This window comes from Passer domesticus, chromosome Z, assembly GCF_036417665.1.
Source record: "Passer domesticus isolate bPasDom1 chromosome Z, bPasDom1.hap1, whole genome shotgun sequence".
NCBI classification, from domain to species: domain Eukaryota; kingdom Metazoa; phylum Chordata; class Aves; order Passeriformes; family Passeridae; genus Passer; species Passer domesticus.
Window position 1 is genome coordinate 49587376 of NC_087512.1, and position 144179 is coordinate 49731554.

General features: G+C 43.5%; 3 protein-coding genes and 2 long non-coding RNA genes across 7 annotated transcripts; 2 read left to right on the forward strand and 3 right to left on the reverse strand.

Annotated features, from left to right (window-relative positions):
* Positions 1–35553: 35553 nt before the first annotated feature.
* On the reverse strand, positions 35554–37255 carry LOC135290325 (uncharacterized). The gene is made up of 2 exons (XR_010353071.1): positions 37041–37255; positions 35554–36688 (listed from the first exon to the last, which is right to left on the reverse strand). It is a non-coding gene; the product is annotated as an uncharacterized LOC135290325 (long non-coding RNA).
* Positions 37256–39936: 2681 nt separating this feature from the next.
* On the reverse strand, positions 39937–42862 carry LOC135291066 (uncharacterized). The gene is made up of 3 exons (XM_064405064.1): positions 42327–42862; positions 41350–41697; positions 39937–40509 (listed from the first exon to the last, which is right to left on the reverse strand). Exons 1-3 carry the CDS (start codon positions 42835–42837, stop codon positions 40187–40189), a joined length of 1182 nt encoding a protein of 393 aa, XP_064261134.1. The 5' UTR covers positions 42838–42862; the 3' UTR covers positions 39937–40186.
* Positions 42863–50715: 7853 nt separating this feature from the next.
* Positions 50716–52450, forward strand: LOC135290927 (uncharacterized). Of its 3 annotated transcripts, XM_064404945.1 has the most exons (3): positions 50716–50895; positions 50966–51033; positions 51291–52435. In XM_064404945.1, exon 3 carries the CDS (start codon positions 51359–51361, stop codon positions 52391–52393), a length of 1035 nt encoding a protein of 344 aa, XP_064261015.1. In that variant the 5' UTR covers positions 50716–50895; positions 50966–51033; positions 51291–51358; the 3' UTR covers positions 52394–52435. The 3 variants fall into 3 exon arrangements, with proteins under 3 accessions (XP_064261015.1, XP_064261017.1, XP_064261016.1); XM_064404947.1 differs by lacking the exon at positions 50716–50895 and having other exon boundaries at positions 51033–51163; positions 51291–52450; XM_064404946.1 differs by lacking the exons at positions 50716–50895; positions 50966–51033 and adding an exon at positions 51043–51183 and having other exon boundaries at positions 51291–52450.
* A 5516-nt stretch (positions 52451–57966) lies between these two features.
* On the forward strand, positions 57967–72568 carry LOC135291171 (uncharacterized). Its single transcript, XR_010354040.1, has 2 exons — positions 57967–58318; positions 72178–72568. It is a non-coding gene; the product is annotated as an uncharacterized LOC135291171 (long non-coding RNA).
* Positions 72569–85013: 12445 nt separating this feature from the next.
* Positions 85014–92348, reverse strand: LOC135290556 (uncharacterized). Its single transcript, XM_064404475.1, has 7 exons — positions 91813–92348; positions 90836–91183; positions 89829–89995; positions 88720–88840; positions 86975–87629; positions 86501–86618; positions 85014–86148 (listed from the first exon to the last, which is right to left on the reverse strand). Exons 1-5 carry the CDS (start codon positions 92321–92323, stop codon positions 87559–87561), a joined length of 1218 nt encoding a protein of 405 aa, XP_064260545.1. The 5' UTR covers positions 92324–92348; the 3' UTR covers positions 85014–86148; positions 86501–86618; positions 86975–87558.
* Positions 92349–144179: the final 51831 nt, after the last annotated feature.

Below are 144179 nucleotides of genomic sequence, written 5' to 3' on the forward strand. Positions count from 1 at the left end.
TGGCAGCTCAGGCACCCCCTCGGCCAGCTGGGCTTTCAGCTGCCAGGGCAGCACGGAGGGAAAGGGGCCGAGAGAGAGCTGAGGACGCTGCCAGAGCAGCCCTTGGGCAGTGCAGGGGGAGGGTGGCTTGAGCTGCTGCTGAGCCCACTGCAGGTGCACAGGAGGCTGCTCCGCACGGCCGGGGTGTGCCGTCCATCCACACAGAAAGGCAGGGCCAGCAGGCTCTCATAGGGGGACAGTAGGCTCCATCCATACCAAAACTTCGTCAGGCCTGCTAAACCCTCCCTTTGTCCTTCTGTCTGAACGTTGGCAGTGGTTTAGCTTACAGAACGGAGGTTTCACGAGACAATTGATTATAACTTGTAAACACATTTCCATGGGTTCTTGTTTTGCGTGGGGCTTTTTGGTTTGTTGTGGTGTTTTACTTTAGTTTGGGGGTTTTGCAAGTGTGTGAGGCTGAACTGTGTCCCAAAGTTCTTGTGCATTCATGAAGCTGTAGAGTGCCCTCCATGGGAATCTCCTCGGCTACGTACAAGGCCAGAGACCAGCACGTGGCACCTCAGGCCGAGCACAAAGGAGCACAGGACGATCTACAGAGTGCTCTGTAACAACAGGCACTTTGAGCTGCTGTCCAGTGTGCAAGAACTACATCCCCTCTTCTTCAGATTCTCCTAAAAATGCACACTGTTCTTGTTTTGTATGATGCAGCTCTCTTAAACCCCTACTACAGTGTATCTGCACAGCATTCACACAGATGTTTGCTAAGACAATTCTGTTGCAGCTGAAAAGATCCAGGTACACTGCGCCCTGAGCAATAGCAGTAGATAAATGGACATAGAGAGACTTCAGGAGCAGAAGCAGCATTAAATCCATGACAATATGTAGGTGTGGAAATAGAGAAATCCACCCATCGTTGTGCAGCCCACGCATCTCCACTGGGTTCTGTAGAATGGCAGCAAATAATGCACAGGTATCGAGACCATGACTGACCCAAGAAGAGTAGGGAACAAGTTGGAAATGAGTAGGGGAAAAGAGTTTTGTAGAAGGAAATCATGCTGTATAGGCATTTGTGTTCTTTCCACAGCATGTAGAACTTAGAGCATGAATATACATCAGATTTAACTATTCCTGTAAAGCCTTAGAAACATTCCTTTACATGTGGTTATTTACACAAACATACCTGTGAACAAATAAAAAAAATCCACAACTACATGTATCATTAAGCTGGATCCTCTGTAGATTCTCACATTAACGCTTGCAAAATTACATGATACTTCCAAACATCTAAAGACTTTTGTCCTCCGTTTGCTTCTTTAAAGCTCCCAAAATGTAATGAAATTCTCTTTAAAACTGCAGAGAATGCTGCATGGCTAAGCAAGCCATTATTTGTGTGCTCACAACCATCTCTTCCTTGTCTGTCAGAGTCACTGACACATTAATTGCTTATCCAAACTCCAAACAGTTAATGAGTCACTCTGAAGATGAAATAAATATTAATGAGCCAATTTGAATGGAATTCATGTTCTCTGCCTCTTAAAGCTGAAGGTCTGTATTTATTCCATGTCAGAATTAAGTCTTGATACCTAATAAATGGGAAAACATGAAATATGCCGACTAGGGCACCATGTTTCAAAGGATAATTGCATTTTAGTCTTGTTGGACCAAATCGGTGATCAAAGAGAGAAAGGACTGGTCAATTAGAACCGAGAAAGCAGGTGAAAGAGCTGTCTAGGTCTGGTGCAGCTGGAGTTAAAAATGGAGTGTGTGGGTTTTGAAGTTGGGCAGGGATTCCAGAGCAGATGATTTTAACATAACATTACTAAATGCGTGATCTTCAAACAAACGCCTTGGCAGCAAATATCATGACATCCTTGCATTGAGCAAAGGAAGGGGAGAAGGAAGGCATGGAGTTTTCAGGGGTATCCAAATAAATCCACTTTATTCTGGATCAATATGGAATTTTCATGAAGCCAAACCATGAAGTGGAGGGTTCTTCAGCCATTCAATTTTTTAGTAAAATTCAGTGAAAGATACTATTTTGGAGTGTAAAAACTTTCATGTTGAAAACAGGAGTGTGCTGAGAGATCCTGAAGTCTGAGCCAATGGCAATTCACTGTTGAAAATCCAAGTCGAAAACTTTTCAAATGAAATGACCCAGGATGAAGTAGAAAACAGAAGTCCTTACCTTGAATCTTTTATGTGCCTCTTCTAACTCATTCCTGAAAGTGGCAGGCAAAGAGGATCCCACAGAAATCAAAGGAGCATCAGGGTATATCCCCGAAAGGCAACTGTAGGTGTGAAACGACTTGGGAGTTAGAGAGACATCAGTGAGCCACTTGTGAGTCAAACTGTTAGTGAAGAGCCCTTCTCCAAAGAAATGAGAGCTTCTCTCTGTAGCCATGATATTTTATGAAAAACCCTTTGCTAGGATTTTTCTCCTATTCTAGCTGAGAAGCCTCAGAAAAGAAATGTAAACAATTAACTATCTGATGTCTGTGGAATTGTTTACCAACAGGTGCATCTGTGATTGGTGCATGTTGGTTGTTTCTAATTAATGGCCAGTCACAGGTGCAGCTGGCTCGTACTCTCTGAGAGTCGTGAGCTTTTGTTATTCATTCCATTGCTGTCCGTTCTAGCCTTCTGATGAATCCTTTTCTCTCTATTCTTTTCGTATAGTTTTAGTATATCATTTTAATGTAATATGTATCATAACATAGTAAATCAACCTTCTGAAACATGGAGTCAAGATTCGCAGCTCCTCACACAAAGCAGCAACCATGTCTCTGGAGGAAGCTGAGCAGCAGGATATTACGGCTCATGTAGCTGGCAGGTATAAAGCAGATAAAGCAGGGAATTTGTGGAAATGAACCCTGGTATTCACTGGTCTCAGAAGGATGAAGAACCCATTTTATCAGACTCTGGGTCTTAGTAAGAAAGGAAGAGACCTCTATTTATTATATCAGGCCCAGCTGTTCATGGTCAGAGGTCGTATCAGCTGCTCAGCAGAAGGCACAGCTTTAACTCCAGCTCATCACACCTGGAGGCAGCCCTGGAAGTGCTCCTGCACCTCAGCTGGTGCCAGAGCACAGGGACACCCGCACACCCTCCTTAGACCCCTGTGTGCCATAAAACTAAAGGCATCTCCCCGAACCAACCAGCCAAAGCAGCACTGAGCACAGAACATGTCACTGCCAGTGACGCCTGCATGAAAGGATACAGAGAAAAGTACAATTACAAAACATATTGGGGGCTGAGTATAATACAGGAAAAATTCAGATTTTGGTACTTATCTTCATAAATGAGCATATATACTAGCTCTTTTCCCTAAAGTGTGCTTAAAGAGCCTGCACTTTCCATAGCAGTGTCTTAAATGCTTCCCTTCACACATTCCCAGCTAGCAGAGCTCTCACTCAACCTGTTTTTTCTCTTAAGTGTAAGGAAGGACTTAGTTGAGATGAACTGTGCTGCTTCCTCTTTTGTATCTGAAAGATACAAAATTATGGAAACAATATCTGCAAAGTCATAGGTTCTTTGAGGCAGGCCACTGGTATGTAAAATAAGGACTGTGTAAATGTAGCATCATGTCCACATCAGATAACACCCAAACCATTTTCTTAGGTTCATGTAAAATACTTTTTGTATCTCCCAGAAATGGCGCAGCCAAATGAGGTTGCGCTTAGAAACAAATGCGTTCCTCACGGTCCAAACGGCCAAACAAATGACAGCTGCCAGTGACACTTTTCCTACGGTCCCGTTTGCCCCAAGCGCGGATAAAAGCGGCGTCCCAGCTGCTGCGCTCATTCCGGCCCGCGGATCCCAGCCTGCCCCGGAGCGTCAGGAGCAGGGATGGAAGCTCAGCAGCTCGGGCTCGATGCCGTGTGCTGCGCTCGGCGCTCCTGAGAGCTGCTGCAGGGCCGGAGCAGGCCCGGCCCGCGGGGAGCGGCTCCTGCTGCGGCAGCCGGGCGGCCTCGGGGCTGCAGGGGCAGCGGCCGGGCAGGGCTCGGCTCAGCCCCGGGCAGCGCCGCCTTCTCAGCAAAGCTCCGTGCCGGCTGCGGAGAAGGGCGGGGGACCTGCTGGAGAGATCCTGCAATGCCCAAATTCAGAGCCCGCGGCAAAGGCCGCCCGGGGCACAGCGACCTTCCCGTTGTCCTGCGGCCTTTTTGGGAACGATGCCAAAGGGGCCCGGGTCTCTCCTGCCGCCTGCGGGCACCAGCACGTTGCAGGGACCTGTCCGTCACAGCAGGGTTAATCCGGGCTGGAGACTGCTGCAAACAGGCATCACAACATCCCTTCCCAAATTCCTCTGTGCTCAGGGCTGTGCCGGACAGGAGGAGCCCAACACCTGGGAAAAACTCCTGCACATTCACAGCAGCCTCAGCAGCCGTGGTTGTGCACACATTGCAGAGCGGTGTGCTTGTGAATTCTCAGCCAGCCTGGTAAGCATTTCAAAGGTTTCTGCAATCAGTCAATAGATTGATCGATCAATCAATATTTTTCGAGGATTACAAAAATAAGAAATTAGAGTACGAAGTCAAAACAATTGTGTTACGACAACCTGCCTATATCTCAATTGAATTCTGGCATTATAATTTTTGGGAGACAAACCTCTCCCAGTCTAGTACAAAAGTCTTTTCTCTATAGGGAAACACTTTACAAGTAATATTACCACATTTAATAATCCGTAGGTTTTTTGCACGTTCCACTAAACACAGCCTAAAAATATATATAACAGAAAATAGTTGTAAGCTGAGTTATGAAGTTACAAAATGCAGCAACGGCCTGTTGTACCTTTCTGCGTACGTAAACATTTGCTCTCCCATCTGATGGCTCATTCTGCAAGTTGCAATAAACAGCTGAATGCTCTCAGCAGCTCCAAGTCCTTCCTCTTACCATTCTGAACGGATGGACAAATTTAGCAATAACCAACATGAACAGCTCTTCACTTCTATTAAAACTTAACTCTTGAAAGATCCGTTTTTATTTTGTGTCTTCCAGGGGAAGCAGACGTACCAAACACACGGGAGAACATAATTTTCCACGGTGCTGTTTGGTCTGGAAATTGGCGTGGTCAAGAGCTACTTTCCTCAGGAACTGGTGGATAATCCCTCTAAGCCTCAAGAGCTGCATAATGAGTAAAGCCTGGACGGACCAACTTGCATTTGACGTGTTAGATGGCAATCCTTAAATACTCTGAGCGGTGTTTAATAAAGCAGTTAGAGGATACTGGAAAAACATCCTCTCCTGACTTGATCTGTGATTTGCAGGTAAGGAACAATGTCCGTTTTCTAAAGAGAAAAAGAGTGTTTACATTGAGGAATTCCCTAGACCTGCCTGAGAAGGCTGCACTTCAGAGAAGACAAGGAAGCAATCTAGGGATCAAAAGGAAACTTAGAGTAAGTTGAGAATAAAAACACAGAAACACATATTACAAACATTAACCCTTTTGATACACTGAATGGCTACGACTCTGTAACTTTTATTCCAAGTTGTACAAATTTTCATGTATTTTTTTTCACATTTATTTTTAAATAAGGCTGTACAAATAAAGTAGGGAAAAGCACGAAGTACAGTTAATATTGTCCACAGAGTGCTGTTAAATACAGGCAGAATCAAATAGTGTCAAACTATGTCAAGCAATCTCTGAAGTCTGCTAGTAAGTTGCTGACCAAAAGGAATGGTAGGAAAACCAGAACAAATGTAAGAAAGACAAGTCTGGCTATCACATCTTTAATAAAAATCCATGCATAAGTGCCTTCTATTATGATAAAAACATTTGTCCTGTTCAGGTCCGTGAAAGGATTCTCACTGACTGCAGTGGGTTGGAAATTGCATGCTTTGTGAAAAGATGACAGAGAGAACATTAAAGTGATCTGGATATCCTTTGTAATCAGTCTCTGTTTCCTCCAGTAAAAATGAGATACATACTTATAAATCACAATCATTCCTCTGCTCTCTGGAAGTCTTATTTTGGTATTTCACACCACTCTTCAGATTGAATTTGCTGTTCTCCTTTCTATTCTTCTAGCAGTCACATGAGTAGGGACAAAAGTGCTGACAGTTCACCGGAAAGAGTCAGAAAGTGCATTCCACTTGTGTGGTTGTTTTGTTTTTATTGCTACATCACATCCATGTGTGACCCTCTCCTTAAGTGAGTGTCACTATAACCATTCATACCTGCCAAATATCACAGTGATTCAGGAAAGGGATTCATTTGTTTCAGAAGTCAGACTCCCAAAGTCAGTGCCCTTCACGAAGCTGTGTTCCCACCAATGGAGACCTCCTCAACAAAGCCTCTTGGGCTTATCCTGGGAGCCAAGAGCAGAAGTGCCAGCTGAGTACATCTGCAGCTGCCAACATCTCCTGCAGCCCCTCATGCCTCCGAGCTGAGCTAGATTTTCATATATCTATCTATATCTTTATATATTTATATCATCTATCTATCCATCTGTCTATCTATCTATCTAGCTCTATCTCTATCATCTATATCTATATCTATATATATATCTATATATCTATATCTATATCTGTATTTCTATATATCTATATCTAATCAATATTTATCTGTTTAAAGAAGATGAGTGTACCTTCAGCCTCAGCAGCTCATCTCCTGTACGTGAGACCCCTGCCCTGAACCCCATGTCTGTAGAGGTGTGCATGGGTGTGTGTGTGTGTGTGGGAGACCTTTTTCCTTCTGGAGCAGCAAATGAGGCACAACATATTCCACAGGGTAGATTAAATTGAACAAGATGCCCACTTGAAGGCACCTGAACCGAGGATGAGATCTCCACCAGCTCTACAGGCAGTTTGGACACCCGGCTCCTATGGAGGAACAGGCACATGGAAACTAAAGTACAGCCCAAAATTATTAAATACCAACAATAATACACCTCCTTTTTACTGGAGGAAATAAGGACCGCAAAGAACATGCAGTCCCACTACAGAAACTTTATGGAGCTGCCTAAGAGTATTAGAGAGCAATTTTAAGGGGAGATGCCATTTTTTATTTGTCTGTCCAAAAGGACATGTGTGCTCTGCAGGTCTTGGGTGGTATCTGTAGGCTCTTTATGGACATGTTGCATTTAAAACAGTATTAGATGGCTGTGCTGAGACCACAAGAGTAAATTCTAGATGCCTGGTTATCAGAGGCTTGGCAAGCCTTCATGTGCAAATCTTGGGGCTACCCAGAAGAGCAAAGACAAAAACTTAGGCAAAAGTGATTCTTGGTTTAGATGGCTTGAAAGAATGAAATGTGAAGAATGTTAAAGCTTTTTTAGTATTACTTTTCCTAGATGGAAACCATAAAATCAGTGATCTAAAATGCCTCTTCCGATCCATGGCTGCACTATCCTATTACCAAGAGCACAAATATTAGCTGAAAGAATAAGTCATGCTGCACGTGGATAATCAAGAGATTTTAGAATGTGGTCTGAACAATAACAAATCTTTGATATGGAACAGCATTGCTGCTGCTGCCTCAGCAACCCCCAGATGAATGAGGAGAATAATTAACTATGCAATGATTAACTATGACTTTTGCTGCCTTTCTAAACAGGATATGATGATACTGGCCACTTGTGTTTACAATTCTGCAATAGCGTTGCTTAATTGTCATTTTATGATTTCTTACCAAATCTGTTATCCAGCTTTTTTCTACTGGCACATTTTCTCCTTTATAGCCATGGCAATTTCAGAGATTTGGTTTGCTCTCAGCAAATTTGCTGCCAGACTGCAAATCAGACCTAGGTTTACTTGCAGTGCTGACCGGATCCTGGGAATACCTCGCCATGGCAGTCTGTGTCATTTACAACACTTCCTGATACTTCAGTGACAAAATCAAGTGATACCGGTTCCATACTGCAAGCTGGAGCAATGTGTTTATCTTTGAAGTCTGTGGGCTGAGACTAAAATAATCAGCATTAATTATTCAGCAACATACAAGAAGTGATGAGTTTTCAATCAGTATAAATCAAATTCCTATAAAATACATTTTAAGTATAACTAAGATGGGCAAGATAAGCTCTTCTTATTGTTATCAAATGATTCTTTGAATCCTCAAGGGTCAGTGTCTCTTATCTCCATCATTGATGAGATCTTCACGTTAACTGCTGTACAACATCATACAGATAGTTTGTTCAACCCTACTGGCAACAATGTCTGGTGTTTACCACAGATGATGTGTCCCTTTTGTTCTTCTTTGGTGACAATTAAAATTATTGCTTGTAGACTCCTACATCAAACATCAGGGTTGTCAATATTTCAACAGATTAATTTTTCAAAGAACAGCAGTGTTTCTCTTCCTGATTTTACTAAATAAGAAGAGAACATGAGGCTAGCAAAAAATAATTAGATGAGAACTTGTTTATTCAGTTGATACTTCTTACCAAGTACATATATACATGATTTTTAGGTAATGGTGTATTTAACCAAGTGATGTAAATTAACTCCAAATTGATGTAAAATAACTCTCAGGTCATAGCTTTAAAAGATTTGCTCTCTTCCCTTCCTTTAATCTTTCTGTTCCTGAAAGCCATGGGTAGTTGTAAATGATAAAGAAGTTCCAAGGTAGCAATTAGTCCAGTGGATTACTCTATTTAAATTAAAAATCAAAACTATACCTATGCCCTGTTTGCTATGGAAAAGAAAAAGAATAGAAAAAAAGAAAGAAAAAAAAAAGAAAAAAAAAAGAAAAAAAAAGAAAAAAAAGAGAATAGAATTCTAGTATTTTAGTCCTGGGCATTAATCAGATTTAATGGAAATATTGCACAGAATTAAATCAAATTTGGATTAGATTTTAAACCAGCCCTGCAACTCTCATCCTTACTAGTTTTAGCAAAGTGTCTCTATACTATAGGTACCTCAGAAAAAATTTCAAATAAATTTCTATGGAACTGTGCTGCTGTGAAAAAAGTACACTTTCTTAAGTTTACCCTTTCTTCACACAGATGTTACAAACATAGAAAATTACAAACATATATGTGTGTATAAATATATGTGTTTGTGTGTGTGTGTGTGTGTGTGTGTGTGTGTGTATCAGCTGAAGGAGAGAATGCACGGTTCTAAATTTGGAGCACCACCTTTGGAAACACAGATGGTACTTAATGCAGTCTAAAAAATTAAACATCCAGTATTAGCAGTGGGCCAACAAGTTTTGATCTGGTATAATTGCTTTCATTTGTAATCAAGTTTGCTTCCTGAAGTGGGTTGTGGAGGAATTAGTAAAGCTAAGAAGATCTCTAGAAAGCTGGGAAAGCAGGCCTTAGAAACAGAAAGAGCCAAGACACTTAGAGCTATCTGCAGCTGCAAAGTCTGAAAGTAGAAAATGTTACAATAGTAGAGCAAGTGAGGATATTAAACAAGAGCTTGAGTCTTAGGCTTAGCTAAGATAGACTTTTAGATGGCAGGAAAATATGCTTAGCAAAATACTAGAAAGTTTTAAGCTTACTAATGGAACATTGTGTATTGTTAATAAAAAGAAGACACGCAAGCACTGTGTGAAGCAGGTGTACGTGTACTTTTAGTAATCGGTTAAAACAACTGTCTGTAAGCTTTAGCAACATGCTATTGGCTAAAAAGTTTTTAAGATGCTCTGTAAGAAAGAAATCTCTGGCTGCTGCTGGCTGTACGTGAGCTTTGCCCTCTGCCTATTGTCTCAACCATGCAACGAGGCTGATCCCGCCAATAACGCTCAAGTCTTGTACCCGAGCAGCCCCGGCCCGTTCATGAAAAGGAAAAACACCGACACAGCTTGAGGCTTAGGAAGGCAAAGAGAGCCTGCAGGGCAGGTGGCTGTGCTGTGACTGCAGCAGCAGGAGGGGTCACCTCAGGGCTCAGGAGCGGCTCCGCTGTCCATCCGCGATGTGCCCGCTCCTCCTGCGTCCTGCGAGTCCTTCCCTGGCAGTGACAGCGGGAGCTGCTCCCTGCCGCCGGCCGGCTCCTCTGCCTGGAGTCCCTCCGAGCTGTGCAGTACAAGCTCCCTCTTGCCTGGAGCCAAATGCGTGCCTGCGCCTTGGGCTGGCTTTGCCAGCTCTCTTTTTCCAAGCGTGTGACTCCCAGGCTTCTGCCTCAGCCCAGGGACGTTTGTTATTTCCATCTCCAGCTAGTTTGACATGGTGAACCATTGTGGTTTTACCTAAGAGGTGAATCAGTAAGGTTGTGGTGCTTTCTTGTACACAATGTCCTGTTAGGACCAAGAAGAAGCTGCTCCTGCAGTTTGGCTTGTGGCTGTTCCTGCACCATTTGCTCCACACGGCATGACCAAACAAAGTCTATCCTTTGCTTTACTAAGTTTAGGCTACAGCTTAGTGCAAATACATGTTAAAAGAGAAGAAATGCCATAAATCCCCTTACATTTTTCCCCTCCCTAGCCAGGGTGCTGCCTGAGGGGGTTCTGGAGATGGACCACAACTCTCAGACAAATACCCTCAGACGGATGTTTCACAGACAAGACAGGTCTCTTACCCCCAGCTGGACACACCTGTGAGGAATTGGGTGCCACGGCCTGTCACACACTCGTCAAAGCTTCAGGATCAGTGAAGAAATAGGGACAAACATTGATGTGGTCGCTCATCACGGAAATGAGAAGTGCCCCAAAGCCAATGTCAGTTGAAAAGGGAAATTCATTACAGACTGCTGCAACTGCACTGCTTAGACAGAGCGACCACTGCCTGATACAAGATGGCTGCAGAATGGCACCACTCTGCTGCCCCTATCTCTAAACAGAGAAATATCCATTTCAGTTCCCACAATCGAGTATGTCACGGGTTACTGAGCACTGCCTACAGCTCTCTGTGTGTGTCTGTCTGTAAAGAACCAAACATGGACTGAATTATCTGCATATCCACAGAGCAGGAGTTCTGCTCCCAGTGGAGTCCCGGAGTTTTCTCAGCAGGCCTTGGCAGCCAGTGCTGAGCCAACGTGTGGCTCTGCTGCCATCCCAAATCTGCGCTTCCCGTGCCCAGCCTGAGTGCAGGTGGGGCATGTGCTGGCCATGGCCGGAGATTTCCATGGCCCAAATCCTGCAGCATTTCCATCTGCTCATGGCTTGGGGTAGCACAATTCACAAAACCCCCATCGCAGCTGACAAATGGAATTTCTTGCAGATTGCTACAGCTGCACTGCTGATGGAGAAATACATGAAAATAAGTTTCAGTGGAAAAATGTCATTTCTTACAAATTGCTACACCCGTGCTGTAAACACAGAAGTATACAAATCTAAATTTAGGTAAAAACCAGGAATTTATGAGATTATTACAACCAGTCTGTGTAAAAATATACAATACCTGCTTCAGATAAGAAACACTTATTTATTGCCACTCTCTGCAACAACTCACTATACACAAAGATTAATTAGGTGTTTAAGGACTTAATTTATTACATATTACTACAAGCAATACAGACAGCCCATACAGAAATACTAAAATGTGCATTTGCTCTCTAAACAGCCCTACACTAAGAATACAATAGATAGAATTATACAACTACATCACTTCATACATGTTGAAATGCAATTAAATACACAGATATATAACATCTATATAAATACATATAAAAGTATAAAAATCTACAGATGTAAATATAAACATTACATATTACATACAATATATATATATATCAGTAGATATATAAAACAAACTTATCTGTAAGTATAAAAATATCATCAATCCAAACATACACCCAACTGTATCAATACAAACATACTGCTATACATCTAGACACATATGTAAATATCATTAAATAGAAAGAAATAGATCAATATACATTAAAAATATAAAAATAGACATATCGACCAATACAAATTCCAATACAACATTTAAAGATACATATACCTATAACTGCATAAACACAAATAGATACCTACACAGCTGTAAACCTAGGAAATTAAACAGATACAACAACATACATGTATACTGAGATACATATATGTACACATAGATGTAATTATAAACATATATGTAAATATATGCATACATATACATGTAATACATCCATAAAAACATAAATATAATAACATACATATAGGAATATTCCCATACAAATAGAAGCCTACATATGTACATATCCCTCTCTATGTGCAAGTCCAGACTCTTTAAATGGAACTCGAAGCAGAGGAATCTCAGCTGCCCCATCTTTGAAGCCGCTCCCTCGGTCTCCTCCTCCAGGCAGAGCAGCTCTCCTGGACAGGGACAGCAGATGGGACATCTGGGAAGCAAAGGGAACACTCAGTCAGTAGGGGCACGTTTCCCTTGGCAGCAGCTGCACTTCCATCAGGGAAGAGGAAATGTCAGAGCCTCCCCAGGAGGGTCAGAAAGAGAAAGCAGCCGAGCGGGCCGGGCTGTGGTGAGCGCAGCCGCGGCGGGACCGTCCCGCAGCCCCGGCAGCCCGGCAGAGCCGGCACAGATCCCGGGCCCTGCCGGCACAGCTGCCTTGCCCAAGGACAGCCCCTGTGCCAGCCGGGGCAGCTGCGCTGAGCAGCCCCAGCACGGGCAGGGCCCACGGCCACAGCCCACGCCAGCCTCAGCCCCACCCTGCCTCCCCGGCCCTGGGGCCTCACCCAAGCCCACTCCAGGCCGGCAGCAGCAGGGCCTCGCTCCCTGCTCCTGCTGCTGGCCCTCGGCTTCTCCCTGCTGGCTCCCGGCACTCTCCGGCGGTCCTCGTGGTCTTCATTGCAGCTGTGGGAAAAGTGGAGGCTCTGGAATTGGTTCCAAGGCCTGGCAGAGCTGCAGTCCCGGAGCCCTCTGTGCTCCCTGCTGGCCCCTCCATCCCCTCAGCCCCGCCATGCTCTCGGCAAACCCCCAGCCCCCTTCAGCTTCTCCAGCCCCTCACAGTCCTCTCACCTCCCTCAGTCCCTTCTGACCCATCCCGTCCCCTTAGACCCGCCACCCCCTCAGCCTGTGCCACTTGCCTGTCACCTCAGTGCCACCATGGCCCTGGGCTGCCCCACAGCCCTCAGCCCCAGCAGCAGCTCAGGGTCACCGTCCCTTCAGCGCCACCGCCCCCTCAGCCCCCTCAGTCTCACCGTCCTTCAGCAGCTCCTCAGGGGACAGTGCCTGGGGCCACCGGCAGCTCCCAGCACTCCAGGGACATCCGGGCCTGGAACTGCTGCTGCGCCCGGCCCGGCCGCCAGCTCGGACCCAGCCCAGGGAGAGGGGACACAGGGGGCACAGGGGGAAAAGCCAGAGGTGAGCGAGGAAGCAGACCAGGGTAAGAGCTTAAAAAGAGGCTCACACACATATCAATCTATGTAGCTAAAACCCCATATAAAATAGAAATATGCATTTAGAAATATATATATGTACATGTAATTATACACACGTATAAATGAAAACGTGCACACCTACAAAAACACATCTAAAGCTATAACGATAAACATCTAAAATGAAAAAGAAATTAACTGTGCAGATCTCTATCTGTGTAGATACATAAATATAATTACATAAATCTATAAATACAACTACCTAGATAAACAAAGATAACTATATACATCTATAAATATAACTAGAGACAGAGGAATTCAACTTGCCCGATGTTCCAGGCTCTCCCTCTGTCTCTTCCTGCCACACAGGCCAGCCCTCCTGGAGAGGTCGATCACATGGGATCTGGGAAGCAAAGGGAACACTGAGTCAATATTGGCCCTTGTGCACGTGTTCCTTGAGCACCAATTGTCCTTCTAGCAGGCACTGTCAAAGATGGCCTGAAAGGCAAACTCTCACTTGGCAATTTGAAGCCTGCTCTTTAAAGAAAAGGGATTCTTCCAAGGGTTTCAAAACTGAACTGTGTAAAGTATTTAAGTATCCTGATAAAGCCTCAGCAAAGTCTTGAGCTTGAAACACAGACAGTCTCAGTGACAGAGAGACCTCAGTGCCCACTGAAATGGCTGAAGCTGAAGGCTGCTGGGAGCTGAGTCATGAACCAAACTGGGACACCCAGCTTGGTGACACAACTCCCACAAGGTCAGCTTTATTCCCTGCTCCCTTGCCACAGCAGAGGACTCAGTGTCAGAGCCTCTGGAGAAGTGTGGAGGGCAGGGCTCGGGGAGGTTGTGCCCGTGCAGGATTTGAACTAAAGGCACCAGGAAGCACCAGCCCTGCAGACAGGAGCTCAACTCTGCTCATCTCCCTTGCTGCCAGAGGCAGGCTCGGAGCAGCCATCTCACACCTCTCTAAACCAAGGGGGGCTCTGTCCTTACCAGGCTCCTCGGGCTCTGGGGAACTGTTCCTGCAGCTCTCCGTGTCAGATGAAATTTCCTCTGCTGCAGCTCTGTCTACAGGCTCCCCTCCTGAAGACTCAGGGGCAACACTAACATCATCCTGAGCACAAACACAGAAAGAAAGGAACCCAAAGATCACTCACTATTTGGCTGCAATCACATCAGGGATACAAGAACTCTCATTCTCCACTCCCAAAGGACATGGAGCACGGGGGGGGACACTGCCTACATGGTTCACATGACAAGCCTTTTAAACTCGGGATTTGGGTGACCAAGGTGAAACTGAAGCTCTTACAAAATGATCTTTGAGACAAAACATGAACACAGAAAACCAGAAGGCACCAAGTGAGGGGATGTGGGGGAGGTGCCCTCACGCTCTGACCCTGGCTTATCTCAGGAGCTGTGAGAAATCAGCCAGCAGAAAGCCAGGGGCTCTCCTGGCTGCCAGCACAGCTGTCAGCAAGGGCAGAGCTCGCTCCCAGCCCTGCCCTGTGCTGCAAACCCACACGCAAGGCACACATTTCTGCTGGGACTCTCACACCCCCACACACTGCTCAGACAACCCATCACACCGTGGTGCTTTTCGGAGCCCTCTGCTGCTGCCCCATGTGTAGGATCCAGGCAAGCATTTATGCACCTAGGCTCCTTCCAGGATCACATTCCTGACCAGTGGCAAAAATCTGTAAATCAGGATGGAAGGAAAAAAAACCAGCCCAAAAGAAAGGAAAAGCCAGACAATCAAATACTGTGTCAATTCCACTGAGGAAGTCAATGTCCACAATGCAGCACCTGCAAATGCCCTTTGGGTAGACAGATATTCTCACTAGGACCAGTTCCAGAACATTCATCTCTTCTGCAATAGCCCGTCCATCACAATCCTAAAGATTCTCAAGATGGTTCCAAACCTGCAATGTTTCCTTTTGTTATGGAATAAAATGCTTCTGAAAGCTGCTATGTGTGAGTTTACAGAAGACAAAAGACGTCCCACTTGAGAATATGATAGTGGGAAATCCAAAAAAGCCCACTCCCCTCCTTGAGTCTGCCCTGCCTTGATCATAAATGTACTGCAGGCACTGGGTCAGCACATGAACAGACAGAGAGACATTCTTTGGCCAACACGTAGAATAATCTGCACAAGGACAGAGAGCTGCAGCTCCAGCCCAGCCCCACACACGGCTCTGGGAGCGCCCACACGCCCGGCAGGGCTCACACAGCAGCAGCAGCAGCTGCAGCCCAGCCCTGCTTTGCCTTGGCCTTCCCACCCAAAAGAGGCACAGCCCACATCTGCTGCTGGAACAGGCACCTCTGGCATGCCCCTCCCTGCACGGGACACTTGGCCTTCAGTGGCAATTCTCCAAACACTCTTCTCTTCCTTCCCAGCAAACAAAAATCCTGCAAACCATCACCGCAAATGCCCCGGTAGGAAGGATTCTTCCCAGGAAAAGGAGCACTCAAACTTGGCCAACACAGGCTCACAACGCTCATCCTCACTAAGGGGGGGGAGACTGTTTCATTTCCTCTTCTTTTACAAATCTTTCTTTACCAAGAACTATTAAATAACTAAGTAATAACAAAGTAAGTTCAATTAAAGAAGCCTTTGCTTCTCAGCTATGTAACAATGATCAAAAGCTCACAGTCCAGCCCCTTTGCTACCCATCCAATGGAGTTACCTGAGCAGAGGGAGACCTTTCGGGCAGGGATCTCCTGATCTCCCGGATCATTTTCTCTATGGCAAGGCCGAGATCTTCTGGTGGCCATCCCTCTGCCCCAGGTGCGTTGTGTCCTGAGCTGGAGGCCGTCGATGCTGCACAAGCAGCACTGCCAGCTGGAGTGCTGGGTGCAGAAGTGCCCGGGGTGGCTGCAAGAATCCAAACACGTTGGTCAGGCTCCATAATGTGGCTCTGGGACACAGATCTCTACTGCTGCCTTGGATTAACCATCACAGGAAGCATGCAGGAAAAGCAGGCAGAGAATTTTTTGGCAGCCTTCGAGGTGCCGCTTCCTAATAGGCTTGACAATTTCTGACCGAGAATGACAGAGCCTCGTGGAAAAATACTTAAGCGGTCACTTTTCCTGACCTTTTGGAAAAGCAAGGTTTCCTACCTCGTGGGTCGAAGGCCGGGGGCTGCTGCTCCCTGTGCAGCTGCTGGAAGCTGCAGGGCTGGAGCCGGAGCACCTCCCGGTCGAGAGGAGGCAGCTGCCCCCCGTACAGCTCCTGCAAGCGGCTGGGGGGTCCCTCCCGCCCGAGCGGCAGCAGCGGCTCCCCGTGGAGCCCGAACAGTTCGCAGGGCGGGATCCCCAGCACCTCCCGCTGGGCGGGCGGCGGCCGCTCCCCGTACAGCTCCTGGAAGCGGCTCGGCCCCTCCCGCCGGGCCGGCACCGGCCGGTCGCGGTGCAGCAGGTGGAAGCTGCAGGGCGGGCGCCGGGCGAGCAGCGGCCGCTCCCCGGGGCGCTGCTGGAGGCGGCCGGGCCGGGGGCTGCGCAGCTCCCGCCCGTCCGGCAGCGTCCGCTCCCGCTGCAGCAGCAGGAAGCCGCTGGGCGGGCGCCCGGGCGGCAGCGGCGGCCGCTCCCGGGGCAGCGGCTGGAAGCGGCCGCGCCCGTGCCGCCCGTCCGGCAGCGGCCGCGCCCCGGGGAGCTGCCGGGAGCCGCAGGGCGGGCGCCTGCGGCCCTCCCGGCCCGCCGCCGGCCGCCGCCTGTCGGCCGCGCTCCGGCGCCGGAGGCGGAGCAGAAGGTCGGGGCGGTCGCGGCGGAAGCAGGGGCTGCTGAAGTGCAGCCAGCCCCCGGCATCGCCCGGCGCAGCCGCGCCGAGCCAGCCCGGCACCCTGCGGAAGCCGTAGCGGTACAGCTGCCGGACAAAGCTGCTGAACTGCGTGGCCCTGAAGGGGCGCGGCACCGGCCCCGCCCCAGCGCCACCGCCCCCGGGGGCGGGGCCCGGGCTGAGCAGCTCCCGCTCGAAGAGCGAGCGGTCGACGAGCAGCCCCTGGGCGCGGCTGTCCCAGCGCACGGAGCGGACGCGGGGGCTGTTCACCAGGCGCCACAGCTTGGCGGGGAAGGCGCTGGCGCTGAGCCCGGCGGGCAGCGGCAGCTCCGCCATGGCTCCGATCGCCGCCTGTGGCCGCAACGCCCGCGGCGCAACGGCCGCGGCTGCGCCGGCGGCGCGCGGCCGGAGGGGGGCGCTGCGCTCGCGCCCAGCGCGGCCCCGGCGCGGGCCGGACTTGGCGGGGACGAGCGCGGCAGAGTCGGGGCCGCGGGCACAGCGCGGGCGGGGCGGCTCCCGGCGCTGGCCGGGCTCCGCACGGCACGGCACGGAAGGGCAGCGCCCGGCACGGCATTTCAGGGCAATGGAAGCCCGTGGCGAAGGCACTGGGAGCAGTTGCGGGCTCTGTCCCCACTGTGCATCCCGTGCCTGGGTCACCATCGGTGACAGAGAGGAAGGACATTGCTCTGGCTTGGCTGGGGAAAGGATGAGAAGGGGGCATTAGAAAACATTCATTTGGTCTCCTTCTCAGCAGACTGGCTCTTTTTATCTCACCGTGTCTGCCTGTCTTTGGCAGAGTTGGCACATTTCTCGTGATTTAGAGTCAGCTACAGCAGCAGGAAGGGGCAGCAGGTTTGTCAGATTGATTTCAAAGCTAAAGTGCTGCCCCATGGATGGATGCTGCTTTATTCAAGGGATTTCTGGCCTGGAGTTGTAGTGAACTCATGCTGGTGTTTTCCCAAACAGTGTTGCCTTTTTCTTTCCTCAGGAATCCCCTCTTCTTCCCCCCATCTGGGGAGAGTTCCAATGCAAATGCCTCCTGCAGCCAGCTCTTGTCACTGTAGACTGACAAAGGAGATTTCACAATGGAGAGAGACTCCCTAGAGCTGCTGTGGAGAGCTGAAGGGGGAAGCTTTGTCCCTCAGCCTTGAAGTCTTGTTGGAGAACTGCTTGTGCTCTGGGGGACGCACAGCTTTTCCAAGCCCTGCAGGTTCATTCCTGAGCTTCCTGACACGCCACAGACTTTGGGGCTGTCATGTTGGAGCACAGATTTCAGTCTGGGAACTTTTGTGACACAGGGAACAGGATTAGCCCTGCAAGGCCAGGCTAGGGCCAAGAGCAGAAGGCCAGCAGTCTGCATTTGCCCCCAGGGAGCCCTCCAGAGCAAGAAGCCACTCCTGGCCAGGGGCTGAGGTGCCCGAAGCTGCCTCCCCGCTGTGCAGCTCTGCAGAGCCCACGCAGCGCCGGGTCCTGGGCAGCTGGGACAGCCCGGCTGCCCTGGAGCACAAGGAGTGTCCCAGAGAGAAGCTGCTGCCCTTTGCTTTGCAACTGTTTCACAGAGTCCTGTCATGAATCCACAGAGTCTGACATGTTTTTCTTTCTTCTCAAAAATGTTACACAGCTTTTTGAGAAAATTGAGTGATGTAGCTTCCGCTGGTGGTGGTGCTTTTGTCTGCAGGTGAGGGCAGGTGATTTGAACCAAGGACGGAGTCCACTGTTGACATCCTAGCTTTGCCAAGTCAAGAAAATCATTCACAATTGAGCTACTGGTGCTGAGCAGTAGGATTTTTTCCTAGTTTTTGGAAAACTACAACCTTAAGAAACCCAACAGATTTTCCTCCATGAGGATACCAGCAGTAGCATGATACCAGTTTTTTCACCTCTTTTCTGTGTCTTTGGTGCTTTTGAGAGTTCCTCAGTGCCCAGCAGGAATGAAAGGACATGTGATGATGTGATTTAAGAGCTCTGTGTTGTTCCTTGCCACATGAGTGTTCATGACAAGCTGGACAGCCCACTTGTGGCTCTGTCGAGTTAAATTCATCCCAGTTCTGTGCAAACAGCAGCCCTGAAGTGCTGAGGAGAGCAAGGACAGTGGGTGGGTGTGCATGCACACAGCCGGGGCTGACTGCTGTGTGGGCAGAAGGTTTTGGACTGCTGTACATCTTCACTCTCCAGGCTGGAGGAATATATCAAAACTATATGAAATAAAAATATTTATCAAAACATATCAAAATGTATCACACAACACATATGAATTTATGATAAATGTAATTCATCATCTATATACTACATATTATATATTTTAATATAGATACTATAATAAACAGAAGATATAAAATATAGACTTGGTCTTTTTCTAAGCCATTGCCTGTGGGTCATACAGACCATCTCCTGGTGTTACTGCATTTGTGTATTCATTCTGGTACTACTTATTTTAGCATCCATGTCCTTGGGAGTTCCTTCAGGGAACTTCACACAAGGGGTTTCCATCGTTTCAGTGCCTTCAGAACTTGTTCCTTCCCAGTTCTCCAGCCTCCTTCTGGATTTTGGAGCATCTCGGCACTTGTGTCCGTGGCCCTTCCTTCATCCCCAGCCTGCAGCAGTCCCAGTCACTGCTGCCTCCCCCTTGCTGCAGCTCATTTGCCCAAGTGCTGCCAAAGGCAGCGGAGCTGGCTCAGGATCCCTGTTGGCTTCTGGGCTCTGGGATGAGCTTCAGGGGGACACTTGGAGCTCTTCCTAAAGAGCTGCCCGTGGGATGGGGGGTGGATTTGTCCTCTCCAGGTGGCTCCTGCTTGGAGTTCTTCTCTCAGTGGAGTCCTGGAGTTTTCTCAGCAGGCCTTGGCAGCCAGTGCTGAGCCAACGTGTGGCTCTGCTGCCATCCCAAACCTGCGCTGCCCGTGCCCAGCCTGAGTGCAGGTGGGGCATGTGCTGGCCATGGCCCAATCCTGCAGCATTTTCATCTGCTCATGGCTTTGGGCAGCACAAATCTACACTTCTTTCAATAGAAACACTGCATGTCTTGCAAATAGTTACACCTGCACTAGTAATGTACAAGTATGCAAAAAACCTTAAGTTTAAAAATGAAATTTGTTTTAAATTGCTACACTTGTGCTGCCAATGTATAAACATGCAAATATCAATTTCAGTTTAAAATGTAATTTTTTGCGACAATCGTGCTTTGTAAATATATACAAATACCAACTTCAGTTAAAAAAAATATTTTATTGCAACTCTGTACAACTTACTGTACACAAATATGAATTGAAGTATAACAATTACATTTTTTACCTATTACTACAATTGTACAACCCATATACAAATACAGAAACATCAATATCCCTCTCTAAAGAATTTCAGATCCAGAACTAAATAAATACAATATTAGAACTATGCAACTCCATATATATTTAAGTAGAAGTAAATACATATATATCCATAAGAATATATAGATGCAGATATGTATTACATATTTCATTACATATATGACATATATAATATACACATATCAAACCTATCTATAAATATACAAATATCAGTGGACCAATAAAAAAATCCATACAACCCCAGCAATAAAACTACACAGCTACACAACTGTACAAGTATGTAAATATAACTACAGATGTAAACAGATCAACTTACATGCATCAATATAACAATACACATAGACAGATGTCTATACAAATATCAGTCAATGTATGTAAATATCCCTACACTTGTAACTATCCAAGTCTAATTGTACCCATCCACAAACAGAACTAGATCAGGAGGGATTGCAGCACCCCATGTTCCCAGGCTCTCCCTCGGTCTCTTCCTCCCGTGCAGAGCAGCTCTCCTGGACAGGGACAGCAGATGGGACATTGGGAAGCAAAGGGAACACTGAGTCAGTATGGGGACGTTTCCCTTGGCAGCAGCTGCACTTCCATCAGGGAAGAGGAAATGTCAGAGCCTCCCCAGGAGGGTCAGAAGGAAAAGCAGCCGAGGGGCCGGGCTGTGGTGAGCTGTTCACTTCTTTCAGGCATCCCAGTTGCTCTGGGGGAACTCCCTCATGTCACGTTATTGAACCACCTCTGCACTTCCCAAGACTGTGGCCCCCAAATCAAGCAGTATTTCTGTCTCCAGCTGCTTGCACCAATGACAGGGAACGTCCTCTGACAGAGCTGGGGCACAAAGTTACCTTCCACAGCTCATCTGACAGGGCCTTGTTCTTCCTGTGCTTCCTGGCTTTCTCCTTATCTTCCACTTGGAAATTTTACAGCATTTCTTTTTCTTTCCCTTTGATCAGTGCTAAAATGCATGTTTCTCTTCCGAGTTTCAGTTTGTTCAGTGATCCTGTCAAGCGTTTTCTCAGAAGCTTTTATCATGGAATTGAGTGTTAATTTCAAAAGTTTTGGTGATTTTCTGTGTGATTTACACAAATCTCCTGCTAGTTAAGACACCACTTGGGAAGGTACAAAGAGGAAAAAGGATGTTTCTGTGTGTCAGTTCAGCAGTGGAGCATTCATGGATAGATGGAGTGATTAGCTGCATTTTACATGTACTCCTAACCTGAAAGTGCAACAGGTAACTTGGGGAGAAATTAAAGTCAGATCTCTTCTCCTACCAGCCTGTATTCAAATGCAAAGTAAATAGAGCAGAGTGAAAATGTTAGTGCTCAGTTCCTGAAGTGCCTCATTAAGGTGTTCTGAGAGTAATGGAGATAAAATCTGGGCTGGCATTCCTAATTCCCAGACATTCATTGTCAGTTTCATTGACTCTGAAAACAGCAGAGGTGTGCCCACCATACCTTATCAATCCATTTGGGGATGGTGTAGGTTCAGGTTTTCTGAGGCTTTAGCTTTATAGATCTCTAGACAAGGCTTCCAGGACTCTAAATGGCTTTCAGAAATTAAACTTTTCTCCTTTTTTCCTCAATCTTTGCACCAGAAACCTTCAGTGAATGGATTCCACTCTAATACAACTCGAAGCTGAATCTCTCAGCTGCCCCGGCGCGGGCCGGACTTGGCGGGGACGAGCGCGGCGGAGCCGGGGCCGCGGGCACAGCGCGGGCGGGGCGGCTCCCGGCGCTGGCCGGGCTCCGCACGGCACGGCCAGCTGCAAACCCCCTCTGCCTCTGGCTGCCATCGTCCTCCTGCCTTTGCTTTGCAGCACGCCCCCAACCAGCAAGGCAAGGAAGATAAGGAAGCTGCTTCCCAGGCAGTCAGCCTCCTGCAGCTCTTGATGCCTGCGGTTATCCCTGCTCAGCTCCAAGACTTCTCGTTTCTCTTCCATGAACTCCATCAGATTCCCCTCAGGCCAATTCTTCAGCCTGCCGAGGTCCCTCTGAATGTCACAAGCATTTGGGCTATCCCCTGCTCCTGCCGGCTCTGTTTTGTTTGCAGGCTTGCTGAGGGTAAACTGCTCCTCCAGGCCGGCCGTGAATGAAGACATCAAAGAGTATCTGCCCCAGGAGCAGCCCCTGGGCGTCAGAGCAGACGCGACTTGCCTCCAGCTCTGCTTTGTGCCACTGATGACAGTCCTCATCCGTTTTTCAGCCTTCCTGTCTGGGCATTTTGGCAGTTTGTGTTTAAGGATGCTGTAGGCTTTGAGTGTCTCAAAGGCTTGGGTAAAGCTGCGGTGGGCATCATCCATTGCTCCACCCATTTCCATCAATCTGCCTGTCCTAGCATGGGCATCAGGTAGGTTAACCATTACTCCCAATCAACTTCTCCATTTGTATGGAACAGTTTCCAGGATTAGTTACTCCTTCACCTTTCCAGGGGATGGAGGCAAGGCTGACTGACCTGTACTTTCCTGTCCTTCTTACTCTCTTTGAGGACATTCAGTGTATTAGAGCAATTCTGGCTGTTTCGAGTTAGGCAATTCCAGCAAAAAGTAAGAAAAATGAAGCTCTTAATACAGTCTATTAAACTCCTCTTTCTGCTACCATTCTATGCCACAAGAAAGATCTTGCTTTCTTTCCAGTGTTAGGCAAAAAAAAAAAAAAAAAAAGAAAAAAAAAGTCTCATTTACTAGAATGTAAATATGCCTATTTTTCAGGAGACACATAACTTAGATTTTCTTTCAGGATTAGACTGAGATGAAAGGATCTGAGAGCTTCCCGAATTTTTGGATATTTTGATATTTTTGTTGTCTCCAACTGTTTGGAAAACTGTTAGCACATGGTGAAGGTGTAGTGTTTTTGAAAATGCCATTCTGACGTTTTTCATGCTTGCATTGCATATTCATGTACCTACAGGAACTTTTGCAAACTTGTAGCACAGATTCATTACTTTCAACATCAGGAAATGCCAGAATTTGTTTGATCTTTTGCTTTTTTATGTGGTGTTTCTGATTCCCACATTTTTATATGCATATGTATCTTTTTTTAGGATCATGGTCACAGACTCCGTTTTCCTTCAGATCCCAACATGGTCAGTGCCCAGAACAGCCAATGAACAACTAATCAATATTCTTTTTCATCTCTTTTGTTTAATAATAAACTCAGACACCATTGATCTTTTGGGAATCCAGGACAATACTTGTGTGCAAAGTTTGCAGGGAAGATTTAAGTATCAAGCCCTGTGAATTTTCTCTTCTCTCTTTTCCGTTCCCTTTTTCCTTCATCTCTTGCCTGACCTCAGGGCCCCTTCCCTCCTGTCAGGCCCTCTGTTTGTTGCACTCCAGTGAAGCTCTCAGCTGTGGGTTCCCCAGCGTGGCAGCTCCAGTCTTCAAGCAGCAGAACCCAGCTGAGGCTGGCAGCTCAGGCACCCCCTCGGCCAGCTGGGCTTTCAGCTGCCAGGGCAGCACGGAGGGAAAGGGGCCGAGAGAGAGCTGAGGACGCTGCCAGAGCAGCCCTTGGGCAGTGCAGGGGGAGGGTGGCTTGAGCTGCTGCTGAGCCCACTGCAGGTGCACAGGAGGCTGCTCCGCACGGCCGGGGTGTGCCGTCCATCCACACAGAAAGGCAGGGCCAGCAGGCTCTCATGGGGGGACAGTAGGCTCCATCCATACCAAAACTTCGTCAGGCCTGCTAAACCCTCCCTTTGTCCTTCTGTCTGAACGTTGGCAGTGGTTTAGCTTACAGAATGGAGGTTTCACGAGACAATTGATTATAACTTGTAAACACATTTCCATGGGTTCTTGTTTTGCGTGGGGCTTTTTGGTTTGTTGTGGTGTTTTACTTTAGTTTGGGGGTTTTGCAAGTGTGTGAGGCTGAACTGTGTCCCAAAGTTCTTGTGCATTCATGAAGCTGTAGAGTGCCCTCCATGGGAATCTCCTCGGCTACGTACAAGCCCAGAGACCAGCACGTGGCACCTCAGGCCGAGCACAAAAGAGCACAGGACGATCTACAGAGTGCTCTGTAACAATAGGCGCTTTGAGCTGCTGTCCAGTGTGCAAGAACTACATCCCCTCTTCCTCAGATTCTCCTAAAAATGCACACTGTTCTTGTTTTGTATGATGCAGCTCTCTTAAACCCCTACTACAGGGTATCTGCACAGCATTCACACAGATGTTTGCTAAGACAATTCTGTTGCAGCTGAAAAGATCCAGGTACACTGCGCCCTGAGCAATAGCAGTAGATAAATGGACATAGAGAGACTTCAGGAGCAGAAGCAGCATTAAATCCATGACAATATGTAGGTGTGGAAATAGAGAAATCCACCCATCGTTGTGCAGCCCACGCATCTCCACTGGGTTCTGTAGAATGGCAGCAAATAATGCACAGGTATCGAGACCATGACTGACCCAAGAAGAGTAGGGAACAAGTTGGAAATGAGTAGGGGAAAAGAGTTTTGTAGAAGGAAATCATGCTGTGTAGGCATTTGTGTTCTTTCCACAGCATGTAGAACTTAGAGCATGAATATACATCAGATTTAAATATTCCTGTAAAGCCTTAGAAACATTCCTTTACATGTGGTTATTTACACAAACATACCTGTGAACAAATAAAAAAAATCCACAACTACATGTATCATTAAGCTGGATCCTCTGTAGATTCTCACATTAACGCTTGCAAAATTACATGATACTTCCAAACATCTAAAGACTTTTGTCCTCCGTTTGCTTCTTTAAAGCTCACAAAATGTAATGAAATTCTCTTTAAAACTGCAGAGAATGCTGCATGGCTAAGCAAGCCATTATTTGTGTGCTCACAACCATCTCTTCCTTGTCTGTCAGAGTCACTGACACATTAATTGCTTATCCAAACTCCAAACAGTTAATGAGTCACTCTGAAGATGAAATAAATATTAATGAGCCAATTTGAATGGAATTCATGTTCTCTGCCTCTTAAAGCTGAAGGTCTGTATTTATTCCATGTCAGAATTAAGTCTTGATACCTAATAAATGGGAAAACATGAAATATGCCGACTAGGGCACCATGTTTCAAAGGATGATTGCATTTTAGTCTTGTTGGACCAAATCGGTGATCAAAGAGAGAAAGGACTGGTCAATTAGAACCGAGAAAGCAGGTGAAAGAGCTGTCTAGGTCTGGTGCAGCTGGAGTTAAAAATGGAGTGTGTGGGTTTTGAAGTTGGGCAGGGATTCCAGAGCAGATGATTTTAACATAACATTACTAAATGCGTGATCTTCAAACAAACGCCTTGGCAGCAAATATCATGACATCCTTGCATTGAGCAAAGGAAGGGGAGAAGGAAGGCATGGAGTTTTCAGGGGTATCCAAATAAATCCACTTTATTCTGGATCAATATGGAATTTTCATGAAGCCAAACCATGAAGTGGAGGGTTCTTCAGCCATTCAATTTTTTAGTAAAATTCAGTGAAAGATACTATTTTGGAGTGTAAAAACTTTCATGTTGAAAACAGGAGTGTGCTGAGAGATCCTGAAGTCTGAGCCAATGGCAATTCACTGTTGAAAATCCAAGTCGAAAACTTTTCAAATGAAATGACCCAGGATGAAGTAGAAAACAGAAGTCCTTACCTTGAATCTTTTATGTGCCTCTTCTAACTCATTCCTGAAAGTGGCAGGCAAAGAGGATCCCACAGAAATCAAAGGAGCATCAGGGTATATCCCCGAAAGGCAACTGTAGGTGTGAAACGACTTGGGAGTTAGAGAGACATCAGTGAGCCACTTGTGAGTCAAACTGTTAGTGAAGAGCCCTTCTCCAAAGAAATGAGAGCTTCTCTCTGTAGCCATGATATTTTATGAAAAACCCTTTGCTAGGATTTTTCTCCTATTCTAGCTGAGAAGCCTCAGAAAAGAAATGTAAACAATTAACTATCTGATGTCTGTGGAATTGTTTACCAACAGGTGCATCTGTGATTGGTGCATGTTGGTTGTTTCTAATTAATGGCCAGTCACAGGTGCAGCTGGCTCGTACTCTCTGAGAGTCGTGAGCTTTTGTTATTCATTCCATTGCTGTCCGTTCTAGACTTCCGATGAATCCTTTTCTCTCTATTCTTTTCGTATATTTTTAGTATATCATTTTAATGTAATATGTATCATAACATAGTAAATCAACCGTCTGAAACATGGAGTCAAGATTCGCAGCTCCTCACACAAAGCAGCAACCATGTCTCTGGAGGAAGCTGAGCAGCAGGATATTACGGCTCATGTAGCTGGCAGGTATAAAGCAGATAAAGCAGGGAATTTGTGGAAATGAACCCTGGTATTCACTGGTCTCAGAAGGATGAAGAACCCATTTTATCAGACTCTGGGTCTTAGTAAGAAAGGAAGAGACCTCTATTTATTATATCAGGCCCAGCTGTTCATGGTCAGAGGTCGTATCAGCTGCTCAGCAGAAGGCACAGCTTTAACTCCAGCTCATCACACCTGGAGGCAGCCCTGGAAGTGCTCCTGCACCTCAGCTGGTGCCAGAGCACAGGGACACCCGCACACCCTCCTTAGACCCCTGTGTGCCATAAAACTAAAGGCATCTCCCCGAACCAACCAGCCAAAGCAGCACTGAGCACAGAACATGTCACTGCCAGTGACGCCTGCATGAAAGGATACAGAGAAAAGTACAATTCCAAAACGTATTGGGGGCTGAGTATAATACAGGAAAAATTCAGATTTTGGTACTTATCTTCATAAATGAGCATATATACTAGCTCTTTTCCCTAAAGTGTGCTTAAAGAGCCTGCACTTTCCATAGCAGTGTCTTAAATGCTTCCCTTCACACATTCCCAGCTAGCAGAGCTCTCACTCAACCTGTTTTTTCTCTTAAGTGTAAGGAAGGACTTAGTTGAGATGAACTGTGCTGCTTCCTCTGAAAGATACAAAATTATGGAAACAATATCTGCAAAGTCATAGGTTCTTTGAGGCAGGCCACTGGTATGTAAAATAAGGACTGTGTAAATGTAGCATCATGTCCACATCAGATAACACCCAAACCATTTTCTTAGGTTCATGTAAAATACTTTTTGTATCTCCCAGAAATGGCGCAGCCAAATGAGGTTGCGCTTAGAAACAAATGCGTTCCTCACGGTCCAAACGGCCAAACAAATGACAGCTGCCAGTGACACTTTTCCTACGGTCCCGTTTGCCCCAAGCGCGGATAAAAGCGGCGTCCCAGCTGCTGCGCTCATTCCGGCCCGCGGATCCCAGCCTGCCCCGGAGCGTCAGGAGCAGGGATGGAAGCTCAGCAGCTCGGGCTCGATGCCGTGTGCTGCGCTCGGCGCTCCTGAGAGCTGCTGCAGGGCCGGAGCAGGCCCGGCCCGCGGGGAGCGGCTCCTGCTGCGGCAGCCGGGCGGCCTCGGGGCTGCAGGGGCAGCGGCCGGGCAGGGCTCGGCTCAGCCCCGGGCAGCGCCGCCTTCTCAGCAAAGCTCCGTGCCGGCTGCGGAGAAGGGCGGGGGACCTGCTGGAGAGATCCTGCAATGCCCAAATTCAGAGCCCGCGGCAAAGGCCGCCCGGGGCACAGCGACCTTCCCGTTGTCCTGCGGCCTTTTTGGGAACGATGCCAAAGGGGCCCGGGTCTCTCCTGCCGCCTGCGGGCACCAGCACGTTGCAGGGACCTGTCCGTCACAGCAGGGTTAATCCGGGCTGGAGACTGCTGCAAACAGGCATCACAACATCCCTTCCCAAATTCCTCTGTGCTCAGGGCTGTGCCGGACAGGAGGAGCCCAACACCTGGGAAAAACTCCTGCACATTCACAGCAGCCTCAGCAGCCGTGGTTGTGCACACATTGCAGAGCGGTGTGCTTGTGAATTCTCAGCCAGCCTGGTAAGCGTTTCAAAGGTTTCTGCAATCAGTCAATAGATTGATCGATCAATCAATATTTTTCGAGGATTACAAAAATAAGAAATTAGAGTACGAAGTCAAAACAATTGTGTTACGACAACCTGCCTATATCTCAATTGAATTCTGGCATTATAATTTTTGGGAGACAAACCTCTCCCAGTCTAGTACAAAAGTCTTTTCTCTATAGGGAAACACTTTACAAGTAATATTACCACATTTAATAATCCATGGGTTTTTTGCAGGTTCCACTAAACACAGCCTAAAAATATATATAACAGAAAATAGTTGTAAGCCGAGTTATGAAGTTACAAAATGTAGCAACGGCCTGTTGTACCTGTCTGCGTACGTAAACATTTGCTCTCCCATCTGACGGCTCATTCTGCAAATTGCAATAAACAGCTGAATGCTCTCAGCAGCTCCAAGTCCTTCCTCTTACCATCCTGAACGGATGGACAAAATTAGCAATAACCAACATGAACAGCTCTTCACTTCTATTAAAACTTAACTCTTGAAAGATCCGTTTTTATTTTGTGTCTTCCAGGGGAAGCAGACATACCAAACACATGGGAGAACATAATTTTCCACGGTGCTTCTTGGTCTGGAAATTGGCGTGGTCAAGAGCTGCTTTCCTCAGGAACTGGTGGATAATCCCTCTAAGCCTCAAGAGCTGCATAATGAGTAAAGCCTGGACGGACCAACTTGCATTTCACATGTTAGATGGCAATCCTTAAATACTCTGAGCGGTGTTTAATAAAGCAGTTAGAGGATACTGGAAAAACATCCTCTCCTGACTTGATCTGTGATTTGCAGGTAAGGAACAATGTCCGTTTTCTAAAGAGAAAAAGAGTGTTTACATTGAGGAATTCCCTAGACCTGCCTGAGAAGGTTGCACTTCAGAGAAGACAAGGAAGCAATCTAGGGATCAAAAGGAAACTTAGTGTAGAGTTGAGAATAAAAACACAGAAACGCATACTGCAAACATTAACCCTTTTGATACACTGAATGGCTACGACTCTGTAACTTTTATTCCAAGTTGTACAAATTTTCATGTATTTTTTTTCACATTTATTTTTAAATAAGGCTGTACAAATAAAGTAGGGAAAAGCACGAAGTACAGTTAATATTGTCCACAGAGTGCTGTTAAATACAGGCAGAATCAAATAGTGTCAAACTATGTCAAGCAATCTCTGAAGTCTGCTAGTAAGTTGCTGACCAAAAGGAATGGTAGGAAAACCAGAACAAATGTAAGAAAGACAAGACTGGCTATCGCATCTGGCTATCATCTCTAAATATCCATGCATAAGTGCCTTCTATTATGATAAAAACATTTGTCCTGTTCAGGTCCGTGAAAGGATTCTCACTGATTGCAGTGGGTTGGAAATTGCATGCTTTGTGAAAAGATGACAGAGAGAACATTAAAGTGATCTGGATATCCTTTGTAATCAGTCTCTGTTTCCTCCAATAAAAATGAGATACATGCTTATAAATCACAATCATTCCTCTGCTCTCTGGAAGTCTTATTTTGGTATTTCACACCACTCTTCAGATTGAATTTGCTGTTCTCCTTTCTATTCTTCTAGCAGTCACATGAGTAGGGACAAAAGTGCTGACAGTTCACCGGAAAGAGTCAGAAAGTGCATTCCACTTGTGTGGTTGTTTTGTTTTTATTGCTACATCACATCCATGTGTGACCCTCTCCTTAAGTGAGTGTCACTATAACCATTCACACCTGCCAAATATCACAGTGATTCAGGAAAGGGATTCATTTGTTTCAGAAGTCAGACTCCCAAAGTCAGTGCCCTTCACGAAGCTGTGTTCCCACCAATGGAGACCTCCTCAACAAAGCCTCTTGGGTTTATCCTGGGAGTCAAGAGCAGAAATGCCAGCTGAGCAGATCTGCAGCTGCCAACATCTCCTGCAGCCCCTCATGCCTCCGAGCTGAGCTGAATTTTCATATATCTATCTATATCTTTATATATTTATATCATCTATCTATCCATCTGTCTATCTATCTATCTAGCTCTATCTCTATCATCTATATCTATATCTATATATATATCTATATATCTATATCTATATCTGTATTTCTATATATCTATATCTAATCAATATTTATCTGTTTAAAGAAGATGAGTGTACCTTCAGCCTCAGCAGCTCATCTCCTGTACGTGAGACCCCTGCCCTGAACCCCATGTCTGTAGAGGTGTGCATGGGTGTGTGTGTGTGTGGGAGACCTTTTTCCTTCTGGAGCAGCAAATGAGGCACAACATATCCCACAGGGTAGATTAAATTGAACAAGATGCCCACTTGAAGGCACCTGAACCGAGGATGAGATCTCCACCAGCTCTACAGGCAGTTTGGACACCCGGCTCCTATGGAGGAACAGGCACATGGAAACTAAAGTACAGCCCAAAATTATTAAATACCAACAATAATACACCTCCTTTTTACTGGAGGAAATAAGGACCGCAAAGAACATGCAGTCCCACTACAGAAACTTTATGGAGCTGCCTAAGAGTGTTAGAGAGCAATTTTAAGGGGAGATGCCATTTTTTATTTGTCTGTCCAAAAGGACATGTGTGCTCTGCAGGTCTTGGGTGGTATCTGTAGGCTCTTTATGGACATGTTGCATTTAAAACAGTATTAGATGGCTGTGCTGAGACCACAAGAGTAAATTCTAGATACCTGGTTATCAGAGGCTTGGCAAGCCTTCATGTGCAAATCTTGGGGCTACCCAGAAGAGCAAAGACAAAAACTTAGGCAAAAGTGATTCTTGGTTTAGATGGCTTGAAAGAATGAAATGTGAAGAATGTTAAAGCTTTTTTAGTATTACTTTTCCTAGATGGAAACCATAAAATCAGTGATCTAAAATGCCTCTTCCGATCCATGGCTGCACTATCCTATTACCAAGAGCACAAATATTAGCTGAAAGAATAAGTCATGCTGCACGTGGATAATCAAGAGATTTTAGAATGTGGTCTGAACAATAACAAATCTTTGATATGGAACAGCATTGCTGCTGCTGCCTCAGCAACCCCCAGATGAATGAGGAGAATAATTAACTATGCAATGATTAACTATGACTTTTGCTGCCTTTCTAAACAGGATATGATGATACTGGCCACTTGTGTTTACAATTCTGCAATAGCGTTGCTTAATTGTCATTTTATGATTTCTTACCAAATCTGTTATCCAGCTTTTTTCTACTGGCACATTTTCTCCTTTATAGCCATGGCAATTTCAGAGATTTGGTTTGCTCTCAGCAAATTTGCTGCCAGACTGCAAATCAGACCTATGTTTACTTGCAGTGCTGACCGGATCCTGGGAATACCTCGCCATGGCAGTCTGTGTCATTTACAACACTTCCTGATACTTCAGTGACAAAATCAAGTGATACCGGTTCCATACTGCAAGCTGGAGCAATGTGTTTATCTTTGAAGTCTGTGGGCTGAGACTAAAATAATCAGCATTAATTATTCAGCAACATACAAGAAGTGATGAGTTTTCAATCAGTATAAATCAAATTCCTATAAAATACATTTTAAGTATAACTAAGATGGGCAAGATAAGCTCTTCTTATTGTTATCAAATGATTCTTTGAATCCTCAAGGGTCAGTGTCTCTTATCTCCATCATTGATGAGATCTTCACGTTAACTGCTGTACAACATCATACAGATAGTTTGTTCAACCCTACTGGCAACAATGTCTGGTGTTTACCACAGATGATGTGTCCCTTTTGTTCTTCTTTGGTGACAATTAAAATTATTGCTTGTAGACTCCTACATCAAACATCAGGGTTGTCAATATTTTAACAGATTAATTTTTCAAAGAACAGCAGTGTTTCTCTTCCTGATTTTACTAAATAAGAAGAGAACATGAGGCTAGCAAAAAATAATTAGATGAGAACTTGTTTATGTATAGCGTTTATTCAGTTGATACTTCTTACCAAGTACATATATACATGATTTTTAGGTAATGGTGTATTTAACCAAGTGATGTAAAGTAACTCCAGATTGATGTACAATAACTCTCAGGTCATAGCTTTAAAATATTTGCTCTCCTCCCTTCCTTTAATCTTTCTGTTCCTGAGAGCTGTCGGTAGTTGTAAATGATAATGAAGTTCCAAGGTATCCGTTAGTCCAGTGGATTCCTCTATTTAAATGAAAAATCAAAAGTATACCTATGCCTTATTTCCTATGGGAAAAAAAAAATAGAACTCTAGTATTTTAGTCTTGGGCATTATTCAGATTTAATGGAAATATTGCACAGAATGAAATCAAATTTGGATTCGATTTTAAACCAGCCCTGCAACTCTCATCCTTACTAGTTTTAGCAAAGTGTCTTTATAATATGGGTACCTCAGAAAAAAAATTCAAATAAATTTCTATGGAACTGTGCTGCTGTGAAAAAAGTACACTTTCTTAAGTTTACCCTTTCTTCACACAGATGTTACAAACATAGAAAATTACAAACATATATGTGTGTATAAATATATATATGTGTGTGTGTGTGTGTGTGTGTGTGTATCAGGTGAAGGAGAGAATGCATGGTTCTAAATTTGGAGCACCACCTTTGGAAACACAGATGGTACTTAATGCAGTCTAAAAAATTAAACATCCAGTATTAGCAGTGGGCCAACAAGTTTTGATCTGGTATAATTGCTATCATTTGTAATCAGATTTGCTTCCTGCAGTGGGTTGTGGAGGAATTAGTAAAGCTAAGAAGATCTCTAGAAAGCTGGGAAAGCAGGCCTTAGAAACAGAAAGAGCCAAGACACTTAGAGCTATCTGCAGCTGCAAAGTCTGAAAGTAGAAAATGTTACAATAGTAGAGCAAGTGAGGATATTAAACAAGAGCTTGAGTCTTAGGCTTGGCTAAGATAGACTTTTAGATGGCAGGAAAATATGCTTAGCAAAATACTAGAAAGTTTTAAGCTTACTAATGAACATTGTGTATTGTTAATAAAAAGAAGACACGCAAGCACTGTGTGAAGCAGGTGTACGTGTACTTTTAGTAATCGGTTAAAACAACTGTCTGTAAGCTTTAGCAACATGCTATTGGCTAAAAAGTTTTTAAGATGCTCTGTAAGAAAGAAATCTTTGGCTGCTGCTGGCTGTACGTGAGCTTTGCCCTCTGCCTATTGTCTCAACCATGTAATGAGGCTGATCCCGCCAATAACGCTCAAGTCTTGTACCCGAGCAGCCCCGGCCCGTTCATGAAAAGGAAAAACACCGACACAGCTTGAGGCTTAGGAAGGCAAAGAGAGCCTGCAGGGCAGGTGGCTGTGCTGTGATTGCAGCAGCAGGAGGGATCACCTCAGGGCTCAGGAGCGGCTCCGCTGTCCATCCGCGATGTGCCCGCTCCTCCTGCGTCCTGCGAGTCCTTCCCTGGCAGTGACAGCGGGAGCTGCTCCCTGCCGCCGGCCGGCTCCTCTGCCTGGAGTCCCTCCGAGCTGTGCAGTACAAGCTCCCTCTTGCCTGGAGCCAAATGTGTGCCTGCGCCTTGGGCTGGCTTTGCCAGCTCTCTTTTTCCAAGCGTGTGACTCCCAGGCTTCTGCCCCAGCCCAGGGATGTTTGTTATTTCCATCCCCAGCTAGTTTGACACGGTGAATCACTGTGGTTTTACCTAAGAGGTGAATTGTAAGAGCCTAAATGAGAGATGCGGGACTCCAGGCGGCTCTTCCAAAACGCAGTTTATCACATGCAAGACGTTAGAGCAGTCCAGGGTCGTGGGCGACAGAGCCTGTGCCTAGAGATGTCAGCTGCATCTGCAGGCAGGCCTGGAGACCCTTCCTTTAGGTTACAAATGCATTATATACTTTTCTTTGCTGAGCATCTTAATACAGTAGAACCAATCTATACCTTAACTTTTATCTATAGCCTATCATAACTACTACAATTACCATATTCATGTTAGTATTCTCCAATCACTAAATGTGTTTACAGTTTAAGCCAGAAGTTGTTTTTCAGTTTTCTTGCAGTGGAAAATTCCGACACCTTTTTTCTACTTGCAACATTTGCTGACTTGTTTGCCTGTGCTATCTTTCTGCTTAGTAAAAACATCTTCTTGTTTGAGGTGGGCTTATCCTTTGTTCTAAGTCATAAAAACCCCTTCTAACTAACATATCCTTTGCCTCCTTGGTTATCCAGTAAGACTGGCTCAGCAATTCTTTTCTTCTATATCAAAACTTGCTTCCATCTCTATTCCTTCCTCAGCTTCTACATTCAAAAATCTTTCTGCTAAGCATACGTATCTGTGAGACTTTCTTGTCAAATTTTCATCCTTCCCAACATCGAATCAATAAGATTGTGGTGCTTTCTTGTACACAATGTCCTGTTAGGACCAAGAAGAAGCTGCTCCTGCAGTTTGGCTTGTGGCTGTTCCTGCACCATTTGCTCCACACGGCATGACCAAACAAAGTCTATCCTTTGCTTTACTAAGTTTAGGCTACAGCTTCATGCAAATACATGATAAAAGAGAAGAAATGCCATAAATCCCCTTACATTTTTCCCCTCCCTAGCCAGGGTGCTGCCTGAGGGGGTTCTGGAGATGGACCACATCTCTCTGACAAATACCCTCAGACGGATGTTTCACAGACAAGACAGGTCTCTTACCCACAGCTGGACACACCTGTGAGGAATTGGGTGCCACGGCCTGTCACACACTCGTCAAAGCTTCAGGATCAGTGAAGAAATAGGGACAAACATTGATGTGGTCGCTCATCACGGAAATGAGAAGTGCCCCAAAGCCAATGTCAGTTGAAAAGGGAAATTCATTACAGACTGCTGCAACTGCACTGCTTAGACAGAGCGACCACTGCCTGATACAAGATGGCTGCAGAATGGCACCACTCTGCTGCCCCTATCTCTAAACAGAGAAATATCCATTTCAGTTCCCACAATCGAGTATGTCACGGGTTACTGAGCGCTGCCTACAGCTCTCTGTGTGTGTCTGTCTGTAAAGAACCAAACATGGACTGAATTATCTGCATATCCACAGAGCAGGAGTTCTGCTCCCAGTGGAGTCCCGGAGTTTTCTCAGCAGGCCTTGGCAGCCAGTGCTGAGCCAACGTGTGGCTCTGCTGCCATCCCAAATCTGCGCTTCCCGTGCCCAGCCTGAGTGCAGGTGGGGCATGTGCTGGCCATGGCCGGAGATTTCCATGGCCCAAATCCTGCAGCATTTCCATCTGCTCATGGCTTGGAGTAGCACAAATCACAAAACCCCCATCGCAGCTGACAAATGGCATTTCTTGCAGATTGCCACACTGCTGATGGACAAACACACGATGTAGCTGCTGCTCTCTGTGAAGAGAGCTGCGGCTACAACTCACGAGAATCAATTTCCATTGAAAAACATAATTTATTTCAAATTGCTGCACCCGTGCTGACAATACAGAACTACACAAATCTCAATTTGGATTAAGAACAAGAATTTATTAGATTACTACAACCAGTCTATGTAAAAATATAAAAATACCAACTTCAGTTAACAAAACCTAATTTATTGCCAGCCTCTACAACTCACTAGATACAAAGATCAATTAGGACTTTAACAACCTAATTTATTACATATTACTACAAGTGTACAGCCCATATAGAAATACAAAAATATGCATTCCCTTGTAGGGGTGCATTAGTTTTAAGTTGGTTTATTCCTGTACCCCCCATTCCTGTTTATGGTTTTGCCCGGGCTCTCTCTCTCTCCCTCTCCTTGATTGTCCCGTCAGTTACGAGTTATCTCTCCTAATCCCTCCCTGGCTGCCTGTCTGTTATTCAGTGTCCATACCCTTCCATCCAGAACCTTCTGTCTTGGACACTGAGTGATTGGACCAGAGGTCAGGGTTCAACCCTCAGTTTATTCCCACTGGAGATCTGAGATGTTTGTTACGCTTTATTCCCTCCTCTCAAAAATTTAGATTGGTCATTGTATTCTGTTTATAAGGCCCTGCCGGGCAAGCATTTTTGTCTGCGCCCGACGCACTTTCAATAAACCCTCCCGTTTTCCCTGTCGGCGCGGTCCGGTCTTTCTCCTGTGGGTCGCAGCCCAGCTCCTCTTCCAACGGCTCTGGGGGTTCTCGCCCTTCTGAAGGCATTCAGCCTTAAGCACTCTCCCTAGGAAGTCTCCCAGGGGGAGAGTGCCCTTCCCCCCTCAGTGCTGCCGGCGGCGCGGCCGGAGTGTGCCCGGGAGTCAGAGTCTTAGAGGCTAGCTGTCGCCGCTGCATTCCCTCCCCAAGGAACCTTGTACCAAGAACCTTATCGATACAACTGTACAACTATATGACTCCATACATGTTTAAATAGTACTAAACACACACACACAGAAATATTTATATATATAAAAAATATATATTGTTATATATATAAATACCTATATAACAATCTACATATGTAAACAGAAATTAAATATTACATAATATAGACTATATATACGAACAGATATATAACAGAAAGAAAAGGGACCCCAGCTGCCCCATCTTCAAAGCCTCTCCTGCGGCCTCTTCCTCCCGGGCAGAGCAGCTCTCCTGGACAGGGACAGCAGATGGGACATCTGGGAAGCAAAGGGAACACTCAGTCAGTAGGGGCACGTTTCCCTTGGCAGCAGCTGCACTTCCATCAGGGAAGAGGAAATGTCAGAGCCTCCCCAGGAGGGTCAGAAAGAGAAAGCAGCCGAGCGGGCCGGGCTGTGGTGAGCGCAGCCGCGGCGGGACCGTCCCGCAGCCCCGGCAGCCCGGCAGAGCCGGCACAGATCCCGGGCCCTGCCGGCACAGCTGCCTTGCCCAAGGACAGCCCCTGTGCCAGCCGGGGCAGCTGCGCTGAGCAGCCCCAGCACGGGCAGGGCCCACGGCCACAGCCCACGCCAGCCTCAGCCCCACCCTGCCTCCCCGGCCCTGGGGCCTCACCCAAGCCCTCTCCAGGCTGGCAGCAGCGGGGCCTCGCTCCCTGCTCCTGCTGCTGGCCCTCGGCTTCTCCCTGCGGGCTCCCGGCAGTCTCCGGCGGTCCTCGTGGTCTTCATTGCAGCTGTGGCAAAAGTGGAGGTTCTGGAATTGGTTCCAAGGCCTGGCAGAGCTGCAGTCCCGGAGCCCTCTGTGCTCCCTGCTGGCCCCTCCATCCCCTCAGCCCCGCCATGCTCTCGGCAAACCCCCAGCCCCCTTCAGCTTCTCCAGCCCCTCACAGTCCTCTCACCTCCCTCAGTCCCTTCTGACCCATCCCGTCCCCTCAGCCTGTGCCACTTGCCTGTCACCTCAGTGCCACCATGGCCCTGGGCTGCCCCACAGCCCTCAGCCCCAGCAGCAGCTCAGGGTCACCGTCCCTTCAGCGCCACCGCCCCCTCAGCCCCCTCAGTCTCACCGTCCTTCAGCAGCTCCTCAGGGGACAGTGCCTGGGGCCACCGGCAGCTCCCACCGCTCCAGGGACATCCGGGGCAGGAACTGCTGCTGCGCCCGGCCCGGCCGCCAGCTCGGACCCAGCCCAGGGAGAGGGGACACAGGGGGCACAGGGGGAAAAGCCAGAGGTGAAAAAGGCAGCCGAGGGGGAAAGAGGTAAAAATACTGCCTAGACCTACACTAACATCAATCTATCCATCTAAAAATCCATATAACTCTAACTACATATAGATGCAGATTTATAAATATAAAAATATTAAAAATATATTATTACTCTATATGTATATAAATGTCAATTTTAAAATCTATAAATGTAACTACATGCACATAAATATAATTCTATCACATCAAAACTATATATAGATTTAACTGTATAGATGTATATATATATATATATATATGTCCTCTATAAACCTACAAATATAACTATGTGGATATATAAATAGGATTGTATAAATCAATAAATGTAACTACATGGATATATAAATAGAACTATGGAAATCTATAAATCTATGTATAAATGGAGGGATTCCACCTGCCCGATGGTCACAGGCTCTCCCTCCGATCCTTTTTCTCACGCAGGGCAGCCCTCCTGGCAAGGTAGATTAGGTGGAAATCTGAGAAGCAAAGGGAACACTGGGTCAATATTGGCCTCTGTGCATCTTTCCTCTTGGAAGTCACTGTCCTTGTGTCAAAGACTGTAAAAGATGGCCTGAAAGGCAGAGTCTCACTTGGCAATTTGAAGCCTGCTCTTTAAAGAGTCAGAATCCATCCAAGCATTCAAAATTTCTGAAGTTTTGAAGAATCCCAATTAAGTCAAAACCCTTGCAGTGCAAAGGGCACCCATGAGAGCTGGAAACACAGGCAGCCCCAGCTGCCACAAAGAAGCCCAGCCTTGTTCTTTCTCTGTGCTGACAGAGAGACCTCAGTCCCCACTGAAATGGCTGAAGCTCAGGGCTGCTGGAAGCTGAGCTATGAATCAGCACCGTTCCCTGCCGTCTGCAACCTGCCCTCTGCAGTGAGCAACAGCTCCTCCAAAACAACCACCAGCTCTGGGATGAACAGCTGGGAGGGAAAGAACTTCCTAGCAGGCCTGCAGGCTGCACCAGCTTTGCTCAAGCATGCAGATCCAAAGTGCTCTATCTCTCCTTTAGTTCTCACTAATTTGGGGTAATTTCAGGTTTTCCTTGAGCTACTGGATTTGTGACTGATGATTTGCTTGGCCTCAGAGCTTCTGCTGCTTGTATTTTTAATGTATCTCACTACACCTACCAGCAGACTGGTACAACATTGATTTAATGCTTGGAGACAAACAGCTCAGACTTCTACACTGACCTTTTCTTGTGGTTTTTTTCTCTCCCTTCAAGAGTCACTCAGTGTTGCCTCCAGAGCACTGACACCCTACAGCAAATTTATCCACAGACTTCAGCACAAAACTGGGACACCCGAGTTGGTGACACAACTCCACAAGGTCAGCTTTATTCCCTCCTCCCTTGCCACAGCAGAGGACTCAGTGTCAGAGCCTCTGGAGAAGCGTGGACGGCAGGGCTCGGGGAGATTGTGCCAGTGCAGGATTTGAACTAAAGGCACCAGGAAGCACCAGCCCTGCAGACAGGAGCTCAACTCTGCTCATCTCCCTTGCTGCCAGAGGCAGGCTCGGAGCAGCCATCTCACACCTCTCTAAACCAAGGGGGACTCTGTCCTTACCAAGCTCTTCGGGCTCCTGGGAATTGTTCCCGCACCTCCTGGTGCCAGGCAAAGCTCCTTCTGCTTCAGCTCTGTCCACAGGCTGCCCTCCCGAAGACTCAGGGGCAACATTAATATTCCCCTTGAAAGAGAAACAGAAAGGAAGAAACCCTTCTCACCAGTTACACCAAACACCTGGTCCAACAACTCCATGGCTCACACTCTTAATCCCTTGTTCCTAACAAGAACTCTGGGCCCCAAAGCCCTTCAAGAGTCAAAACAATTTCACTTCTCAAACACAGTCCAAAAGCTGTCAAAGCTGACAGTGTTGAACGTGGGGGTGACACTGAACACATGGAATGGCTGCTAAGGAAGGAGTCCTGGCACAGAGATTTGCTCCTCCTCCACAACCCTGAGCAAAGCAGTCTCATCCAGGCTGCAGCTTGGCAGGGACTGCGTGGGAACACACATCTCTTCCCACAGAGCTGCCCAAGAGCAAGGTGACTGAGCTCTGCAACATGGACAGCAAGACTGGCCAGTTTGCCCAGCTGAGGATTTCCCAGATGGAGACTGGGCTGCAGGCACCAGGTTACCCAGAGGACAAGAAAGCTGCAGCTCCAGCCCAGCCCCACACACGGCTCTGGGAGCGCCCACACGCCCGGCAGGGCTCACGCAGCAGCAGCAGCAGCTGCAGCCCAGCCCTGCTTTGCCTTGGCCTTCCCACCCAAAAGAGGCACAGCCCACATCTGCTGCTGGAACAGGCACCTCTGGCATGTCCCTCCCTGCACGGGACACTTGGCAATTCTCCAAACACTCTTCTCTTCTTTCCCACCAAACAAAGCCTCTTAGAACCTACAAAGCTTCCACTTCCTCACCACAAACACCCCTGCACGAGGGATTCTTCCCAGGAAAACAGGCACCCAAACCTGGCCAACACAGGCTCACACCTCTTCATCCTTATTCAGGGGGAGACTTTTTCATTCCCTCTTCTTTAGGAAGTCTTGTTTCACCAAGCAAATCTTTTCCTGTCCATTCACTGAGCTGAACTCAAGAAGCCTTTGCTTCTCAGCCATGCAACAACATTCACAAGCTCTCAGCTCCCAGCCCTTTTCTTCCCTGTCCAATGCAGTTACCTGAGCAGAGGGAGAAAACATCTCCTCCAGCGTCTCAAGCACCATGTCCAGATCTGGTGGTGGCAATTCCTCTTGCCCAGGAGTATTCCACAGCCAGCTGGGGGCTGTCCATGGTGCAAAACCAGCACTGCCAGCTGGAGCGCTGGGGCCTGAAGTGCCTGGGGTGGCTGCAAGAATCCAAACACATTGGTCAGGCTCCACAATGTGGCTTTGGGACACAGAGCTCTAGTGCTGCCTTGGATCAAACATCACAGGAAGCACAGAGCAACCTCAGTTCCAGAAATGTATTCAGACTTGCCAGGGGATTGGGGGAGTGAGTTCTCCTCTTAAAAAATATTTATCCTAATTCACATGTACACAGATTAAAGCATGGATTGTAAAAGGGATATAGACACACACACACATTTTATAATCACAGCCTTTTGCATCTTCCCAGCAGCTTTGGGATTTGGCTACATTTGGTTTCTCATCACAAAAGACCACAGAAAGTGGATTCACCCAGGAAGAGCCCAGATCTTCAGACACACATGCTGAAATTAAACTGTGAGTTTTTTCTAAAACCAGCCTTGTGGGTGAGGCTGTATTCTGCAGCTCCAACTCTTCTGGGGCAGGCAGAGCTCATTTCAGTGGTTTGGCTTGATTTTCAGGGCAGACAGTCTTAAAGCTCTGCAATATCCTCTCACCATCCTGGTCTGGCTTCATTCAAAGAAAGAGGGGAGTGCACCTAACACTGATGACTTGTTAGGCAATATCTTTTGCCTTGCCCTTGTACCCCTACAGAAGGGCTGTCTGGAAAATGCCCAGAACACCCTCCAAATCTGCAGCAAGGACAGGAAAAGCTGGCAGAAAATCCTTCTGTTTTCAAGATCCCTCTTCCTAGGCGACTTGACACTTTCTACCCGATTCTCGCTTGAGATCTACCCATGATAGAGCACTGCAGGAAAACTCTTTAAAGGGTCACTAACCAGGACCTGCTTGGAAAGCAAGGGTAGAAACTCTTTCCCTACCTGATGAACTGCAGGCTGGCAAATACTGCTCTGAAGATGTGCAGCTGCTTCCCTCTGGAGAGGCCATGGAAGGGCTGTGATGGTCTATGGGACGCAGAGAAACGGTGAGCTCAGGGCGGCATCTGCAGTCTATGGGAACCAGCGGAATGATGAGCTCACGCTTGAGATGAAATTTGCTGGTGCCTGGTTCCTCTGATGAAACCCCAAGAAATCCAGATGAGGCAAAGACTTTCTTGGGAGATGTCAGGAAGAAGTCAGACTCCTGAGCACCTGCGCTTAGCCTGGAAGGGCCTGGAGGCAGCTGTAAACCCTCAGGTGAGGCAGCAGTGAGGTCCTGGTATGAGAGCACTGTGTAGCAGTGAGGGAAGAAGAAAGGAAGCAAAGAGAAGGCCGGGTCACTATTGGTCTTTGGGTGTGTTTCCTTTGGCAGCAACTGTACTTCTATCAGGAAAGACAAAAGCTCCCATCCTCCCAAACAGGGTGAGAAAGAAAAAAATCCCCACATGTTCTGGGGCTATTCAACTAACAATTCCTTGTCTAATTAGCTCTGCCCTATTCGTTCAACTGTCTGGGAAAACTGTCCCACTGCTGCTCCTTGGCAGAAGGCAACTGCCAGAAACCCAACTGCCCGGTGCTTTCTCCTCTGCTCTACAGGGACAGGAGGCTCCCTCCAGCTGCGCTTGACCGGGACAGGGCTCTGGGCCAGGCAAGGAGCAGCGCCAGCCACGGCGCACGGCTGGGCCAGCTGCAGCCGAGCGGGCCGGGCTGTGGTGAGCGCAGCCGCGGCGGGACCGTCCCGCAGCCCCGGCAGCCCGGCAGAGCCGGCACAGCGCCCGGGCCCTGCCGGCACAGCTGCCTTGCCCAAGGACAGCCCCTGTGCCAGGCGGGGCAGCTGCGCTGAGCAGCCCCAGCACGGGCAGGGCCCACGGCCACAGCCCACGCCAGCCTCCGCGCCCACAGCTCCCACTCTTTCTCACCGGCTCTGGGCGGCTGCCCGGCGGGGAAGGACGCCAGCGGCCGCTCCGTGCGGAGCTGCTGGAAGCGGCTGGGCTGGCGGCTGCGCACCTCCAGCCCCGCTGCCAGCCGCTGCCTGTTGGCCCTGGTCAGGCGCTTGATATGGAGCAGGAGGTCGGGGCGGTCGCGGCGAAAGTTGGGGTTCCTGAAGTGGAGCCAGCCCCCGGCATCGCCGGGCTCAGATGAGCCAACCCGGCTCGGCACCTTGTGGAAGCCGTAGAGGTTGAGCTGCCGCACGAAACTACCGAAGTGCGTGGCTTGGAAGGAGTCCGGCGTCGGCCCCACCCCCTGGCCGCCCCCGTGGGCGTCGCCCGGGCTGAGCAGCTCCCGCTCGAAGAGCGAGCGGTCGACGAGCAGCCCCTGGGCGCGGCTGTCCCAGCGCACGGAGCGGACGCGGGGGCTGTTCACCAGGCGCCACAGCTTGGCGGGGAAGGCGCTGGCGCTGAGCCCGGCGGGCAGCGGCAGCTCCGCCATGGCTCCGATCGCCGCCTGTGGCCGCAACGCCCGCGGCGCAACGGCCGCGGCTGCGCCGGCGGCGCGCGGCCGGAGGGGGGCGCTGCGCTCGCGCCCAGCGCGGCCCCGGCGCGGGCCGGACTTGGCGGGGACGAGCGCGGCAGAGCCGGGGCCGCGGGCACAGCGCGGGCGGGGCGGCTCCCGGCGCTGGCCGGGCTCCGCACGGCACGGCACGGCACGGAAGGGCAGCGCCCGGCACGGCATTTCAGGGCAATGGAAGCCCGTGGCGAAGGCACTGGGAGCAGTTGCGGGCTCTGTCCCCACTGTGCATCCCGTGCCTGGGTCACCATCGGTGACAGAGAGGAAGGACATTGCTCTGGCTTGGCTGGGGAAAGGATGAGAATGGGGCATTAGAAAACATTCATTTGGTCTCCTTTTCAGCAGACTGGCTCTTTTTATCTCACCATGTCTGCCTGTCTTTGGCAGAGTTGGCACATTTCTCGTGCTTTAGAGTCAGCTACAGCAGCAGGAAGGGGCAGCAGGTTTGTCAGATTGATTTCAAAGCTAAAGTGCTGCCCCATGGATGGATGCTGCTTTATTCAAGGGATTTCTGGCCTGGAGTTGTAGTGAACTCATGCTGGTGTTTTCCCAAACAGTGTTGCCTTTTTCTTTCCTCAGGAATCCCCTCTTCTTCCCCCCATCTGGGGAGAGTTCCAATGCAAATGCCTCCTGCAGCCAGCTCTTGTCACTGTAGACTGACAAAGGAGATTTCACAATGGAGAGAGACTCCCTAGAGCTGCTGTGGAGAGCTGAAGGGGGAAGCTTTGTCCCTCAGCCTTGAAGTCTTGTTGGAGAACTGCTTGTGCTCTGGGGGACGCACAGCTTTTCCAAGCCCTGCAGGTTCATTCCTGAGCTTCCTGACACGCCACAGACTTTGGGGCTGTCATGTTGGAGCACAGATTTCAGTCTGGGAACTTTTGTGACACAGGGAACAGGATTAGCCCTGCAAGGCCAGGCTAGGGCCAAGAGCAGAAGGCCAGCAGTCTGCATTTGCCCCCAGGGAGCCCTCCAGAGCAAGAAGCCACTCCTGGCCAGGGGCTGAGGTGCCCGAAGCTGCCTCCCCGCTGTGCAGCTCTGCAGAGCCCACGCAGCGCCGGGTCCTGGGCAGCTGGGACAGTCCGGCTGCCCTGGAGCACAAGGAGTGTCCCAGAGAGAAGCTGCTGCCCTTTGCTTTGCAACTGTTTTCACAGAGTCCTGTCATGAATCCACAGAGTCTGACATGTTTTTCTTTCTTCTCAAAAATGTTACCCAGCTTTTTGAGAAAATTGAGTGATGTAGCTTCCGCTGGTGGTGGTGCTTTTGTCTGCAGGTGAGGGCAGGTGATTTGAACCAAGGACGGAGTCCACTGTTGACATCCTAGCTTTGCCAAGTCAAGAAAATCATTCACAATTGAGCTACTGGTGCTGAGCAGTAGGATTTTTTCCTAGTTTTTGGAAAACTACAACCTTAAGAAACCCAACAGATTTTCCTCCATGAGGATACCAGCAGTAGCATGATACCAGTTTTTTCACCTCTTTTCTGTGTCTTTGGTGCTTTTGAGAGTTCCTCAGTGCCCAGCAGGAATGAAAGGACATGTGATAATGTGATTTAAGAGCTCTGTGTTGTTCCTTGCCACATGAGTGTTCATGACAAGCTGGACAGCCCACTTGTGGCTCTGTCGAGTTAAATTCATCCCAGTTCTGTGCAAACAGCAGCCCTGAGGTGCTGAGGAGAGCAAGGACAGTGGGTGGGTGTGCATGCACACAGCCGGGGCTGACTGCTGTGTGGGCAGAAGGTTTTGGACTGCTGTACATCTTCACTCTCCAGGCTGGAGGAATATATCAAAACTATATTAAATAAAAATATTTATCAAAACATATCAAAATGTATCACACAACACATATGAATTTATGATAAATGTAATTCATCATCTATATACTACATATTATATATTTTAATATAGATACTATAATAAACAGAAGATATAAAATATAGACTTGGTCTTTTTCTAAGCCATTGCCTGTGGGTCATACAGACCATCTCCTGGTGTTACTGCATTTGTGTCTTCTGGTACTACTTATTATAGCATCCGTGTCCTTGGGAGTTCCTTCAGGGAACTTCACACAAGGGGTTTCCATCGTTTCAGTGCCTTCAGAACTTGTTCCTTCCCAGTTCTCCAGCCTCCTTCTGGATTTTGGAGCATCTCAGCACTTGTGTCCATGGCCCTTCCTTCATCCCCAGCCTGCAGCAGTCCCAGTCACTGCTGCCTCCCCCTTGCTGCAGCTCATTTGCCCAAGTGCTGCCAAAGGCAGCGGAGCTGGCTCAGGATCCCTGTTGGCTTCTGGGCTCTGGGATGAGCTTCAGGGGGACACTTGGAGCTCTTCCTAAAGAGCTGCCCGTGGGATGGGGGGTGGATTTGTCCTCTCCAGGTGGCTCCTGCTTGGAGTTCTTCTCTCAGTGGAGTCCTGGAGTTTTCTCAGCAGGCCTTGGCAGCCAGTGCTGAGCCAACGTGTGGCTCTGCTGCCATCCCAAACCTGCGCTGCCCGTGCCCAGCCTGAGTGCAGGTGGGGCATGTGCTGGCCATGGCCCAATCCTGCAGCATTTCCATCTGCTCATGGCTTTGGGCAGCACAAATCTACACTTCTTTCAATAGAAACACTGCATGTCTTGCAAATAGTTACACCTGCACTAGTAATGTACAAGTATGCAAAAAACCTTAAGTTTAAAAATGAAATTTGTTTTAAATTGCTACACTTGTGCTGCCAATGTATAAACATGCAAATATCAATTTCAGTTTAAAATGTAATTTTTTGCGAGAATTGTGCTTTGTAAATATATACAAATACCAACTTCAGTTAAAAAAAATATTTTATTGCAACTCTGTACAACTCACTGTACACAAATATGAATTGAAGTATAACAATTACATTTTTTACCTATTACTACAATTGTACAACCCATATACAAATACAGAAACATCAATATCCCTCTCTAAAGAATTTCAGATCCAGAACTAAATAAATACAATTTTAGAACTATGCAACTCCATATATATTTAAGTAGAAGTAAATACATATATATCCATAAGAATATATAGATGCAGATATGTATTACATATTTCATTACATATATGACATATATAATATACACATATCAAACCTATCTATAAATATACAAATATCAGTGGACCAATAAAAAAATCCATACAACCCCAGCAATAAAACTACACAGCTACACAACTGTACAAGTATGTAAATATAACTACAGATGTAAACAGATCAACTTACATGCATCAATATAACAATACACATAGACAGATGTCTATACAAATATCAGTCAATGTATGTAAATATCCCTACACTTGTAACTATCCAAGTCTAATTGTACCCATCCACAAACAGAACTAGATCAGGAGGGATTGCAGCCCCCCATGTTCCCAGGCTCTCCCTCGGTCTCTTCCTCCCGTGCAGAGCAGCTCTCCTGGACAGGGACAGCAGATGGGACATTGGGAAGCAAAGGGAACACTGAGTCAGTATGGGGACGTTTCCCTTGGCAGCAGCTGCACTTCCATCAGGGAAGAGGAAATGTCAGAGCCTCCCCAGGAGGGTCAGAAGGAAAAGCAGCCGAGGGGCCGGGCTGTGGTGAGCTGTTCACTTCTTTCAGGCATCCCAGTTGCTCTGGGGGAACTCCCTCATGTCACGTTATTGAACCACCTCTGCACTTCCCAAGACTGTGGCCCCCAAATCAAGCAGTATTTCTGTCTCCAGCTGCTTGCACCAATGACAGGGAACGTCCTCTGACAGAGCTGGGGCACAAAGTTACCTTCCACAGCTCATCTGACAGGGCCTTGTTCTTCCTGTGCTTCCTGGCTTTCTCCTTATCTTCCACTTGGAAATTTTACAGCATTTCTTTTTCTTTCCCTTTGATCAGTGCTAAAATGCATGTTTCTCTTCCGAGTTTCAGTTTGTTCAGTGATCCTGTCAAGCGTTTTCTCAGAAGCTTTTATCATGGAATTGAGTGTTAATTTCAAAAGTTTTGGTGATTTTCTGTGTGATTTACACAAATCTCCTGCTAGTTAAGACACCACTTGGGAAGGTACAAAGAGGAAAAAGGATGTTTCTGTGTGTCAGTTCAGCAGTGGAACATTCATGGATAGATGGAGTGATTAGCTGCATTTTACATGTACTCCTAACCTGAAAGTGCAACAGGTAACTTGGGGAGAAATTAAAGTCAGATCTCTTCTCCTACCAGCCTGTATTCAAATGCAAAGTAAATAGAGCAGAGTGAAAATGTTAGTGCTCAGTTCCTGAAGTGCCTCATTAAGGTGTTCTTAGAGTAATGGAGATAAAATCTGGGCTGGCATTCCTAATTCCCAGACATTCATTGTCAGTTTCATTGACTCTGAAAACAGCAGAGGTGTGCCCACCATACCTTATCAATCCATTTGGGGATGTTGTAGGTTCAGGTTTTCTGAGGCTTTAGCTTTATAGATCTCTAGACAAGGCTTCCAGGACTCTAAATGGCTTTCAGAAATTAAACTTTTCTCCCTTTTTCCTCAATCTTTGCACCAGAAACCTTCAGTGAATGGATTCCACTCTAATACAACTCGAAGCTGAATCTCTCAGCTGTGTTTACAGTGGTGTCCGTGTGTCTCTTCTGCACAGTGCAATTTAAAAATCTTCATTCCCTTTTTTTTTTCTGTTTTAGCTTACAAATACATGCAGATGTATCAAAAATGTCTTTTTTTTCTCCTACATCACTTCCTATCTAGTAATTTCTTTTTATCCTGTTCTGATGCTTTGCTATTTTCATGTTTTATTCTAAGTGCACTTGTGTTTTCTTGAATGTGGAAGTTTTAGGATGCAATGCTCTCATACACCTGCTTTCATGAAACCCTTCATTAACATCAGCAGAAGTAACTGTGTGCTTCCTTTCTGCTTGGTAGAAGATTGGGGAAACTCAAGACATGCTTAGCTACAAAAAACATTTATGGTGTTTGGTGTTTCTCTAAGAGCTTAAGTTGATGGTAAAGCAACTGCAGCTGCTTGTTCACATCACAGAAATTGGAAGAAAGCACACTGTAGATACTGAGGAATGCAGTGCAAGGAGGATGGGTATCCCTTAATTATACCGGCAATTGATATCACTGGCAAAATTCCCTCTTTTCCGAAGGGTTTTCATTTGCTTTGGCTGTACTTTGCATGGCTGCAGGTCACATTTCACTTGATTTAAGGAAGTATCTTGACAGTTCTTGAAGAACTCACCCTCGGAGGAATTACTCATTTCTGCAGTCCTTGTTATATGCCCTGTTTTAAAAGACTTCTATGCTATTTTCCCCCTCTCTGTGTTTTCACACTTGTTCAACAAGTTTTTTTTTCCTAAGAATATTAATCACAATATTCCAAAGGAGTAAAAAAATTATTGGATATTTGTTCCCTAAATATTTCAAAAAAGAGTAATAAAAAAATCTGTATAAATGCAAATAAAAATAAACTTGAGAGTTCTCCCACAAACCTCAAGAAAAATCCCCATGTATTCTATAAAAAACCAGACAATTAATCTGCAGAATACAAAAAGGGCATGTTCTAGAAGAGAAAATTTGTACCACAGTGCACTTGCATGGAATTATATGCTTTCAAGCTTTTTGCACTTCAGGGGCAGTATCATTCTCTGCATTGCAGTGTTCTGAGCATGTTTTGCTCACCGTGGCAGCTTTCTGCTCTCCCCTGGTGCAGATCATCCTCCCAGCCAAGGCTGAGTGCAGCCACCACAGCTCGCAGCACCTTCCCACACAGCAAGAACCTGAATGAGAGAGAGATGGCTTCCCCCAGCTGCTGCGTGTTCTAACACTGCCACCTCGCAGCTGCTGAAAGCCTCAATTTCTGTGCCCTTTTCTCCTTCCCAAATGTTATATTCTGCACCCCAAACCTGCAAACCATTCCTTTCATCAAGGAGGAATGTCTAGCCCACCTGTATTTCAATGCCACCACTTGGCTCAGCCTCCTTTCCTTAGACCTGTAACTTTTTTTCCCAGTGTGTGAAATTCCTCCTCTTTAGAAAGGCATATTCCAGAACTTGGCAAAACAACAGAGGTGATGGATGGATTGAGAGCAGCCCTGTGGAGAAGGACTGGGCCATCCTTGAGAAGGAAACACTGGATATGAGCTGGCACTGTGTGCTTGCAGCCCTGACACCCCTCTGTACCTGTGCCTAAACAGGGATGTCCCACAAGTCAGGGGAGGGAATTCTGCCCCTCAGCTCGAGTGACAGCCAGGAACAGGATGCCTGTGAATGTTGAGGATGTTACATCATTGGCAGTGTTCAGGGTCAGGTTGGATAAAGGTCTGAGGAACCTGGTCTAGTGGAAAGTGTCCCTGACCATGGCAGGGGGCTTGGACTAGATGATCTCTAAAAGTCCCTTCCATCCTCACCCTTTCTGTCATTTCATCATTTCAGGGCACATGGGACAGGAGAGAAAAAGAAATGAAATGTGATCATGGCAGCGAGTTAATGGGGGGATATTCTGGGCCACAGATGTGCAAGGAACTCCAGATGAAATCACACCTTGGGCAAGAGTCCTCTTAAAGCATGAAATGCATCTCCTGGAGTATCTGTGGGCTTAGTTTCCCCAGGAAGGAGGGAATATCTTGGTACTCTGGAATTCCAGCTGTTGCCTGCATATTTACACCGTTACAAGCCCAATTCCAAATGAAATGGAATATAACTGCATTTTTTAAGAGGTACTTACTCAAGCAAGGAGAAAACACCCCTCCCCATAACAACACAAAGAAGTCCTGATGAACAAACATTCATCTTCTTCCACATGGACTGTGAAGCACCAAAGTATGTCAATGGACATCCTCCCTGTGCACAGGTTTGAAGAGAGTTCTCTGCACCCTGAGGCAGAGCCACGTGGTGGTTGCACACAGCATCCTTGCCTCACACCAGCCAAGCCTCAAACCAGGAGAAATTAGTTCCAAGTGAAGAAAGAACTGCTTGGGCTGATGACTCTCAGGGATGTCAACAGCCAGAGGCAAGAGGGGATGATGGCACAGCATGGCCCACGTGGTGATGGGTCCTGGGCTGTCCAGAGCCATGACAGGGTTCCTCTGGCCCTTGTACCCCACTCTGCTGGGACAGCGACTCCAGCTCCTTCCTGAGGTTCCTTCCTCCTGCTGGAGAGGAGCACAAAGGCACTGGATTCCAGAAACATGGGCTCTTGGGAAGTGGAGAGGGATCTGGCACTGTGGGTAAATGCCAGCGGGAGTGGATGGGGCTGGAACAAGTAATTCCTTCCTGCTTCTCCCTGAAGCAGGGACACAACCCACAGGCGTGGGAGACTCTCACCCAGGGCTGGTCACCAGCACCCAGATTCTCCAAATCCCAGCATTGCCCAGGGAACAGCAGTGACAGGAGGAGGCATCATCCACCCACAGGCAGTCCATGCTGACTGGTCCCACCACTCCCCTCCTCACAGAAAACCTTGGCAGCGGGGATGAGACACAGGGTGCAGGTGGCCAAGGCAGAGCAACACAGATAAGTTGAAAACAAGAAAAAATATTTCCATCTTTCTCCTGACAACATGCACTGTGGTATGGAGGATCAGGAATGGGACATCACAGCATGATCAACATGATCTACTGGAGCCAAATTTATTATCCCAAAAAGTCTATATTTATAATAAGTTTATACTGTCCATGTGTCTCTAACATGATTGGTTAATCCTAGCTGTTCACTCTAAAATAGAATGCTGATTGGATAATCTGATTTTTCACGCGTTTTGCTGTGGTCATCTGGCCCACTCTTTGCTTCTTTTTTCTCACTTTCTCAAGCTTTCTGACAAACTTGCTGAGTCTTGATGACTTCTTGTATCTTTCTCAAGGATGTACTGACCCTGTTTTCTGAATATGTCCATTATGCATTGTCTGTGAACGTGTCCATTATCCATTGTTACCAGCAGGCTGGATTGTGCATCGGCTGAATATGGCCATTGTCTTGCAAAAACTCCTCAAGCTGAAAAAAATCTTCAACAATGCACTGGTGAGGACATTGTCTGTTGGTGGAGGGTGACATCAGCGAGAGGCAGATTGTGACATCTCGTCCCTCCCAGCTTATATTCAGACGTGGGCAGAGATGGGGCCAGTCAGGCTCTGGCCTGAACTCCTACCAAGCGTGACTGTGAGTTGTGGAGGATCAATCCAGGTTTCTCTGGTGCTGGGTGGTGCCTGTTCTTGGCAGGTCCCAGTGCCAGTCCCAGAGCAACCAGTAGGGTTTCCCTAGCCTTGCCTGGCTAGGGCAGCCAGGCACTGTGGGTGCTCGCAGCAGAGTGTGAGCTGTGCAGGAAAATATCCCCCCAGCGAAACATCCCCCCAGGGTGGCCATGGCGGGTGTCCTTCTCCAGCAGCCTGGCCATTCCTTCCTCCCCTCTCTTGCAGGGTCTGACACCAGCAACAGAGAACAGTTCCTGATCCTCAGCTCTCCCCATGTGCTGCAGAGGCCAAGTATGGCCACAGAGACCGATGGCAACTGTGCCATCTGCCAGGACACCTGGGATGAGGTGGTTTCTGCTCAGCCCTGTGGCCACCATTTCTGCCGGGGCTGCATCCTGCAGTGGGCACAGATAAATCCTGTGTGCCCACTCTGCAGAAGAGCAGTAGAGACTGTCAGGTTTTCTGACAATGCAGGAGAGTCTCTGGAGATTGTCATCACAGCCCCTGAGCAGCTGCCAGTGGCCAGGAGCTCAGCAGGGAGAGCTCCTGGTGGCCAGGACGAGAACAGCCCCCATGGCCCCGTGCCGGCCCATCCCTCTTCTCCTCAGGAGACAGCAGCCAGAGCTGTCGGCAGTGTCCTGCCAGAGGTCTGGGCACAGCTTTTCCGTCGGCGACGGGAACTTCTGGACCCTGTGCGGACTTGGCTGCGCCAAAGGACGGAGACCATGTTCGGGGACCGGTGGTGGCTGGCAGAGAGCTGCATCCGGTATGTCCTCTGTGTGTATGGGCCAGACCAGGAAATCATGATCCAGAGTTTGCAGGGCATCCTGGAGGAACACACTGTGCCACTGATCCAGGACATCATCGACATCATTGTGAGACACTGCAGCTCAGGGGCCCAGAGGCTGCTGCACTCTCACGCTGCCGCAGATGAGAATGACAGCCCAGCAGCCAGCAGCACTTCCAGCTCCTCCAGCTCCAGCTCCTCCTCCAGCTCCTCCAGCCCCAACAACCTGAGCTCCAGCTCCTCTAGCTCTCAGGTGGGGACTCAAGCCAGCAGCAGCTCTGCAGTCTCCGTGGAGGAGGAAGCCATCACAGGAGACACTGCCCAGCCCAGGGGTCACAGCCACCCCCCAAGTGTCACCATGTCCACAGGACAGGATGAGCCCCAGGAGGAGCCAGAGCAGGAGATGGTGATGTTGGCAGGTCCCTCTGCCCAGAGCAGCAGGCCCGGATCCCCTGGTCCTTGGCATCCCCCCAAGAGAAGAGCCCCTGACCCCCAGGACTCTCCCTCTACCTGCAAGAAATCCCCCCACCAGCAAAACTAAAGGGCCCTTGCAATTATTTAAGAAAAATGAAATAAACTGTTGTTTCCCTCACACAATCTCTGGGCACTGCTTCCTCAGCCTTCTGGTGTCTTTTCCCTTGCCCTTGTGCCTCCACCATGGCTGCACCCTTGAACCGAGGGGCACAGCCCAGACCCATGTGGGCAGCATCTTTTCCCACAGGAAATCTGCTGCAGCCAAACACCTGCAGGGCAGCAGGTGCCAAAGGCAGAGTGGGCAGCAGGGACAGCTGGTCTTGACATAGAATGATTTACAAATGCTCCACTGTGGACCTCTGTGCATGGCCTCTAGTCCCTCAATAGCACTTCCCATTTTGGGATCAGCACCAGTGTTGGAATGGGGTGTTCAACTGCAGCATCCCAATCTTTGAAAAATCCCAACCTTCTCCTCCAGTCGAGCTTCCACCCCTTGTTTACTTGATCAATTTCCATGAACTGTCCCACAGAGGGGCCTCTAATTCTCTGCTTGGAGCCTGGTTGCACCAGTTCAGACATAATTTCATTTATTCCCACAACTATGTAACTTGAACAATGGGATGGGGCCCTTGTTTGGTCAGCAGTAAAGTGTCAGACAGCACCTTGCTGGCACAGTGCCTTTCCCAGGCTTCAGGTGTGGAGGAAAATTCAGCACAGGCAGGAGGAGAAAAGTCGAGCTGCACCCCTGGGGCACCATTTGTGTATTTGCAGATTTCCTTTGTTCAGGGGCCTACATGCTGTCCTTGTTACTTCAGGAGTGCTCCCAGGATGGATGCCTGACCTTGTCATTGTGCAAATGAAAGAACTGCTGCCAAAACAAAAGGCAGAGAGAATTCCTTCCAGGGTTTGGAGCCCCCCTGGACAGGACCCATTCTACTGATCAAGCAAGGCTGAACAGTTCCACAGCCCTAAACACAGCTGCAAAGTGTCCTTGTGCCCATCACCCTCGATCCAGCAGGGCTGCAGAGGGAACAAACTCTCACTTTAACTGAAAAGACAAAACCTTGTACAGGGCCTGGCCTGGAAGGCCTGGATGTGATGGCCTCTCCCAGGGAGAGAGACCAGAGGCCCTGTGAGTAGAGACCAGGACTGTCCCCAGGAAACCATGGCAAGGTGTCAGGAGCAGGCATTAGAGACAGGGCCAGGGAGATGTGATGCAGGTGCTGAGGGAGAGCGTCATGGAGATGTAGAAATTGAAACTAGGAAACAGGATTTCCTTTTTTCTCCTAACATGGCCTGCAGGGATGGAAGGCCTGCTGTGCCATCACAGGGTGGAAGAGTCTGAAATGCAGATGGTGACACCACTGAGCACTGCATTGTGACCTTACGTTCCCTCACTGCTTATCTTGGGGTTCCAAGGACTTGGAATGCCTTTTGTGCTGTCACAGGGGGTGGAGACTGGTGTCAGAGAGGAGTGGACTTTGACATGACAGGGGCATGGATTGTGACATTGTGCCCCTCACTGCTTCCATTCAGACACTGGCAGGGCCACTCTGGCTCCAGCCTGAACTCTACTGAGCGAGCGGGCAAGGCCGAGGGGATCAAGCCAGGCCCCTCTGGTGCCGGGCAGGGCCTGTTCCTGGCAGATCTCGGTGCCAGTCCCGGAGCCATCACTGCTGGTATGGCCACAGAGCCAGACGGCGACTGCCCCATCTGCCAGGACTCTCGGAAGGATGTGACTTCTGCTCTGCCCTGTCACCACCGCTTCTGCCTGGGCTGCATCCTGCGGTGGGCACACAGAAATCCCTCGTGCCCGCTCTGCAGGACACCGATAGAGACCGTCAGGCTTTCTGAGCACGTGGACGAGCATCTGGACACAGCCAGCACCGCCCCCGAGCAGCTGCCAGTGGCCACCGGCCAGGCAGGGAGAGCTCCCGGCCGCCTGGACGAGAACAGCCCCCATGGCCCTGTGGTGTCCTGTCCCACTGCTCCACAGGGGACAGTGTCCCCAGCTGAGCAGGGCCCCTCAGGGCTGGAGTTCCCGGGTGGCCTCCTGCCCGAGGTGTGGGCCGGACTTTTCCATGGACAGCCGCAGCTGCTGGAGCCCGTGCGGCCCTGGCTGCGCCGGAGGCTGGAGGGGATATTCCGGCGCTGGTGGTGGCTGGTTGAGGCCGCAGAGAGCTCCATCCTGCACGACCTGTGCGTCAAAGGGCTGAACGCCGAGGTGTTGGTCCAGGGGCTGCAGCCTGTCCTCGAGCAGCACACGGCTCCACTGGTTCATGGCATCATCAGCGTCATCGTGGGCCAGTGCAGCGAGGAGGCCCAGAGGCTGCTGCGCTCTGGTGCCACCAGGGATGAGAACAACGGCCCTGTGGCCACTGCCAGCTCCAGCTCCAGCAGCCCCAGCAGCTCCCAGACCAGCATCTCCTGGATGGGGGCTCCTGCCCATGACCCCAAAGTCTATGATGTGGAGGAGGAAGCTGGCACATTGGAGGCTGCTTTCCCTGGGGGTCCCAGCCACCCCCCACCTGTGCCGGTCCCCGTGGAGCGGGAGCGGCCCCCGGAGGAACCACAGCCGGAGGTGGTGACAGTGGCAGATCCCTCTGCCCAGGGCAGCAGCTTCAGCCCCTCCACCCCTGTCCTGGGCTGGGACCAATTGCCATGGGGACCCTTGCACCCCGTTAAGAGAAGGGTCCCCAGCCCCCAGGACTCTCCCCAGCCCTGCAAGAGGCCAACCCACTGGCAACTCCAGCAGGGCTCTCACAAATCTTCATTGAAGGAAAAGGAAATAAATTGTTACTTCCCTTACACAGTCCCTGGGCAGTGCTTTTTTCCTGCAGGGCAGCAGAAGCCAAAGGCAGAGCAGGCAGCAGAGGCAGCTGGGCTTGATGCAGGACCATGCCCTCAGCCTGCCTCCGGTGCTCCTCTCTGCCCAGCCACTGGCACACCAGCTCTGCTTTCTCTGTGCTGCCTGATGCCAACCAGGGCAACTTGTAGAGGGTAAATTTTCTAGCAGGCAAGCAAGGTATAGTGAGAACTTGATCCTGAGTCAAAATTTTGTTTCTATGTCCCAATCAAATAAAATCTTTTCAGCAACGACTCATTGCTCTAGAGAATATTATTGAAGGAGAAAGTAATGTTTTTTTTCTCCAGCTGCTACTACATCTTGGAAAAACATGTTATAAAGCAATACCCTTCATTTCCCAATAATACAAGTTCTGGAGTTGCCCAGTTTGAGGGAATTTAATGAGATTATATGTCAAGTAGATACACTACCCCAGGAAAGTAGAAAAAAATGACTTTCAAAAAAGAAATTAATGCAATTGTGCTGAATGGGAACTGTAAATCTAATGGGGGTCTGGAGGTTTAAGAGTAGAGAGGTCTCTTTTGTTTTTCAGTTTAATAGTGAGGAAGTTTTAGAAGCCGTATTGCTTTTTAATAAGAGATGAGAACACCACCTTCTCAGGAAGGAGGAAATAAATTTAAAAATATTATCCTTTTATAATACTTTAGAATAGGATGCAAGAAAAGAGGGAATTATTTCAATTTTTTAAAATAAAAATATTTTAAAATAATAGGCAAAGAGAAGCAACTATTTTAAGTCTAACAGAAATTCCACCAGGGGTGTAGATTGACATGACATTGACAATGGAGAACTTAATTTTCAAATATTGCCAGGGTTGTTGTTGTTGTTCTTTTTTGTTGTTGTTGTTGTTGTTGTTGTTGTTGGTTGGTTGGTTGGTTTTGGTTTTTTGGGGGTTTTTTTTTGGTTTTTTTTTTTTAGTTGTTGTTTATTAAAAACAGAGTTATGGAAACAGAGTTATTTCTCTGGCACTATTTTCTTTTCAAAATTAACTCTGCTGTGTTTCTCAAAGGGCTGGGAAGGTGTACTTTCTGCTTTTGATGTATAAAAACACTGGCATTTCACCTGCTAGAGAGATTGCAGCACTATCTGTAGTGGGTTTTTTAGGATGTCCCTTTCTAAGGTGTTTTATGGAGTTTGGTGTTGGGGGCATTGTCCCAACACACCAGATTCGTGGATAAAGTTTGTTCCAAATTCTTGTTAGGCTTAATAAAGACACCAAAGAGGTGTTAGAGAGCTCTTGTGCTTTACTTTACTGTACAGCTGTCCTAGCTCCTGCAACCAATCCACTCTTTGGAGTCAAAAAGTTTTGCTCAACAAGCTCTTAAATCTTACAATACCCTTCTCAAAAGTGCTGGCTAACGAGCCCGAAGTTTTTACCATACACCTGATAAGTTCCTAGCTCCCACAACAAACTTCTCCAAGGTGCTGGTTCAGAAGCCACAACACATGGCCACACATGGCCCACTCCCACAACAAAGTTTGGTACCAAGAATGGACTAGAACAGGACAGCTGTGCTTTGCCCAGGAGAGTGAGGGAGGAGAGAAATAAAGGCAGAGAAGAAACAACAGAATATCACCAGCTCCTAGATCCCATATTAGTCCTGTTCTGTGGATGCTCTGGAGCTGGATAAAAAATGAGAATGAAAGAGAAAGAGAAAGAGATGGAAAGAGAATGAGGGGTCCCAACCGGCTCCTTTTCACAACTAACCTACTGCAGCCTCTTATGTAAAGTAGAATTTACATGCCATTTTATCATGCATGCACAGCCAGCCCTGATGATGCAGAGGTGCAGCCCTTCCTGCTACCTGCTGTGGCATATCTGGGCGGAAGTCCATGGCTGCACACAGCTAAGTCAGGTTTAGGCAGTCATGGCCTGTGCCAGTCAGAGAACAATTACTTTCACTGGTCACAAGTTACCCTTCTCCATCCCTTCTCCAAGTCATGGCTGTGCAGGTCCCAGAGGGCCTGAGGTGTAATATGGAGTGAAGCGCTAAAACACTATACCTTTCTTTCACTGGGGCAGCTTCAGCACAGTCTTGGAAAAGGTTATAGTGACACAGGAGATAGGCTTGTGACCTTCAGCACACCACAAAAGGAGCAGCTTGAGAAAAAAGTATTTTCAGCTGTTTCCACTGCCAAAGGCAACTAACAGTGGTCCTTCCTCTTCAACTATGGTTCCACATTAGAAATCCTCCGGTGTAAAACTGAAAGAAGGGGAATCTTCCCAGTGGTAATTTTGAGTTGTTTATTTTTTTGTCAAGTTGGACTGTGTCACAAACCTGGTTTATGGTGACACACAAGTAATCTGCGTAGTTTGACCTGCCATTACCATACTGTGCAGGTCGCAAAACTGGGCAAAGAAAATAATCTATTAAAAATTAATTAAAAAGACTTTGTAAAAAAATAGTATGTGAGGTTGGAGAAGGAAAGCTTTTTTTGACTATACTGCTATCATACAGAGCTCTTCTGACTGAATGAGTGTAGGATCATCTGGTTTTGTCTGAAGTATCTGTTAAGAATGCAGAATTCATATTCTTCAACTTTTGCTTCAAACTTGCTATTTTTGAAGCTGCTAATGCCAGTGGGAGCAATTAATTAGGTATTTTTGAAAAGTGAAAGAGCTGCAGCTTTCTAGATGAATATCATCAATATGAAATCCAGTTGCAATCTACATAACCAACGTGGTTAATCCTGGGGTAGATGCCCAGGGAATCACTGTGCAAGTTATGCCTCAAAACTCTTGAGAAGTTACAGTGGAAAAGGTAATTTACAAAGGGTTGTTTCAAGGAATGAAAAGAAATTATTGATGAGTTTAGGTTTGGTCTTATTCCCACTTTTAACATTTCAATTCATATTCAGTCATTTATGTACATAACTTTGTTTCAGCAGCATGTGAAAACTGATTTGTTATTTCTTCTTTTCACCAAGGATTGCTTATTTTTAGCAAGGGGAGAAGTTATTCTTCATTTTTTCAAAGAGCTTTAATAGTGTCTGTGTATCTTTCTTTTGAAGGCCTCCAGCTCCCCTCAAACACCTTTGTTTTCTGTTTTGCATGATAACCAGAGGAGGCTGTCAAGAAAGATGTCTGTGAGTAGTCCACCAAAGGGACTGAACATTTGCAGCAAGGTGAGAATACTTGATCTGTTCAGTTTCTTTTATTTTTTTTTTTCTGAAATAAAACAATTAAAAATTCATATGAATGATTTTATAGCTGTTAACAATGAAAGGGGAAAATAGAGTCTGGAAACTACAGCCATAGCTGTCCAATAGTTCTAAAACTTCCACAAAGAAAATAAACTTTGAAAGGCTCCTCCCTTTTCAATAAGGCTGTAATATATGCAGAGAATTAAAGCAATGGGTCATCACCAGTGGAATGCTTACAGTATTTTATGGGTATTTCCTCATCTTCATGATCTTTCTACATTCTTTGTGTCAAACTTTGGCTGCAGAGCATACCCTCGTGAACATTGCTGCTGCATAATTTCTTTCCCAAGCATTGAGTACAAAAGATTGTGCAGTTTATTAGTTCGAATGTGCCCCAATATGAGTGGCAGTAGTTCCAAGGCAATGAAAATGTAACTGACACTGATTGCCTTTGCTTTTATTTATGTAATGGCTAATCTGTTTATACAAATATGCTACTCTTCTGGCAGGCTTCCAAGCTCAGATCCAAAGAAGTGATGAAAATTCATATTTTCTGTGCCAAAACAATCATCCAAGGTACCTACTTCTGCCTCTGAAGTACCAGCTCCTACTGGCTGTTTACAGCTGTCTTTTCTGTGTATCAGCAGATCAATTCTGCAACCAGGACCACCACTTAAAAAGCCAGATTATCTACTGAGAATGTCAAATAACCTTTCAAGCTCTAGTCAGAGCAGGAGCTGCTTGGAGACATTCCTGTGGACAGCTGGAACTTTCTGTCCAAAGAGCTCTTACCCATCTAAGTTGTGAAAGTGGAAAGAAGTCACTCAGCCACATAATTTAGAGCTGGGCCATTTTTTCCAACAGATTCACTATCTCATTTGTGAAAATAACTGGAAATCAAGTTTCTGCACCACTCAAGGAACTTATATATAAAGCTCATTGAGTGTGCACACAGGTACCTCCTTGACAGTTGGTAATACCACAGTTATGATGAAATTACTACTTACAAGATAGCTTCAGTCCTATCTCTCTTGCTGCAGGGGAGATTAAATAAAGAGCCTTATCTTTTGCTGTGAGGGACAGATCATTAGTCTCAGATGCTCCCAGTTTTTCTGCTTGCTGCTCAACAGGTGAAACTGTCTGCAAAAAACTTGCTCTGGCTCTGTAAAAATTGTTCAGGCACAATAGACTTGATTTTCGTGATGAAATCAACCTCCAGAGATGTCCCAGCAGCATACTATATGATGAAAAGAAGCAGAGACTGTGGCATGCACACCAAGAGCTATTTGCTTCCCTCATGGTTACAAATTAGCTGAACAAAATTAGGTTTACCCCTTTCTTTGTCAGCCTACATTCTGATGGAGGTTTGTTTCTCATGCACAGTTCTGATATGTGGAAGGATGCCATGTGCACTTAAAGGAAATTCAGAGGATGTGGTTGTTTTCTGCTAGGTCAGGCGTTTCAAAAATTACTCTTTAGGTGGAAAATGCTACTGTAAAGATTGTTTGAAAAATTATATTTAAACTGAGGTAAACCTAACTAATTCCTAGCAATCAAGGGAAGGCTAGGAAACTGGCTGAGAAACAAACTGGTTTCATATATATATTTTTTTTTCAGTTATGAAAACTTTAATTCCTTTCTTCTCATCTTCCTTAATTCTATTCAGAACTGCAAAAATCCCACCAAAACCCAACAAAGACAATAAACCACTCCTCCTTTTTCTAGGTTTGCTAAAGATAACTCCCTTCTCTTATCTGGTTTAGCTGATCAAAATAATTTTACTAGAGCAGCAGTGCTGTTTCCTAAGAGGCATGGAATCAAAATTGTTTGAGTTGGAGGGGACCTCAAAGCTCATCTTCTTCCAGGGATACTTTCCACTGTCCCAGATTGCTTCAAGCCCTGTCCAGCCTTGAACACTTCCAGGGATGGGGCAGCCATAGCTTCTCTGGGCAGCCTGTGCCAGTGCCTCACCACCCTCACAATAAAGAATTTCTTTTGAATATCTAATCTAAACCTGTCCTCTTTCAGTTTAAAACCATTGCACCTTGTCCTGCCACTATCTGTCCATATAAAAAGTTCCTGTCTCTCCTTTTTACGTCTGAATTTAAACCACACTCTGCTGTCGCTATTGGATAAAAGAACCACACTCTGCTGTTCCTGTTGGACATTTGCTGGCAAATGTCTTTGAATATTCTAATGTGCTTCATGTCTCTTGTGCTAAAGAGGACACTGGTCTAAACACTCAAAACCTTGTTTGCTCCAGTGGAAGCAAGGGGTTTTTTAAAGAATTCTTTCAATGATTACAGTTTTAGCCTTTTTCCAGGTTGCACTGAAGATTTAGGGACAGTTTCTATTATTAAGGGATAATGTTTCTCTTGAAAGAAGTAGTAAGGTTTTTTTCCTAGAAGGTTACTGCATGCATTTTGCATCGTGAAAATGTTCACATGGAGAAGTAATTAATGGAACTGAGAACTAGGTAAGAACTTAAGTCCTGAACCGGCAAAAAATGTGGTCACTGAAACATGGTTCTGCTCTGGGCTTGGGTGATTGATAGCTCAGTCTGATAGCTGTATATATTCACTGAACATATTAGTGTTCATACACTTAAGAAATATAGTTAATTTCCTTGCTCTAAATAAAATATACTTCATAGATGTTGCCTCGTATGGGTAAGGTTGTCAGTCATATATTTTGATGATTACTGTAGTTCCACTGGGATGATGTTTTCCTACATTTGTCTTTTTATCGTATAATCTTTTCTTCTTCTCTTCCACAGAGCAGAAACACCTCTGTGAACTTCAGGCAGTTACAGCTATGAAATGGTTTTGGTTCTCATCATCTCGTCATCCTCTGATTGTTTAATTACTTTAGTGACCAGTGTTGTGAAAATAGCTTCTTAAAACTGCTACTCTACTAGATCCACTTTCTTAGTACCACATTTTTGTTTGTTCTTTGCCATTTCTATTAGGCATGGTGCTTGGAGATGTGACATTTGCACAGAAAAGAACTAGGTGGCTTGGCCTGATTTCTGTTGACAATAATTTTTTATCAACTTCCTGGCTGATTTTTTTTTTTTTTTTTTTGGGACATAGGCATGGCATGAGTGCTTGTTTTATGACTTGGTAACATCATCCATTGCAGTCCAAGCTGAGAAAAAAGTTCCAAAATTCCAGGCCACTTGATATTCTTTTCTTGCAGGTTTTTCCTGCAAGACAATAAAACAAAAGCAATAAAAACTAAAACACCAACGACAACAAAACGCCAAAACAATTTCTCTCCCACCCAATAAACCTCCCAAAACTGAAAACAAAGCATGAAAAATCTTGCAAAGGTCCATGTGTGTATTTAACTTTTGTATATATTGGGCAAAATAAGTCAATGCTTAATTCAAAACTGAGCAAAGGATTTCTGTACTTTCAGCAGTGTCTTTCACTTGAAATTAAACGAGAGTCTTTCACTCTTCTGTTCTCTTCTTACGGGGACATCTCATACCTTGGATTTTCACATGATGGGGTTCTTATTAGTTTGACCCAGATGGACTAATATATAGTTAAGAGGTTCTCTGTGTGATATATATTTTTATATTTTAAACAAAATAATCTGGTTTATAGACATTTTTACACAGCTTTAGTATCTCTGGTTTTGTGACTTAAGCATTATTCCTTATATTAAAGCTTGATTTGACCCTTTGCATCTCAAAGGAGCTTTATTGATATTTCTTAGTGGATACTGGACAGATTACTAAGACGTGGTACAAAAAAAGTATTATTTGTGAAAACTGATTCTAGACGTAGAATAAGTCCTGGAGATCCCATTTATATTCTTCCTTTAGAAACAGCATATGCAGTATAAACTATTCTTCATCAAAAAGAGAATGCTTTCATGCTACTCAGATTTTTTTTTAAGATGAGGTTTTACAGCCAAACTATGTGGTTGCAATAATACTCTTTCAGTGCTTGGATAAGTCTCTAAGTGATGATGTCAGATGCTATGACTACTTCTCATAAATCTGAGTATTTATTATAGTCCCAGTTTTGAACTGAAGCTGCGTGAGTTATTGTCTAAGAATATTCTGGAAAACTCCACAGTGACTCTATGCCTTTTCTGTTTTTGTCAAAGAGAACTCAAAACTACTCATATTTTTTGCTCCTTGAAGAGCCTCTATTGCATAACATCGTGACAAGACACCTTTTCTGTAACATAATTTTTCCCTTCAATTCCCTGAGGTCCTACTTCAAAACCTGCATTTCAGAATGTCTTTATTTTATAAACATGAAAACCTTCCTAACAGACTGTTTTATCCTGTCAGCTGTGAAAATTTCTCCTCTGTCATGCAAAAGATCTGATGCTTTTCCTTGCACTGGGATGGGAAGGCTGGCAGGTGTTTTTTCAGTGTATTTAGTTTTGAGCAGCAGTTCTGTTTACAGAGTGCTATTTTTTTCTGTCTCTCCCAAATGTGCTGCTCAAACCAAAGTAATATATGTGTATATATGACAATAAATACCTTTGCATTTATCATATTATCAGGCTGGCTGTACAGGAGCTGGGTTTGATCACAATTTGTACAGGCAAAGATCATTTTGTTCACACCAGCTATGTGTCTTGGTATGTGCAAGAGTTCCTCCATACTTGACCGCTAAGCACTGCCTAAATATATATATCAGAATGTGCTTTTGTTAGATCACTTCTTCTGCATCTGCCTGCTTAGACCAGGCCTTTGCAGATGGACGTTCAGTTGTTCTGTTCTGACTTATAAACCGAGTCCTTCTTCTGTCAAATTAAGTTCATTTGTTGGACCTCCACTTCCTTCTGAGAGCTGTTAAGGTTCATCCACATCTTATGCCTTCTGATTTCTGTACTCTGCTGCCTGCACCCATATGTCCCTGGACATCTGGCACTTTCAAAGTGGTTGCTGTGAGTTCTTCACCACTAGATTAACCACTAACTTCCCCAGACAGCTTAATGCACGTACCCAATTTTCATTTTGCTGCCTGTGACAAATTACATTCCTTCCCCTTCCCCTTCCAGATCATGATGGATGTGCTGCATCTGACAAATCTTTTGTCAGATCTGTGTGACTCCATCAGTGCAGTTAGTCTTGTTTTGAGTTCAGTCACTCTTCGAAACTCCAGAAAAGAAAAGATGATTTCAAATTACTAAAAACTGGTGGTGGTTTGCCACAGAACAAACAAACAGACATTACTGCCTATTTTATCTAGATAATCACTCTTTCATTCTGATTTTTCCTTTAGTCCTCCTCATTTTAGTGAATGACCTGAAAAGACATTGCATTGTTACTTGGATTTTCCAAAGCTGTGCTCAGTGTCTCTTTTGCTTTACCCATTTCAGAAACAGACCACGAGCTTCTTCACAGCTTAATTCCATATCTTGTGCAATTACCTCTGCAAAGACTAACATTTGATCATACAGAGGTGTATACATGAAAAGTGGAGCCTTTCCCCTACATTTCACGTAATGTCTTCCCATTTCTTCATTGCTGTCATCCTGCTAGCACTCTCTGAAGGGTGTCCCTCATCTGTAGCAAAAACTAGAATCTGCAATGTCTTCTATGAATTTATCTTCCCTACAAGAACTTTAAAGCAAAATGCGTTACCTAATTCTGTGATGACATATGAAGTAACAAAATCCAAATTTTACCTTAAAAATATTAGAAGTTTTGGAAACAGAATAAAACATATTTACTCATTTCCAAGAAAAGATCAGGAAATGGGTTTAAAATTCGACGTGGCAGTATCCAAAGCAACTTTTAGAAGTTCCTTTAATGCAGAATAGAAGTTTGCCTGGGCACATGGGAGAGTGAACATTCTTTTGTTAAGCTCTTTTTGTAAAGTCTTGTTAAATCTGTTTGTTAACCTCTGACTCTCTTTAATCAAATCTTCCTTATCTACAGTGAAACAAACAAATCTACTCAAGGACTTGCCCTGAAATATGATAACTTTTGAAATCAGAAAATTGACAATTTATCCAATGCCAAATTCCTGTGGATTGGTGAAGATAAGAAGAACATTCAGGCTGGTCAAGCTTTTATAAATCCTTAGGTTTTATTTCCATCACCATGCACTGTCCAGCAAGAGCAGCTTGAGCTTGGACCTCATGAGCTTTCCACTTCAGTTCTCATCCATTTCTGCAGCTGGGCTGAAACATGTCTTGTAGCTGTGGAGTGCTGCAACTGTAGTGGGATTTTTTACTTTCCAGTGTTTGGGAACAATTCAAGAAATCAACTGGAAGCTGCAGTTTCTTTATGATTTCAAGCTGTTATCCTTTGTTGCCCTTGCATAGTCAAAAATTCACTTAGTGCTTAAGGTTGTGTGTGCATAGGTGTGTGTGTGTATTTATATATGTATGTATATGTGTTTGTGCTTGTGTGTATATATATACATATATATATATATAATGCTTAAGTGGTGTCTATATAGAAGTGTGTGTATTTGTATATATATGCATATATACATATAGATATTCAAATATTTTGTTAATAATCCTTTAAATATCTCCTATGGATATTTCTCACCTGAATTCCAGCTTGTGTAATTCAGAAATATCCACAGCAGATATTCACTAGGTCCCATCCAACCATCCAATTCAGATCTGCTGCATAGGAAATAAACTTCTAAACTAAAAAAAAAAAGAAAAAAAGAGAAAAAGAAAAAAAGAAGAAAAGAAAAAAAAAAGGAATAAATATACATGCTGAAGCTGCCAAGACTTTAATCTTAGGGCCAGGATAGAAATTATCCATTATTCAGGATTCTGAAATGACTCTTTTTGGACCTTTGATACCTCTTAGGTCAGTGTCATGAGTGTCTGCCCAGATCTTTGTTGTGTTTGTCACCTTCTTAACTTGCAGAATAAATATGGGATGGCACCCCAGGCAAGGGAAATTAAGATCTCTAGAAAGCCACATAGTTCTGTTGGAGATGTTGGATGTTTTTCACTTAGGTTCTTCTTCATTCATATGGCAAGAGCAAGAAGAACTTGACAAAACTACAACACAGTTTTCCCAATAAATATACAAAGCAAAGAGAAGACCTGTGCACTGCACTTTATTGTCAGCCTGTGTGGAATGACTGATTATTTCCCAGAAGAAAATTCCTCTGGCAGCTTCTATTTTTGTCCTGAATAACTTCCCATATCAATAAAAGAAATCAAAATTTCTGATGGCATTTTATTTACATACATATTAATATCTCCTAGAACTTTATTTAATAAATTAGAACCTTTGGGCTAGTAATTCAATATCAGTAGCCTTGCAGTTCCTGTACATTAAAGGAGGAATTTCTTCTATAGAAACAATATTTTCTCTAGAGTTAATATGTCACTGTGTTTGTAATTAGTAATTCTGGGTTGGTTTTGGATTTCTTTTTACAGTAAGAAGACTTTTAAAGTATTTGTTTAATTCTGCTAATTTCTGAACTACTGAGTCCTTGCTGCATTTTGAAGTTAACATCTGAGTAATAACAAATCTGTACTTCCAGTGGATGTATAGAGTTAAAACATATAGCAGAGTCTTGTTCTTACTTGGGAACATATCTCTGGATCAGTCCAGTGTAAGGCCTGGTCATAAGAATGATTTTTATTAGGCTACATCAGGCCTGACTTAGTTGCTATAAAGATAGCTGATATATCACAGGAGACTGAGAAATATGTGACTAAATGGTTATGGTTGTGCAATGATAATGCCAACAAAAAATAGTAATCTCATGTAATCAAATATTCTGTGTCGTAGTAAGAGTAGCAAGCAATGTTTTTGTTTTTTGTTTTTTGGGTTTTTTTTTAATTCACAGTATCAATGTTCTATTAGTACCAGTTTGAAAACAGAGACAAAAAAAAAGGAAAAAAAAAGAAAATAAAAAAGAGCCTTGAGATGGATGAACTGAATTTTGGAGGAACTTAGAGTGAATGAAAATCTGAAGAGTACCAGAGCATTATTACAGGAGTGGGAACCTGTGTTGTTGTGTGCATGTGCATTGTGTTTGAACATTTCTGGGTGTCTGCCCAAAAGAATGTCTCTGTGAAGAAAAGCCCTTAATAAAATTAGTGTAGCTAATTAAAAAATGTTTTGCAGCCCTTTTGGTTAAAAAATTGGTCTTTAAATTAAGGGAGGAGAAAGAGACACTTCTAAATTGTATTCCCTACTTATTGGAGGTGGCACTAGGTCCCTTCCAACTCAAAATATTCTGTGATTCTATGACATACAATTTTTTTAAAATCCTGTGCAGTTTAATTTAGAGACTTACTCCCAATGAATTTTCTCACCATTTTCTGACGTGTGGTATAAACAGGAACAGATGGACCTGTTGGGGAATACATGTTTTTTTTTCTCTTCTGACTGAACAAAATTAGGATTTTTTTTTAAGGTTGGTAGATTTCTGTTTATGGTTTATGTAGAGAAAGCTATATGCTGTTACTGAAAATACATTTGAACATTGATACTGGCACTGGGTACCGTGGTAGTGGAAGGAAATTTTAAACAGGGAAGAAATGAGAATTGTTGAAACTGAGACTCAGCCTTGTACTCGCAGGGTGAAAACTGGTGTTTCACCTCTTGGTGTCACTGCAGCATTTGGTATTTGCAGTTACTAACCCATATTACTGTTGGATTTGAATTTGCCTTTTTTTTTTTTCCATTTGGTTTGTTGTCATGTTTGCTTTTTTTTTTTTTTTTTTTTTTTTTTTTTTAAAGCCCTGTAGTCACTGCAGCTTTTTTTAACAAGTTAGAATGAAAGGTAGTGATTAAATTGGGAGCTGCCAACACCTCTCAGGTATGCCAATGAATTTTGTTGAGCATTAAACCAGCAGTGTGAAGCCTCAGGCACCAAACTGGTTTGGAATGAACATGATTCAGAGATGGGTAGGAATTACTCAATTCAGAGTACTCAATTGAAATTACTCAATTGAAATCTTTCAAATCTATGTAGTAATTTGTGAACTTTGTAAAGTCCATACTAATCTTCCCCTTACATATATACCCTTTTCAATTCTTCTTAAAAAGTGGGTGTCTTCTGACACTTCTACATCGATCTTCTCTTCGTGATTTATACAGCATTTCACATAGAGCATGTTTTCTTTAAAATGCTATTCAGACTCTACGTTTATTTCAGACAGTGATTTTCTTTGTGCCGTGTCCTATGCATGTCTTGCCCAATGCCTCTAGGCATCAGAGCTAAATTTTCTCTGAATTGAGGAAAGAAATAAAAGAAAAAATATATTCTACAAGAATTTTAATATGTCATCTGATCCAAGAGCATCCTGAAACAAAGGATGATTAGATAAACATGTGCTGTACCCGTGACAGAGAAAATACATTTCTTAGTGACCTTATGTAGCTGGCTGCAACAGATTTTTTAATTTGCTTCTGCTCCTTTCTCTGCTATTTTTTTCTCACCTACTTTGTCTCACTGGCCTCATCTCTTTCTTGAACATACATATTTTTGTACTTTTTCCTCACTGGCCTCAAAAGTGAAAAGCAAGAATAAGGCGTTTAGCTGAAATACAAAATCAATATTGTCTGGATCAGATTTTCTAACAAAGTGATTTCTTTGTTCTTAGCTGGAGAGGATATTATCACCATGGACTTTAAAGCTTTGCAGTGTTCTCATAGACTGTCAGTGCAGTGTTTGAAAGCACTGATGGAGGAGAATTCCTGCCACCAGACAGTGCAGGGGAGGCCAAGGAGTGAGGGACTTAAAGCCCATTACAATGGTCAGTGTTTGATGTAATGTAATTTTCCAATGAGGAAAATGAGGCAATGTCTGATCCAGCAGAGACTTTCTTGTGGGAATAAATGTGGATAACTGTGTTTGTATTTATTTATATATATATATATATATATATATATATATATATATATATATATATATGTATGTATATACCTAAAATATTAATATATTTAATATACATATATTCATACACAAACGATATATCTATGTAGCTAAACAAAGTAAGGGGTTGTTTTTTTCCGTCCTGAGAAAATTCAAAACCACTGATATGCCCAACAGCTTAAAAGTAATTTTCATTTCCCAAATTAGCTATGCACCTGGAGTGATCCCATTAACAAAGCCATCATGCCTCTTAAATTAAGTATTAATTTAACTTTAATTAAGTATTCATTTAAATCAACAAGGAGCCACAGAATACGTGAAAATTTGGAGGCTGTTTTGCTGAAAGGAGTAGATTAAAAGTTAGAAGCAGAAGTAAACACACAATTAACTGGACTTAGCAGAAGCCTCTGAGCCTCTCCACTGAAAGTAGTTTTTGAAGGACCACATTCACTTGGGATGATTCTTTGCCTTTCTAGAAAGCTGGCTTTCTAACAAGTCAGCAGTAGACAATATAGAATATTATAAAACACTATAAGCATGGCAGGCTATAATTAGTGATTAAAGCATTGTGCTGGTAATTCAGTTAAAGATCCAGGCCAAAGCACACAGAGCTTTTACTGTGGGTGTTCTTGCATGAGTTGAGATGCTGAGGTTGAGTGTGCTTTTGGAACACAGCTGGGATATCACCTCACCTACACAGCCAAGGGTATCTCTGGGGCAACGGAATGGGAGTGGATCACTTCATTTTTGGAATTCAGGGAAGTAAAAACACTGTTTTCATATTGTAGCTGTGAAACCTCATTGGAAGGTCTGGGAAAGGCATCAGGAAAGCCTTTCCCTGTAGCAAAGGATGGGTGCTGTCAAGTGTGTGAGGCTTTAAGGATCAGGGAAAATATTAACACAATTTTAAGATCAGAAGCTTGGCTGCCCCATGCCTGATCTCCCAACACACTCAGCAGAGGACACAGACACAATTTAGGATGAGGAAAATCTTCCAAGGCTGTACTACAGCCAGCCAGACTTCGTGAGTTATGCAGGAAATGGAAAGAAGTCCCAGTCCCTCCTTTCTGTGGAAGTGCCCTTTAGCAGAACTGTAAACATCTCAAATATTTTGGCTCATGAAAACCTCTCTTTTACTTTGCAGACTACAGTTTAAGATTCCAAAAGGAGAGGAATGACCCTTTTCAGAGTGAAGCAAAATATATTTAAATGATAGGGGATATGTGATTTAAGGTTTGTGGAAGAAAAAATGAAGATTTCAAAATCAAATTTAATAAATACGTATTTCTTGCTGTCACCGTGTGTATATAACAGCTCTGAGATAAGAAAAAAATGAGGCTGAACATCCAAGAGGAGAAAATGTGTTTTAAACGCTAATGCTAGGGAAACAGACATAAGGAAAAAGATTTTGTATGGACTATGCTCAATCTTCCATTTCAGCCCACAGCCCAGATGAAGACAGCATTTTCAGTAACGAAACAAACAAAGCCCTCAGGTCTGTGTTTAGGAATGCCCTAGAGGTGCTGTAGAGCAGGGAAACCTTTTGTCTTCTCACAGCCCAGTGCTACAACTGCTGCCAAGGGATCTGCAGCCTGGTCAGAGCTGCCCAGGCAATAAAGGCTCCCTCCACCCTGCATCTGGAGGCTGATGTGCTCCAGGAGGTGCTGGCATAGCTGTTGGGACATAAATCTGAGGCTTGCCTTTCCAGCAAAAGGGTTTGGTTTCAGTACAATATTTGATGTCCCCTTCTTTTGGAGAAGAACCATAATTTCATATATTTTACCTCACCTCAGCAATCATAGTTGTAGTCCTCAGGTCTCAGGAAATGAAAAGGGGAGAGAGAAGAAGACAGAGAAGAAAAGAAAGGAGACAAAAAGTATTTTTGAATATTTACTGAATCTAGGTTCTTCCTCTATTCAACAGCTTTCTTCCAAGTGCTCCAGCAGCTCTTGTAAACCATATACCCAATAGTTTTGCATTCTCTGAGAGTGGCTGCTCTGTGCTGCCTAAAGAAAAAAAAAAAAAGAAGAAAAAAAAAAAAAAAGAACAAAGAAACCCTACACACTTCTCAGTAAAAAGTATCCAAGTTTTGTAAGTGTAATGAGAACAGTGGGTAAAACATATGGCATATCCTCAGATCTGAATGGAAATGTAGCAGAGCAGACAATACTAAATTAGATAGGAGAGGTTCAGACAGCTATCAGGAAACGAAGAGTGGATTATTTTTTTTCACCTTGAACCAGATGAAATACATTTGTTTATCCATCTGTGGAATCTTAAATTATTTTCCAGCCAAACTGATCAGAGTGTGCCTGGGCTATGTTACAGGAAGTTATGATTATTCACTTTGCCTAGACTTCATCAGGACTCCTGATGTGTGATAATATCCACAATGGAGTCAAGTTTTCAATTTTTTTTCCTGATCTCCTAGAGACTTGCAACAAATGCAGAATTTACAAATCCTAAATATAAATGAATTGACCTTTGTCAATTCGTAAATCACAAAAATTTCTGTGGCTTAACAATATGGTTTTCAAAGCTGGGTAAGTCAAGGGATACTTTGAACTTTTGGTAATGCCATTTGTCTTTTAGTGAAACCCATTTTCTAGCATGCTCTGAATGAGGGAGAAGAGCGTTCATAGCTGATGTGGATGCTCCTCTTTTCACTGGAGCCAGCCTCTGGCTGACTGAAATTACCTGTATTAGCCAGGGTCTTCAGTGCAGCTTCAAATTGATGGCAAACATGAATTGTAATTTCTTGGAATTTTTCATAGAAACATTAGATAAATGGAAATACATTTCCAATAAAACATATTTAAAGTGAAAATAATTTGAATAGTTGAAAAGCTGAAGCTTTTGGTTTAATTTAAAAAGAATTTAAAATAAATCCTCCAGAGTACTCCACTTTAAACTTTCCTAAAATGAGCTGTTCATTATTTCTTGGTTTTAACTCAGGGCTTTACAAACATCTTGCTCATTATTGACAAAGCAAAAAAACCCAAAAAACCCCCAACACATACTCCAACAGTTTTAATAGTTCCTCTGCTAATTAGGCAGTAATTCAGTTGTGTTTACACAATTTTCTGAGGTCAACTGTAGGAGATCTAGTGGAGCATATAAGACAGATAATGAAGACAGATAAAAATGTCTTAAATTACCTGAAAATGTAATAGGCTTTCATCCAGGGTGCTCAGAAATTCACTGATGGTAATAAAATAGCAAGGAAAATTTACACATAGAAATTTAGGCACAACTCAGTTCCAGTTTAAAAAATAGTTTACTGTCAACAGCCAGAAAGCAGATTTTTGTTCTGTAGGCATGATACAATTATTAAGCAAGGATTAAGTAAGTCATCAACCTGTTCTTAAGGCATTTTTTATTTGACACATGAAACAATTTAGAGAAAACCTCCTTGATCCCAGAAGATTTGTATGGGTACATTTTCAATTACAGTCAAATCTCTCTTTTCATCTCTTCAACATTGTATTTTATTGCACCACATAACCTGAACAATCCCATTACATCCCATTACATTACATCCCATTCATTTTTACAAGTTTGATTTTTCATAATTAGTATGGATCCCTTGTTGTCATGACCTTGTTCTTTATCTGAGTAAAATGCTGGAGATTGTTGCTGAAAACAACTCAGCTACCTAACTGAGAAGAATCCAGACTTTACAGTCCAATGGATTCCTTTAATTAAGAGGAGTGAAACCCATACATTATTCTCTAATGTAGCTGATTTAGAGTGCTTAAACAGACCAAAATTTAACTCTGAACTCTTTTATCTATTGATTAATACACACCAATCCTCTTTATTTCCTTCAGCTGGATGAGAGCATTTGTGGTTAATCACTGCAAGTGTTGTGACTCAAAATACCATGACTTTTCGAGCACAAGAACTCAGTCATGTAGAAATTCCAATATTCTTACCAAATTTCTTGATCTCTACAGCCAAGCATAACTGAACATGAAAGGTCACAGCTGCTTTTTTTTTTAGGAAAGCAGAGACCTGGGAGGACCAAATGCAGACAAGCCTTCTGTGAGGATGAGCAAGCAGTTCTGAGCAAGGAGCAGGGAAATAAAGGAAAGAGGGACTCTAAGTTGTTGAACTTGGCTGCAGCACTGCAGGATGCAGATATTTCTTTTGTCTGTGATAAATATCACTCTATTTAGCAGCTTCTGAATTCCTAGGCTAAAATGCTGCTTCCACAGGAACTTCTACAGATGATTTTGGGTTAGACTGTCAAATTAAGGACTCATTCAGAGGTCCTGTCTAAGAAGACCAACATATTTTATAAACAATATTCACTTTCCATAAACAATTGCTGCATGCTTTTATTTCCTTTTGGTTCAGGAAAAATAAAAAACCTGACATACTCTTTCTGAGACTTACTTTGCTATGTCTTGTTTATTTCTGCCCTGAATACACCTGAGGAATTTAGACAAGAAACCAAACATGCTATTGGTAGCTTCAGCACAAATTTTTAAGAAAGGGATCTCAATGGCAACCTTCTGTCATAGGCCATAACAGTAACCATTCCCATCAACCCCAAATTTAACTGTTTGTGGCACTTGTTAAATAGGTGACTAAGTGATGCTATTTCATTGAATCCTCATGAATGGTTCTTAGGCAGGATTAGACTAGTGAGGGCACAAGCACAGACAAGTAATACGGCACCTGGTTTCAGTAATAATAACCCAACACTCCTACATTTATAAAAAGTACCCAGCTAGATTTCTTAGCCCAAGGCAGGGCAGAGAGAGGAACTGGAGAACTTGGGACAGGGTTTTATCTAGTATCTGATACCAAGAGTCAACTTGAAACTGTGCTTAGACAAAGTCCTTTGCCAGTGACACTTTTCCTACGGTCCCGTTTGCCCCAAGCGCGGATAAAAGCGGCGTCCCAGCTGCTGCGCTCATTCCGGCCCGCGGATCCCAGCCTGCCCCGGAGCGTCAGGAGCAGGGATGGAAGCTCAGCAGCTCGGGCTCGATGCCGTGTGCTGCGCTCGGCGCTCCTGAGAGCTGCTGCAGGGCCGGAGCAGGCCCGGCCCGCGGGGAGCGGCTCCTGCTGCGGCAGCCGGGCGGCCTCGGGGCTGCAGGGGCAGCGGGCGGGCAGGGCTCGGCTCAGCCCCGGGCAGCGCCGCCTTCTCAGCAAAGCTCCGTGCCGGCTGCGGAGAAGGGCGGGGGACCTGCTGGAGAGATCCTGCAATGCCCAAATTCAGAGCCCGCGGCAAAGGCCGCCCGGGGCACAGCGACCTTCCCGTTGTCCCGCGGCCTTTTTGGGAACGATGCCAAAGGGGCCCGGGTCTCTCCTGCCGCCTGCGGGCACCAGCACGTTGCAGGGACCTGTCCGTCACAGCAGGGTTAATCCGGGCTGGAGACTGCTGCAAACAGGCATCACAACATCCCTTCCCAAATTCCTCTGTGCTCAGGGCTGTGCCGGACAGGAGGAGCCCAACACCTGGGAAAAACTCCTGCACATTCACAGCAGCCTCAGCAGCCGTGGTTGTGCACACATTGCAGAGCGGTGTGCTTGTGAATTCTCAGACAGCCTGGTAAGCGTTTCAAAGGTTTCTGCAATCAGTCAATAGATTGATCGATCAATCAATATTTTTCGAGGATTACAAAAATAAGAAATTAGAGTACGAAGTCAAAACAATTGCATTACAACAACCTGCTTATATCCCAATTGAATTCTTGCATTATAATTTTTGAGGAGACAAACCTCTCCCAGTCTAGTACAAAAGTATTTTCTCTATAGGGAAACACTTTACAAGTAATATTACCACATTTAATAATCCGTGGGTTTTTTGCAGGTTCCACTAAACACAGCCTAAAAATATGTATAACAGAAAATAGTTGTAAGTTGAGTTATGAAGTTACAAAATGTAGCAACGGCCTGTTGTGTGTGTACGTAAACATTTGCTCTCCCATCTGACGGCTCATTCTCCAAGTTGCAATAAACAGCTGAATGCTCTCAGCAGCTCCAAATCCTTCCCCTTACCATCCTGAACGGATCGACAAAATTAGCAATAACCAACATGAACAGCTCTTCACTTCTATTAAAACTTAACTCTTGAAAGATCCGTTTTTATTTTGTGTCTTCCAGGGGAAGCAGACATACCAAACACATGGGAGAACATAATTTTCCACGGTGCTTCTTGGTCTGGAAATTGGCGTGGTCAAGAGCTGCTTTCCTCAGGAACTGGTGGATAATCCCTCTAAGCCTCAAGAGCTGCATAATGAGTAAAGCCTGGACGGACCAACTTGCATTTCACGTGTTAGATGGTAATCCTTAAATACTCTGAGCGGTGTTTAATAAAGCAGTTAGAGGATACTGGAAAAACATCCTCTCCTGACTTGATCTGTGATTTGCAGGTAAGGAAAAATGTCCGTTTTCTAAAGAGAAAAAGAGTGTTTACATTGAGGAATTCCCTAGACCTGCCTGAGAAGGTTGCACTTCAGAGAAGACAAGGAAGCAATCTAGGGATCAAAAGGAAACTTAGAGTAAGTTGAGAATAAAAACACAGAAACACATATTACAAACATTAACCCTTTTGATACACTGAATGGCTACGACTCTGTAACTTTTATTCCAAGTTGTACAAATTTTCATGTATTTTTTTTCACATTTATTTTTAAATAAGGCTGTACAAATAAAGTAGGGAAAAGCACGAAGTACAGTTAATATTGTCCACAGAGTGCTGTTAAATACAGGCAGAATCAAATAGTGTCAAACTATGTCAAGCAATCTCTGAAGTCTGCTAGTAAGTTGCTGACCAAAAGGAATGGTAGGAAAACCAGAACAAATGTAAGAAAGACAAGACTGGCTATCACATCTGGCTATCATCTCTAAATATCCATGCATAAGTGCCTTCTATTATGATAAAAACATTTGTCCTGTTCAGGTCCGTGAAAGGATTCTCACTGATTGCAGTGGGTTGGAAATTGCATGCTTTGTGAAAAGATGACAGAGAGAACATTAAAGTGATCTGGATATCCTTTGTAATCAGTCTCTGTTTCCTCCAATAAAAATGAGATACATGCTTATAAATCACAATCATTCCTCTGCTCTCTGGAAATCTTATTTTGGTATTTCACACCACTCTTCAGATTGAACTTGCTGTTCTCCTTTCTATTCTTCTAGCAGTGACATGAGTAGGGACAAAAGTGCTGACAGTTCACCGGAAAGAGTCAGAAAGTGCATTCCACTTGTGTGGTTGTTTTGTTTTTATTGCTACATCACATCCATGTGTGACCCTCTCCTTAAGTGAGTGTCACTATAACCATTCATACCTGCCAAATATCACAGTGATTCAGGAAAGGGATTCATTTGTTTCAGAAGTCAGACTCCCAAAGTCAGTGACCTTCACGAAGCTGTGTTCCCACCAATGGAGACCTCCTCAACAAAGCCTCTTGGGCTTATCCTGGGAGCCAAGAGCAGAAGTGCCAGCTGAGCAGATCTGCAGCTGCCAACATCTCCTGCAGCCCCTCATGCCTCCGAGCTGAGCTAGATTTTCATATATCTATCTATATCTTTATATATCTATGTCATCTATCTATCTATCTATCTATCTATCTATCTATCTATCTATCTATTTCGATATATCTATATCTATATCTATATCTATATCTATATCTATATCTATATCTATATCTATATCTATATCTAATCAATATTTATCTGTTTAAAGAAGATGAGTGTACCTTCAGCCTCAGCAGCTCATCTCCTGTACGTGAGACCCCTGCCCTGAACCCCATGTCTGTAGAGGTGTGCATGGGTGTGTGTGTGTGTGTGGGAGACCTTTTTCCTTCTGGAGCAGCAAATGAGGCACAACATATCCCACAGGGTAGATTAAATTGAACAAGATGTCCACTTGAAGGCACCTGAACCGAGGATGAGATCTCCACCAGCTCTACAGGCAGTTTGGACACCCGGCTCCTATGGAGGAACAGGCACATGGAAACTAAAGTACAGCCCAAAATTATTAAATACCAACAATAATACACCTCCTTTTTACTGGAGGAAATAAGGACCGCAAAGAACATGCAGTCCCACTACAGAAACTTTATGGAGCTGCCTAAGAGTGTTAGAGAGCAATTTTAAGGGGAGATGCCATTTTTTATTTGTCTGTCCAAAAGGACATGTGTGCTCTGCAGGTCTTGGGTGGTATCTGTAGGCTCTTTATGGACATGTTGCATTTAAAACAGTATTAGATGGCTGTGCTGAGACCACAAGAGTAAATTCTAGATGCCTGGTTATCAGAGGCTTGGCAAGCCTTCATGTGCAAATCTTGGGGCTACCCAGAAGAGCAAAGACAAAAACTTAGGCAAAAGTGATTCTTAGTTTAGATGGCTTGAAAGAATGAAATGTGAAGAATGTTAAAGCTTTTTTAGTATTACTTTTCCTAGATGGAAACCATAAAATCAGTGATCTAAAATGTCTCTTCCGATCCATGGCTGCACTATCCTATTACCAAGAGCACAAATATTAGCTGAAAGAATAAGTCATGCTGCACATGGATAATCAAGAGATTTTAGAATGTGGTCTGAACAATAACAAATCTTTGATATGGAACAGCATTGCTGCTGCTGCCTCAGCAACCCCCAGATGAATGAGGAGAATAATTAACTATGCAATGATTAACTATGACTTTTGCTGCCTTTCTAAACAGGATATGATGATACTGGCCACTTGTGTTTACAATTCTGCAATAGCGTTGCTTAATTGTCATTTTATGATTTCTTACCGAATCTGTTATCCAGCTTTTTTCTACTGGCACATTTTCTCCTTTATAGCCATGGCAATTTCAGAGATTTGGTTTGCTCTCAGCAAATTTGCTGCCAGACTGCAAATCAGACCTATGTTTACTTGCAGTGCTGACCGGATCCTGGGAATACCTCGCCATGGCAGTCTGTGTCATTTACAACACTTCCTGATACTTCAGTGACAAAATCAAGTGATACCGGTTCCATACTGCAAGCTGGAGCAATGTGTTTATCTTTGAAGTCTGTGGGCTGAGACTAAAATAATCAGCATTAATTATTCAGCAACATACAAGAAGTGATGAGTTTTCAATCAGTATAAATCAAATTCCTATAAAATACATTTTAAGTATAACTAAGATGGGCAAGATAAGCTCTTCTTATTGTTATCAAATGATTCTTTGAATCCTCAAGGGTCAGTGTCTCTTATCTCCATCATTGATGAGATCTTCACGTTAACTGCTGTACAACATCATACAGATAGTTTGTTCAACCCTACTGGCAACAATGTCTGGTGTTTACCACAGATGATGTGTCCCTTTTGTTCTTCTTTGGTGACAATTAAAATTATTGCTTGTAGACTCCTACATCAAACATCAGGGTTGTCAATATTTCAACAGATTAATTTTTCAAAGAACAGCAGTGTTTCTCTTCCTGATTTTACTAAATAAGAAGAGAACATGAGGCTAGCAAAAAATAATTAGATGAGAACTTGTTTATGTATAGTGTTTATTCAGTTGATACTTCTTACCAAATACATATATACATGATTTTTAGGTAATGGTGTATTTAACCAAGTGATGTAAAGTAACTCCAGATTGATGTACAATAACTCTCAGGTCATAGCTTTAAAATATTTGCTCTCCTCCCTTCCTTTAATCTTTCTGTTCCTGAGAGCTGTCGGTAGTTGTAAATGATAAAGAAGTTCCAAGGTATCCGTTAGTCCAGTGGATTCCTCTATTTAAATGAAAAATCAAAAGTATACCTATGCCTTGTTTCCTATGGGAAAAAAAAAATAGAACTCTAGTATTTTAGTCTTGGGCATTAATCAGATTTAATGGAAATATTGCACAGAATGAAATCAAATTTGGATTCGATTTTAAACCAGCCCTGCAACTCTCATCCTTACTAGTTTTAGCAAAGTGTCTTTATAATATGGGTACCTCAGAAAAAAAATTCAAATAAATTTCTATGGAACTGTGCTGCTGTGAAAAAAGTACACTTTCTTAAGTTTACCCTTTCTTCACACAGATGTTACAAACATAGAAAATTACAAACATATATGTGTGTATAAATATATGTGTGTGTGTGTGTGTGTGTGTGTGTGTGTGTGTGTGTGTGTGTGTGTGTGTATATCAGCTGAAGGAGAGAATGCACGGTTCTAAATTTGGAGCACCACCTTTGGAAACACAGATGGTACTTAATGCAGTCTAAAAAATTAAACATCCAGTATTAGCAGTGGGCCAACAAGTTTTGATCTGGTATAATTGCTATCATTTGTAATCAGATTTGCTTCCTGCAGTGGGTTGTGGAGGAATTAGTAAAGCTAAGAAGATCTCTAGAAAGCTGGGAAAGCAGGCCTTAGAAACAGAAAGAGCCAAGACACTTAGAGCTATCTGCAGCTGCAAAGTCTGAAAGTAGAAAATGTTACAATAGTAGAGCAAGTGAGGATATTAAACAAGAGCTTGAGTCTTAGGCTTGGCTAAGATAGACTTTTAGATGGCAGGAAAATATGCTTAGCAAAATACTAGAAAGTTTTAAGCTTACTAATGGAACATTGTGTATTGTTAATAAAAAGAAGACACGCAAGCACTGTGTGAAGCAGGTGTACGTGTACTTTCAGTAATCGGTTAAAACAACTGTCTGTAAGCTTTAGCAACATGCTATTGGCTAAAAAGTTTTTAAGATGCTCTGTAAGAAAGAAATCTTTGGCTGCTGCTGGCTGTACGTGAGCTTTGCCCTCTGCTTATTATCTCAACCATGTAACGAGGCTGATCCCGCCAATAACGCTCAAGTCTTGTACCCGAGCAGCCCCGGCCCGTTCACGAAAAGGAAAAACACCGACACAGCTTGAGGCTTAGGAAGGCAAAGAGAGCCTGCAGGGCAGGTGGCTGTGCTGTGACTGCAGCAGCAGGAGGGGTCACCTCGGGGCTCAGGAGGGGCTCCGCTGTCCATCCGCGATGTGCCCGCTCCTCCTGCGTCCTGCGAGTCCTTCCCTGGCAGTGACAGCGGGAGCTGCTCCCTGCCGCCGGCCGGCTCCTCTGCCTGGAGTCCCTCCGAGCTGTGCAGTACAAGCTCCCTCTTGCCTGGAGCCAAATGCGTGCCTGCGCCTTGGGCTGGCTTTGCCAGCTCTCTTTTTCCAAGCGTGTGACTCCCAGGCTTCTGCCCCAGCCCAGGGATGTTTGTTATTTCCATCCCCAGCTAGTTTGACACGGTGAATCACTGTGGTTTTACCTAAGAGGTGAATTGTAAGAACCTAAATGAGAGATGCGGGACTCCAGGCGGCTCTTCCAAAACGCAGTTTATCACATGCAAGACGCTAGAGCAGTCCAGGGTCGTGGGAGACAGAGCCTGTGCCTAGAGCTGTCAGCTGCATCTGCAGGCAGGCCTGGAGACCCTTCCTTTAGGTTACAAATGCATTATATACTTTTCTTTGCTGAGCATCTTAATACAGTAGAACCAATCTATACCTTAACTTTTATCTATAGCCTATCATAACTACTACAATTACCATATTCATGTTAGTATTCTCCAATCACTAAATGTGTTTACAGTTTAAGCCAGAAGTTGTTTTTCAGTTTTCTTGCAGTGGAAAATTCCGACATTTTTTTTCTACTTGCAACATTTGCTGACTTGTTTGCCTGTGCTATCTTTCTGCTTAGTAAAAACATCTTCTTGTTTGAGGTGGGCTTATCCTTTGTTCTAAGTCATAAAAACCCCTTCTAACTAACATATCCTTTGCCTCCTTGGTTATCCAGTAAGACTGGCTCAGCAATTCTTTTCTTCTATATCAAAACTTGCTTCCATCTCTATTCCTTCCTCAGCTTCTACATTCAAAAATCTTTCTGCTAAGCATACGTATCTGTGAGACTTTCTTGTCAAAATGAGGAAAACTGCCCACTTAACAGAAGACAACTGCCCTACAGATGGCAAAGAGAATTCAATTTACTTGACAATCCAGGACAAGAGGTTGTGAGGGTTAGACCCCCTCATCATTCCTTGGTCAATGACAGGATCCTGTAACAGGGATCCCAAATGCCTCGCTTCAGTGCCATCCAGAATTGCAGCCTCGCCTGCAGCATCCCAAAGATGGACTAACCAGCTAATTATGGATTCATCAGATAGTCGGGTGTAATCCTTCCTTAGGCCACAAAGGTCCTTCAGGGAGAAGGACTCAATATTGGCTTCTGATCTTGCGCCTGTTGCTTTGACTCCTGATTTTATGTCAGGAAGCGCTGAGGGTCTTTCTCCTGCATCATCATCATCATCATCATCTACTGGTCGATCGGTCTTGTCTGTGCACCTTCTGCTTCTAGTGCTAGTAGCAACAGCCATTGGTTGAGGCTTATTGTCTGGTTTAGCTGCTGGCTTAGGCTGGCTCTCTGGTTTAACTGCTGGCTTCGAGCCTGGGGTGTTGGCTGCAGCCTTAGTGACTGGGATAGCTGCTGATTTATCTCCCTGCCCCCTTTCTTCTGTCTGCTGCCCTAGAGTATCTAGCAGTGTGCGACAAGCATACATCAGCCCAGCTCACTGCAATGATCCTTTTCTCCTTAGGATCACCATGGTACTTCTCTTTCAGGTATTTCCCCACTGTAGTGGTGCGTTATTTTTTTTTTTTTTTGCTTTTGTATAATGTTGTAGGTATAAGTTGTATTATGTAATAAGGTTCCACTCAGGTCTCCTCCCTTTTTCTCTCTCTTCAGCAGCTCTTGCTCGCCCTGCCACTTACCCTATTCCCCTCCTATTCCCCTCCCAGTTAGTTGATTGTTACATTGTTCACCCCGCCCTGAGCCTCTGTCAGTTACAGGCAACCGCCTCCCTTCTCCCAGAAAATTCCACCGAGGTTGGCCTGTGATTGGTTCAGGGGCCAGGGCTCCTCCCCAGTTGCCCCCTGTTTGGATCCCCGAAGTTGTCAGTTATGTTGGTCCTCCCATGTTCTTATTTACTATTGGTTGATTGTTCTCATATTTAACATGCTGTCAACTCCGGGTTATTCGGAGTCCAGCAGACGTCCTCCAATAAACCCGACCCCTGTTACTACGTCTCTGGCCTCTCGCCTTTTTTACCTCCAACGGGTTGCAGCTGCTTCTCACCACCTGTTCCTGTGGTCCTCTGTCCTAAGGCGAAAGCCTTAGGCGCTCTCCTGCTGAGGAAGCTTCTGCGGGAGAGTGCCCCCCTGCTGCCGGCGGTGCTGGCCGAGCTAGCGCGGACAACCAACGATTTTAGAGGAAGCCAGGCACCGCCGCTGCACCCCACCTCAGCCAGGTTCTGAATTTGTTCATGGGGAAAGTCCCAGACTACAGGGTCGGAGAATTCCTTCAGGATTTGGCCCATATCCTCCCATTTCCCACACCACTCAGAACTTTCCATGCCTGGGTCTACTCCTGGGTCAGGGGTCTCATCAGCCCCTCTAGAAAGCTCAGCCCTCATTCTAAAGCTGTAGACTGTACAGAGGAAGCTTACCAGATTAAATACCAGAAAGATGGTCTCTCCAACATGCAGGGGAAAGTGAACATTCTCTAACAGGGATGTAACAGATTCAGAGGAGAAGAAGGAAAGCAAAGGCTGAAAAGCCTCATCCCCTGCTCGTCCTCTAACAAACTGGGTGCATAACCATAACTGTGAATCATACATACCTGGAACAGACTTTAGCACCTTTATAAACTTCCTACAAGTCATTACCCCAAGCCCAGCCCAACAGCTATTCTAGTCAGTGCCCCTCTACTGCAAAAAACCCCTACGTATTAGGGACAATAGTGGAGCTATTTCTGGATAAGGGAATAAACTTAGGGACCATAGAGGTATTAAGACCTCAAAAAAACCTAGGGACCAGCAAGACATGCAAGCTTCCACCCCAGGAGACATTATGCATTCAAACTAACTGCTTTATCCCAGTAGAGAGTAATTGCAACCAAAATGCAATCAGAACAGGGTTTTTTCTACTCTCTCAAGCCACCCATTGGGTGCCAATCATTTCTCTTGGTTCAGGGCACATTTGGGAGACAACTTCTAAAAGGGGCCCCTCCAGAAAGCAAACCCACAACCAGTTCAGGAAGGATTTCCTAGGAGAGAAGTGAAAAGAACCTGTTTATTTAACCGGCAAAAGCAGTCCCCAGCAGACAAAATTAACAATACCAGATGATAAAACTCATTTGCTGCTCTGAAGAGATGACAAATTCAGAAAGTCTCTCTGGTGGGTGGTCGCTCTGTTTTCAGTCCCTCCGGCACTGGGAAAGGGTGCAGAGTGGGCCATGGCAGGCTGCAAAGTGTGAGCTCTCGGTGGTTCCCTGGGTCCCGATCTGGAGCAGGTTCAAATGGTTCCAAGAAAAGGGAAAGAAAAACAGTCCAGGGAAAACTCGGACTGCCTCAGCTAGCTAAACTAACTAACTAAAAAGCAAAAGGAGCACGGTGTTCTGCCCTGTCCATGCCCAGACATCAGCAGTGGAGTTCTGTGTTCCAGCAGACTGTGGGGGAGAGTGCAGCTGATAACGAAACTCTGTGCTCCTTCTTCCTCGCCGTCACTGTCCAAGCCAGTCTTGAATGCACAGAATATAACATCCAGCATAAACAGAAGAGACAACTCGGGACACAAGCATCATAAGGTCACCTCAAGACAATAGGGTAATTGGCTTATGATGTAAAATAACTCTCAGGTGATTGCTTTAAAGATTTGCTCTCTTCCCTTCCTTTAACCTTTCTGTTCCTGAGAGCCAATACGTATTTGTAAATGATAAAGAAGTTCCAAGGTATCAAATGATAAAGAAGTTCCAAGTATCAATCCAGTGGATTACTGATTTTAAACTAAAAATTAAAAGTGTACACACGCCTCGTTTCCTAGAAAAAGAAAAACAAAAGAGAAATCTCATTTTTTATTCATGGGCATTAGTCAGATTTAATGGAAATATTGCACAGAAAATAAAATTGAATTTGGTTAGATTTTATACCAGCCCTGCAACTCTCATCCTTACTAGTTTTAGCAAAGTGTCTCCATATTATAGGTACCTTGGAAAATAATTTGAAATCAATTTCTATGGAACCGTGCTGTTGTAAAACAACTACAATTCCTTGAGTTTACCCTTTCTTCACACAGACGAATGTTACAAACATATAAAATTACAAGCATATATGTGTGCGTATCTATCTATATATGTATATAAATCTGCGAAAGGAGAGAATGCGTAGCTCTAAATGCTGAGCGCTCCCTTTTAAACATAGATGGTACTTAATGCAGAGAGAGTCCAAGAAATTAAACATCCAGTATTAGCAGTGGGCCAATTAGTTCTGAGGTCTTATAATTTTTTTAATTTACGATCAGGTTGCTTCCTGCAGTGGGTGGAGCTGAAGAAGGCAAAGAGAGCCTGCAGGGCAGGTGGCTGTGCTGTGACTGCAGCAGCAGGAGGGGTCACCTCGGGGCTCAAGAGGGGCTCCGCTGTCCATCCGCGATGTGCCCGCTCTTCCTGCATCCTGCGAGTCCTTCCCTGGCAGTGACAGCGGGAGCTGCTCCCTGCCGCCAGCCGGCTCCTCTGCCTGGAGTCCCTCCGAGCCGTGCTGGCAGTACAAGCTCCCTCTTGCCTGGAGCCAAATGCGTGCCTGCGCCTTGGGCTGGCTTTGCCAGCTCTCTTTTTCCAAGCGTGTGACTTCCAGGCTTCTGCCCCAGCCCAGGGATGTTTGTTATTTCCATCTCCAGCTAGTTTGACACGGTGAACCATTGTGGTTTTACCTAAGAGGTGAATCAGTAAGGTTGTGGTGCTTTCTTGTACACAATGTCCTGTTAGGACCAAGAAGAAGCTGCTCCTGCAGTTTGGCTTGTGGCTGTTCCTGCACCATTTGCTCCACACGGCATGACCAAACAAAGTCTATCCTTTGCTTTACTAAGTTTAGGCTACAGCTTCATGCAAATACATGATAAAAGAGAAGAAATGCCATAAATCCCCTTACATTTTTCCCCTCTCTAGCCAGGGTGCTGCCTGAGGGGGTTCTGGAGATGGACCACAACTCTCAGACAAATACCCTCAGACGGATGTTTCACAGACAAGACAGGTCTCTTACCCACAGCTGGACACACCTGTGAGGAATTGGGTGCCACGGCCTGTCACACACTCGTCAAAGCTTCAGGATCAGTGAAGAAATAGGGACAAACATTGATGTGGTCGCTCATCACGGAAATGAGAAGTGCCCCAAAGCCAATGTCAGTTGAAAAGGGAAATTCATTACAGACTGCTGCAACTGCACTGCTTAGACAGAGCGACCACTGCCTGATACAAGATGGCTGCAGAATGGCACCACTCTGCTGCCCCTATCTCTAAACAGAGAAATATCCATTTCAGTTCCCACAATCGAGTATGTCACGGGTTACTGAGCGCTGCCTACAGCTCTCTGTGTGTGTCTGTCTGTAAAGAACCAAACATGGACTGAATTATCTGCATATCCACAGAGCAGGAGCTCTGCTCCCAGTGGAGTCCCGGAGTTTTCTCAGCAGGCCTTGGCAGCCAGTGCTGAGCCAACGTGTGGCTCTGCTGCCATCCCAAATCTGCGCTTCCCGTGCCCAGCCTGAGTGCAGGTGGGGCATGTGCTGGCCATGGCCGGAGATTTCCATGGCCCAAATCCTGCAGCATTTCCATCTGCTCATGGCTTGGAGTAGCACAAATCACAAAACCCCCATCGCAGCTGACAAATGGCATTTCTTGCAGATTGCCACACTGCTGATGGACAAACACACGATGTAGCTGCTGCTCTCTGTGAAGAGAGCTGCGGCTACAACTCACGAGAATCAATTTCCATTGAAAAACATAATTTATTTCAAATTGCTGCACCCGTGCTGACAATACAGAACTACACAAATCTCAATTTGGATTAAGAACAAGAATTTATTAGATTACTACAACCAGTCTATGTAAAAATATAAAAATACCAACTTCAGTTAACAAAACCTAATTTATTGCCAGCCTCTACAACTCACTAGATACAAAGATCAATTAGGACTTTAACAACCTAATTTATTACATATTACTACAAGTGTACAGCCCATATAGAAATACAAAAATATGCATTCCCTTGTAGGGGTGCATTAGTTTTAAGTTGGTTTATTCCTGTACCCCCCATTCCTGTTTATGGTTTTGCCCGGGCTCTCTCTCTCTCCCTCTCCTTGATTGTCCCGTCAGTTACGAGTTATCTCTCCTAATCCCTCCCTGGCTGCCTGTCTGTTATTCAGTGTCCATACCCTTCCATCCAGAACCTTCTGTCTTGGACACTGAGTGATTGGACCAGAGGTCAGGGTTCAACCCTCAGTTTATTCCCACTGGAGATCTGAGATGTTTGTTACGCGTTATTCCCTCCTCTCAAAAATTTAGATTGGTCATTGTATTCTGTTTATAAGGCCCTGCCGGGCAAGCATTTTTGTCTGCGCCCGACGCACTTTCAATAAACCCTCCCGTTTTCCCTGTCGGTGCGGTCCGGTCTTTCTCCTGTGGGTCGCAGCCCAGCTCCTCTTCCAACGGCTCTGGGGGTTCTCGCCCTTCTGAAGGCATTCAGCCTTAAGCACTCTCCCTAGGAAGTCTCCCAGGGGGAGAGTGCCCTTCCCCCCTCAGTGCTGCCGGCGGCGCGGCCGGAGCGTGCCGGGGAGTCAGAGTCTTACAGGCTAGCTGTCGCCGCTGCATTCCCTCCCCAAGGAACCTTGTACCAAGAACCTTATCGATACAACTGTACAACTATATGACTCCATACATGTTTAAATAGTACTAAACACACACACACAGAAATATTTATATATATAAAAAATATATATTGTTATATATATAAATACCTATATAACAATCTACATATGTAAACAGAAATTAAATATTACATAATATAGACTATATATACGAACAGATATATAACAGAAAGAAAAGGGACCCCAGCTGCCCCATCTTCAAAGCCTCTCCTGCGGCCTCTTCCTCCCGGGCAGAGTAGCTCTCCTGCACAGGGACAGCAGATGGGACATCTGGGAAGCAAAGGGAACACTCAGTCAGTAGGGGCACGTTTCCCTTGGCAGCAGCTGCACTTCCATCAGGGAAGAGGAAATGTCAGAGCCTCCCCAGGAGGGTCAGAAAGAGAAAGCAGCCGAGCGGGCCGGGCTGTGGTGAGCGCAGCCGCGGCGGGACCGTCCCGCAGCCCCGGCAGCCCGGCAGAGCCGGCACAGATCCCGGGCCCTGCCGGCACAGCTGCCTTGCCCAAGGACAGCCCCTGTGCCAGCCGGGGCAGCTGCGCTGAGCAGCCCCAGCACAGGCAGGGCCCACGGCCACAGCCCACGCCAGCCTCAGCCCCACCCTGCCTCCCCGGCCCTGGGGCCTCACCCGGGCTCTCTCCAGGCTGGCAGCAGCGGGGCCTCGCTCCCTGCTCCTGCTGCTGGCCCTCGGCTTCTCCCTGCGGGCTCCCGGCAGTCTCCGGCGGTCCTCGTGGTCTTCATTGCAGCTGTGGCAAAAGTGGAGGTTCTGGAATTGGTTCCAAGGCCTGGCAGAGCTGCAGTCCCGGAGCCCTCTGTGCTCCCTGCTGGCCCCTCCATCCCCTCAGCCCCGCCATGCTCTCGGCAAACCCCCAGCCCCCTTCAGCTTCTCCAGCCCCTCACAGTCCTCTCACCTCCCTCAGTCCCTTCTGACCCATCCCGTCCCCTTAGACCCGCCACCCCCTCAGCCTGTGCCACTTGCCTGTCACCTCAGTGCCACCATGGCCCTGGGCTGCCCCACAGCCCTCAGCCCCAGCAGCAGCTCAGGGTCACCGTCCCTTCAGCGCCACCGCCCCCTCAGCCCCCTCAGCCCCCTCAGTCTCACCGTCCTTCAGCAGCTCCTCAGGGGACAGTGCCTGGGGCCACCGGCAGCTCCCAGCGCTCCAGGGACATCCGGGGCTGGAACTGCTGCTGCGCCCGGCCCGGCCGCCAGCTCGGACCCAGCCCAGGGAGAGGGGACACAGGGGGCACAGGGGGAAAAGCCAGAGGTGAAAAAGGCAGCCGAGGGGGAAAGAGGTAAAAATACTGCCTAGACCTACACTAACATCAATCTATCCATCTAAAAATCCATATAACTCTAACTACATATAGATGCAGATTTATAAATATAAAAATATTAAAAATATATTATTACTCTATATGTATATAAATGTCAATTTTAAAATCTATAAATGTAACTACATGCACATAAATATAATTCTATCACATCAAAAACTATATATAGATTTAACTGTATATATATATATATATATATATATATATATGTCCTCTACACACCTACAAATATAACTATGTGGATATATAAATAGGATTATATAAATCAATAAATGTAACTACATGGATATATAAATAGAACTATGGAAATCTATAAATCTATGTATAAATGGAGGGATTCCACCTGCCCGATGGTCACAGGCTCTCCCTCCGATCCTTTTTCTCACGCAGGGCAGCCCTCCTGGCAAGGTAGATTAGGTGGAAATCTGAGAAGCAAAGGGAACACTGGGTCAATATTGGCCTCTGTGCATCTTTCCTCTTGGAAGTCACTGTCCTTGTGTCAAAGACTGTAAAAGATGGCCTGAAAGGCAGAGTCTCACTTGGCAATTTGAAGCCTGCTCTTTAAAGAGTCAGAATCCATCCAAGCATTCAAAATTTCTGAAGTTTTGAAGAATCCCAATTAAGTCAAAACCCTTGCAGTGCAAAGGGCACCCATGAGAGCTGGAAACACAGGCAGCCCCAGCTGCCACAAAGAAGCCCAGCCTTGTTCTTTCTCTGTGCTGACAGAGAGACCTCAGTCCCCACTGAAATGGCTGAAGCTCAGGGCTGCTGGAAGCTGAGCTATGAATCAGCACCGTTCCCTGCCGTCTGCAACCTGCCCTCTGCAGTGAGCAACAGCTCCTCCAAAACAACCACCAGCTCTGGGATGAACAGCTGGGAGGGAAAGAACTTCCTAGCAGGCCTGCAGGCTGCACCAGCTTTGCTCAAGCATGCAGATCCAAAGTGCTCTATCTCTCCTTTAGTTCTCACTAATTTGGGGTAATTTCAGGTTTTCCTTGAGCTACTGGATTTGTGACTGATGATTTGCTTGGCCTCAGAGCTTCTGCTGCTTGTATTTTTAATGTATCTCACTACACCTACCAGCAGACTGGTACAACATTGATTTAATGCTTGGAGACAAACAGCTCAGACTTCTACACTGACCTTTTCTTGTGTTTTTTTTCTCTCCCTTCAAGAGTCACTCAGTGTTGCCTCCAGAGCACTGACACCCTACAGCAAATTTATCCACAGACTTCAGCACAAAACTGGGACACCCGAGTTGGTGACACAACTCCACAAGGTCAGCTTTATTCCCTCCTCCCTTGCCACAGCAGAGGACTCAGTGTCAGAGCCTCTGGAGAAGCGTGGACGGCAGGGCTCGGGGAGATTGTGCCAGTGCAGGATTTGAACTAAAGGCACCAGGAAGCACCAGCCCTGCAGACAGGAGCTCAACTCTGCTCATCTCCCTTGCTGCCAGAGGCAGGCTCGGAGCAGCCATCTCACACCTCTCTAAACCAAGGGGGACTCTGTCCTTACCAAGCTCTTCGGGCTCCTGGGAATTGTTCCCGCACCTCCTGGTGCCAGGCAAAGCTCCTTCTGCTTCAGCTCTGTCCACAGGCTGCCCTCCCGAAGACTCAGGGGCAACATTAATATTCCCCTTGAAAGAGAAACAGAAAGGAAGAAACCCTTCTCACCAGTTACACCAAACACCTGGTCCAACAACTCCATGGCTCACACTCTTAATCCCTTGTTCCTAACAAGAACTCTGGGCCCCAAAGCCCTTCAAGAGTCAAAACAATTTCACTTCTCAAACACAGTCCAAAAGCTGTCAAAGCTGACAGTGTTGAACGTGGGGGTGACACTGAACACATGGAATGGCTGCTAAGGAAGGAGTCCTGGCACAGAGATTTGCTCCTCCTCCACAACCCTGAGCAAAGCAGTCTCATCCAGGCTGCAGCTTGGCAGGGACTGCGTGGGAACACACATCTCTTCCCACAGAGCTGCCCAAGAGCAAGGTGACTGAGCTCTGCAACATGGACAGCAAGACTGGCCAGTTTGCCCAGCTGAGGATTTCCCAGATGGAGACTGGGCTGCAGGCACCAGGTTACCCAGAGGACAAGAAAGCTGCAGCTCCAGCCCAGCCCCACACACGGCTCTGGGAGCGCCCACACGCCCGGCAGGGCTCACACAGCAGCAGCAGCTGCAGCCCAGCCCTGCTTTGCCTTGGCCTTCCCACCCAAAAGAGGCACAGCCCACATCTGCTGCTGGAACAGGCACCTCTGGCATGTCCCTCCCTGCACGGGACACTTGGCAATTCTCCAAACACTCTTCTCTTCTTTCCCACCAAACAAAGCCTCTTAGAACCTACAAAGCTTCCACTTCCTCACCACAAACACCCCTGCACGAGGGATTCTTCCCAGGAAAACAGGCACCCAAACCTGGCCAACACAGGCTCACACCTCTTCATCCTTATTCAGGGGGAGACTTTTTCATTCCCTCTTCTTTAGGAAGTCTTGTTTCACCAAGCAAATCTTTTCCTGTCCATTCACTGAGCTGAACTCAAGAAGCCTTTGCTTCTCAGCCATGCAACAACATTCACAAGCTCTCAGCTCCCAGCCCTTTTCTTCCCTGTCCAATGCAGTTACCTGAGCAGAGGGAGAAAACATCTCCTCCAGCGTCTCAAGCACCATGTCCAGATCTGGTGGTGGCAATTCCTCTTGCCCAGGAGTATTCCACAGCCAGCTGGGGGCTGTCCATGGTGCAAAACCAGCACTGCCAGCTGGAGCGCTGGGGCCTGAAGTGCCTGGGGTGGCTGCAAGAATCCAAACACATTGGTCAGGCTCCACAATGTGGCTTTGGGACACAGAGCTCTAGTGCTGCCTTGGATCAAACATCACAAGAAGCACAGAGCAATCTCAGTTCCAGAAATGTATTCAGACTTGCCAGGGGAGTGGGGGAGTGAGTTCTCCTCTTAAAAAATATTTATCCTAATTCACATGTACACAGATTAAAGCATGGATTGTAAAAGGGATATAGACACACACACACATTTTATAATCACAGCCTTTTGCATCTTCCCAGCAGCTTTGGGATTTGGCTACATTTGGTTTCTCATCACAAAAGACCACAGAAAGTGGATTCACCCAGGAAGAGCCCAGATCTTCAGACACACATGCTGAAATTAAACTGTGAGTTTTTTCTAAAACCAGCCTTGTGGGTGAGGCTGTATTCTGCAGCTCCAACTCTTCTGGGGCAGGCAGAGCTCATTTCAGTGGTTTGGCTTGATTTTCAGGGCAGACAGTCTTAAAGCTCTGCAATATCCTCTCATCATCCTAGTCTGGCTTCATTCAAAGAAAGAGGGGAGTGCACCTAACACTGATGACTTGTTAGGCAATATCTTTTGCCTTGCCCTTGTACCCCTACAGAAGGGCTGTCTGGAAAATGCCCAGAACACCCTCCAAATCTGCAGCAAGGACAGGAAAAGCTGGCAGAAAATCCTTCTGTTTTCAAGATCCCTCTTCCTAGGCGACTTGACACTTTCTACCCGATTCTCGCTTGAGATCTACCCATGATAGAGCACTGCAGGAAAACTCTTTAAAGGGTCACTAACCAGGACCTGCTTGGAAAGCAAGGGTAGAAACTCTTTCCCTACCTGATGAACTGCAGGCTGGCAAATACTGCTCTGAAGATGTGCAGCTGCTTCCCTCTGGAGAGGCCATGGAAGGGCTGTGATGGTCTATGGGACGCAGAGAAACGGTGAGCTCAGGGCGGCATCTGCAGTCTATGGGAACCAGCGGAATGATGAGCTCACGCTTGAGATGAAATTTGCTGGTGCCTGGTTCCTCTGATGAAACCCCAAGAAATCCAGATGAGGCAAAGACTTTCTTGGGAGATGTCAGGAAGAAGTCAGACTCCTGAGCACCTGCGCTTAGCCTGGAAGGGCCTGGAGGCAGCTGTAAACCCTCAGGTGAGGCAGCAGTGAGGTCCTGGTATGAGAGCACTGTGTAGCAGTGAGGGAAGAAGAAAGGAAGCAAAGAGAAGGCCGGGTCACTATTGGTCTTTGGGTGTGTTTCCTTTGGCAGCAACTGTACTTCTATCAGGAAAGACAAAAGCTCCCATCCTCCCAAACAGGGTGAGAAAGAAAAAAATCCCCACATGTTCTGGGGCTATTCAACTAACAATTCCTTGTCTAATTAGCTCTGCCCTATTCGTTCAACTGTCTGGGAAAACTGTCCCACTGCTGCTCCTTGGCAGAAGGCAACTGCCAGAAACCCAACTGCCCGGTGCTTTCTCCTCTGCTCTACAGGGACAGGAGGCTCCCTCCAGCTGCGCTTGACCGGGACAGGGCTCTGGGCCAGGCAAGGAGCAGCGCCAGCCACGGCGCACGGCTGGGCCAGCTGCAGCCGAGCGGGCCGGGCTGTGGTGAGCGCAGCCGCGGCGGGACCGTCCCGCAGCCCCGGCAGCCCGGCAGAGCCGGCACAGCGCCCGGGCCCTGCCGGCACAGCTGCCTTGCCCAAGGACAGCCCCTGTGCCAGCCGGGGCAGCTGCGCTGAGCAGCCCCAGCACGGGCAGGGCCCACGGCCACAGCCCACGCCAGCCTCCGCGCCCACAGCTCCCACTCTTTCTCACCGGCTCTGGGCGGCTGCCCGGCAGGGAAGGACGCCAGCGGCCGCTCCGTGCGGAGCTGCTGGAAGCGGCTGGGCTGGCGGCTGCGCACCTCCAGCCCCGCTGCCAGCCGCTGCCTGTTGGCCCTGGTCAGGCGCTTGATATGGAGCAGGAGGTCGGGGCGGTCGCGGCGAAAGTTGGGGTTCCTGAAGTGGAGCCAGCCCCCGGCATCGCCGGGCTCAGATGAGCCAACCCGGCTCGGCACCTTGTGGAAGCCGTAGAGGTTGAGCTGCCGCACGAAACTACCGAAGTGCGTGGCTTGGAAGGAGTCCGGCGTCGGCCCCACCCCCTGGCCGCCCCCGTGGGCGTCGCCCGGGCTGAGCAGCTCCCGCTCGAAGAGCGAGCGGTCGACGAGCAGCCCCTGGGCGCGGCTGTCCCAGCGCACGGAGCGGACGCGGGGGCTGTTCACCAGGCGCCACAGCTTGGCGGGGAAGGCGCTGGCGCTGAGCCCGGCGGGCAGCGGCAGCTCCGCCATGGCTCCGATCGCCGCCTGTGGCCGCAACGCCCGCGGCGCAACGGCCGCGGCTGCGCCGGCGGCGCGCGGCCGGAGGGGGGCGCTGCGCTCGCGCCCAGCGCGGCCCCGGCGCGGGCCGGACTTGGCGGGGACGAGCGCGGCAGAGCCGGGGCCGCGGGCACAGCGCGGGCGGGGCGGCTCCCGGCGCTGGCCGGGCTCCGCACGGCACGGCACGGCACGGAAGGGCAGCGCCCGGCACGGCATTTCAGGGCAATGGAAGCCCGTGGCGAAGGCACTGGGAGCAGTTGCGGGCTCTGTCCCCACTGTGCATCCCGTGCCTGGGTCACCATCGGTGACAGAGAGGAAGGACATTGCTCTGGCTTGGCTGGGGAAAGGATGAGAAGGGGGCATTAGAAAACATTCATTTGGTCTCCTTTTCAGCAGACTGGCTCTTTTTATCTCACCATGTCTGCCTGTCTTTGGCAGAGTTGGCACATTTCTCGTGATTTAGAGTCAGCTACAGCAGCAGGAAGGGGCAGCAGGTTTGTCAGATTGATTTCAAAGCTAAAGTGCTGCCCCATGGATGGATGCTGCTTTATTCAAGGGATTTCTGGCCTGGAGTTGTAGTGAACTCATGCTGGTGTTTTCCCAAACAGTGTTGCCTTTTTCTTTCCTCAGGAATCACCTCTTCTTCCCCCCATCTGGGGAGAGTTCCAATGCAAATGCCTCCTGCAGCCAGCTCTTGTCACTGTAGACTGACAAAGGAGATTTCACAATGGAGAGAGACTCCCTAGAGCTGCTGTGGAGAGCTGAATGGGGAAGCTTTGTCCCTCAGCCTTGAAGTCTTGTTGGAGAACTGCTTGTGCTCTGGGGGACGCACAGCTTTTCCAAGCCCTGCAGGTTCATTCCTGAGCTTCCTGACACGCCACAGACTTTGGGGCTGTCATGTTGGAGCACAGATTTCAGTCTGGGAACTTTTGTGACACAGGGAACAGGATTAGCCCTGCAAGGCCAGGCTAGGGCCAAGAGCAGAAGGCCAGCAGTCTGCATTTGCCCCCAGGGAGCCCTCCAGAGCAAGAAGCCACTCCTGCCCAGGGGCTGAGGTGCCCGAAGCTGCCTCCCCGCTGTGCAGCTCTGCAGAGCCCACGCAGCGCCGGGTCCTGGGCAGCTGGGACAGTCCGGCTGCCCTGGAGCACAAGGAGTGTCCCAGAGAGAAGCTGCTGCCCTTTGCTTTGCAACTGTTTCACAGAGTCCTGTCATGAATCCACAGAGTCTGACATGTTTTTCTTTCTTCTCAAAAATGTTACCCAGCTTTTTGAGAAAATTGAGTGATGTAGCTTCCGCTGGTGGTGGTGCTTTTGTCTGCAGGTGAGGGCAGGTGATTTGAACCAAGGACGGAGTCCACTGTTGACATCCTAGCTTTGCCAAGTCAAGAAAATCATTCACAATTGAGCTACTGGTGCTGAGCAGTAGGATTTTTTCCTAGTTTTTGGAAAACTACAACCTTAAGAAACCCAACAGATTTTCCTCCATGAGGATACCAGCAGTAGCATGATACCAGTTTTTTCACCTCTTTTCTGTGTCTTTGGTGCTTTTGAGAGTTCCTCAGTGCCCAGCAGGAATGAAAGGACATGTGATAATGTGATTTAAGAGCTCTGTGTTGTTCCTTGCCACATGAGTGTTCATGACAAGCTGGACAGCCCACTTGTGGCTCTGTCGAGTTAAATTCATCCCAGTTCTGTGCAAACAGCAGCCCTGAAGTGCTGAGGAGAGCAAGGACAGTGGGTGGGTGTGCATGCACACAGCCGGGGCTGACTGCTGTGTGGGCAGAAGGTTTTGGACTGCTGTACATCTTCACTCTCCAGGCTGGAGGAATATATCAAAACTATATGAAATAAAAATATTTATCAAAACATATCAAAATGTATCACACAACACATATGAATTTATGATAAATGTAATTCATCATCTATATACTACATATTATATATTTTAATATAGATACTATAATAAACAGAAGATATAAAATATAGACTTGGTCTTTTTCTAAGCCATTGCCTGTGGGTCATACAGACCATCTCCTGGTGTTACTGCATTTGTGTCTTCTGGTACTACTTATTATAGCATCCGTGTCCTTGGGAGTTCCTTCAGGGAACTTCACACAAGGGGTTTCCATCGTTTCAGTGCCTTCAGAACTTGTTCCTTCCCAGTTCTCCAGCCTCCTTCTGGATTTTGGAGCATCTCAGCACTTGTGTCCATGGCCCTTCCTTCATCCCCAGCCTGCAGCAGTCCCAGTCACTGCTGCCTCCCCCTTGCTGCAGCTCATTTGCCCAAGTGCTGCCAAAGGCAGCGGAGCTGGCTCAGGATCCCTGTTGGCTTCTGGGCTCTGGGATGAGCTTCAGGGGGACACTTGGAGCTCTTCCTAAAGAGCTGCCCGTGGGATGGGGGGTGGATTTGTCCTCTCCAGGTGGCTCCTGCTTGGAGTTCTTCTCTCAGTGGAGTCCTGGAGTTTTCTCAGCAGGCCTTGGCAGCCAGTGCTGAGCCAACGTGTGGCTCTGCTGCCATCCCAAACCTGCGCTGCCCGTGCCCAGCCTGAGTGCAGGTGGGGCATGTGCTGGCCATGGCCCAATCCTGCAGCATTTTCATCTGCTCATGGCTTTGGGCAGCACAAATCTACACTTCTTTCAATAGAAACACTGCATGTCTTGCAAATAGTTACACCTGCACTAGTAATGTACAAGTATGCAAAAAACCTTAAGTTTAAAAATGAAATTTGTTTTAAATTGCTACACTTGTGCTGCCAATGTATAAACATGCAAATATCAATTTCAGTTTAAAATGTAATTTTTTGCGACAATCGTGCTTTGTAAATATATACAAATACCAACTTCAGTTAAAAAAAATATTTTATTGCAACTCTGTACAACTTACTGTACACAAATATGAATTGAAGTATAACAATTACATTTTTTACCTATTACTACAATTGTACAACCCATATACAAATACAGAAACATCAATATCCCTCTCTAAAGAATTTCAGATCCAGAACTAAATAAATACAATATTAGAACTATGCAACTCCATATATATTTAAGTAGAAGTAAATACATATATATCCATAAGAATATATAGATGCAGATATGTATTACATATTTCATTACATATATGACATATATAATATACACATATCAAACCTATCTATAAATATACAAATATCAGTGGACCAATAAAAAAATCCATACAACCCCAGCAATAAAACTACACAGCTACACAACTGTACAAGTATGTAAATATAACTACAGATGTAAACAGATCAACTTACATGCATCAATATAACAATACACATAGACAGATGTCTATACAAATATCAGTCAATGTATGTAAATATCCCTACACTTGTAACTATCCAAGTCTAATTGTACCCATCCACAAACAGAACTAGATCAGGAGGGATTGCAGCACCCCATGTTCCCAGGCTCTCCCTCGGTCTCTTCCTCCCGTGCAGAGCAGCTCTCCTGGACAGGGACAGCAGATGGGACATTGGGAAGCAAAGGGAACACTGAGTCAGTATGGGGACGTTTCCCTTGGCAGCAGCTGCACTTCCATCAGGGAAGAGGAAATGTCAGAGCCTCCCCAGGAGGGTCAGAAGGAAAAGCAGCCGAGGGGCCGGGCTGTGGTGAGCTGTTCACTTCTTTCAGGCATCCCAGTTGCTCTGGGGGAACTCCCTCATGTCACGTTATTGAACCACCTCTGCACTTCCCAAGACTGTGGCCCCCAAATCAAGCAGTATTTCTGTCTCCAGCTGCTTGCACCAATGACAGGGAACGTCCTCTGACAGAGCTGGGGCACAAAGTTACCTTCCACAGCTCATCTGACAGGGCCTTGTTCTTCCTGTGCTTCCTGGCTTTCTCCTTATCTTCCACTTGGAAATTTTACAGCATTTCTTTTTCTTTCCCTTTGATCAGTGCTAAAATGCATGTTTCTCTTCCGAGTTTCAGTTTGTTCAGTGATCCTGTCAAGCGTTTTCTCAGAAGCTTTTATCATGGAATTGAGTGTTAATTTCAAAAGTTTTGGTGATTTTCTGTGTGATTTACACAAATCTCCTGCTAGTTAAGACACCACTTGGGAAGGTACAAAGAGGAAAAAGGATGTTTCTGTGTGTCAGTTCAGCAGTGGAGCATTCATGGATAGATGGAGTGATTAGCTGCATTTTACATGTACTCCTAACCTGAAAGTGCAACAGGTAACTTGGGGAGAAATTAAAGTCAGATCTCTTCTCCTACCAGCCTGTATTCAAATGCAAAGTAAATAGAGCAGAGTGAAAATGTTAGTGCTCAGTTCCTGAAGTGCCTCATTAAGGTGTTCTGAGAGTAATGGAGATAAAATCTGGGCTGGCATTCCTAATTCCCAGACATTCATTGTCAGTTTCATTGACTCTGAAAACAGCAGAGGTGTGCCCACCATACCTTATCAATCCATTTGGGGATGGTGTAGGTTCAGGTTTTCTGAGGCTTTAGCTTTATAGATCTCTAGACAAGGCTTCCAGGACTCTAAATGGCTTTCAGAAATTAAACTTTTCTCCTTTTTTCCTCAATCTTTGCACCAGAAACCTTCAGTGAATGGATTCCACTCTAATACAACTCGAAACTGAATCTCTCAGCTGCCCCGGCGCGGGCCGGACTTGGCGGGGACGAGCGCGGCGGAGCCGGGGCCGCGGGCACAGCGCGGGCGGGGCGGCTCCCGGCGCTGGCCGGGCTCCGCACGGCACGGCCAGCTGCAAACCCCCTCTGCCTCTGGCTGCCATCGTCCTCCTGCCTTTGCTTTGCAGCACGCCCCCAACCAGCAAGGCAAGGAAGATAAGGAAGCTGCTTCCCAGGCAGTCAGCCTCCTGCAGCTCTTGATGCCTGCGGTTATCCCTGCTCAGCTCCAAGACTTCTCGTTTCTCTTCCATGAACTCCATCAGATTCCCCTCAGGCCAATTCTTCAGCCTGCCGAGGTCCCTCTGAATGTCACAAGCATTTGGGCTATCCCCTGCTCCTGCCGGCTCTGTTTTGTTTGCAGGCTTGCTGAGGGTAAACTGCTCCTCCAGGCCGGCCGTGAATGAAGACATCAAAGAGTATCTGCCCCAGGAGCAGCCCCTGGGCGTCAGAGCAGACGCGACTTGCCTCCAGCTCTGCTTTGTGCCACTGATGACAGTCCTCATCCGTTTTTCAGCCTTCCTGTCTGGGCATTTTGGCAGTTTGTGTTTAAGGATGCTGTAGGCTTTGAGTGTCTCAAAGGCTTGGGTAAAGCTGCGGTGGGCATCATCCATTGCTCCACCCATTTCCATCAATCTGCCTGTCCTAGCATGGGCATCAGGTAGGTTAACCATTACTCCCAATCAACTTCTCCATTTGTATGGAACAGTTTCCAGGATTAGTTACTCCTTCACCTTTCCAGGGGATGGAGGCAAGGCTGACTGACCTGTACTTTCCTGTCCTTCTTACTCTCTTTGAGGACATTCAGTGTATTAGAGCAATTCTGGCTGTTTCGAGTTAGGCAATTCCAGCAAAAAGTAAGAAAAATGAAGCTCTTAATACAGTCTATTAAACTCCTCTTTCTGCTACCATTCTATGCCACAAGAAAGATCTTGCTTTCTTTCCAGTGTTAGGCAAAAAAAAAAAAAAAAAAAAAAAAAAAAAAGAAAAAAAGTCTCATTTACTAGAATGTAAATATGCCTATTTTTCAGGAGACACATAACTTAGATTTTCTTTCAGGATTAGACTGAGATGAAAGGATCTGAGAGCTTCCCGAATTTTTGGATATTTTGATATTTTTGTTGTCTCCAACTGTTTGGAAAACTGTTAGCACATGGTGAAGGTGTAGTGTTTTTGAAAATGCCATTCTGACGTTTTTCATGCTTGCATTGCATATTCACGTACCTACAGGAACTTTAGCAAACTTGTAGCACAGATTCATTACTTTCAACATCAGGAAATGCCAGAATTTGTTTGATCTTTTGCTTTTTTATGTGGTGTTTCTGATTCCCACATTTTTATATGCATATGTATCTTTTTTTAGGATCATGGTCACAGACTCCGTTTTCCTTCAGATCCCAACATGGTCAGTGCCCAGAACAGCCAATGAACAACTAATCAATATTCTTTTTCATCTCTTTTGTTTAATAATAAACTCAGACACCATTGATCTTTTGGGAATCCAGGACAATACTTGTGTGCAAAGTTTGCAGGGTAGATTTAAGTATCAAGCCCTGTGAATTTTCTCTTCTCTCTTTTCCGTTCCCTTTTTCCTCCATCTCTTGCCTGACCTCAGGGCCCCTTCCCTCCTGTCAGGCCCTCTGTTTGTTGCACTCCAGTGAAGCTCTCAGCTGTGGGTTCCCCAGCGTGGCAGCTCCAGTCTTCAAGCAGCAGAACCCAGCTGAGGCTGGCAGCTCAGGCACCCCCTCGGCCAGCTGGGCTTTCAGCTGCCAGGGCAGCACGGAGGGAAAGGGGCCGAGAGAGAGCTGAGGACGCTGCCAGAGCAGCCCTTGGGCAGTGCAGGGGGAGGGTGGCTTGAGCTGCTGCTGAGCCCACTGCAGGTGCACAGGAGGCTGCTCCGCACGGCCGGGGTGTGCCGTCCATCCACACAGAAAGGCAGGGCCAGCAGGCTCTCATGGGGGGACAGTAGGCTCCATCCATACCAAAACTTCGTCAGGCCTGCTAAACCCTCCCTTTGTCCTTCTGTCTGAACGTTGGCAGTGGTTTAGCTTACAGAACGGAGGTTTCACGAGACAACTGATTATAACTTGTAAACACATTTCCATGGGTTCTTGTTTTGCGTGGGGCTTTTTGGTTTGTTGTGGTGTTTTACTTTAGTTTGGGGGTTTTGCAAGTGTGTGAGGCTGAACTGTGTCCCAAAGTTCTTGTGCATTCATGAAGCTGTAGAGTGCCCTCCATGGGAATCTCCTCGGCTACGTACAAGCCCAGAGACCAGCACGTGGCACCTCAGGCCGAGCACAAAGGAGCACAGGACGATCTACAGAGTGCTCTGTAACAATAGGCGCTTTGAGCTGCTGTCCAGTGTGCAAGAACTACATCCCCTCTTCTCCAGATTCTCCTAAAAATGCACACTGTTCTTGTTTTGTATGATGCAGCTCTCTTAAACCCCTACTACAGGGTATCTGCACAGCATTCACACAGATGTTTGCTAAGACAATTCTGTTGCAGCTGAAAAGATCCAGGTACGCTGCGCCCTGAGCAATAGCAGTAGATAAATGGACATAGAGAGACTTGAGGAGCAGAAGCAGCATTAAATCCATGACAATATGTAGGTGTGGAAATAGAGAAATCCACCCATCGTTGTGCAGCCCACGCATCTCCACTGGGTTCTGTAGAATGGCAGCAAATAATGCACAGGTATCGAGACCATGACTGACCCAAGAAGAGCAGGGAACAAGTTGGAAATGAGTAGGGGAAAAGAGTTTTGTAGAAGGAAATCATGCTGTATAGGCATTTGTGTTCTTTCCACAGCATGTAGAACTTAGAGCATGAATATACATCAGATTTAAATATTCCTGTAAAGCCTTAGAAACATTCCTTTACATGTGGTTATTTACACAAACATACCTGTAAACAAATAAAAAAAATCCACAACTACATGTATCATTAAGCTGGATCCTCTGTAGATTCTCACATTAACGCTTGCAAAATTACATGATACTTCCAAACATCTAAAGACTTTTGTCCTCCGTTTCCTTCTTTAAAGCTCACAAAATGTAATGAAATTCTCTTTAAAACTGCAGAGAATGCTGCATGGCTAAGCAAGCCATTATTTGCGTGCTCACAACAATCTCTTCCTTGTCTGTCAGAGTCACTGACACATTAATTGCTTATCCAGACTCCAAACAGTTAATGAGTCACTCTGAAGATGAAATAAATATTAATGAGCCAATTTGAATGGAATTCATGTTCTCTGCCTCTTAAAGCTGAAGGTCTGTATTTATTCCATGTCAGAATTAAGTCTTGATACCTAATAAATGGGAAAACATGAAATATGCCGACTAGGGCACCATGTTTCAAAGGATCATTGCATTTTAGTCTTGTTGGACCAAATTGGTGATCAAAGAGAGAAAGGACTGGTCAATTAGAACCGAGAAAGCAGGTGAAAGAGCTGTCTAGGTCTGGTGCAGCTGGAGTCAAAAATGGAGTGTGTGGGTTTTGAAGTTGGGCAGGGATTCCAGAGCAGATAATTTTAACATAACATTACTAAATGCATGATCTTCAAACAAACACCTTGGCAGCAAATATCATGACATAAGAAATGTGATATTCCTTGCATTGAGCAAAGGAAAGGGAGAAGGAAGGCATGGAGTTTTCAGGGGTATCCAAATAAATCCACTTTATTCTGGATCAATATGGAATTTTCATGAAGCCAAAACCATGAAGTGGAGGGTTCTTCGGCCATTCAATTTTTTATTAAAATTCAGTGAAAGATACTATTTTGGAGTGTAAAAACTTTCATGTTGAAAACAGGAGTGTGCTGAGAGATCCTGAAGTCTGAGCCAATGGCAATTCACTGTTGAAGATCCAAGTCGAAAACTTTTCAAATGAAATGACCCAGGATGAAGTAGAAAACAGAAGTCCTTACCTTGAATCTTTTATGTGCCTCTTCTAACTCATTCCTGAAAGTGGTAGGCAAAGAGGATCCCACAGAAATCAAAGGAGCATCAGGGTATATCCCCGAAAGGCAACTGTAGGTGTGAAACGACTTGGGAGTTAGAGAGACATCAGTGAGCCACTTGTGAGTCAAACTGTTAGTGAAGAGCCCTTCTCCAAAGAAATGAGAGCTTCTCTCTGTAGCCATGATATTTTATGAAAAACCCTTTGCTAGGATTTTTCTCCTATTCTAGCTGAGAAGCCTCAGAAAAGAAATGTAAACAATTAACTATCTGATGTCTGTGGAATGTGGTCTGGACATTGTTTACCAACAGGTGCATCTGTGATTGGTGCATGTTGGTTGTTTCTAATTAATGGCCAGTCACAGGTGCAGCTGGCTCGTACTCTCTGAGAGTCGTGAGCTTTTGTTATTCATTCCATTGCTGTCCATTCTAGCCTTCTGATGAATCCTTTTCTCTCTATTCTTTTCGTATAGTTTTAGTATATCATTTTAATGTAATATGTATCATAACATAGTAAATCAACCGTCTGAAACATGGAGTCAAGATTCGCAGCTCCTCACACAAAGCAGCAACCATGTCTCTGGAGGAAGCTGAGCAGCAGGATATTACGGCTCATGTAGCTGGCAGGTATAAAGCAGATAAAGCAGGGAATTTGTGGAAATGAACCCTGGTATTCACTGGTCTCAGAAGGATGAAGAACCCATTTTATCAGACTCTGGGTCTTAGTAAGAAAGGAAGAGACCTCTATTTATTATATCAGGCCCAGCTGTTCATGGTCAGAGGTCGTATCAGCTGCTCAGCAGAAGGCACAGCTTTAACTCCAGCTCATCACACCTGGAGGCAGCCCTGGAAGTGCTCCTGCACCTCAGCTGGTGCCAGAGCACAGGGACACCCGCACACCCTCCTTAGACCCCTGTGTGCCATAAAACTAAAGGCATCTCCCCGAACCAACCAGCCAAAGCAGCACTGAGCACAGAACATGTCACTGCCAGTGACGCCTGCATGAAAGGATACAGAGAAAAGTACAATTCCAAAACGTATTGGGGGCTGAGTATAATACAGGAAAAATTCAGATTTTGGTACTTACCTTCACAAATGAGCATATATACTAGCTCTTTTCCCTAACGTGTGCTTAAACAGCCTGCACTTTCCATAGCAGTGTCCTAAAATGCTTCCCTTCACACATTCCCAGCTAGCAGAGCTCTCACTCAACCTGTTTTTTCTCTTAAGTGTAAGGAAGGACTTTGTCAGTATTTCTTTGCTCAGGCTAGGACCTGAAAAAGAACAGTGATCAGTGTTCCATGTGTAATGCCATTCTGCAGTGACCATTCTGGTAAGGTCCAAACACAATAACTTAATGTTTTCAAAGTGCTTTCCGGTTCTTTTTCACTCTTGTTGTAGTTCAACCCCAGCCAGCAGCCCAGCCCCTCACCAGCTAAGGGGCATCCCCAGTGGGATGGGGGAGAGAATCAGAAGGGTAAGGACAAATGTCATCACTCCACACGTGCCCCCTTCCTTCCCCCGCCCACTTGATACACTAATCATGATGTCACGTGGTCTGGAATATCCCTGGGGTCAGCTGGGGTCACCTGTCCTGGCTGGGTCTCCTCAGCATGAGGAGCAGCAAAGGCCTTGGCTCTGTTCAATCCAGGCTCAACAAAAACACTGTTGACACTTAATGGCTGTAAAACCAAAGAATTTTTGCATTTTGAGTGCCTGCAGAAATTTAACAGGAAGGTAAAGAGGCAAATGAGATGTCTCTTTATCTTTTTAAATTATTTTCTCATATAACTGAAAAAATAGGCAAATTTTCATTAGCACAGACTCTAGAGTTGGAACGTTTTTACAGTCAATTGGGTTGAAATTAACATCCTTGTATTTATTAGTGTGATATGATATTTACTACAAGAAGCATGAAAGTTTTGCAGATTTTTACTACAGTATGCACAAAAGGTTTCATCAACAGAAAGAAACCCCTTCTTATAATGTGTCGATAATAAAACCATGTGTTTTCTTTTACTGTTGATTTCTTGCATAAATTTAAAAAAATTTTTATTCTTAATGAAACATTCTGGATGAAAATATAAAGCTAAAATATGAAGGCTGTGAAATATAGAAATGATTTTTTTTCTTTGTAAAAATATAATCTTTCTGGTTTGAATGGGATGTATGATTATCATTTGTATGGTAGAACTCATGGGAGTGAAAACACATATAAGAGTAAATTTGTGACACAATAACTCATAATCAAAGTTAAAAAAAAAAACACAGAAAGAGGAAACAGAGAAAACTTACATATTAAGTAAGTGTACAGTTTTTATTCTAAAGATTGTTTACCCCCTGACTGAGCATTTCCTTTACTATTGAAGATTTACTGCAAAGTTCACTGAAAAGAAGTAGGAACCTGGGTGTTTTACCATAACTACATGCGAGGTCTTTTTTCTGTTCACTCTATTTCTAACAGGATCAGGACAGGCTGCAGCTTTCCTGAGTTACCAATATAGTATGGTACTAAAAGGATGCATGGAATATCTTTCTGCGCACTTTAGGAGTATAATTAATTGCTACAGGATATTGGGGATTGAAAAAGGCTCAGTTAACTCAGAAAAGGTTTAGACACGTTCGCAGAAGGAATTTGCATCATGGATGGGTGAATGCAATAGTTCAGATGCAACACCCAGTTCAGAAATCCCTTACACACCAGAACCAGTTGAAGGTTTCTGGAGGAAGGATCATTCCATGTTTGATCTTTTGTTTCTGCTCTGTTCCTGAGGGCCAAGCCATGGCAGCTGGCTGGTAATGAGCATGAATGAGCAAATGTACAGATCCAGTGCCTCCTTGCATCATACCCTTTTATACTGTATATATATATACACATATACTTTTATACTGTGGAAGAATGAAAATTGGTGAATTTTGTTTTCAAGGCAAGTTTTTCTGAGAGAGCAGAATTGCTAACTGTGGTGAATTATGCTGTGACTATATATCATAAATTTCAGAATATGAAAGAAAGAAAGAAAAAAAGGCAACGAAAGAACTATGGTTACCCTGCCCCCCCCACCGCCCCTTCTTCTTTCTTCACCCTTGAAGGAATTTTGAAAGTTCCTTGGATAACAGGTGGCTGTGCAAGGTTAGCCTTCCCTCAGTGATGCAGTGAAAGATAGTTCATTCAGACAAATTATTAATACAGAGTGTGGTAAAATATAAAGAGAGAAAATAAAAGTTTTATCCTCTGTAACACCCAGAAACAGCCTGGATCTACAAAACAAGAGTGTCAGGGCTGTCTTCATTAGTCTGCTCCTACTGCAAGCCTCGCTAAATCAGAGCAACATTTCTGCGTTGTACCATTTTAAGAAGTTATGGGAAAGTGGAGAAAACCATGGAAGTGAAAAATGAGCTGTGAACAAAATTGCCTATCCACACTGCTGTCCAAAGGAAGGCCGTGGCTTGCACAGGACTTAGTACCACTCTTATGCCTCCATTCACACAGTTGCAGCCCCAGAAATATGACCTGACTGCCTGGGCTGCTGCAGGGCAGTGCAGGATTTCATTCTTTCTGTTTGTTTTTATGTCCATCCCATGATGATGATGTCTAAAGTGGTGGAAGTGCAGCACTGACAAAGGAAGAAAAATAAAAACTGCATTTTCTATCAAATCAAATTTGTAACAGGCCTCTGGATAGTGGCTCTACAAATTGCTTTTTCTCTTGTGCAATCAATACTCCTGCCTCACCATGGCTGCACCTCAGGTGCTCCGAGCAGGAAATTCAGCTGTCAGATTGCTTTTGCTGTTTTACAAAAAGCCTGCTGCTCTTTAGTGTTCCTTCCCAAGCTTTCTGTTCTTCTTGGGTTTATGCTGCTATTCAGTTAGGGGCAAAGTTTCTTACACATTTGGGGTTACGGAGTTGTGCCGCTGATGCCAGCAGTCTATTCTGGCTTCTTCCCTCTGAAGGGTTTTGGAAGATGTTTGCAACACTGGCTAACAAGTATTGCTATCAATGCAACTAATATTGAAGACATAAAATTAGGAGATGCAGAAATAATGCTGGCAAACAGAAAATAACTGAAGAGTTGGAGCAGGATTTTTTTTTTACTGCTGCCTATGAGTATTTTCTTCTTGGTAAATTGTCTTTGTCTAACAGGTGCTGACCACTGTTTAAAAAATAGACCTTTTTATAGGTATTTATATTTTATATATTTTTAGGTGTATATATATTTTATTATATAACCTTTATTTAGGTATATATTTTATATATTTGAATATGTTTATATATATTTATATATTTTTTGTATATATGAGTAGAAAAATTATTGATGAGTGGGTTTTTTTTTTCCTTACAAAAAATTTCATAATTTAACAGAAAACTAAGGGTTATATATGTGCAGAAAAAAACAATGTACTGCCTGAGGGAAGTTGCAGGCAGAATACAGAGCAGTTTGAGGGCAGACATCACCTCACAATGAAGTGCTAAACAATATATATTTTTGAGAGCCTGCAATAGAAACATGAAAAGATAGTAAGATAGCACTCTTTATTGTCTCCAGAGACTCTCATCTGAATGGAAGAATGCTTTTTATAATGCAGCCATTCAATTAGCATTGAGAGCAGCACAGCATCCCAGTTCTCCACCCATTACAAAGCACTTTCAGGATAATGGGCTTTTCAGACTGCCAAAGACTTGTAGACAAAACGTTTCACATCACACTGTTTGGAAGAACTAATAGTCTCCAAAATCCAGACAATTTTATACTCAGGGGGAACAAATATCTGAAATTTCCCCAAATAGCAGGAAGACATATTCTTGGCTGTAATAACTAAGTTTGCTGGTGGGAATCCCAGTATCCTTATTTTGGAGAAGCAAGATCTCATATGAAATTTGCCAAGCAAACATCCTGAGTCAAGCTACTCATTTATACAATTCTCTCAGATCCCTCTTAGTCTGGTTCACTAATTCAAATAAACAGATTTTCTGTTAACATAACAGTGGTAAAAGCCTGGACTCCAATGTTTCCCTAACATTCACCTCCCTTGTCCCCAGAAATTTTCCTTTATTTTCTCTTCCTGGTTAGTTCATCTTACAGGAAAATGCTGCATGGGTATCACATGCACAAGAAATCATCCTTTTACAGTAATTTATAGTCATATACTCAGATCTACCTTGGGAAAGTTCAACATCAGAGGGAAAAAAAGTGAAATTTAACTCTATTTATCCTGTAACCATGCAGCTATAGCATGGAAGACACTGACCCTTTTAGGGTCTCTGAATATTTTACTCAGGATTAGGTAATAGGCAGCTCTTCCCCAGTGTAGATTAGGGTTACACTAATTGCATTACTTTTAGTATCTTGTTATGAAGTATTGAGTTAAGTGGCCTGCATAATTTTATTTCCTTTGTTGTTTTGAAATCAACTCTATGGTAACAGCAAAGGCAGACTGAGACAGAGTATTAGTCAGAGAGTGATGAATAAAGGAAAATACATTCCAATAACCACTCCCCCATCCTGCTCTCTCTTTCCCTACCCATAAACCCCTAGAGTAAATATGTAGCTGCTCAGACTACAGAAGTGTCTCTGGTAAAAACAGAATCACAGGGGGGGAAAAATTATTTTAAGAGGTCTCTGGAAATTATCTCATTCTACCTCCTTCCTGGATCTGCCTTAATCTCAGTGTTAGATCAAGCTGCCCAGTAGGGTTTGGGAGCTCTCTTGTGACAGAGGTTACATAATGTCTTGGCAACAGTGCCTAGAAAATTACCTGATATGGATCTCTAGTAGAAGGGAGCATGGTATTCATTGCCATTTCTGTCAAGCCTAACTCTTTTCAACATAAAATTATCCTAAATTTCCTGATAGTCCTGAGGGAAAGGGCTTCAATCTAAAGGTGTGTATTTATGTACCCATCCCTGCACCACATCCACTCAGCACTGCCATTTATGTCTAGCCTCAAGCCACTCTTATTTCAGTGCCCTGGGCTGAAGAATTACATTTTCCATGCCCTGATCTGCCAGTAATTAGCTGTTTTGAGACCAAAGGAACTGACTCTACAGCATACTTTTCAAGAAAAAGCAACCAGGAGATTTTGAGGAAAAAGGATTACAAATTTTTAATTTGTTGCAATTATCCCACTGTTATCACATTTGTATCCAGAAACTGTCAAATACACAGAGTTATTAGAGGGGTTTTGTGCATCCTCTAGAATGAGCTTTTCAATGGCTTATTACAAAAAAGCAGGTAATTTTCTGTCTCACTGAGTTTCACTTCAAACAGCGTTGATCAGAAGATAACAAAATATCTCAGAGGAAAGCTGTTATTCATATTTTTACACGCAGTTTCCAAATTGCAGCACTCTGAATGGTTTAATGATGTTTTTGTTTCATTACCTTGGCCATGGCATACCATAGAAGAAAATATTTCCACAAGGATATCTGAAAATGGGAAACACACGGATTCCACTGTGGGAAAGAAGAATAGGGGAAAACACATTTTTCAGGAGCAAAATTTCTCATTTTGCTTTGGCAGCCAAATTGCAGTAATTCCCTTCCTATAAGAGTAGAAAGACTTGTTTTTTTTTCTTTTGAATATGTGATTTGGGCTTCCAGTACAAGACACGAATTTATATCAGTGCAGGATCCAGATTCATTAAAACATACCAACATTACACTGGTTTTTGGCAAATCAGGTGTACTTTTGGTTCTCAGCTCAATAAAGCTCACAAATAGCTCCTTCACTACCCTGAACTCTTCACAAAGATTATTCTTCTCGGCTTTTCTTTGAAATAGTCTGTTAAAAGATATGTGTTTCAATTCGAGAAAAGGATGAAGAAAGGATTAGTATTATGCAATTTCTTTTGGGAGGGGAAATGTAGGAGTTTTTCAATACAACAACGCTAAAGCAGAGAGGAAAATTGCTACATTACAAAGACATAATTCGATAAACGCATGTAAAAGATCTCATCTTGGCTGAAAGGAGTGATAAAAAAATACTACTATTCCAGCCAGACAAGGCCTTTCATTTACTTAAAATGAATTCTATAAAATAATTTTAAATTAGGTTCATTTCAGCAATTCATTTCTTATGCAATATTATTCTTGTTTTTAAATGGATAAAAACCTTAATTTGTATCTCCAAGGACATAATTTAACAGTTTGAAATGTGGCTTTAGTAATGCAGTCACTGCACTTCCTCACTCACAAGAATCTGTCTTTTAATGTGCAGCTATGTGCGGTCTAGCAAAGTAAAATGAATTTTTTTAATTTTTTTTTTTAAATAGCTGATTTTAAAGAATTTTTTTCACATGGTAATTAAAATTTGTCTATCTCCTAGTGCTCCCATGCAAATAGGCTGAGACTTTAAAACCTGCCTAAAAGATACATGATCCAATTCCCATCCAAAGAAATTTGATTTACCATTTAAAATACCTCCAATTGAATATTTTCCTGTTAAAAACTTTTCTATTAAAGCCATAAAGTATTTTAATAAGAAACTAATTTGAGATTTCACTAATAATATATTTTCATACAGTTCAGTAGACTCGCAGATAGCTTGTAAGTCTGAGCTATTACTGCTTTGAACTCCTTTTGAAGTGATATGGAAAACAACCCTAACAGTTATTAGTATCCCAACCAGATTTAAAATATCTATTAATTCTTCATTAGCACTTCACTTTTAAGATTATAAAGTGATAAAGCTTTATCTGTTTCATCTTCTACATTCACTGGTAGACTTCAGATTGCAATAGAAGGGTAACCTTTCTTAAAGAAAGGTCTGCAGGTCTTTTTGTCAATTTCTGTTCTCTGAGAGCAGAGATAATTGTCATTTGCTCCTATCAGACAGTGTGGGAGGCCCTCTTGTTTCAGCAGAAATAAAAGTTTGAAGTTTTTTGCTAACACCATATTATAGAATCTTTTCCATTGGTTTAACTGCTACTTCAATCCATACTGTTTTTACTTTGCTGCCACAGTAAAGAAAAGTTATGTCTAATACATCATCTTTTCTGGGATTATATTTCCTAGCAAAGTACCTTCTCGTTGTGTAATGGCAGAAGCTTTGCTACCAGCAGCAAGTCTTCTTTACAGATTGTGGATACAAAGGACAAACACTTCAGAGAAGAATGATATTCCTGGTCTTTCAGTTCCCTCTATGCAAAACTGCAGAAATTGATATAGTGCTAGTAGGAATGTAATATTAATGTAGAAACTAATTTTTAACTAATTTTTTTTATCCAAAGTTCACCTTATGTTTGCATCTGTCAAGCTGTGAGCAATTAGATGCTGAGCTTAATTGTACTTAGGAATGCATGATATGAATATAAAAAGTTCTCTGAGAAAGTAAAACTTCTTTCATTCCATGGTTTAGCAATCCTAGAGCAAGTACGTTCCACTCAAGAGGATTTAGGAAAGGTGATTTATGCTTTTGCTAAGTGCTTAGGGTTGGGTTTTGTTCTTCCTCTAAAAGCTGGAAATTTTCAGTTTTCTTATGCCCCCTATCATCATTCTTTTCCCCATGCCATCCCAGCAGCTCTGCCATCACAAACACTTGTGTAGCACACAGTGGGTCTATCTATTCTGTAGAAGAAAATTTAAAAAAAAATAAGAAGGAAAGAATGAGGAGGTTTTTCAGAAAAAGGTCATGGTTTTGCACTGTTTGAGAATAAAAATCACACAGTTTTCTAACCATGAAAGGGAACTGAGGTATGAGAACACAATACTGAGAGGAAGGTTATAACTGGACTTGTTTATGTTCTGCTTTCTGTATTTGATTCACCTCCTCTATTTAAAACAATCAACAGCGTCCCAGTCATGTCTGCTTCTCAGTTCTCTGTTGCAATCTTCTTTTGTGGAGCCTGTTATGTGTGAAAGGCCACTCCAGAGATCTGTCTCACTGCTTCTTGAAGCAAGAGTCAGACATAACAATGGAAATGAGAGCACTACTCACCCTGCTCATGATAATACTTGAAATAAGGGTGAGGTTTGGAAGAAAAGTGTCTTCACAGCAGATCACCTATTCAGTGACAGGAGGTCTCTCACTAGCTCTTGGAAATTCTCTTGAGAAATAAGGACTCCAGCCAACAAAAAAGCTTTTTATTGAGAATGAGCTTCTTGTCTGCATCAGCTTCATAGTTACCTGGGGGAAATTGCTGTCCTCTTTCTCTGGCTGTATTGTAGCTTTCCACAGGAGAGGATTTTGGAGAGGTGGTTTGTGGTTTGGCTTGAAAATCAGACCTGATGCAAACAGAACTGTACAATTCAATGACTTCCCTTGCCTGAAACAGCTGTGAGTTGATTTGATTTGGGCCAGAACCACCTTCCAAAGATAAGCAGTGAATTGTGAGGAGAGACAAACAAGGAGCTGAAGGGAGGACGACACACTTAAAACGCCTGAGACTTTGCTGTGAAAATGCTGCTAGTGCAAATAAGGATCCCTGTGACTTTCCTGCACATCCACCCCATGTGGTACCCTAAGCAAGTTAGAGTGACTGCCCCAAAAAAACATCAGCTTCACAGAGACTATGTTCTGGTTTGCTGCTACAGTCCCTGGGAATGTAGCAGTGATAACAGTTTCTCAAAAGGTACTGGAGAATATGCCTTGATCTGATGTGGACCCCCTCTCCTTGTAGCTTCTTTAGACCTTTTTATCCCTCACTGAAGATGTCCGCACTGAGAGGGAGAAAAATGGTGTAGGGATGGAAATAAAGGACCAAGAGTACAAGTTCTCCCTTAGGAGGAAAAATGGACAAATGTTGAAATGTAACAGCTAAGCAATTAATCTGCTTAAATCCTTGGGACCCATGGCCTGCAGATAGAAAAGAACTTCATGAAAATATCTTTTAATGGTGAAAGATTTATTCCATATCAGCATATTTTCTCGTTCTGGATCTGGGAGTCTTTATGAAACATCAAAGCCTCCCTATCACAAATGTGAGCTTCCAGCAGCTTACACCAGTTTAAGGAGGCAGATGGTCTAGCCTGAGGCTCCTTGCTCAACTCCCTGACTGTTTTCCAGCAGGCAGAGGTAAACTTCAACTCTCTGCATTGACCCTTTTAGGTTGGGAGGTCATTGCTCCTGGAGTAGCCCACTTGACATCCCCTGTCTGTAACCAAATGCTTAATTTTCTGGCAGCTGTAAAATGCTGATTTTTCAAACAGCACCATAATTCACTCTGTTAGGAGAAGGTCAGTCCCAAAGCTCAGTGCTCTCAGGGGCAACTGGATCATGTCTTTATCTGAAGACATCTCAAATGCTACTGGGAAATAATATTTTTGGAAATTCATTGTAATTTGCTATACCACCAGGGACAGTGGCCACAGATGATTTTTTGGTGTGTGTTTTGTTTTGTTTCTGGAGCTTGTTCATCTTTGAATTGACAAGTCAGGAATTGGGAATTTATTCCCTGTTCTTCAGGGCTACAGCCTCACTGGCAGAATCTCAGATAAACTTTTTTGCTTTTGGTGACCCAGGCAAGAAAATTGTGCAAGACTAGCTAAAACTGGGATGTGTTGAAATGGAGTGGTAAAATGAAAAGATGTGTGAAAAGTAAGACCTGGCTGAATTACTGGGTGTGGGGACATAAGAATATAATGAGAAAATTTGGTTGGTTTCTATTGTATATTCAAATATTGAATACTGTGTACAATTCTAATCTTCCCTCTCAAAAAAGGTAAAAAACCCTAGAAAATTTATGAAAAACAGTGGTAAAGGGTGTCAGGTGTTGATTTCTGTTTAAGGAAACAGTAGATTAATCCCTTCAGGCTGGAGGATGATCAGCTGAGATAGAATGTAAGAGGGAATGATTTGCGATGATCCCTATGATAAAAAAATCCAGGAGACGCAGGTACAATGAACACACAGTGGGTCCAAACCAAACAAAAGGATGTATTTCATCACTGTATAGGTAGCTAATCACTGTTTTGCATCCCTTACACCCAGTTTCCAGGAATTATCTCAGTTCTGTTGGCAGAAGCAGAGCCATGCTGATGAGCAGCAGATGGGAGATGGTCCCTTTGTTTTCTCGTTATCAATTATTCTCTGATACTTTTTGTACTATTGCACCTGCCTGAATCCTGACACTTTTCAACACAAGTAAAAACTGAGTCTCAAATGGACAAATATTCACATATATAAAACAATTTAGTTTTGATTAAAGTGCCTTGAAATTACATTTATCTGACACACATGAAAAGTGACAGTTAAATAACAAGTTCACCCTTTCTTTTAATTTAGAGTTTACTAGGGACTTATTTTTCATGAAAAAATGAGTTTTTCTGCATTCTGCTAGAATGAAAGATCAGGTTGCTCAATGGATTAGACACTGCTCCAGAGTACATTTCTTTCGGAGAGAACAAAACAAAACAAAACAAAACAAAACAAAACAAAACAAAACAAAAAAAACCCCACAAAAAAAACCCAAAAAAAAAACCCAACAAAAAAACCAAAAAACCAAACAACAACAACAAATCCTTATAAACAAGCAACCCAGGAGTCTGTCATTGACAGAACTTGATTGTAAGTGGTTCTGGACAGAAGCTGTGCTTCCATTAACAGGGCAGAAATCTGCTCTCAGCATAAAGGATCAGATGTAGAAAAGAAATATATGGCAGTATAAAATTATACTGCCCCAGAAAAGCCTCTGTAGCTGTGCTTTCAGTCTGCATCTCGTAGCAACATTATAGCTTTGGTTTCATGGGGGCACTAATTTATATTCTTGGGGGAAGGATAAAGCCAGAAACTCTAGCTAAATACATTTAACACAAGGCATAAATGGCTCTATGAAAATGACCATTTCCTCCAGACTTAGACACATTGTAATTCATGTCCTCCTGCTCACTGGGTTTTATGCAGTGCTGTTCTACCTACTCTGTTTCTTTCTAGGATTATTGGTTTTGTTACTTCTTTGCCTGGAAAAATAACATGTTAACCCTTTAGGTAAATATACTAAATATACCTAAATTTAGGTACTAAATATAAATATCCCTATTAAATCTGATTCTTCTTTCTGTAGCCTGATAGGTGAAGTAATGAGCTGGAATCTACTAATGAAGCAATATAAGCACAGGGAAGGTACCCTTGTAGTAATAATGACTCAGGCAGCACAGAACCAGATTTTCCAAATGCCTCAGCTGCTCCTTTTACTCTTTCACTGCTGTCAGATTTACCGTGTCATGAATCTGGAAAGAGAAGCATGGCATGGCATGGCATGGGTTTAAATAATGTCAGCAATTCTTTTGCTTTCTCTCCTCCTTTCCTGTGTTCCTTACAGAAAAGATGAAATTAGAACATGACTTGTGATTGTCAGGTATTAGTCATATCACTTAGTGTCTAACAAAAGACACCAGAAGGATTCATATGCCTAATTTCACTGACTAAGGGAAGGGCAGATAAATTTCCTTACAGGCACTGGGGAGCTTCACCTGAGGACTGGGTGCAACTTACTTCATCCTGGAGTCTGCACATGATCAGAACAATCCCTTCCAGAGTTTGTTGTCCAGATTTGTGCTGAGGCTGAATAACTTTGGTATGGACTGAATGACTCCCACCTTCAGGCTCCTTTGGAAGGGGTGTTGGAACATGCCTGGAAAAGAGCAGCCAAAATGAGGGAGGTATCTCTGGATGGAAAATGGAAAAAGGAGTTGTTATTCGAGAATATGACTCTAAGCAGGACCCTCATTGCCCTTATCGCCGGCCGGGGTCTGTGTACAAATCACAAACAGGACAGGACTGCTAGGAACATGCCCTGAGCCATTTTTATTTTCCAGCATCAGTCTTATTACATGGCTATGAGAATGAAAAGATGCCAGCAGCTCACATCCCAGGCAGCAGAGCAAGAACTTAATGTTGCAACTTACTTCAGAAATTTTTTGGCCAATCACACAAAGCAAAAGCATATTGACAGTAGTTCTATACAAACACTATAAGGACACCTACCTTTGGTTAAAACAATGCTTGCTTATTTTGAATACAATACCTGATTGTAAGCCTTAAAACACAATGCACAGAGCTCCATTATTAAGCTTAGAACTCCCTAATATCTCACTAGATTTACTTTTCTGTCACTTAGAGAGTTATTTAGACAAGGGTTATACACAGACCATTGTTCCATTTGTCCTTACTTTTCTACTTTTTACATAATTTTTCTGCTGACTTATTTTATAACTACTGCTTAACTCTAATCACAGTTCTGCTGTCTCTGAGGCCTGCCTCTTGCAGCTTCCCAAAACCCTCTGATTTTAAGGATACCCACAATTCCCCATCTCGGTTCACCTAAAAAGAAACCTTCATAACTGCGTCTTTTATTAACTACTTTGCATTTCATAACTCTACTTTAACATATCTGCTTATTACTAACTTAAAGTGCCTTTTTGCTTGCACCAAGCATTGCTATATTACAACACAGCAATTTTAATGCTGTGGAAGTCTAGTCAGTTCAAAGGGCATAAGTCATGTCTGATAGCAATTACAAGTCATTGTTTGAAAATGACTCGTTGATTCCAAGGTCTTAATTCAAAATCTTTCTCCCTGTCCATACCTTCATCCACCATCTCTGTGAGATTTTGAGAACACTCTGTGAATCAATTTCCTACTTCTCCCTCTCGTACAATAAAATCTGTTTGATAGTTTTGTCCATCATTTGTTGCACACACCGAAGTATGCAAGGTATTACTACAGTATCACTGCCAAAACACTCAACACATATAGACCTATCTTACAAGGTTCTCCTAGCCAAGGTCCAAAGCTCCATTCTAACTCCACTTCTTCTTTAATTTGAGCTGTCAAATCTTTCAGCTTTTGTATGCTTTTGTGGATGGATTTTGTGGATCAGACAGGTTTATATAAGACAATCTTTTGAATCCCTCACAACCATGTCCACTTATGTTACTACTACATTAGTAACATAAGCAGAATTTGTGATTAAATTAAAAGGTTGTGGAAAGAGTGGAAAAGTTCAAATTGCAGTAGTAAGTTTAATAATTTGAATATTTGATTTTTAAGTATTAGTTTTTTGGTTTAATTAAGTTATGACTGATTTATGATTTTTGTTAGATTTATCAGTGAAGAGAGTCATTGTGTTTAAAGGTTTTTTACTTAATATAGGTTTCTTTTTAAAATTTAATTTTGTTTGTAATAATTTGTGAGTTGGGTAATGAATATAATAAACATTTGGGAAGGTTAACAAGTATTGTAAAATACTAGAATTTTGTATTGTTCAATTAAGATAATTTTTTTCAATGGTAAATAGATAACTAAATTTTTGATTTGTTAAACTTAACAATTTTGTTTTGGTTTTAATTATAATTTGTGTTATTATCTTTAAAACTGTAAAAATAGTTTTTGGAAACTAGTAGTGAAAAGAAAATTATTTTATTATTGACAAAGGATTTTTTTAGAAAGGTTTAACTGAAAAATGAGACTAAAGTTGTATTTTTTTCCTTAAAATTGCAAAAAAGAAAGCTTTTTCTAGAATACAGTGATGAGTTTGTTTTTTTGGAGAGTTTCTATCATTTTATTAATGGTTGTATGAGTTTTAGGTGTTAGAGTTTTAGGAGAGTTGATGTTGCAGTTTTCTCTTAAATTGAAAAGTGGATTTAATTGATTGTTGGTAATTTTCAAAACAGTTTTGATTTAATTGATTTCTTTTAGAAGCTGTTGTAAATTTTGTAGATTGATTATATTGATTTGGAGTTGTATTTTCTGCGGTGCAATTGTTTTTTTTAGTACCTTTTTATTTTAGATATTTTTAGAGTGGAATTTTTTAGCTTTTTGTTGTAGAGATTTTAAGTTTAGCATTTTGGATTTCAGTAACAACACTAGCACAGGTTTGCTTTATTTTTGTGTGTTGGAGTTGCGATAAGCAAATCATTTATGTAGTGTAGAATTATGGATTTTGGATATTTTTCTTGAATTGGAGATAAAGCTTGTGTACCAAAATATTGGTAGATTATAGGTTATTATTAAATTTCTCGGGGTAATGATTTTTAGTGATATCTTTGCGTGGGTTGTCTTTGATTGATGATGGGAATAGAAAAAGTAAATTTTGGAGTATTATCAGGATGAAGTGGGATGTGGAAAAACCATCTTTTAAATCAATGACAATGAGAGGTTAGTGTTTCGGGATTATTGATCAAGAAGGAAGTTTAAGTTGAAAAGGTTTTATGTCTTCAATTACTCCATTGATCTTCTTTAGGTCACGAAGCAACTTCTAGGAGTCTGATGTCTCCTTGTGGATGACGAGTATTGGTGAATTCTAGGGACTGTTCGTGGGAGTGATGTGACTTTGTTGTAATTGTTTTTTAAATTAATTTTAAAAGATATTTAATTTTTTTTCTGTTAAAGGTTATTGATCAATTTATTTAAGATGATTAGGTTTTTAATTTAGCTTTAAAGTGGCGGGTTTCAACATGGTTTTTATCACAGGTTCACTCTAGTTTTGTTTCTTATTGGGACAGGAAGTTTCTTTTTTAGATGGTGATAGGTTTATGAATAATAAAAGAATGCACTGTCGCTGTCTTTCTTTCAGGACCTGTAATATTAATCATGGATGTACTTTGTAAACACACAGTAGCACTTCTAATTTTTGTGAAGAAACTTGTAGGAGATACTAAATTTTAATTATTGGGTTAAAACATGTGAGAAATTACAGTGACATCTGCACCAGTATCTGGCGTGTTTGTAACATAAATTGTTTTACTATGGTGACTTAGGTTAAAAGTCAATTTTGTTTGGTTGCAGTCTAAACATTGTATTTAAAAGACTTTAGGACTTGAGGTATTAAATGGCACAGACATGACTGAATTTTTTGGAAAGTTGTTTTGTTAGGGTATGTTTATGGGTAGAAGAAATGTAATACCTGTATGTGTTTTTGGTGGAATTATTATAGGAACACTAAAAGCAAGAGTTAAAATTATTAGCTTTTCCTTATAATTTATTGAAACAATGGCAGGAAGCATTGAAAATGTAAGAATTTTCTTGTTGGCTTTGCTTAGAATCAAAAAATTTTGTTTTTGTTGAAAAAAATTGACAATTTTATTAGGAATGCTTTAATAACAAAAGTCATTTATAAGGTATATTAATTTTGAGGAGATTAATTTGAAGTTTGTACCTGAGGTTATTGGGTTGGGATTATTTCAGCTATGGTTGACTGGGGGATAAATGACTGAGGTATTAGTACCATATGGTTGGGTAACTGACTGTAAGAAGGTACTATTATTTGTGTTGAGCCACGGTGCTAATCTGCACTCTTTTCTCAGTTTAACGACAAAGGTTTGCTATTAATGTTAAATTGAGAGTGACAGTGTTTAGCAAGATGGTTTTTTTTCTGACACTGAGGGTAAACAGAAAGTTGTTTAGGTTGGATTGTTTCTGTGAGGCAATTTTTTTAATGTATCTTGGTGTACCACAACAAAAGCAACAAGTTTAATTATCAGAGTCTAACTACACAGTATTAATAGATTTTTCTAAAATTTTTGTTTGTGCTTTTAGGGCTTTTTCATTTTTTTTTATTTGTTGTGTTGAATTATTTCTCTATGCTTTTCTTAACTTTTCTCGAGATTCTGTAATTTGCTTTTTAAAAGTATTGACTTGCACATTAGTATGATGTTGTGGAGAGGTGAGCTTACTGCAAGCTGTTAGCATCTGTGTTACGGTTGGAGGCTGATCAGGTAAAGTTAAAATAATTTTTTTACATTCTTCATTAATGTTTATAAAAGTCAGGTTTTGAATAATATAGGAATGAGCTTGTTTATTTGGACATTGTTTTTTGACTGGGTTAATCTATCTAGGAAAGAATCAAAGGACTGTTTCATTTTGTCTGATAGTATAAGGGTATTAGTTGGTTCAACTGAAAATAAAGCTTTTTTAGCAGTATCATTAATATCTGTTAATACAGGTCCAGGTAATTCTACTGCTTGATTTTTTTGTTTATGGAAAGGCTGATCACTTACTAGTTGGGTAATATCTATATTCTTATAAGGAGTATCTTTATATTTTGAAACTAATTTATTAAGAAGTTTTTTATTGTAATTTTTATAAAAGATATTGTGAATTGGTTAAAATTGGGGAAGTCACATTTTGACAATCAGCAGGGACTAAGTCATAAGAATTAAATATACTTTTCAACACATTATTAAAATAAGGAGAACTTTCTTTCAAAGCTTGATGGAGATTTTTTATATAATGGTGAGAAAAAGTTTCATATCGTGGATTTACATCATTATGGCCATATCTTACAAGTAAGGTAAGGAGTTGTTTCTTTGAATCAAAATATTTTTAAATTTTGATTAGTGTTAGACTAATTAGGTAGTTGTAATGGAACGTTTACTTTTGATTTGGATTGTGGTTTTTTTTTTCCTTATTACTTTTGTGTCTGTTACTGAAGAACAGGTAGTGTTGTCACAGTCGTTGGCTGTCCCAGGAGCTCTAAGTTCTTGGCAGAGGTGTTGTCACAGCGACAAACTTTCTTAGGAGTCTTATCAGGAAGGGCTGGGGAGGAGAGTTCTAAGGTTTTGGTAGTAGTGTTTCTTGAGCAACACGCCTCTTTGGGAATTTTGCTAGGAAGGGTAGAGGAGAGTTCTACATTTTTAACAATCCTTCCTCTTATGGAGGTAGTGGCTGAGCAATGTGTTGTATTGGTTACAGAAAGAGAGCCAGAGCCTCATAAATTAGGTTTCAATTCACTAAACAGAGTTTTATTAAAATTATACAAATTGGGCTGCTCTTGAGCTGCAGATGCCAAATTTGTATTTGTGACACTTTCCAAAGAACTGTTACACCTTCCAAAGAAGGTTCCATACTGTATCCTTGCCTACAGGGATACAGCTGGAAAACTCTCAGCTCCAAGTTGCCATCTCACCATGCTGTTTCCTCCCCCAGCAGCGAATGAGACAGGCTTCAAGGCTTCTAAATGATTTGTCTGAGTATCTACAGCAACTTTCCTGAGCTCTCCCTCCTGCATCCCCATCCATCTCTCTGGGCAGAGCCATCCCTGCCCTGCTCAACCCCTGGCTGCCGCCTGCTGCCTCTGTCCGCCCCCCTGCCCGCTCTCCCAAAGGCAGAGCCAAATCCAAAGCCCCCCCACCTGCTGTAATCTGAGGCTGGGGAGCCAAAAGCAGCGAAAATCCCGGAAGCAGCTTGGCAGAGGAATCTGTATGAAAAGAGTCCTCAGAGCTGCAAACTGTCTGCCTGAGCCTGATCCGAGGCGGTGACATCCCGGGAAAGGAAACAGTGGCAGGGGTGACTCCCACAGCCCCTCGGCCAGGCAGAGCGGATCCAGAGCCCCCTCGGCAGAGCCCGCCTGCAGAACTTCAGAACAAGATCCAGACACATCCTGTTCAGAAGAGGAGCAGGGCACAGAAACAGCAGCTCCTGTTTTGCGATGTTTCCCCAAACTCTCATCTCCCGGACCCATTTGACTCCCAACCTCCCCAGAACGTGACCTCAAATCCCCCAAATTCTCGGAACACAACGAAAATCCCAAATGCTTTCCCGGGAAATCTGGGGGTGGACGACTTTGCGGAGGAATGGCAGGATGCATGGCTGCAGCATCTGTGACGCAGGGAATCTCAGCAGAAATAGGGACATGACTGAAGCTGGAAACTGATCTGATTTCCTCTTCTTGGGGAGTGGGGTGCTGTCCACATTGCCTGGAGAAACCCCGGGCATGCCAGGAGAAGGGAAGGAGAACAAAACCTGAGATCCCCCCAGAGGAGGACGAAGACCCAGCACGACTGGAATTAAAGTGTCAGAACCCAGAACCAAGTGCTGTGTTTTGATGTTTCAGAAAGTCTCTGTCATGATCATTCTGTTCAAAGCTCTCCATTAAAGCTCTGGAGACAGGCATTTGTTTGACCAAAGTCTCTTCCTTTTTGAGAGAGACTAGACTGTAAATTTCCCAGTTCATTTGGTCCCAGGAATCAAAAGTAAAAGCAGACTTCAAGTCTATATTTGAGTATTTGCTTTGACTCAGATTAATAAATCTTTTAGTTCATGTTTTGAGATGTGTGAATGTCCTTTATCCTGTAAAATTGTCTCAAGCCAGTAAAAGAAATCCCATTCTGTTCTAGAGAGATGGTTTTCCATCTCATTGCCCAGGAGCCCCTAAAGTTGCTACTTATTACTTACAAGGATATCAGCTACAGACGATGAAGGGAATGATCCCTTCCTCCTAGTAACTTCCTGGGCCTCCAGCGACTGAACTGTCTATGATCTTCTTTTTTATTCTTCTAGTCTAACAAAGTTCCTCACATGGGGCACCATTTATTGGTGGCTGGGGGTCTGTGTACAAATCACAAACGGGACAGGACTGCTGAGGAACGTGCCTTGAGCTGTTTTATTTTCCAGCATCAGTCTCATGACATGGTTATGACAATGCAAAGATGCCATCAGCTCACAGCCCAGTCAGCAGACAAAGAACTTACTTTATAAGTTTTTTGACCACTCACACAAAGCAAAAACATATTGACAGTATTTCCATCCAATCACTATAAGCACACCTACCTTTTGCTAAAACAATGCTTGCTTATTTCGAATACAATATCTGCTTGCAAGCCTTAAAACACAATGCACAGAGCTCCATTATTAAACTTAAAACTTCCTAATACCTCACTAGATATATTTTTGTAGCTTAGGGAGTTATTCTGGACAAGGGTTAACACACAGACCATTGTTCCATTTGGCCTTAGTTTTCTACTTTTTGCATAATTTTTCTGCTGACTTATTTTATAACTACTGCCTAACTCTAATCACAGTTCTGCTACGTTTAAAACCTTTTGCAGCTTTCCCAAAACCCTCTGATTTTATAGATTCCCACAACCCTCACTGCTTGGGATTGTCCATGGAGGAGGAAAATCCACTGTCTATACAGGGAGACAAGGAAGGTGGGCTAAGATAATTATTTGCAGGTAGATAACTAAATACAGCTTAAATTATACTCTGATATTTTCTCTTAATGATATTTTACTCTCTTCAGAGAACTAGTGCCATCACTTTGTTTTCAGAGCAAAACTCTTTTAAAAATATCTTTATATGGTGCTGCTGGAAGGCCCTATAATGTTGTCCCAGTCCTATGGTGCACCAAAGCACACAAACATTAATAATTTCTGTCTCCATAAATATGTGATAATGGTTCAGTGGCCCTTGGGATGGGCATCTGCAGCATATATTTCTAATAAAAATAGAACAGTTTTTAAAGCAAACAGATATTTGAAATAATTCAGGGCCAAGTTCGGTTTTAAGAATGTATCTTTGCCAGTAAAAATATCAAAAAAATTGTTTTTCTTAGAAAAATAAATTTATAATTTAAAAATTAAAAAAAAAATTCTTAGATTTTCTTTTCCTGAAGGTATAGTACAGAAATAAACACATGAAAGAGGAGATAGACACATTCTGAGTCTTTAGAGTTGGAGTAAAATTCTCAGTTGAAAATGTCAGGCAGATTTTCAAGCTAAATTTGAAGAAAACAGCTTGTATCCAACATCCAATTAGAACTACAGTAAACACTGAAATGAGGGAAGGTCCAGACATAAAATAATTTGGTTTTGTTGTTACTCTAGTTATGGTTTCTCTTCCATGAACCAGGATAAGGGAATCAAGACAATTTACTAATGCGAGTCTTGTTAATATTCTGGTAGGATTTAAAATAGAAAAGAATTTGTGGTTTTTTTTGTGAGAAAAAACCATGATATCAAAGTTATTGACAGAACTAAATAATTTGAACTGTGATGTATTCTGAGTACTCACCTCCTGCCTTAGTCCCACAATGTAACTGATTATATTTTATGCCTGCTAACAAAATACCAGATCTCTGACCCTCTGTGTGTTACTTCCAGTATCAACATCCAGCTCTGAGGTCCCCAGCATGGGAGAACATGGATCTGTCTGAGCAGATGAGAGTGATGGAACATCTCTTCTACAAGGAACGGCTGAGACAGCTGGGGTTGTTCAGCCTGGGCAAGACAAGGCTCCAAGGAGATTTTATTGTCATGTTTCAAGACCTAAAGGGGGCCTTTAAGATAATGTGGACAGCCTTTTTAATAGAGCATGTAGCAATAGGACAGGGGGTAACAGTTTTACATGAAAGAGGGGTAAATTCAGACTAGATAGAAGGAAGAAATTGTTTATTAGCAGAGTGGTAGAACTCTGGCACAGGTTGCCTGAAGAGCGGGTAGACGCCCCAGCTTGAAAACATTTGGTGTTGGACTGGGCCTTGAACAACCTGGTCTGGTGGAAGATGACCCTACTTGTTGCAAGGATTTTGGACCAGATGAGTTTTGAAGATACTTTTGAACCAAAATCATCCTGTGATTCTATAAGCGCCCTGTCTGATTTGAGGTGGTGGTGTTGGATCAGCCAGAGAGTTGGTAGCAATCCCTTTTCTTTCTGGGATGAGTCCGTAAGTACAAATGTATTTAATGAAATCTGAAGTATGAAGAAATAGTGCAGTTAGTTTTCAAAACTTTGGAACGCTTGCACTCCACAAAAACACTGAAGGAAGTCTAATGCAACAGGCTTGTCACTTCTGGGATATTTTGCTCTTGGCTTTAGTAGCTGTAATTAATAAATTTGGTAGTTTTTTGTTAGATTTGATAGTTTTTGGTAGGTTTTGTTCAGAACTGTGTCTAGACAACACCTTTTACTACTCTGTGTAATGTAGCAAACCTTTTGTCTTCATGAATGGTTCTCCTGTCTTCCATGTTCCTTCAGATCAGCCACCTTGGCCATTCTGTGATTCTGTGTCTCTGTGACTCCATGATGTCTTCTCATGACAGAAAAACCAACATAGCTACAGTTGGATTGCATGGCTCTTGTGCAGGTGACTAAAATACCCTTTAGAATCCACCAAACATGAGATTTGATTTTTAATGGTTATTCCAACCAAAGAGCAAAGCCATAATGAGCTGCATTCAACTAGTAGACTTTGGCACTGGTTCAAAGTAATTTCATCCAATTATATTTAGATGAAGTTTTCCTTTTGAAATACAGTGTTTAATCTAAACTGAAATTAGATTTCCCATTTAAATAGCTATTAGGAGCAACACAGTTCAGTTGACTGATTTTTTAATAGGCTTTTATGGTAGAATTAGTTCTTCACTGTTACAGAATTTGCATTGAGATACATCTTTCATCATCGTGATGGTGGTGATGGCAGTTTCTAAATAAACTAGTTGAAAGTTTATGCAGGAATGGCATCTAAATAAATAATGCAAACCAGTAATTTCAAAACATCTTCTCATCTGAATATTCTGTGAACTTCTGTTATAAAGATTGTGATGATGAGGTTCTATAGCTGGAGACAAGCTTTATGAAATTTAGATGCAGATCCCTTAGGAACTTTTCTTTAAAAACAATTTCAGGCAGGCAGGGATTTACAGTTCGAGATGGCATCCATTCCATGGAATAAGTGTTGAATAGCCTATTTTATCAGTGGCTAATTTCTGCAGAAATAATGACCACAGTAATATAATGTGTGGGGATCCGGATTAATCTGCTAAATATGGATTTTTGAAGAGGAAAGAATGCTGCATCCTAAAAGAAAGATACCTTCTGTTTCACAAAATGCTATTAGCAAGCTGAAAAGTCTACCTTGCATTAAAACAAAACTTCCAATTGCTCTGATTAGGTGACAGGAGAAGTTGATGAAAAATGTTTTGAGATCATTGAAAGGTAAGAATTATTGATGGTTATTTTCCAGGAGACACAAGTGAGTTGGTGTGTTTTAATGGACATCTCTTTCCAGAATATAATTTTTATTCTTAGTTGAGAAATACATAGGGGCAGCAAATCCTTGTGGGAATTGGTTTTTTTGCCTCCTGTAACACATTTCAAGTCTTGGCTGTCTGGCTAATATTGGTCTGTAATTCAGAAAAATATTTTACAAAGGACTGTTGATTAATTTATTTAAAAAATACTCTGCAGTAAATGTTATGTAGTAAGATTTTAGAACACCCCTACTGAGAACTGAAATAGAGTACTAGGGTCTGAAGTCAGTGCATGTGTTAAGAAAAATTCTCTTAGGCCCTGGGTGAATGGTTTACCCTGTTGAACAGTGATTTAACCAGCTGGGGAGATCCAGACAGACACCCACACCCTGCTGAATGTGATGGACCTAAGCAGCTACTTGGAAGTTGAGCATGTGGTTAAGTGTTTTTCTCAGCAGGGGCTCTGGATTAGTTTTGAATGTCACTGTTATATACTTTTCCAGCATAAGAAAAATATGTTTTCTGCATCTCTTTATTACAGAATCTGTTCATTCTTTTGACACTCTTATGCTCCCTTTTCCCATAAGAAATTAAATTGTCTTTTCTACTAAAGCCAGTAACTCTATATTTGAAAAAAGTCTCAGGGATGGAAAGCAGAAGAAGAACAGATGAACTGTTTAAAAATTTTCATTCATATGTCCTTAGTAATAAAGTGCAAGGGGAAAGAAATTCAAAAGATGTGTAATACATAAGCAGAATGATTTCTAAATAGGATTGTTTCCACATTTTCTATGAGCCATCAATATCTCTTTAATGGTCCATACCCAGCTCCTGAGAGATGGTAAAATGTGCATTGATGACCATCTGGTGTTCTGATGGGGTCCCATGGTAGAGAGAAGCACTTTTGTTTTACTTTAGTTTCTCCATGAGCATATTCTTTTTCTTCCAACATATAACCCTGATTACAAATAAAAATTACCCCCCCAAAATATGGAAAGTATCTTAATAAATTTCATTTTCCTTTCAACCAAAAACCAGGTGAAGTTCTTCATAAAGAGGCTGTGAATGTACAGAATTCAGATGCCAGGTATTGCAAAACTGAAGAAAAATGTCTTTTTAATTTGCATGTAGATGCTTTAGGCTGTGAGAGATCAAACAAGGTCAGTGTCTGCCAGTCAGCTGACATAGTCTGAATTATAACCCGAGTCTGTCTATTAACACAGACCCAAACTCATTTCAGAAAAAAAATACATGACATGTTGTTTTGGGCTTTTTTTTTGAGTCCTAAGATAATAGGTGCAGGTTACCTGTGAACACAGATTATAATTTTTTTAATCTCGCAAAGTGGAGTAAAAGATAATTCTAGATTTAGTAATTTGCATTAGAAGTACCCATAAGTAGCCTTTAAAAATGGAGGAATTTTGCCTTTCAAGCAGAATGATGGCTGTTGCAGCACTATTTGTAATTTTTGCAGTGTGTCCTGTTTTTCTGCCTAAATACCAAAGATTTGGCACGTTCTTCTTCTCAGAAGGTGAGAGGGATGATTCTGTGTGCCTAATGTCCAGGTTATTTAGTATTCTTTGATCTCAGTTCTGATGTTTTTGTCATCTCACAATTCTTGCCAGGTTCCTGGCTTTTGTGCTTTGTGTGTGCTTGTCAGGGGGTGGTGGAAAAAAGTCCTTGTCACTACTTAGACATTTATGGGCTGCTTCAGACACTTTGGAGGGAAGGAAAAATAACCGGTAATTTGACAGAGAAACTGCTGTGATTTGATGCTGTTTTGTTCCTGTCCTCCCAGCCCCGCCCATTTCTAACCTTGCATATTCTTCCTCTTAATAAGTTTCTTTTAAAGAAACTTATCCTCCCTCAGAGGAGGATAACAGAATTTCAGGCTTTAAGTCAAATCAAGTGATTTATTTGAATTGCACAGCAGCAGAAAGAGCTCAAGTTGGGTAGCTCTGGGGAGGTAACTTGAAAAAAAATTCCTGGGCAATTATACCCCTACAGTCCGAGTTTCCAAACATTTATGTTACAGTTCAGACCAACAATATTGGGGTCGGGGGGTCTCCCTGTTGCTCAGCATGTCTCTTTGTTGTCTCTGGATGGTCTATTTTTTATCTTATCATCTCCAAGGCTGTGTTTTCTGCTGATAGATGGAACTTCCTTATCTTCTAGCTCCAGCCATCTCTTGGGTCCCTCTTTCAGAGAAGTAGATAAAAGCTCAAAAGTTTAAGATATCTGCATGAAAGTTCACAAATTACAGACTAAGGCTTCAGCAGATTTAGTAACTAGTGATAAGCTGTTAACTCCAGACAGCTTCAGACCTGTATCCAATATTCTTTAACAGCATCCATCACAATCTTCTTGCTCTTCACCAGTCTTGGTGGTCACCTGTCTGGAACTCCTCTAGCTTGTCATCCCATTGAAAGAAATGACACTTCTTAGATGGCTTGCCATGGAGTGGGAAACACAAGATGCCAGAATAAAAACTTCATTACTTACATGAGAGTCAGGGAACTAAATGTTTCTTTACTGTTAACAAATCTGCTGGAGATAGCACAAAAAATAATGACATTCCCACCTGGCAATGCTCTGCAGCAAAATTCTGCTAACACCCTGTGAAAATGTGAGTATGGCCTTTGATATGGCTGTTGGCCCAATTGCTGCAATTTTCACAACACATTTAGGTTATCTGTATGGTCCACATAAAGTGAATGCCCAAGACTTGTGGCTGAGGTCTGTTCTGATTCTTACTTGCTTCTGTTGTCTTATTTCTGTGGTTTTTGTTTGTTTGGTTGGGTTTTTTTTACATTTTGCAGTGGGTTATACACACATCTGAAGGAAGATGGAAGTTTCTGCCCTTCTCTGCTGTGCTCTGCTCTGCAGGCTTTATCTTCCCCCTGTGGATAGTCCATGCATGGAGATGGCTGCAAACAAAGAACAACCAGCACAGGTTCAGCTGCACAGAGAAAACACTCAGCTAAGTGTAATCAAATAGGTCTCATCCTGAGAAGACTTCATGGTCTACTTCTCTGTAGAAAGCTTCCTGTCAGCACTAGCTCTGCTGAAAAAAACCCCAAACCTTCTCCAGAAGGGATCCTATGGGCAAACAGGAAGACAAGCACTGTGAAATACACATGTTAAAGTGAACTCTAGTTTGCATTTCAGAAACTCCATCCTTTTTCAGTGAGTGAAGCTAAAGGCTTCTTGTATTTGAAGACCCTCATTGACTGTGATGATTCTGGCTGGAAGGATTTTTTTATTTTGGTATTCAAGAGATTGTCCATCTTTCATTTTCTTTGTGGATATTGCAGAAATAAACTTCTTCTCTGCTCTGACCAAAGCTGTGTGCACCACAAAACTTTTTGCAGAGCATGTTCACACATCATGTTTTATATTTTTTATTCTATTCACAACAACAACAACAACAACAACAAACAACAACAACAACAACAACAACAACACTTTCAGCAAAATAATTCCCTGATTGTGCGGGCAGGAGTAAAGTTTTGTGCTTAGGAGGCCAATCTTTCTCCCTATCCACCTTCCTTCCTTTTTCCACCTAAATCCCCAAAAATTAAGTCACTTGAAATGCCTGAAACAGAGCTGACAGACACCTTGCTAGGGTTTGCCCCTTGCCTTTGAGGCACGAGCAGAAAGCAAGCACAGGGGATACTCTAATGTCAGCCAAACCATGCTGCAGCCCCTGAAGGAAACAACCAGTTGGAGGCACCTAAAAAAGGCACGACTGCAGTTCCAAACAAAGCACCACTCTGTATTTGGGGGTGGATTTCAGGGGTTGCTGCCCAGTGCTCCAATTTACTCTCTGTAAGATGAAGTGCGAAGTAAGGAGGCACAAGACTCAACAGATGGCTTATCTTTGTTGTATTTGCCCAATTATCCAATCAATAATACCCCAAACAAAATTAAATGTAACAGCAATTTTAATTAAGTAGATTAAAATATATAAAATTAAATACACTTGAAATATTGACAACATAATTTGGTTAAATAAGGGATAATTTTGGTTCTAATAATAATGCATAAGCAAAAATAACCACACATGGTACGGAGGGCAGGGCTTGACCCCCATAACCTCATGTACAAGCTTGCCAAGCCAAAATTCCCTTTGTATGCTCTATGTCATTACCATGTCCTCCCATTTTCGATTCTTCAAACTTGCATCTTCACCCGCATCATCACATTTACCATGCATCCTCCACCATCCTTTTAGGGGGTCGTGCCACTCTTTGGGGGTCTTCTTTGAGGAAGTCCTCTCCTCTTCCTTGGTGTCCTTTAGTTTACCTTTTGGATTGCACATGTGCACCAAGCTGGTATAGTATAAGCCAATATTATGTTCTAACATTAAAGCATCAAATCTCATATAATTAACATTTTTCTAATGTCCAACCAAATTCTCCTCTCTTCCAACTAAATTTAGTAATAGTTATCTCTTGCTTCTTCCTGTTCTGAACATCTGCAGGAGAAGGGAGGGGGGGAGAGTCCCTCCTCTCCCTTTTTTTCTTGGCATTACACCTTTAACTGTTTTATTCTTTCAAAATATTAATTACTGTATCAATATTGATTACTGTTTCAATTTTGTCAGAACGAATCATACCTATTTACCACATATTTTTCCACTTACTGAGCAAAGGAACAGCTCTGACCACTGGGTAAATTGATCCTGGCTTTTTGTTGAGGTGGCCCAGCAATGCCCACCAGAAAGAGCTGTAGCTCTTTTACTTTCCATTCAGAAACCTGTGGAGTTGAAGCTGTCTCTGATGCTGAAGGACATCACTAATCTCACCCAAAGCATTAAAGATCCTTGTATGCTGAACTCCTTTAAGGCAGCTAAAGGCAACTAATGCCTCCAGACAAAATGAATATACTATTAATGAAACAAGAGAGAGAGTGAACTAAGCTGTAGAGAAAGCTTCTCCACCTCAACATTATTCCTCTGATTGAGGTTTAAAGCAACAATCAGGAACCATCAGGTGCTGCATAAAGGCACCTGATGGTTCCTGGTTGTAAAGTTGGGTCTGAGCCAGCAGTGCCCTGGAGCCAGGAGGGACATTATTATCCTGGGATCTCCAGGCCCAGCATGGCAGTCCAGGCCAGGGAAGGATTTTCCTGCTCTACTCTGGGCTGGGGCTGCCTCACCTGAAATATTGTGTGCAGTTTTGAATTGTTTCCTTTTTCTCCTAACACCAGCAGGAATACAGATATCTTCATTCTCTTTATTCACTTTTTTTTTTCTTTTTCTTTTTGTGTGGTGGTAGTGATGGAGACTTAGATGTTGCACATGAATATCTGACATGGAGAGATCTGTGCCTTCTACATCCTACAAATTTTAATGCTCCCCATTAATTATCTCCCTTTGTAGAAGCCAGAAGTCATAGAAAATATTACTTTTGCTCTGAGAATAATGTTCAGGGATGATGATGGGAAAAAGTAGATCACTTTTGGTTCTATCATGGCCTTTGACTCTCTATTCCAAGAAAGGGTGTTAATGGCATGGTAGTACTTCAAGGGCTGAAAACACTAATGAGACAATCACAATAAGCCCCCTTTTTGGCCTACTACTACTTTCTATAAAGAGCTTCACTTCCTCAGTGCATGTGACTGTACTTGTGTATTTAAAATAATTTCTGTGTGGCTCAATATCTGCTTAGTGCTTTATACCCTGATAATTGGTAAACCTCTTAATCCTAGAAGGAAGAAAATAAAAGCTTTTACTGTTACAGAAGGGTTTCTCTTACAAGCTCACAGTCCCATTGTCCTCTCGCTGTGGTCCTCACCATTTTTTCCTCCACCACATGTATTAATTTTTTCAAAAGCAAGAACATGGGAAACAAAAATTGCAGTGATTTTTGCGATTATTATTTTTAGGAAGACGGACCAGCAGTCTTGTTATCAGACATGCAAACAGAGGCTGCTGCAGGAATCTAGGAGACATTGCAAAGGCAACCCTTCACTTTTCTGCAGAGATTAAAAGTGCACAACTGATATTTCATGGTGAAAAGTCTCATGGCTCATTTTTTTGAATTGTGAAGCACAGGTGTTGTTGCAGTAAATGAACACAAGCGTTTTTGTGGCATGATTACACCTGCTTCCCATCCTTGAAAAAGCACTTCTGTTTTCAATTGCTCTAAGTGCATTAGTAGAAAGTCCATGCCTTTACTAGGGAACTCATTATATTGGGAGCAGATTTAATTCTTATTCTGAGTTGCAGAAATGTCCCTTAATGTCTTGATACATTTAATATTTACTCCTTCAAGTAGGCAGGTCTCAGAAGGGAGAGAAGAGTAATTTCTTTCTGCAGTCCATGTCTGCTGGAGTTATTTTTAACTCTAGTTAAGGTGGTGAGTTTCTTGCAGCTGCTTTACAAAAGGAAAAGTATGTGGCATGTGAATCAATTTGAATCAGGTCCAGGGGTTTACAAAAGTATATCAGTGCATAAAAGCTTGGCTTTCACTTACTTCTGTGTCACACAAATATATCTTCTTCATATAATTTACTCATTTGGAGACAAAGTAGAACCAAACACATTTTTTTTGGCTCTAGGGAGTGCCAGAACTACTTTTGAAACCAGCAGCAGCAAAATAAATGTATTTGCCTCTCTGGTCCTGTGTATTATCCTGGCTGGTTTAGGGGAATATATCATTCAAGAAACTAAAAGTAAAAAGCTTCTGATTCTGCATCTTCTCTACCTTTATCCATGCTCCTCATTGCAATGCATGATTTCTCTCTGCTGTAGAAATCTTGTGAGCTTCCTTATCCAGAAAGCTGAAGTTTCATCTTTGTTACCTATACAGCATCAACATGGTTGGTCTGGTTGTTTCCTTTCCCACTGCCATCAACAATTTAGCTATTTCAGATCATCCCTCCCCTTTGCCTTTACAAAGCCTGCTACCCCTCTTTCCTCTAGCTTTGTAACCTCTTAGTATTGCTTCTTTATTAAATCACACAAGAGATTGTGAAATTCTCTGTGCTGTAGGATTTTTATCATGCAATCCCACATCCCTTCCAGAAATGCCAGCTGACAGAGACAAACAAAGCAACTTAGCTGAAAATTTTGCCATTAGTCTTTGGTGTTGGTTTGTGAGCTATAAGATTTTATGTCATCCAATCAGCTTTTTTTATCCCTTCATTTCGGCTGCTTAGTGTCGGAATGAGGAAAGCAAAATGCTGTAATAGAGCAGCTGTGTGAGATGTATCCAATATGTCTGTGGTCCTCTGCCACTATTCTGAATGAGTTGACCTCATTTTCTAAACTAGGAAGTCTCTGAAGCAAGTGTGAAGCAAGTGAAGGATAAGAGGATGAGAAAATGGATTTTCCCCTCTGCAGAAGCTGATATGTGTAAGCATCAACAACAGTAAGGAAAATACTTTCATATCTTACTTTTATAATTGATCTGCTCTATTTGCAGACCTCCTTGTAGGGTCACAACCCATGGGATCTGTCTGCTGTACTGATCCAGCCACCAGAAAATAGGGCTCATGTACCTCTGTGTGGAAAAAAATGGAAAAGGTTGCCCCTATCACAGCTTCAGCTGATCTCCTGTGCTCAGTCCTGCAGTCAGAGCTATCCCAGGAGCTGAACCTGTGTGTCAGCAAAAGGACCTCCCTCCCCAGCAAGGACTTTTTGCCAACCTTGAGTAATTTGCAACTTGTGCTTCATCCTAAGGAGAAAATCCTGCCCCACTGATTCCATGTGTTCTGAGATCTAAGAACCAAACAAAATTAGGTCCAACACCTCCAGACTCTAGAGTTCCTACATTTGGAGACTGTGTGCCAGGGGAGAAAGCCAGCCAAATTCATTCCTCTGTAGGATTTTTTGAGTCTTTAGGGTATTAGGTATAAGTTAAAACATGGGGAGTTATCTTTTATATTCTTCCTCTCTTTTCCCCTCTTCTTCCCTGATTTGTCTAGTTAAATCATTCTCTGTACTAGGAAGATATAGTCCAGATCACCTGACTGAGGTTTTCCATCTCATCCACCCTGTAAAACTTCTGGATTTCAGCTCTTATTAGGAACCCCATCTCCCTGTCTCTGTTTTTACGTGCTCATGATGCCTTTTCATCTCGTAAACTTTTTGTGTATCAGCTGAAGCCATAATTCTTATGAAGGTGTCTATAGGAACGAAAATGGTACAAGGCAAATGCATCCTTAATTTAAGAATATTGTGTCAGGGAAACAGAAGAAGGTTATAAATCCCAGAAGGGATTTCTGTCTTCACAGACTAGAAGAGTCTATGGGAGCAACAAGCCCTCTCTGCATGGAGCTGTAGCCTCTGAAAGCAATCTGCTGAATCCTGCAGAGCTCTTGCTGAGATGAGGTTTCTCTGTAAGGAAACACAAGCTGTTTAAGCTCCTTCTGGGTTTCTAACCCTTGCTTAGGAATAATTCCAGAATTGTCTGAAATGATGTTTTGAGTGTTGGTGTGTCTTTCTTTTCCTTACCCCATTTCAAGACAGATTTTTAGGGTTGAAAATGCATCACTGAAAATAATGAGAAGATTTGGGACTTCTCCTGAAGAAAGATGTTGTCCCTTCATTAATTGCTATGTGGAAAACCATACTTCTTGTTGTGTGTGTGCACTATTATCTCACACACCAGAGTGGAGGCACATGCTCGTATACGTCTAGATTGAGTTTTTATCCATGACTTCTCGTAGACTGATGGCTTTCTGTGTCCCTTTGATCTGGAAAAGATAGCTGGTATGCTCCCTTGTATGTTCAGACATGGAGTACTGATCTAGTCCAGGAGCAAATGACACCTTGAACTCACACGAATGCTTTTTGGCAGCAGATGACTTACAAGCAGGAATGTGTGTTGCAGCTGAGTTTGAGGCCTGATATTCTGACCTGATGCAGAGGAAATGTATTTCTGTGTGACTGTTGCACAGTGAGAGGGAAGTAGTAGGAAGAAAAATGGCATTCAGATGTGAATTTCTTCAATGTGGATAATAAATTACGATCCTGGGATTTGTGTGAAAACTAGAAACACACAAAAAGGTGCTATAAAAATTAATTATTTGTTTCTGTTGACAAAGCAGTATATTTTTATTTATGAATAGAAGATACAAAGCATTCTAACTAAAAGCATCAATGTTAAAACCAAAATATGCTTCTTACTGGACTCCCATTCACCCACCTCCACCTACACACACACACAGAACATGACTTCAAGATAAAGAAATTTGGATTCCTAAAAATATTTTGAAGTCTCAGCTTGATATGCAGAAATCCTTGAGGATATATATGATATGTTCTCTGCTTTGTTAAAACTGCTGGGCCAAATCCCACTCTCAATCCAACCAGGTACCCAGCAGTGAGTCACAGAATTACAGAAGATTTCTGCTACTATGCAGGAAATCAGGAACTCCATACGGCTTCATGAACTAAAGGGGCTCAATTCAAAATCCATCTTTGCAAAATTTCATCTATATTGTAACTAGAAACAATGGATTTGCAGCCATTTCCTTGGTGAATGAGATTTGTATGGCTTAAAACAAAATAGGGTCTTTGTTATACATGTTTCTGCAAGAACAGGTCTGAGTGAACATTTTGATGCTTGGGGTGAATTTTGGGGATTTGCTGTGTGCATAATATAAACATACTTTTAAAATACTCCCAGACTTGATACATTTAATATTCTTTATCAGTACCAAACTCTATGTCCCCTCACCCTCCCTTGCTCAAAAGGTTTACAACTCTATCTGCTCCAAAGCTTGCATTTCTTCCAGCATCTGGAAAGTGACATTTTGTGTGAGTGTTACATGAAATACAATCATTATATCCCATCTTTCCACGCTAGTGATTTAATGTGTTTATCATGATGTCTTTTTCAAGTCCCAGATACTTTTGTGTTGTTTTGTACACATGAACTTGTGGTTTGCTGTCTTGCTTTATTTTTTTTTTTTTTTATTCTTCCCAAGATAAGGGCTTGGATATTTTTGAGAATTGAAGTTGTTAGACTTTGGGGTTTTTTGGTAGCTTAATTTTCTCCTGTAGGGGTGGAGAGAATGGCATGAGGACTTTTTATTTGCTTATTTGATTGTTTTGTTAAGGAACTAGTCAAATATTTTTAAGTATAAAACCAACCAATGAGAATAGGCTTTCATCACTGACAGCAAAAATCCACCATGGTCACAGACTTACCTATACAATTATTACAGCACTTTAAGACATCACATTTAACTATCAAAATGGTGCTTTTCTGCTCCTTCCATGCAATATGAGAAGATTCTCAATTTGTTCATTGATCATCCTTGGCGTTCTGCTGTGACCTGGAGCTTCAGGGTTACAACTCCCTCACCATTCTCACCCATATTCTGCTTTTTATCTACACTCTGGTAGATATTTAGATGTACAGAGAGTGAGAGCAATCTGCTAGTTTGGTAATCAGCAAAAGATTGCTTCAGGAGCCTCCTTTTCCAAAAGATTCCATGAGCTTACATGTGAATCTATGAAATAGCTATTTCTGTGCTAAATTTCTTGAAACTGGTTCTGGAACTATAACATTAGTGCATCTCAGGTAAAATAAGGAGGGTTTTGGCTTTAAAGCTGCATTGTGTTTGCTAGTATTACCACAAAGAAATATTTATAAGTGTAAGAGCCCTGCAAGCAAGATGGACAGTACTTGCACAGAGTGCAAAAGTTTTATGCTGCAAAAAGTTAAGCTTTACACTGCACTTTTAGTTAAAACACAGAGCAGCAGCTGTAAAAAATTAGTATGTTTTCTGGCTTGCCATTCTGTACCATAAATCATGGTTAATGGAATCTTACAGGCAAAGTCACTTGGGGATTAGGCTTGGCACAGGGAGCAGGAGCACCTTGATCCATTGCTCCTGCTGAAGCAGTGAAAAACCATGAAAAACTGATCAGGAAAAAGTGGGTTTGGGTCTCACATCCCCAGCGATGCTTAGTCCAGCATTGTGAGAGGATGTTTGTACATGTCATAAGCATGACATGTACATAAGTTTGTCATAAGCAAAAGAAATGTACTTATATTAGACATTCAATCTGTTGTCAGGATCCAGGTGAAGCACTGGGGCTCCCACTCCAGTGCTAAATTTTTTTCCTCTACGTGATGGTAGCATTTGTGTGATGCAGCATGTCAAACTGGGCATGAGAACAGGAATGGGTCTAATTCCTGATGGATTTCTTTGGTGCTGCCATTGGTGGGTAAGACTCCGAGGGATGCTTTCATTCTGATGGAAGAGTTTTCAAGGTCCAGCAATTAATGCCTCAAGTAATTGCAGGAGCACCATACCAGAAGACTGTTCCAGAAAATACATGGGAAGAAGGGAAAATGGTGTAGCAGAAAATAAAATGCTTTTATTCTTCAGGCCCAAATGTTGACTTTAAGTCACGATGATTGATAACTTCAGTAACATTCTTACAGCCTTATACAAACTGTGCTTTCTTCCCATTTTTTTACCTTGGGCTGGTGTAATAATTTTTCATGGAGAAGCCAAAGGAAAAATATACAGAGTATTTGTCAAAGTCAGTAGACTACTTCCTTCCAAGTGAGCCTGTTCACAGGCCTTGCATTGCCTCTGTGTGATATACTTAGAGAGGCCTTGGGAAGTAAAAGGACTTTGGATTAAATATATTGCAGCAAAAGCCTAAATTTGTTAGCTGAGTTGTACACTTTTGTCCAACAGCCATGATCAGTTTTGGAGAGGTAAAGTAGAGGTTGTGAACTGTTATGAATGTAATCAGCCTTGGGGGTCTGTTTATTCTTATATTTTTTGTTTGATTATTTTATTTTATTTTATTTTATTTTATTTTATTTTATTTTATTTTATTTTATTTTATTTTATTTTATTTTAAAAATTTTATTGTTTGGGATTTTTTGTCTTTGTTTTTGGTTTTTTTGGTATTTTTGTTTGTTTGTTTGTTTTTGCTTTTTTTTTTTTTCTTATGTAAGCCTGCAGAAAGTTAAAAAATGTAAGAAGTAAGATTGATGCACAAACACTTACTGCAGGAAAAAAGCTATGGTAGGTTAATTACCTCATGAGTTATTGTAAGAAACAGCTACTGGTCCATGAAAAGAAATGCTGCCCAATGAAAAATGGGGAATAATTAACACCTTTCCCTGCATGGTTACAGATAACTTATCAAAGTGAAAGCAGACAGAAGGGAAATTGCATTTTTTAATTGTCATGTTTAAATTAGACTTTATGAAACAGGTCCCCTTCAGATTTTTTGCCAAATTAATCCATCAATGTAAGTTTTTGCTATTTTTAACAGTCTTCTCCCAAAATTGAGAAAAGGAGATAGCAAGGGACTTTGGAAGTGTGAGAGCTTTAAGAGGAGAAGCAGTCATCTGATCACAAAGATGCTGAGAACACTTTACTAATACTTCACTGAAATTAGGATTAAATGTATGTTTTGTTCTGTCATGGTCTCAGCATAATTTTTTTTTCCTGTCTCCCTCTTTCTCCCTTAAAAGAGTGATTTGGTTAAATATCAGTTGTATTTGGTTACAGGGCATGGCTGCTGAGGCTGGCAATGCTGCCTGGTGCTAAGAAGGTTACAGGTGACCACCTGCCAAGGGCTAGAAAAGTGTCCACTGCACCAGGGCCTCCACACCACTCTCACTACACAGCTCAGTCACACCTGATGCAAAGCTGCCTCTCCCAAAACTTGCAGAAATGAGGTTTTAGATGGTGACAATTTGTCTAGAGCAAGATCACTTGAGCACAGACCATATTTCTGCTTATAGAGATACTTGCATGTGTTGAAGATGCTTCCCTGACACTTGTCCTGGAGAATCATCTTGTTATTGTGAGGGATGGGGAATAACAACAAGGCTGCAGTTCATTTGGCAAGTTCTGGGGACAGTATCTATCACCCTGAGCTCAGATCAAGTAGCACAGAAATGGCAGGCTGATTCAGCAACACATAAACTTTACAGCCACAAAATTATTTATGATGGATGAGTAACTTTAGAAATAATGGAAACCATGAAGATAATTTACAATCCAAGCAAATAGAAGTCTTCCACTTTTCTATGAAATCCTGCCTTTAATGGAAGTGTACAATTTCACACTCTGCAGATGTCAAAGTATTACAAAGACAATGTTTCTCCTGGTCACAGTTAGTAGTGATGTAGTGGCCAATGCTCCTGGGAAAACTAAGAATTTGGAAGTAATATCCCATGTCCTGTTAGACTAGGGCCACACATTTGAACTACCTTTAGATCCTGTTAATGTTGGGAGTATTGTGCATGCACCAAATGGGGGTGATGAGTTTAAGTGCTTGTTCTTCAAGGATATCTCTAGGGAAATGTCTACTCCTACAGCTGCTCTTAGTCTTTTAAGAATGACTGAGTCAATTTGAGCACCAATCACTGCTGGTCCCCAGCATTTCAAAGAATACCATTCTGCTACAGGAATTGTTCTAATTAACACCATCTGAGGATAATACATGCCAACTCAAAGTATTTCTCTGAAAATGTTTCCACTCCACCTATTCTTCTGACATATTTTAGATTATTGTTTGCCACAGTACCCTGACCTCCAACTCTTCTGACTTCTATAACAACATGACAATATCTAATGAGGTGATGATGCAGGGTCTCATCCTGGATGAAATCCAGTTTGGATTCTGCTCTATTCTACTCTGATTCAGAACTGTTGTTAATGTTTTTTTTAAGGAACGCACTTATTTGCAAATGCTTGTGCTGGTCAGTATAGTCCTGTTCTGCCTGGCAGAAGGCATGCAAGATAAATTCTGAAGGAATTTCAGATTTTTCTGACAAGAAAGTGGTGCAATATCAATGAAATCTGCAGACCAATATTCTTCAGGACTGTATATCTCAATGGAAAACAGTCTAGGTCTATAAAAGAGATCATGGGCTGCATCTTGTGTTCCTTTTGCAATCTCATGAAGCATAGGAAAGGTTTAGAAGCGATGATGATTTGATGATTACCTTCAAACATCTTACAGACATAAAATCCATTGACACTTTTGATGTCTTGCACTTAATCCCTTTTATAAACAGTAGCTCTTCTATCTGCATTGTGGCGAGGTACTTTGAAGCAGCTTGAGTAATTTGGGCTCTGCTTCCATAGTTCAACTTATAAATAAGAGTGATGGAAAGAAATGGAGCCTACGGAATAGATTTCACTTTTTAAATTATACTGATGACTTAAATTGTACCTACGGCCTTTGATGCAATCACATTCTCAAATCCCTCACTCTCATGATTAGCCTGCATTAAAATTGCACATGAAATGGCTGTGCTTGTAGGGAAGGATACTACTCTCACTGAAATATTTCGGTTTCTTAATTCACTGTAATGAGCAGCTGTTTCCAAGCCGTCTGCAGTTGTCCTGTGCAGTCAGAATTGTTGTCTTATAATGTCTGCATAATGTAAAGTTTTCATTTTTCTTCTACATACAACTCAATCACAGTTTGCTGGAATTTGAGAAGTTTATGCTGATGGGATTTATATAAGTCACAGAAAATTTAATGATTTATTAGCTGATGGCATCCAGACTACTGCAAGTATGGTACAGAGGAAATATTTGTTTTTCTTTGCTTTGATTTGTCACCAATTTTTTGTCACCTTTGTTTTGTCACCAATTTTTTTTTAATGGAAAGTACAAGCAGCAACCCTCTTTGTCAAATATTATAGCAATCAAGGAAGGCTCTAAGGCAAGTTCAGAAGCACAAAGAACACCTAGAAAGGCCTCCACTATTGCAACTTCTTGAGTTGCTTCCCAAAACCCATGGATTCAAATATCTGAATTACGTACAATCCAGGTTAGGTCTTAGATGCTTGTTTTCCTATATGTTTAGCTTAAAGTTAAAATTTAAGTATTGTCCTGAATCTAAAGGCCTAAATTCCACCTTAAGAAAATACTCGTAAGATTAATTTCCTTGGAGGAGACCAAATCAGGGTCTTCTAGTGCCATGCTCCAGTCACCTACAAGAAAAGCAGAATAAGCAGACTTATGTAGGATTTTTGGGCTTATTCTTTGGTAATTTACACTTAGAAGACTTCTGAACTGTACAGAGGGTTGATTTCTGAGATGGTGAATGTTCTTCTGAAATGTAGGCACTTGGATGTGATTCTGCAAATGGTAATGACTTTTTTGGAACTGCTTACTGATTATTGCAATTGTGCATGCAATAATTAGATCATTAGATGATAAGATAATTAAACCTCAATTAGATAATGAAACATAGCTGCCTATAATTCTATTCCACCACACAATACTATTAAGAATGAAATTAGCATTAAAGTGAGGGATTAATGATAAAGTTTTCACATCATAGATGTTTTGCAGATTAATATGCATTTTGCAGGAAACCATCCATGATGTAACATAATAGTAAAATACTTTTGAAACACAGCCATCAGTTATAAAGGGATTATTCTCTTTCTTAAAATTAAATGTACTAATATTTAATCTACTATTTCTCAAAAGAAGTAGGTTCCCATGGGCCCACAATGTAGTTTGGAACTACAGCCTCTGACAGTATTCCACATTTTTATTTTTGTTTCTTAACCTGCCATAGGAAAAAAATATCAGATTGCTGACAAACGGCAGTATAACTCAGAAACAAAATTAATCATGTCATAGAAGACTGATTAAAATTTCCCTTTAAAATTAAAATTTTGGTTTTTCTCTTATTTATCGTGTTGTGAAAGACAGTATAGCACTGTTAACAAATCATGAGAACTACTCAGTCTGATAAATGCAGTGAAAGGCTATCACAAAAATACTAAATGACAGAAAAACAATAATGACAAAAGAGTGAAAAAAACAAACACAAGAACCCTCCTCCCTAAACTTAACTACTCTTTCTTTCATTACCTTGAGATCTTCTGCAGTTTTTTCATCTTTTGATTTCAAACTCCTCATGATGTGTCTGTTGATACCATCTTAGTACTAACTGCTAGAATACAGCCTGTGTTCAAATCTCTTCCCTCTGATCACTGATAAATAAAAGAGCTTTTCACAAATTTAACCTACAAACAAGGTATTAATTCACTTTCCTTAAAAAATAACTGTGTTTGAGCCTAGGTGGTGATTGGTACACAGAATAACGCACACCTCTCTTCTATTCCATATAGATTCCAGTAAACTGTAAATTATTTTTTATTTAAATAATCTGTGTGCAAGCGATAGATTATCTTGTGTGGGAATGAATGGCAGAGTTGCATTTGATTGATGGAACAATGCTTAATTTTAATAGAAGATTTTTGCCCCTGCTGAGTTCATAATAACCTGCTGTTAAGGAGTGCTTTGTTCTTCATTCCACTTGAAGAAGTTCAGATATGGAACAGCAAACTGCTTGCCCAATGTTCCTTTGTTGTCCAAAATTAGAGCAAAATATTGAAACTTTTGTAGGCTGCTCCCAAAAAAACTTGATTTGGACATCACTAAAAAAAAGCCTGGCTAAGTTCTGTGCTAAGTGAGAGCTACTTGTCTCAGAAATAGACAGTTTGCTTCTTAAAGAAGCATCCCAATTTCAGTTTAATGTGAGTTTTTTCTGCTTACTCTAGGTTTTTATTCTTAGCCATTTTTCTGGCTCTATATCACCACTTGCATATCAACAGAGCATATTACTGCTCAGCCCTACCATTTGCTTTGTGTCAATACCCCCCCAAAAATAAAATTATATACTTTTTTTGATTTTGGTTATATGAAGAAAGTGTATGAAAAATCACAGAATGTAAATATAACATGACTGAAAAAAATCTGGTTTAGCCTGCTTGCTTTTCAAGCATGTTTGCTAGTGGAGCAGGCTACTGAGGGACATAACATGGTCTGCTTATTTGCAGATTTTATTTTCTTTAAAAATGGTAATTTATCCTTTGTACCAGAAAATCTTCATATTTCAACATCCAGTTTTGAATTTTTATTTTTCACTAGTCACCAAGTGCTGAGTAATTATGTTGTGTGTCACTTGTGGGTTTTGGGTTTTATTTCTCTCTTTTTGTTGTCTTTTTCTTCCTTACATGATGTTGCTGCTCTTGTTGGTTCATTTTCTTTCCCTTATTAAACTGTTCAACTTTCCTTATCTCAACCCACTGAATTTTCCTTTTTTTCCAGTTCTTCTCAACCCACGGGCAAATGTGTGTGTGCATGAGCATGGTACTTAGTTTCTGGCTGGAGTTAAACCACAGCAATATTAGAAAGGATTGTTTTATCTTTTTATCTCCTGGAAAGTTATTGCCAGATTATGCGTAATTCTCTTTTGCTGTATGAAGCTTGTTTTGTCCTTAATCAGCAAAAACTTAAGCTACCAAGCATTACTAAGATAATTATTCTGAACTACACTTGTCACAAAGGTTTGCAGGTTGTTTTTTTTAAATATTATTGTTATTACCAGAAGATTCTTCTACTTCTATCTCCAGACTGCTGTTACAAGAGAGCTAGCCTATTTAGAGAGATCACAATTTGTTTTTTGTGATATCTGAAGGGATTTTCCCACTAGGACAAAAGGGTACTTAACAAAACAGCAACAACAAAAAGGACAGACTTAGTAAAACTGGTCTTCATTAACACGTTTTTTATACAGCTGTATTCTCTCTGTCCCCTTGTGCCTAATCCACAACATCTAGATCAAGGGCAGTGCTGGAACCTACTCGCAGAATTGCTTATGTTTATCTGAATTTACTTATTTTACTATAAAACTCAGATTGCAGAGTCACAAACCCACAAATCCATAGAGTGGCTGAGGTTGAAAGGAACCTCTGGAAGACACCTGGTCCAACTCCCTGCTCAAAGTCACCTGTGGGAGGTTGCCTTTGACCACATTAGATTCACAGTCCTGGATTAGAATGGAGTTGTAGTTGAAAGCACTATAAATACCCTCTTGTTCAAACACTGTTCTAAACCAAGGAGAAATAATAATGTTGCTGGTGATTTGGCTGTTTTCTGCCCTAATTCTTGTGTCTGTATCTACACATCCAAATCCAAATACTTATGGGCTTTAATTCCCTATTTCTGAATGCTACATGATCATCCAGCTCTTTCTAGCTAGGCAAAAACCTGGAAAGTGAGAATATTTTCATGCACAATACCTGAGAAACTTTACCATGGAAAATTAAAATGTGAATTCATGAAGAATTAATACTGTTTCCCTGTGCTTTCCTGTGCCCATCAATGTGCTGTACAAATAGGAATGGACAATGGTTAAACTGGTTGCCTTTTCTGGCTTGGCAGCTCAGCGTTTAGGAGTACAAATCAGACGTGCTCAGAAACTGCATTGCATGTTTCCTAAGAGCTTCCACTTAAAAAAAAAAAATTAAAAAATCAAGAATTAGAAATACTAAATTGTACTGTGAAAGGCCTTAAAACAAATGCTGAAGTTTTATGTCAGCTGCTTTCCCTGTCTCAAGTCACTGAAAAAAGTGGAATCACACAAACAGAAAATCCCCTCAAACCAAACAAACCCAAAACCCAACAAAACCCCAGCAAGGGTTGGGTGCATGAAAAGGACAAGAGCAAGTTTTTCTTCTATCCCAAAGATAAACACATATCATTGGCTGTATTTCATCCTAATCATTAAGCCCTGTTCACTGGACATCATGGCAAACCCTATGAGAAATAGTTTTTTGTTTGCTTTTGAAATGTCATTGTTTCTTATTCAGACATGTGAAAAAACATTATGCTGCTTTACTTCAAAAGTGGCAGTGTGACTGAACAGCCTCTTCCAGTCCATTTATCAAAGTGCTCTTTGCTCTCATTTTGAGGCCAGCTTCGAGCAATACACGGTTCTGACAATGCAAGCAACATTCAGGAGCAAAGAGCTTCGCATGAACAAAACTCTCATGCTTTTTTAAAATGTTTTTAGTTCTGGTACATGCTGCTCTGCACAGGGAGCCTTTCCTTCCAGTGTCACCGAGAAGAAGAAAGCTGAAATATACAGCCATACATGTTCAGAGAGCCTTTTACAACAAGGTGCAGGAGAAATCAGAGAAGCTGAATGCTAATGGTTTCATCATGAAGAGGAAGATATGGTGAAAACAACAAAGTCTGGAAAGTGCAAAAAATACAGCTCTTAGGATAACTGGTGCCAATCGGATAACTTTGTGAAGCCTGTTTCTGAGGTGCTGTCATTACAACTGCATAAGGAAAACCCAAGTTAGGACTAGATATTGATCTTTGATGTACCAGCCTTACTGCAGTCATGAGCAGTTGACTTGAAATTCTTTCCAAGGCTGCATTGGTTCACAGCACAAAAATAGAAAGCTTCCCTTGGTGAACCACAAACTTGTGGAAGCCAGGAGATTTAATTTACTTATACTGATATATAAGTATAAATTTAGGTTAGATATTAGGAAGAAATTCTTCCCTGTGAGTGTAGTGAGGCCCTGGCACAGGGTGCCCAGAGAACCTGTGGCTGCCCCTGGATCCCTGGAAATGTCCAAGACAAGGCTGGACAGGGTTTGGAGCACCCTGGGATAGTAAATGTCCCTCCCCATGGCAGGTTGTAGAACTGGATGAATTTTTAGGTCCCTTTCAACCCAAACCATTCTTTAATTCTCTGACATATAAATGCTTAAGCATCACTATAGATGCAATGGTGGAAACCTCTGGGGTATCCAGGGATTTTTCTTGGCAGCCATCTAAATCTGAGAAGGTTGGTGAATGTCTTTTTTCTGAGTTGCTTTCCCTGAGCTAAAGTCTGAGCATTCACATCAGCACAGGTGCAACGATTTCTACTGGGAAATAATTTAGGTTTTCCTGCTCATCCTGCACGCCATGCTCTATTGAGGGCTTTAATATAAGCTTGAAGAAAGGCATTATTTTCCTGACTTGCAGTGTGTTCATCTTCGTTTCTTGTTTAGAATAACTGTGTATAGAAATGGATTAATCATCTGCAGCTCACCCTGCTCCCTCATCATTTGACCTCCAGCATCATCAGCAGGCAGCTGTCATGTACAAAGCCTGCCTGACAGGCTGGGGTAGGTAGGTTTTAAAAGAAAGATCTGACACCTGAGACAGGAGGGGCACATCACATGTTTTGTGATTCTTCACAGTAAGGCTGTGCAATGTTACCACTAAATGCTTCCATGGAGAGCAGAGGGAAAGAGAATTCAATCTTGTGTGCACCAATTTCCTTCTTTCAGTATACAGTGCTACGTAATTGGATGAGGAAAGGTGAGGTTGTGTGTGACTGCTGAGCCAAGACTACAGAAATTGCTGTCTGATGTTTAAGAAAGCTAAAATTCCCCAAATCCTCAGTGTAAGTGTGCAACCTATAACAACTGGAGGGTCAGCTTCGCCTACGACAGTGCAAGTTTTATAAAAAGTTAGACAAAGGCAGTTGTATGACCTTCATGTCTTTAGATGCATTTTTTCATTATTTTCTTCTTTTTTTTTCTTTTTTTTTCTCTGTGAACGCCAGAATTTTCCCACCCAGAATGGCTCAATTTTCCTTCTTATAGATATTCCCCCCAAGAACAGAACCCTCACCTAAGTCTTTTTTTCTTTTCTCACCAGTGAGTGGATCAACAGGAATTAATTTTTCAAAGGTCAGGTGGCAGAATTCTCTGCCT

What these genes read in the sequence shown, in the direction of transcription:
- LOC135291066 (XM_064405064.1), bottom strand. Translation starts at nt 42,837, where the DNA reads ATGGCGGAGCTGCCGCTGCCCGCCGGGCTCAGCGCCAGCGCCTTCCCC. An exon ending in CGGGCAGCCGCCCAGAGCCG is followed by an intron (nt 41,698 to 42,326) that starts GTGAGAAAGAGT and finishes ACTGCTACACAG; the next exon opens with TGCTCTCATACCAGGACCTC. An exon ending in GCCAGCCTGCAGTTCATCAG is followed by an intron (nt 40,510 to 41,349) that starts GTAGGGAAAGAG and finishes GGATTCTTGCAG; the next exon opens with CCACCCCAGGCACTTCAGGC.
- LOC135290927 (XM_064404945.1), top strand. Translation starts at nt 51,359, where the DNA reads ATGGCCACAGAGACCGATGGCAACTGTGCCATCTGCCAGGACACCTGG.
- LOC135290556 (XM_064404475.1), bottom strand. Translation starts at nt 92,323, where the DNA reads ATGGCGGAGCTGCCGCTGCCCGCCGGGCTCAGCGCCAGCGCCTTCCCC. An exon ending in GCCAGCCTGCAGTTCATCAG is followed by an intron (nt 89,996 to 90,835) that starts GTAGGGAAAGAG and finishes GGATTCTTGCAG; the next exon opens with CCACCCCAGGCACTTCAGGC. An exon ending in CCAGGAGCCCGAAGAGCTTG is followed by an intron (nt 87,630 to 88,719) that starts GTAAGGACAGAG and finishes TTTGCTTCTCAG; the next exon opens with ATTTCCACCTAATCTACCTT.